The sequence below is a fragment of the Mobula hypostoma genome, chromosome 4 (genome assembly GCF_963921235.1).
Source record: "Mobula hypostoma chromosome 4, sMobHyp1.1, whole genome shotgun sequence".
NCBI lineage: Eukaryota > Metazoa > Chordata > Chondrichthyes > Myliobatiformes > Myliobatidae > Mobula > Mobula hypostoma.
This window is the reverse complement of record NC_086100.1, coordinates 144,452,535-144,596,713: the sequence shown is the minus strand read 5'-3', so window position 1 is coordinate 144,596,713 and position 144,179 is coordinate 144,452,535. Positions and strand designations below refer to the sequence as shown.

General features: G+C 40.7%; 1 long non-coding RNA gene across 1 annotated transcript; it reads left to right on the top strand.

The window, feature by feature from the left end:
• Positions 1-49,627: 49,627 nt before the first annotated feature.
• Positions 49,628-135,372, top strand: LOC134344943 (uncharacterized). The gene is made up of 4 exons (XR_010017570.1): positions 49,628-49,767; positions 89,251-89,335; positions 89,609-89,718; positions 134,649-135,372. It is a non-coding gene; the product is annotated as an uncharacterized LOC134344943 (long non-coding RNA).
• The last annotated feature ends 8,807 nt before the right edge of the window (positions 135,373-144,179 follow it).

Genomic DNA, 144,179 nt, shown 5'->3' with positions numbered 1-144,179 from the left:
TGCTTGCATTTGTTTCCTTGTGCACTACTTCAGATGGCTTCTCCCCTGGGTGGCTGTAGCAGGTGACAACATGGAGCTCAATAAGCCCATGCTGCAGAACTCAGCTACTGTTCAACAAGTTGTGAGAGAGTTAGACTTGTAGTAGTTGGTATTTTTAATATCCAGCAGTGTCTTATGATCTTAAGAAAGATGTAAAGAATGAACAATTACATCATTAGTTGAAGCTGAATGGCAGCTGCAACTGGAGGTGCCTCCATCTCTATGTAGTGAAAAGCTGCAAAAGCTTCAATTTGCATGATCAGCTGAGGCTGCAAACTAATAACATGCTGGGGGTATATACCAACAGCATGAGCCAACATTACAGAAGAGGGGTAAAAATTTAACCATAGGGCCTTTGTGTTCCTGCCTGCCACTCTTCAGTACATCATCCTAAAATCACATTCATGGGATTCCAATAGCAGGTTGCCCCAAAGTTTAGCTTACAGTTTAAGCAGATGATAAGGAAGGCAAATGAAATGTTAGCATTAATTTTGAGAGGGTTATAATATAAAAACAAGGATATAATTCTGAGGCTTTATAAGATGTTAATCAGACCATATCTGGAGTATCGTGAACAGTTTTGGACCCCATATCTAAGAAAGGACGTGCTGTCATTGGAGAAAGTCCAGAGGAGGTTTACAAGAATGATCCTGGGAACAAAAGGGTTAATATATGAGGAGCATTTGATATCTTGGCCTACTCTCACTGAAATTTATGGTGGTTAAGTGCCATCCATTTTATCTGCTGAGGGAGTTTACCAGAGTCATCCTGGTAGTGGTATACATTCTACCTCAAGCCAATGCCAGGAAGGCTCTGGAGGAGCAGAGTACCGTGATCAGCAGACGTGACTCCTTCCTTATTGTTGCTGAGGATTTCAACCAGGCCAGCTTGAAGAAGTACCACCAACATATCACCTGTAGAACCAGAGGAGCCAACATACAATGACCGTTGCACCAACCATCAAGAATGCTGACTATACCATCCCACGCTGACACTTTGGAAAGTCCTGGCTGTACTTCTACTCCCAATCTACAGATAGAGACTGAAGACTGCAGCACTACTGGCGAGGACAAAGAAGGTTTGGTCAACGGAGATGGAGGAGGACTTAGAGGACTGCTTTGAGTTGGTGAACTGTTTAATCCTCAAGTCTGAATGAATACACCACAGTTATCGCTGACTTCATTGAAATCAGTGTGGATGAGTGTGTGTCTTTATAAACATACCAGACATATGCAAGCCAAAAGCCATGGATGAACCAGGAGATTTATAGTTTGCTGAGAGCTAGATCTGTGACATTCAAGACAGGGATCCAGAACTATTGTACACAAAGAGTCCAAGTACGAGCTACAGAAGGTTTTTAAGAGTGAAATAACAATACTGATTAAAGTTAGAGATGGAATTGGATGCACATCAGCTCTGAAAGGGTTTTCAAGCCATTACTTCCTACAAGGCAAAATCTAACCTGATGAATGCTGTGATGCTTCACTCCCAGATGAGCTCAACATCTTTTATGCATGCTTTGAAGCTACACCTGTGCAGATCTCTGCAGCATCCGGTAACCCTGTGAGTTCTCTCTCGGAGGCCAATGTCAGAACATCTTTCAAGAGGGTGGGCCCTCGCAAGGCAGCTCTAATGGTTTACCTGGTGAGGCATTGCGCCAATATGCTTGCGGGAGTGTTCAAGGCCATCTTGTATAAGTATGTACAATTTATACATACTTTGATAATAAATGTTCTTTAAACTTCCTCGAAAAACTCTATAAGATTGGTTACCGTGCACAAAGCCATGTTGACTATCCCTAACCAGTCCCTGTCTGCCCAAATACTCATATGTATTTATTCCATTAGAATACCTTCCAATAACTATCCCACCATTGATGTCAGGCTCACTGGCCTATAATTTCCTGGTATATTTTTAGAGCTTTCTTAACATTAACTATCCTCCAATCCTCACCTGCCACTAAGGATGATTTAAATATCTCTGCTAGAGTCCTGCAATTTCTGCACTTGCCTCCCACAGGGTTCAAGTAAATACCATGCTTTTCAGGCCCTGGGGATTAATCCACCCTAATTTGACTGAGAATGGCAATCGCTTCCTCCTCAGTAATCTGTACAGAGTCCATGACCTCACTGCACTTTGCCTCACTTCTATAGACTCTGTGTCCATCTCTCAAGTAAGCAGACATGCAAAAAATCCATTTAAGATCTTCCCCCATCTCTTATGGCTTCATGCATAGATTACCAGTCTCACCTTTTAGAGGACCAATTTTGTCCCTTGCAATCTTTTTGCTCTTAACATATCTGTAGAATCACTTAGGATTCTCCTTCATCTTCTCTGCTAGGGCAACCCCGTGCCTTCTCTTAGCCCTCCTAATTTCTTGAATGTTCTTTTGCATTTCTTATGCTCCATCTCGGATCTGAGCCGTACCCTCCAAATATCCAGACCTGCCTCTCGGTTTTTTTGCACTACCTTACTTTCCCTTTTCTATTTTCTATTTATGATTTATAATTTAAATTTTTAATATTTACTATTGATTTGTACTCCAGGGGGAAAGAAACGCAGAATCCAATATTGCTGTGATGATTGTACGCTCTAGTATCAATTGTTTGGCGACAATAAAGTATAAAGTATTAGTACTCATTTGTTCCTACCTGCTTATAGCTGCTGTGCCCCTCCTTCTTTTTCTTAACCTGAATCTCAATATCTCTTGAAGACCAGTACTCCCTAAACCTTTTATCTTCACCTTTTGCTCTGACAGACATATACAAGCTTTGTGCTCTCAAAATTTCGCTTTTGAAAGCCTCCTGTTTACCAGCCATATCTTTGCCAAAAAACAGCCTGTTCCAATCCACTCTTGCCAGATCCTTTCTCATGCCTTCAAAATTGGCCTTTCTTCAATTTAGAATCAATATTATGTATTGCAATGCACTGCTGTCACAAAATAACAGATTTTATGATGTATGCCTGTGATATTAAATCTGATTCCGAAGGCAGGACGATGGGGTTAAGACGAATAATAAATAAGCCATGGTGGAATTTCAGACCAACTCGATGGGCTGAATGGCTCTTAAGTCTTATGATCTTATGGTTGATTACACTCTCTCACAACTTTCTTTGTTGCAATAACCCAATTTCTACATCTGTTCACATAACTGAAGTTCCCCATCTCTGTCTTTCCAATAACCTCGCAGAAGCTGCTTTATCTACCCTGCACCCCACAAATCGATATCACATTCTAGGTAGGATGAACCAGTGTCTTATACTGAGTTGGCATAACTTCCTCATTCTTATATTAATAAAATGATTCCTAAAATTGTGTTCCTCATCTGAGCAGTGTAAACAAAATGGTGTCTGATCAATATTTTGGAGAGAAGTAGTATATAATTAATTTTTAAAACTTATATTGTTTCTTTCTACTCATTCAGATTCATTATACAGTATGCCCCCAACAACATTAAATGTAAAAATATACACTGTAATTTACTATGAATTTCACATTATTCATTTTAAATTTATAATCTTATGAGTTTCAATGTTCAATGTTTAGCATATTAAACGTGAAACATTTAATGTATAAGTACTTCTTTATTTTCCTGATGGAAGTAGACTTGTACCGAGGTTTTCTATTAAGATGGAAAGTCAATTTAACTCTAACTAACAGTGCATACATTATTCTTGTCACATTCATCTGATATCCATGAGCACTGGCTATTATTTCAAAAGTATAAAGTAGAAAACTTTGCACTGCCAGCAGAAAGTGAGGTTTAAAACTTGAAATTCAGATGCCTGAATTTGTGCTTATAGGAAGTATGTTAACATTCCAATAAAGACTTATTTAATTTACTGTTTCCTAATTACTGTAATAATAGTTTACTACATCTTGGCTCTGTTGTGGACATTGAATTCTCTGACAACTGAATCAAATAACATGTTCAGTCTTTTTCACAAACATATATATGCATATTTATGTATGCACAGTATTAATTTTAGTTTGCACAGTTTGTCTTCTTCTGCACACCGCTTGTTCGTTGGTCCTTCTTTATGTATAGATTTTTTGTAAATTCTATTGTATTTCTTTATTTTTCTTGTAAATGCCTGCAAGAAAATGAACCTCAAAGTAGTATAAGGCAACATATACATACTTTGACAATAAATTGACTTTGAACTTTGAATGTTATATGCACCTTAAAATCTGACACAATTTACACACATTAAAACAAGGTAAAATAATCCAGTCCCTTGCTTGTACTTACCTTTTTCCATTTGATCAGCAAGCCTGTTCAAAAGACTGAGATCATGGCTCTTATGCCAAATCAAATCAAGTTTAATTATCATTCAGACCATACATGTATACAGTCAAACAAGACAGCTTTCCTCTGAGGCCCAGGTGCATAACATACATTCAAAATAGTGAGAGAAAGAAAAAGAAAAACTACACACACATATCACTATGCAAGAAAATCACATGTATAGTTCAAGTCCCTGAGCGACATACAAATTGATGGTACCTCTCCTAGCAGTCTAGCCTGTACTTCTGCCGGTCAAACCTTGGATGGCAGCACCGGTGGGAGAAGGCAGCTCCCAACTGAGAACAGGCTCCATGCTAAACTGCCTTCAGCATCATCTCACCTAGATTGCAGCAGGAGGCAAGCCCAGTTGAGGCCTTATACTCGCCACAGGTGAGGCCACGATGCTGCCTCGTTGCCTGTCACTCTGTCAAACAAAGTAAACAGGCCTGTGGCATCTCACATTATCAATGCTCAACAGGACCTTGCGAACCAAGACACTCACTCACTGTTATACTGCTCACTGCTTTCATGCATCAACTCTGATGTTTTTCGAGCAGCAGACAGCAGCACAGTCTGCACCCAGGTCAGCTCCTCCAAATCTTCTTCCAGCTGACTGACGGCTCCTCCAAATCTTCTCCCAGCTGACTGACAGCTCCTCTAAATCTTCTCCCAGCTGATTGCTGGCTTCTCCTTCACCTGGCCGAGTGCCACCTCCTCCTTCTTCTCCAAACCATCTGCCGGCTCCTTCGACAGCCCCAGCCGGCTGCTCCGAACAGATCGCCGATGTGGTAGACCTGCTGTGCCCGTTGTTCTTGGAGTACTGTATAGTCTTATGATCATTAAAAAAAACACATTTTAAAAAGAAAATTGGACCTCCCGAGAGGCCACTGCCTCCGAATGCACCACCAACCAGCCCTCTCAGGTGTAAAGCTGGAGGGCAGGTCCTCCTTCACTGTGTCAGTGTTTTGCTGCTGAACTCAATGGCAAGTTCAGCAGAGGAAAACAAGATCAGTTGCATTGATATCTGACCTCCAACTTACTGGTACTTAAGTGTTTCCCTAAGCATGCATGGAAATCTGAAACAAATGACTGACGGCTTGTGGCTCCCCATGGAAAGTCAGCTGGACTTGGGCCAATCTCAACAGTAACAGTCACACTGCTGTTAAGGCTCCTGATAAAAAAGTTTGTGTTTGTGCAAGGGTGAAATGAAGGAGGTACAGTGTTTGGAAAAATCACTATATAATAACATCATCAAAGCCTTAGTGCAACATGGATTTCACCCATGGGAGACGTATTGTTCAGTGGCACTGACCTCAACAATAATGAAGAGCTTTGAGCAGCTGGTTATGGATTGCACTAACTCCCATATTCCAGCTATATTCTCTTATCACTCAAACTAGTCCACTGATGATACAATAGACACTTCAGTCTGTCCTGTCACACCTAGAAAATGATGACTTATATGCCTAGAAAATGTTTAACGACTTCAGCTAAGCATTTAATATGATCATCCATCAGAAGCTGGTGAGTAAACTGTCCTTGCTGGGTCTCAGCTCTTCTCTCTGTAGCTGGATCTTGGGGTTCTTGACAGAAAGATCACAGTCAGTCTGTGTTGGCAGAAGGATCTCTAACTGCAAAACCCTGAGCACCAGCACTCCCCGGGGCTGCATGCTCAGCCCCCTGCTGTTCATGTTGCTGACACGTAAGTGCACTGCTAGATCCATTTCAAACTGATTCATCAAGTTCACTAATGACACAGCAGTGGAGTGGCTGGCCTCATCAACAATAATGACAAGATGGCATACAGAGGGGAGGTAAAGCAGCTGGTAGAATGGTGGGAGCACAAAAACGAGTCTCAATGTAAACAAGACCAAAGAGATGATTGTGGACTTTATGAAGGTGCAGGCTAACCATTCCTCACTGCACATACACGGTTCATCTGTGAAGAGAGTTAGGAACACCATGTTTCTAGGAGCGTGTATAATAGCTGATCTAACCTGGTCCCTCAACACCACATATCTGGTCGAGAAAATGCAGCAACATCTCCACTTCCTGAAGGGATTGAGATGAGTGAGGCTCTGAAACCTCCGCCCCCCCACCCACTGCCCTTAATTTTAACCAACTTTTACAGGACAGTGTCCTGACCAGCTGCACCATTGTCTGGTGCAGGAATTGCAAGGCTTCTGACTACAAATCCTGACAAAGGATTGCAAACACTGCTGAGAGGGCCACTGGGGTCTTTCTTCCATCTATCTGAGATATTTATCAGGAGTGTTGCATATGTAGGACCCTAGCATTCTCAGTAATCGCTCTCTCATCATACAGAGAGGAGGTGCAGTGGCTAACAGACTGGTGCAGAGTCAACGACCTGTCTCTGAATGTGAACAAAACAAAAGAGGTGGTTGTTGACTTCAGGAGAGCACGGAGCGACCACTCTCCCTTGAACATTGACTGCTCCTCCGTTGAGATAATTAAGGGCACCAAATTTCTTGGTGTTCACCTGGCGGAGAATCTCACCTGGTGTCTTAACACCAGCTCCATAGCAAAGAAAGCCCAGCAGCCTCTCTACTTTCTGCAAAGGCTGAGAAAAATCCAGCTCCCACCCCCCATCCTCACCACATTCTACAGAGGTTGTACTGAGAGCATCCTGAGCAGCTGCATCACTGCCTGGTTCGGGAATTGCACCATCTCGGATCGCAAGACCCTGCAGTGGATAGTGAGGTCAGCTGAGAAGATCGTCGGGGTCTCTCTTCCCTCTGTTACAGACATTTACACCACACGCTGCACCCGCAAAGCTAACAGTATTGTCAAGGATCTCACTTACCCCTGACACAAACTCTTCTCCCTCTTGCCATCTGGCAAAAGGTACCGAAGTATTCGGGCTCTCACGAACAGACGGTGCAACAGTTTCTTCCCCCAAGCCATCAGACTCCTCAATACTCAGAGTCTAGACTGACATCTATATCACTTATTATCATATTGTAATTTGTCCTCTACTGTGCCTATTGTCTTGTTTATTAATTATTGTACTGCCCTGCACTGTTTTCTGCACTTTATGTAGTCCTGTGCAGGTCTGTGGTCTAGTGCAGTTTTTATGTTGCTTTACATAGTCTAGTGTAGCCCTGTGCTGTCTCACATAGTCTAGCGTAGTTTTGTGTTGTTTCATGTAGCATCAGGGTCCTGGAGGAACATAGTTTCATTTTTACTGTGTACTGTACCAGCAGATTATGGTCGAAATGACAATTAACTTGACTTGACTTGACTTGATATGATCCTGCCCAGTTGGAATTAAATGTTTGTTCAGATTTTTTTTTTGATAGCCATCTCTTTTCTGAAAATGTGTTTTTTTTAAATCAAGTAATGCTGCATATAGTGAAAGCCCAGAGGGTACCTGTGTATTTCTAATGTTGCACAAAAATAAATTGATATACAAAGTAACTATCATGGAGTTAAATTTCCAACTACCCTACAGACCTCAAGTTAATCTACATTTTTATTCTTGCTGAGCACTAACTTGCATACATAGCAACATGTTTTCAAGTACAACAAGCAAGTAACTCCATTTACAAGGTGTCTTCAATAACTCAGTCTCCAACACAATATTCATTGTCCTCTCACCAAACAAAGCCAAGTAGGACAAATTGGATTGGTAATCATCTTGATAATTTGGTTTTGTGAGTGTAATGTTATGTATCAGACTGGCTTACTAAACGGTTCAATCAAGGAATCTACATAAGGCAAAAGATTGCTTTATTATACAAATAGCTGACTACCAGTTATGGTTATTCAGTTGAAATGAAGGCTGGAGAGGTGATATGATGAGGATTGGAGAGCTTTTGCCCATTATATATGTTCAGACATTTTGTGTGATTATGCACAGAGTAATATACTACACCATGATTATCAAGTTAAACAATAATTTCTTGTAAATGAATATTTTAATATAAGTTTTTGGCCGATATTCTGACAAAATTATCTCAAATGTGATTCTTAAACCAGATTTTGTACATAAGCAAACATATTCCTCCATTCCAAATATACCGCCAGTAAAATGGGGAATAAAAATGTTATTTCCCATGGCTGATCTAAATTTTCGTGATTTCTCTCAGGAATTTATTTACCTGTGGGAAGACAGAGCTCAGATTTTTCCATGTTCAAGATTATGCAGAAATCAGACTTAATAATGATGATAAAAATATATAAATTATACTTGTCTGCATTGCTTCTGGGAAGCTATATTTGTTAAATTTAAATATGGGGTGATGTAAAAGCCACCAGCATAAAACACAAGTTTCACCTCAGTGTAAAAAAAACACCAACAGCTAATATCTACTTAAAAAGAGCAAGCTCCATATTAAACAAAATTACTTGAAATGTTGACAGACACCTAGGCCTGGAAATTTTCAAGTATATTCATTTGATCTGAACATGAGTGATCTGAGTTTAAAGAATCCCAGAAAAGAGCTGCGCAGGTCTTATTCTTATAGTTTTGGTACTGTGGGATATTGTCGGTTCTAGTGAATAATAGGTCAAACGTTTGGATATTATCAAAGTCACAGTGAATCAATGTGATGATTTGGGTTGATGGGAGTGAATAGCAAGTGTTGGGAAGAGGATTCTGGACATGGAGGGACTGAGTATGGGGAGTAATTATCATCGAGCACCAACCATCAGGATTGGAGGCACAGAGGGCAATTTGTGAAATCTAGTCTTTGGAAGAAGGGGTGGAATGCCATGAGGTCTTACAATTATAATCCATTGTGGAAGAGAAAAGCAAGAACTTTGCATCAGTGATAATGGTACGTAATTTAGTTTGGGATCAAGAAGATTTCCATGTTTGTTATTCAACTATTACCATAATGTTCTTGGCAGACATTCATTAAGCTGGGATTCACTTAGTGAAGCCAGTATTTCAAGGCAAACTAATCTTGAAAGGGGGCATCAAGGATTAAGCCTCTTACTTCATACACAAGAACAAAAGAAATATGTGCAACTGCTCATGCTTGTCCTGCTAGTCAGTAAAATCATGGTTCATCTGATCTTGGTCTCAGCTCCACTTTATTGACTGATCTCCATAAAACTCAGTTCCCTTACATAACAAGTTGTCTATTGACCTTGGACTTGATAACACTTAATGAATTAGCATCTGAGAAGTCCAAAGAATCATAACCTTCTTTACAGTAGATGTTCTTTCTCATCTTCAAATTAAGGGAGACTGTCTTTCAGTCTGTAACTACTCCATTTAAAGTCATAGAGAAGTACAGCACTTGGCTCTATATTCCTCCACAAAGGCAAACATTCTTGCACAACCTATATCATTCAATGACATTACCCTTCTTTCTAAACTCCAATGAGCCAAGACTTAACATGTTTAGTCATTTCTAGTAAGACAGTCTATCAATGTCCTATGGATCACCACTTATGAGAAACTCATCTGGATACTGTGACTGCAAAACTAAATGGCTGGGTATTCTGCATAAGGCGAGTCATCTCCCGAGACTCTAAGGCCTTTCTGCCAATTATTAGGTCATGGAACGCTCTCCTTTTGCCCGGATAACTGCAGCAGCAACAATTTTCAAGTCATTTCACATGATCCATGTCAAGGCAGCCTGCTTGATTGAAGCCTCATCAACCCCATTAAACCACCATTAAACTTCCACCAGCAGTGAACAGTGGCTGCAATGTGTATCATCTACAGAACAGACTGCAGTTATTTCAGTGGTTCAAAGGTTCATTTATTATCAAAGCAATTATCCATATACAACTCTGAAATTTGTATTGTATTTATAGCTTCATTTACTGAGGTTACTCCAGCAGCACCTTCCAAATCCATGACCTCCAACCAGCCAAATGTTTGATTTCTCCAGGATTCTCTCCAAGTCATGTACTGAATTCTCCTTGTCTTGTCGTGTTTCTTCATCACTGGGTTCAAACCTCAGAAACTGATACCCAAGATTGTGGTATAGACTTCTTCAGTAGGACCACAGCAGTTCAAGAAGGGAGCTCACCATCAAATTCCAAAGGGCAATTAAGGGGTGGGTAATAAATTCTGGTCTTTGCAGCAAGCAAACAGATCCCAGAAGTTAAAAGAAAATTTTCCTTTCAGTGTCAACCAACTAAAGTCTCTATGAATTGTTTTTAGCAATTAAAACCAAACTATATATATATATATGCAGAGAGAGAGAGAGAGAGAAAGAGAAAGAGAGAGAGAGAGAGAGAGAATATATTAAGTTTACTTAAGGACATTGTTACAAGAAAATACATTCAAAATAAATCAAACCACCTATCAGTACCTTCTTCTTGTATCCATGTGGCCAGCAAATAAGCCTTGACAAAAAGTGATGGGACAAGAAGCCAACTATAATATATTCTATATGAGTCTGTTGGAGGAAGGGAAGTAAAAAATGGGCATTTGATTCAGCTGATGATAGGTGATAAGGGTTATCTAAGCTTTTGCAGTTACAAGTCTGTGAAGCTGAGTACTGAATAGAGAGCAATGGTGTCCTGATAGTATAACCCTTCATTTGATGATATTAGAATCAGGAGGGTCCTGGAAAGGGCACCCAGCCATAAGAGCAATAATTTAAGACTGGCCAACAGAGAAGGGGATCCTGAAATTGAGCTCAGAGAAGTCCAGTAGCCTTCAGATTGAACCAGGCAGTCTAATTACTCTCACTTGTAAATAATCTGTTCTGAACCCATAAGATAGTTGCTAAATTTTGATGAAGTTGTGGAAATGTTTAAGCTAAGCAGCTATGAGTAACAAAGAGCATTAAAAAATAAGTGAGTTGAGTGGCTCTATGTCTGAATAATTAGTTGACTGGAGGGGCAATATTTTGATCAGAATCAGAATTAGAATCAGAATCAGGTTTAATATCACTGGCATATGTTGTGAAATTTGTTAACTTTGTGGCAGCAATACATAACAATAGAGGAAAAAAACTGTGAATTATGTTTATATATAGTGCCTATAAAACATATTCATCTCCCTTGGAAGTTTTCATGTTTTATTGTTTTACAACATCGAATCACAGTGGATTTAATTTGGCTTTTTTGACTCTGATCAACAGAAAAAGGCTCTTTTGTGTCAAAGTCAAGAAGATTGTTACAAAGTGATATAAATTAATTACAAATATAAAACACAAAATAATTGATTGCGTAAGTGTTCACCCCCTTCAAGTCAGTATTTAGTAGATGCACCTTTGGCAGTAATTACATCATTGAGTATGTGTGGATAGGCCTCTTTCAGCTTTGTACATCTAAACACTGCAACTCTCCCCCATTCTTCTTTACAGAACTGCTCAAGCTCTGTCAGGTTACATGGAAATTGTAAGGGAACTTCCGCAAATTCTCAATTGGATTGAGGTCTGGACTCTGACTTGGCCATTCCAGGACATTAACTTTTCTGTTTTTAAGTCATTCCTGTGTAGCTTTGGCTTTATGTTTGGGGGTCATTGTTTTGCTAGAAAACAGATCTTCTCTAATGTTGCAGTTCTCTTGCAGGTTTTCTTCCAAGATTTCCCTGTATTTTCCTGCATTCATTTTACCTTCTACCTTCATAAGCCTTCCAGGGCCTGCTGCAGTGAAGCATCCCTACAGCATGATGTGGCCACCACCATGTTTCACAGTAGGGATGGTGTGTTTTTGATGATGAGCAGTGTCTGGCTTACACCACACATAGCGTTTAGTCTGATGACCAAAAGGCTCAATTTTGGTTCTATCAGACTACAGGAATTTCTTCCATCTGGCTTCAAATTCTCCTACATGCCTTCTAGCAAACTCAACAGTGGTTTCTCTTTGTCACTCTCCCATAAAGCTACGACTGGTGAAGCATCTGGGCAGCAGTTGTTGTAAGTACTATCCTTCCCTCCTGAGCCACTGAAGCTTGTAACTCCTCCAGAGTTGTCATAGGTCTCTTGTTGGCCTCCCTCACTAGTCCCCTTCTTGCACGGTCAATCAGTTTTTGAGTACAAACTGCTCTAGGCAGATTTACAGTTGTGCTATATTCTTTCTTGATGACTGACTTAACTGTACTCCAAGGAATATTCAGTGACTTGGAAATTTTCTTGTCTCCATCCCCTGACGTGCTTTTCAATAACCTTTTTCATGGAGTTGCTTGGAGTGTTCTTTTGTCTTCATACTGTAGTTTTTCCAGGATCCTGACTCAATAGTAATTGAACCTTCCAAATACAGGTCTACTTTTACTATAATCAATAGAAACACCTTCGCCACACACAGGTCTCCAAAAACAGATTTCCATCTAACCCTTACATACTGTTCGGGTTAAATTTGACCTGTTTTGTCATTTGACAGCAGTTAAAACACCCTATATGCCATTTTAAAGCCAAAGTTTGATGACTTTTCCTAAAGTGACCCAAAATGCACAAAAATGAAAATATTTAAAAATGTTATACTTTTGTACAGGTCCTTCAAATTTCTGTACATTGAGGCTGTTTCGGGTCAAATTTGACCCGTACCTATTGAAATGGATGTTAGATCTCTGAAACATTAATTAAGGATTAATCACCCATTTACTAATGCCAGATAGGCTATCTGTACATTCTAAATAGATCTGTGGTTCAAAATTTGGTATAGACACTTGCTATGAGAGGATTCTTGGGCTGGGTCAAAATTGACCCAGACCGTACTGTGAAGGTATAGAATATGAACAGGTTGTCTGGGTTAATTTATTATGTGACTTTGAAAACCAATTGGCTGACTTGCAAAGGATGAATACTTATGCAATCAATTATTTTGTATCTTATATTTGTAATTAATTTAGATCACTTGTAGAGATCTGTTCTCACTTTGACAGAGAAGAGTCATTTTCTGTTGGTCAGTGTCCCAAAAAGCCAAATTAAATCCATCATGTTTCAATGTTGTATAATAGTTAAATTAAATAAGCAGTGCAAAGAAGACTTCATTCAATTAAATTTAGAGCATTTAGGTATATTGGTTAGGCTAAGTCAACATACTTGATATAAAGTTAAGAAGCTTGGTGTAATGTTAATTATACTGTCCCCTTCCCAACTCTAGTTCAGGACATTGTATTCTACCTCTACCTCTGAACTCAGAACACTGATACCTGACCTTCAGCTCACCTTTGGCTTCCAAGCTACAATGTGCAGTTGCAGATGTCAGAAGCAGGCTGAACTGTGAAGAGAATTTCATAGGTGAGTCCTCCATTAAAAACAAAAATAAAGTACATTTTGAGACAGTGATAACAACTATAAAATGCATGGTGAGATAATTCATAACATCTTGTGAGTGCCGCTGTCGATGTTATTGTTACTTTGAGTAGGAGCTAGCCCTTTCTCTTCAAATAGGATGCATAAAACATTTGAAAAGAAATCTTAAGATTAAGAATATCATGAACTGACAGCAATCACAGAACATAATTGTTGACAGACATGGAATCAGGAATCTAGAATGAGCTCACTACATTGCTCAAGAAATATCTGCTTGACAAGTTAATTGGCACAGAATTTGAATACGTAACGTCTTTTGATTCATACAATGTGCCTAATGGAGCACAAAATAGTACTCATGTTGAATAATTTCTGTTGCTGGTATGGAAGGCATTAGCATCAGCACAGATAACACATTAATTTGGAATTCCACACATTAATCCATCACTTAATATAAATGACATCACATCACATAGTCAAAAATCTTAAATAAATCTTTGTTGAGTACTCCCTCACTGCAGGTCTATGCTTTTGTTTCTGTGGTCCTGTTTTTTGCATTATTCTTACAGTCTGGCTGATGGAAGGCTTGCAAAGGTAGAGAGCTGCAGATACCTTTGAAACAGCTCTGATTTTGGAAAGTGAAATATACGAGTTTAGCTATACATCCTGATTGATATACATAGTTTGTTGGGGGTGATTAGTGAATTGAAGACTGTTTGGGGATTACATTGCAGACAGTATTTATGATATTTAAAGGAATACTGATTTGGCTGGTCCTATGCGTGTGTCGTTGAACATCTTTAAACTCCGTATAGAAATCCTGGGTCAGGAAACCCACACGTAAGAACTCCACTCATATGTTTTCGTAGATTCTTCCTGTCGCTACAAATTTACAACATGTCTCTACATTACTAGTTTCTCCACTACAACCCTAAGGAAGTATCAATATCAAAAAGCCATAAATGTGTTTCTAACTGCTAATTGATCATTTTTCAATATTTCCCAGTTCCAGATCTATTTCAATCCCTATACTCAAAATTGCACCAGAGCATTGCAGTTTGGGATTCCCCGATGAACAAGCAGGTAAGGTTAGCAATGTGAAAAGAAACATACCAAATTCAGGCAACCCAAAGATAATATATTCCCGGCATTTAAATAAAAAGGCAACATTAATCATGTGTCATCATTGGGTGTTAGGGGCAATCAAATTCACACCATAATGCTTTTAGATACACTTGATTAATCCCTTCAATGATTTCAGAATGATTACAGCCTTCATTGTTTTAGCAGGTGGGATAGTGAAAATCCCCTATCATGTGGTTTATAATTTGTGAAATGCCTTTTTTTTGGCTTTGTTGGGATTAAATGTGAGCAGGACTTCTTTTGTACTGTTTTGTTAGTGATCAAAGCTGCAAAACTTATTGCTAGTCATTGCTTATTACTCTGCACTGATGCAACAATTATTAATCCTACATTCTAGTTCTTGTAGCTAATGCACCCACTTCCACATAATTACATTTATAAAAGCGTTGAATATAATAAAAATGGATGCTAATAAAAATATGCAATTTATAGACCCATAAATCTTCTGTGACTGGAACCTCTGTGTGTTATTTACTGCCATTTCAGCATAAATTACATTGGGTTTATTATTTCTGGATGCAGAGTACATCTCCTCAGTTTTGCGAGGGGTTGTTTAATACTTGATCTAAATTGATCCAACCACCTTTCATCTCAGATTGATTCTTATTTCTGTCGACTGCAGTTGCCATTTTATGCTAAATCCAAATCCTCATGGGGTGTGGAGTTTTAGGGAAAGAAAAGGTGAATTGCCTCAAGTTTCAACAGTGAATATTACATAATATTGTATTATACAATATGTAAACAAGCCCTTCTGCACAACTCATCCATGCTGACCAAGTTACCAGTTAAGCTTCAATGTGTATTGAACATATCCCACCACACTCTACCCATCCACATAACAATCCAAATGCCTTTTAAATGTTGTAGTTCTGCCTGCCTCTCCCACTTCCTCTGGCATTTCCACCACCCTCTGTGTAAAAATGTTACCCCTCAGGTCCCCTCTAAATCTTTCACCTCTTACTTTAAGTTAATGCCCTCTAGTTTTAGACTTCTGTAGCTGCAGTAGGGTCAGCCAGCAGTGTAGTGGCATCAGCACTGACTTTGAGGAGGATGGTCCAGAGTTCGAATCTGGCGAGGTTGCAACTTGGGCAGCAGCACCTATCTGCGTGGAAGAAAGGCCTGGTAATCTTCTTATGTATCTTGCCACGGAAAACCCTATGGACACCTATACTATCCATAAGGGCACTACGAGTTGACTACAATCAACAACTCAACAAAAAGGCTGATCTTTCACTCTTCTATGTCCCACTGTACGTACATCTTTTGCTCTTCTTCAAAATCAAGTCACGGGCATCTTTCATCCCTCTGAGACAGAGCCCCAGTTTGACGTCTCCTCTGCAAGAGCACAGCTCCACATCACTGCTAAAGGTTAGAGTGGGACCCGAATCCTGAGTCTTTTATCTCAAGTGAAGAAGCACTGTCTTTGAACCACATTTACATACTCTTAACTTGCAACTAGGATCATGAAAAAGATTAAAGAGAATTTCAGTTTTAGCTCTGCCATTTTATACTTGAGTAGAATAATAAATCATGGCATTGTAAAAGAAAAAAATTCAAATCTTCAGTAAATTTATGGGAAAAAGTCATTTAATACCATGACACCTTCTAATTAAACTACAAAGAAGAGGAATGTCATCAAAAAGATTACCTTATATGTATTTAACAAATAGCTTGAATTCTCAAATAATGATCTAATGATTAGGTTTTACTGACTTGTGATCAGCTTTGTACTTGTGGGACCAACAAGAATTGCATAGAGTAATAAAGTTAGTTGTGTTTCTAATTTGGTTATAATTTGATAGAATTCATGTCATCACGTAATATCTATGGGGTAGAGATTGAACAGGAAAAATTTTGGTTCAAATGCACAAGTTTTTTTATAAAATCCGAGTCAAGAAATTGTTAAATTTATGAAGAATATGATTGTTTTCATAGACTTATAGAGAATGTGGTATGTAGAACAGTAAATCAAACTTGTCACATCCGAGTGAGGGTACACAAAAGTTTGTGCTTTTGATTTTGAATCTTCCCCGATTTTCTCATTATTAAAATGCCAGCTACACCATTCTGCCTGCTAATTCAGAGGATTGGAAAGCTGACAAGTGGGTCTCTGATGAGTCATACAGGATGTTTCTGCAATGCCACCCTCACCTCAGGCTGCCAATGCTTAATGATAAAAGATGACGTTTGGAAATATGGTCTCAATGACAAATACCGTAAGTTCCAGAGACTCAGGAGGCTGCCGATGCAAGCAACTGGAGCAAAAAGGAACTTCCGGAGGAACGCCACGAGTTGCGCAACTTTTCAGGTGGATCAGTACCAGGATCAGACTTATTATCAACGACATATGTGGCATGAAATTTGTTGTTTTGCAGCCACAGTCTAATGCAAAGTCATAAAATTGCTATGCATTATGAAAAAAATAAATAATGCAAAAAAGAGGATAATGAGATAGTGTTCATGGGTTCATAGACTGCTTAGAAACCTGAAAATGAAGGGACAAAGTTGTTCCTAATTTGTTGTAACTATGTCCTCCTGGCTCCTGAACCTCCTCTCTGATGGTAGTAACAAGAAGGAGGCATGTTTCAGATAGTGAGGGTTCTTAATTATGGATGTTTCTTTCTTGAGGGACAACCATTTGAGATATCCTTGATGCTGAGGAGAGTTATGCCTGTGATGGAGTTGGCCAAGTCTACAAACCTCTGAATTAACACCTGTGACCCAACTGAGCTATATCTATCAGGTACACCTCCTCGTCACCATCTGAGACTCTGCCAACAACGGTGAAAGCATCGGTGATTTTTTTAGATGGCGTTGGAGTTGTGCCTACCCACACAGTCATGAATGTAGAGGAAGTAGAGCAATGGGTGAAGCACACATTCGTCAGATGTGTCTATGTTGACTGTCAGTAAGGAAGAGCTGTCATCACTGATCTGTACTGATCATGGTCTCCTGATGAGAAGTCAAGAAATGAGTTGTGGAAGGAGGTACACAAGACCCTGATTTATAATCTTGGTGATCAATGTTGAGGGATGATGGTACTGAATGTTGAGCTATAATTGCGGTCTGATGTGGGTTTTGCTGTCGTCTAGGTGCTCCAAAGCAGAACGGAGAGCCAGTGAGACTGTCTACTGTAGACCTGTTATGCTGGTAGTTAAATTGCAGAGGGCCCAGGTCCTTGTTCAGGCCTATAATCTAGCCATAATTCTAGCCATAACCATGGAAAATCAAGACTCTGCATCAGGAGTGGCATAATTCCAGTTGGATGTGTTAGGTGGATGGCATTTTTTACAGCAGCCCCATCAGAAATCACATTAAGACATTATAAAGATAATTAAAATGTACATTTTCTGAAATGATTTAATGTCATTGATCTTTTGCATTTATGTACAAATAGAAATAGGATACCTGCTTCAATTGTGGTTTACTAATGCAAATTCATATATACAGCAAGGATGTTACAAATAAACTATCAATAGAGATTAAAAACTCCTGTTATAACTGAAGAGATTTACGATGGCTTAGCTAGTTATTTGAAAGCTGCACTGTGCTTTGTAACAATCATATTTCATTTTACTTTTTATTCCATGTGCTATTGATGGTTCTTTCATGCCCCATCGAATAGACCATATAACCTGTCAGTGGAATGTAAATGCAGACAAATTCAGACCTTTACATGTAGATTCAAAGTGTTGAACTCACATCCTCCACCTGGAAGCTTAAATTACTTGAAATGACAATTCTGTCAGTAACTTTTTATGATAAGGACACAAAGCCAAATGGTAATTATGATAAACATTGATTTTATAATTACTTGATATGAGCACCAATAAACAGGAGAAGATTCAAAAGTTAAACCATTGTAAATATGCCACTTATTTGTTTCCCTAAACTTTTACCAAAAGGTCTCTATCATCACTAATGTTTGGATTTTAGAGCCAATCTTTAAGACATTGTCATGTATGACAAGACTTCAGTTTGACATCCCATCCAGAGTATACTTGCTTGACACATCCAATTTTCAAATCTCTCTTACAGTCAATCTATAGTTTAGATTGCATGAACATGTGAGAGTTGACAGAACTGTATCTGTATGAAAAGAAAACAACAGGAAATCTGCAGATGCTGGAAATTCAAGCAACACACATCAAAGTTGCTGGTGAACGCAGAAGGCCAAGCAGCATCTGTAGGAAGAGGTGCAGTCGATGTTTCAGGCCGAGACCCTTCGTCAGGACTAACTGAAGGAAGAGTGAGTAAGGGATTTGAAAGTTGGAGGGGGAGGGGGAGAACCAAAATGATAGGAGAAGACAGGAGGGGGAGGGATAGAGCCAAGAGCTGGACAGGTGATAGGCAAAAGGGGATACGAGAGGGTCATGGGACAGGAGGTCCGGGAAGAAAGACAAGTGGGGGGGGGAACCCAGAGGATGGGCAAGAGGTATATTCAGAGGGACAGAGGGAGAAAAAGGAGAGTGAGAGAAAGAATGTGTGTATAAAAATAAGTAACAGATGGGGTACGAGGGGGAGGTGGGGCCTAGCGGAAGTTAGAGAAGTCGATGTTCATGCCATCAGGTTGGAGGCTACCCAGACGGAATATAAGGTGTTGTTCCTCCAACCTGAGTGTGGCTTCATCTTTACAGTAGGGGAGGCCGTGGATAGACATGTCAGAATGGGAATGGGATGTGGAATTAAAATGTGTGGCCACTGGGAGATCCTGCTTTCTCTGGCGGACAGAGCGTAGATGTTCAGCAAAGCGGTCTCCCAGTCTGCGTCGGGTCTCGCCAATATATAAAAGGCCACATCGGGAGCACCGGACGCAGAATATCACCCCGGTCGATTCACAGGTGAAGTGTTGCCTCACCTGGAAGGACTGTTTGGGGCCCTGAATGGTGGTAAGGGAGGAAGTGTAAGGAATTGTGTAGCACTTGTTCCACTTACACGAATAAGTGCCAGGAGGGAGATCAGTGGGGAGGGATGGGGGGGACGAATGGACAAGGGAGTTGTGCAGGGAGCGATCCCTGCGGAATGCAGGGGGGGGGAGGGAAAGATGTGCTTAGTGGTGGGATCCCGTTGGAGGTGGCGGAAGTTACGGAGAATAATATGTTGGACCCGGAGGCTGGTGGGGTGGTAGGTGAGGACCAGGGGACCCTATTCCTAGTGGGGTGGCGGGAGGATGGAGTGAGAGCAGATGTACGTGAAATGGGGGAGATGCGTTTAAGAGCAGAGTTGATAGTGGAGGAAGCGAAGCCCCTTTCTTTAAAAAAGGAAGACATCTCCCTCGTCCTAGAATGAAAAGCCTCATCCTGAGAGCAGATGCGACGGAGACGGAGGAATTGCGAGAAGGGGCTGGCGTTTTTGCAAGAGACAGGGTGAGAAGAGGAATAGTCCAGATAGCTGTGAGAGTCAGTAGACTTATAGTAGACATCAGTGGATAAGCTGTCTCCAGAGACAGAGACAGAAAGATCTAGAAAGGGGAGGGAGATGTTGGAAATGGACCAGGTAAACTTGAGGGCAGTGTGAAAGTTGGAGGCAAAGTTAATAAAGTCAACGAGTTCTGCATGCGTGCAGGAAGCAGCGCCAATGCAGTCGTCGATGTAGCGAAGGAAAAGTGGGGGACAGATACCAGAATAGGCACGGAACATAGATTGTTCCACAAAGCCAACAAAAAGGCAGGCATAGCTAGGACCCATATGGGTGCCCATAGCTACACCTTTAGTTTGGAGGAAGTGGGAGGAGCCAAAGGAGAAATTATTAAGAGTAAGGACTAATTCCACTAGACGGAGCAGAGTGGTGGTAGAGGGGACACATCTTTCTCTCACTCTCCTTTTTCTCCCTCTGTCCCTCTGAATATACCTCTTGCCCATCCTCTGGGTTCCCCCCCCCCCACTTGTCTTTCTTCCCGGACCTCCTGTCCCATGACCCTCTCGTATCCCTTTTGCCTATCACCTGTCCAGCTCTTGGCTCTATCCCTCCCCCTCCTGTCTTCTCCTATCATTTTGGTTCTCCCCCTCACCCTCCAACTTTCAAATCCCTTACTCACTCTTCCTTCAGTTAGTCCTGACGAAGGGTCTCGGCCTGAAATGTCGACTGCACCTCTTCCTACAGATGCTGCTTGGCCTGCTGCGTTCATCAGCAACTCTGTATGAAAAGAGCTGATTACTAATTAGTTAATAGGAAAGTGAAAGTTATGCCATGTAATACAGAAATTACTGAAATGTTAAATATTGAATCACATCTCAGTTTTCTAATCTTGTGCTACTTCTTGGTTTAGTTTTTGACTCATAGAAACAGATTTGGAAATGGTTACTTATACATCTAAATGCTTGCTTGATTTAAATGTATAAAAACGTATTTATTGACAGTGATTGTTATTTCATTGTGAATTCTATATACTGGCTTATATCAGTTGTCAAAATTTCTTTATTGGCTACTTGATGAAATTTATTATAAAATGTACTTATCCATTCAAGAGAAAGCCAAGAAATGTATTTTAATAATTTCTGCAGTCAGCTAGATATTATATTCTAGTGAAAAATTTTTGTTTCAGAAGCTCAGTTTTAAATGTTCAATGTTAAACTAACATTCATTTGATTTATTAGATTGATCATAATGTTTAAAATTCTGCTCTCCCTCTCTGGAAAAATGAGACAGCAGAGACTACAAATCTTTTATCAATGCAAAAATGTTTTTTTAAAAGTTAGAATCCTTTCTGATGGAAGGTTGGAGTCTTTAGAGATTAATATTAAAATGAAGATTCTTCTACATTCCATTGATTTTATAAATCTACAATAACATTTTCAATCACCTCATCTCTGGAGAAATACTAATGCTAGACCAGTGCCTATTCCTATATTTAATGCAATTTGATAACTTTGAGTTAATTTTCAAAAAGCTAAAGCTGTTCTGTGCTTTTTGCCTGCTATGACATTATGTACCAATTCACATACTTCTAAGGACCATAAGAACATAAGACATAGGAACAGAATTAGGCCATTTGACCCATCAAGCCTGCCTTGTTTTTCATTCTTGGCTGATTTATTATCCTTCTTACTTTCATCCTCCTGCCTTCTACCCTTACTAATCAAGAAACTATCAATCTCTGTTTTAAATATACACTATGACGGCCTCCAGAGCCGCTTGTGGTAATGAATTCCACAGGTTCACCACCCTCTGCCTAAAGAAATTCCTTCTCACCTCTTCCCTGTATTCTGAGACTGTGCTCTCTGGTCCCATATTTCCCCACAATAGGAAACATCCTCTCCCTGTCCATTCTATCTAGGCTTTTTAATATTCCGTAGGTTTTAATGAGACTCTCCCATCCCCATTCTACTGGACTTCAGCAAGAACAGATTCAGCGCCGTCAAACACTCCTCATAATTCCCATAATCATTCTTATGAACCTCCACTGGACCCTCTTCAATGCCAGCACAATCTTTCTTAGTTAAGGAGCCCAAAACTGTTCACAATCCTTCAACTGTAGTTTGAACAAACCTTATAAAGCCACAGCATTACATCTTTCTTTTAATCTTCTAGTCCTCTTGAAAAGGATGCTAACATTGCATTTACCTTCCTTGTCCATGAGGTAAATATCAAATAGACAATAATGCTTGCCACCAGGGTCAAGCACTGAATAACTTGCTGTGGTATTAAATGCATTATCTTGATCTCCCCATTAACTTGTCACCCTGTGGATCACTACTTTCCAGCCCTCGTGATGTATTAACCATGCAAATATGTGCACTCACACAGCTGACACTGTAGAATGCCTTATATTTTATTGATTAGCTTTCTGACACAATGTTTATTAAATGTAGAAAAAATGAAGCAAGTGTCAAGAGGTGGTCAATAGATTTGTAAATCACAGGGCTGCCATTGACTCAGAAAATGGGGAGGTCAAATAATAAGAATTTGCAGTAAATGCATGAAAAGTGGAAATGAAACAGCTTGGGTCAGAAGTCATGGGTCACGAAAATGATGTCAATTGGGAACAGTATGCCAGGTACAAGAGGATTCTGGCCTGACGTGACAGCAATACAAAGTCTTGAAAGACAAAATAATGAAGTTGTTTATGGTATAAACTTCAGACCATCTTTATGAATATATGTACTTTAAGCTCATCACCCAGTCAGCTAAATGCTTGGTTTCCACAAGAGTAAAGCTTGATTTCTGCATGGGTCATGAGGGAAGTTCATGAATTGAGAAAAACTAACAGAAGTCTAATTTTGATGAATGCTTTTCATATCTTCATGTGATTGGTCACCTTTAATGGACTAAGTTATAGCATATCCTGCACTACATAAAAATAATTTCCTTGTCACCAATTTGGTAACAGTATAATGGATATTTTCTATCCACTTTTGAAATGCAAAATATGAATTTAATGTTCCAGACTTGACATTATGTTTTTCAAATCGAATTAAATGGGAACTTTTGTTCAATCCCTTCAAAAATATTGAGGATTTTATAGTTAGTTATGAAAAGTATGTTTTTTTTCAAGTAAATATATTTGAAATGTCAGTTCCTCAGTCTGCTAATGGATGGTGTTCAATGCATAATCTGAGAGTTCTACTATGAATTGTGATATATTCTGCCTTATTTATTTAACATTACAGATATACAACACATTGAAAACCTTTGGACAAACCTCTTAACTAGGTAGCTGTAATACGTGGTATTGTTGCATGTCAAACCTGTGGCTCTGCATTATTAACAACTTATTACCCCAATTTTTGAGGAAGAAGTGCCAGCAGTACTGAACAACTGCTAGCATTTTCACTTTGGTGAGGGAATAGATAAGTGGCAGATTTTAAAATTACTTTTTAATGATTGCTTGAGGTTTCTTAATACATTAAATACTTTTAATAGATTTATTTTTAATTTTTTTAAATTGTTCGACTGATTTTGAATTTGATTGTTCATACTTGTCAGAAACACACTTGTAACAATCATTCAGACTCGGGAGTATAGCTTGGCCAGCTGCCAAAGATTATGTACAGCCCTTGTAGCTTTTTCTGCATACCACCATATTCCAATCCCATAAATCCCCACCCAACCTCTATTTTCTTCAAAGTTACAGGATGACAAGAATGAAAATCTCTGCTGAAGCACAAGACCTCAGCAGACTCATTAGCAAATTTCTGGCAGGGTGACTGCACACAAGTGGGAAATACATTCACAAGCCAGCTGCAAGTGCGAATTGCTCTCTGCTGATATTAACATTGGACTATTTTGTTAAATTTATTTTTTCCTCTTTCTATTTATTTTAATGAAAAGAAGATACTTAAGTAATCTTTTGGACAAAAGACCAAGGAAAATCATTCAGATTATGTCAGGTATCAAAAACATGTGGGGTTTTCTTTGACATTTTGTGTACCCACTGATCTCAGCCTGAAACACTGACTGGGCATTTCCCTCCACAGACACTGCCTGACCTGCAGACTTCTTTCAGCATCTTCTGTGTTTGTTCTTCTGGAGTTCAGCATCTGTAGTCTCTTGTGTCTCTTCATCATCCTACTGACTACAACATAACTTATTTTATCCAAGAAAGAACATTTGGATAACTGTGCGAACGTGTATACGCTTCAATATGTTTTAAAATCATATGCAAAATCCTAATATGAGGCCATTTAGCAGTATCTTTCATCAGTCAGGTCATTGAATATAGGAGTGTACAATTTTGGTCACCCTGTTACAAAGATAATTGGTTAAACTGGGACAAGGACAGACAATATTTACAAAGTTGTTGCCAGAATTAAAGAGCTTGAGTTACAGTGAGAGGTCAGCTAGGCTAGGTTTCTTGAAACATTGGAGAATGAGAGATTATCTTTGAAATTTTAAAATTATGAAATGCATAAATATAAGATTCAAAGTGCATTTATTATCAGAGAATGTATAATTACACAACCTTGACATTTGCTTGCTTAACAGGCAGTTGCAAAGCAAGGAACCCAAAAGAACCCAATTAAAAAAAATTAAGACCAACCCCCAATATCTACAGACAATAAATAAAAAAATCATGTGAACAATAGAAGCGAGCACCAACAATAGCATTCCAAACCAAAATGAGTCCTTAGATCCTAATTCCTGGAGCAGCTCGGGGTAGGCCCAAAGCCTAGTGGATCGTAACAGTTTTTCCCAGGGTAGGGGAGTCCAAAATAAGGGATATAGGTTTAGGATGAAAGGGAAAAAAAACTAAAAGGGACATGACGGGCATTACTTTCATGCAAAGGGTGGTGAGAACATAGAATAACTTGCCAGAGGAAGTGGTTGGGTCAGGTACAATAGTATCATTATAGAAGCACTTGGATAGGGATATGAGATAACTAGCTTATAGTGGTATGTGCCTAACACAGGAAATTGGGACTAGCTTGGTAGGCACAGTGGTCAGCATGGGCAGGTTGATAAAGCGACTGTATCCATGCTTTGTGATTCTATGACTCTAACTAGCGTTGAGAAAATTGGTAGGAAATTCTGCACACCAAATAAGCTAAAATGGTTGCGCTCTCTAGGATTCCCGTTTCCCTTTTTACTAATGAAGCCAGGTCTGTGGAACCCCATAAATGACAGAAAATTTCAACATATCAGCAATAATATTCACCAGATAAAGTGACTTTAAATTCTACCTTCAATGGGTTTATGATGAGATAATCTGATTGACCGTCAATGTGAAATTAATGCCACATTGCTGCAAATCCCTTTCAGCCCAGCACAGCTGTTTTCAGTTTAGAAAGGCCACCTTTTGTTGCTTCATCATTATTAGGTAGGTGTATCAAACAGTAATAGTGTGCTATTTGTTATGCTGTTGCCATTTAAAGATTAGGGTCACTTCTCAGTTCTAAGACAGAAACTACAACAGCCAGGCTTGTATCAACAAATACCCACTTACCAATTGTTGATGCATTCAAACCACTTGCTAGGTAAGCCTGAAATAGTTAGTTTTAGCTGGATAAATGACATCTCTTAACATAAAACAGGAGGTTCAACACATTATATATTGGATAAAATAGAAAATCATGTATAAATTATTTCCCTACCACCATTATGAACAGAACAATCACAGAGCTCTGGGATTTAGTTATGCATTTAACCATCCATTCATTTTCAGCAGTTCATTCATCAATGATTGCCATATAACTTTTTGAAATTATGTCAATGTTGCATTAATATCCTTGAATTCCTTACAACATGCACTGTGACTGGGCCACCACCACAGAGAACAAATCATTGCTTAATTAGTAATAATTGAATTTCTAGGGTTTGAACTTACACCAACAATCCTGTTGGCTGGAGATAAAAGTTCTGGCTCTTAGGGTTGAAATCCAGTTTCTGTCAGTGAATTCAGTCCCTTGCCCAAAGTTTTCTGGAGCCCATCAATTCCTCCTACAGCATAGGACTAATCTCATCAATCAGTGTTGAAGCCAACATGAAAATACTTCCGGTTTCACATTATCTTGCAAGGTAAGAAGAGTGTGATGATATGAATACAGTGGCAGAACTGCATAGACTTTAAGCACACCCAACATTGCATCTTAAGACAACACGAGCTATGGTCTTACTAGTTTCATCCATTTTCTGAAGAAATTTTTAAAAAATGATTGGATGTCACTGTTTTAAGTAAGCAAAAAATGTTCTAGATTTTTAAACATTATTAATGTTCCAGTTTTTTTTTAAATGTGCATCTTTAGTTTTGATTTGCTGTTCAATATACAATATTGCTAGCACATCTAATATGACTGTGTGCTATTGTCAGACATGCTAATTAGCTGCTCGACTGAAATTACAGTAATGTAAAATTAAGTATTGGCAAGTATGTGTACACATGCAATGAATATGAATGAGGCATCAGTGTAATGCAAACCTGGAAAATTAAACAAAAATATACAAAAATATTGACTGCTTTATGTGCTTTATTGGTTTGGTGCATATTAAAGTGCTTAAGTGTGTTACAATACATAAACACAAAAGGTTAAATGGATTGTTTTACACACTGGATGTTTTCTGTAACCTAGGAAACAATGGATTGGATATAGCTCTAAAACTGCAGTCAATATGCATTGTGTTATTGCTATTCCACTAATTTATTTAAAATGGATCCATCAACCAAATTCACAGCACTTTATCAAGCCACGTGTTATATTATCTTCTCCTCTTTGAAAGGATTGTCTTTACTGACAGCTTGACAGCTAAAGACATTGGGATTGCTTCAGTACAGTTGCATGTAAGTTACCTCAATTTTATTGCAAAATTCCAGTTATATTTACAAGTGTGAAATGTGCTTGTTCCTCTATACGTGTATTATTAAAACTGTTCTTGGAGTGACCCAGGAATAAATGCAAGAAAAGAGAAACTCCAAAATAGCCCAATTTTGAATAATATTAATTGAACTATACACATTCAGTTTTTGTTTTGCTTATTTTGAAATTTTGTGAAAGATAATTAAGTTGAAATTAATTATGCTTTGCCATGTCTGGCTCAGCTTGGCTAATAGAAAATTTAAGCATGCTCGTAAGTAAAGCAAGACACATTGCATTTAATTGGGGAAAATTGCAGGATGAAAAATGTAATTTACTATTAGATATGCAGCATTAATGCATTTTACTATATTTATTATCAGTTACTTAGTGCCACACATTAAATAAAAGTCCATTTGTTACCCTTTTCACAGTTACATGATTCTTAGCATTGACTTCCTGAGAAGCACATATTTTTATGCATGGACTACAACTGTGATGCTCATTCAAAAACAAAGCAGACATAAACAAACATTAAAAGAATGGTAAGAATTTATACAAACAAAATTTCAAATAACATCATGAATATACTAAAATAGTTTGAATGTAGGTTTTTCTACCTGATGCATTAATTTGGTTTTCTTTTCACAGATGCTGTCTGATTTCAGACTTCCAAGATCTGTATTGTTTTGTTTGTCTTTTAACCTACATTGTTTCAAATAACTTACTTCACAATTTATGCTTTGACTTAGTTTGACTTTTTAATAACATAAAAATAAATTTATTTAGGTTTGTTTTTAAAAAATTTTCTAGCCATTAGCCCACCTCTTACATTTATGGAAGGTACACACAAAAGACAGTGTAGCTTTGTTTTTTTCACTTAGAGTACCTGACACTTTGTCTTACTATTTGCACTCAATCTTTTTTCAGGTCATTCCTTTATCATATTCATTCTCTGATCTACTGTATATTTTCCCATATCTTTTCTCACATTTCTTTGCAAACTAGGAGGTCCTTCATCTAATGGAGTACTTGACAGAGAAATCCCACCAATTCCATTTCCTCATTTATTTCTCTGAAACCTATTTTCTCCAGTATCAACCTTCCCCTGATTCTTCGACCATCCACTGACAACAAGGGCAATTTACTGCAGCCAATTATCCAATCCAACATATCACTTGGATGTTGGAAGCATCTGGAGTTCCTGGGGTAAACCCATCTGTTACAGTGCGAATATGGATACCTCACACAGACAGCATCTGAGATCTGTTTTGAACCCAGACCACTGGAGAAATGAAGAAGCAGTACTACAATCTGCACTACTGTGCTCATCACTGCACTGTGCAACCCATAACTCCACAACTGAGCAATGGACCCAGTTGTCTGTGATAAATATAAATGATAGGAGGAATGATTTATACATTTGCAGATGACATAAACATTGGTAGAGCTTTGGATATTGTGAAAGGTTATCAATGGATAAGCAGGATATAGGATGGTTGGAAAACTTTGGTGGTGAAACAGCAGATGGATGTTCATCCACATAAGTGAGAAGTGTTGCACTTTGAGAGATCAAATGCAAGAAGAAAGTGGACAATTAATGACAAGATCCTGGAGAACACTGATGGATAGACGGATATTGCGGTGCAAATCCATGACTTCCCAAAAGTGGATATTATGATAAATAAGTCAGGGCATTGAGTATAACAGTTGAGAAGTCATATTGCTGCGAAATAAAATTTCATAGAGATCACCTTTTGGATTATTGTGTGCAGTTCTGGTTACAATATTACAGGACAGATGTGGCTTTTGGAAAGGGTATTTTTCACGAGGAAGGTGCTTGGATTAGAGAGTATCAGCTATATTAGAAGTTAGACAAATTTGGATTGTTTTCTCCGGAGAGTCTGAAGAGAGTTCTGATAGAGCACATAAAATTATGAGAGACATAAATAAGGTAGATAGTCAGAACCTTTTTTTCTGGGCGAAAATGTCAAATACAACAGGGCTATATTTAAGCTGAGAGCAGGAAAACTGAAAAAAAAGTTATGTCAAGCAAGTTTTTTTTTATGGAAAGGGTGCAGGTGCTTGGAACACATTGCCAGAGGAGGTGGTAGAAATAGCCATGAAAGCAATGTTTAAGAGATATTTAAATAGACACATAAACAAGCAGCGAATAATGGAACACAGATCATATGCAGGCAGTTGGGATTAGTTACATATGCATTATGATCACTTCAGACATGTTAACCTGGAGGGGGTTTTCCTGTGCTGTACTTTTTTATGCTTTATGTAATATGTTATTTTTACCAGTGAGTGAAGTGCCCATAAGTATCATTTGGTATGCAGAGATTGTAAAAACAATAAAAATGAGACTGACTGTTTCTCCATTTAAGGCAAACTTCTGTGCGGGAGACCCATGCATTCAGCCTGGAGGTACCCATAAGTTTTGCATATGTGATATTAAAAGTTGTGATGTATGGCATTTGATTTTTCTGCATGTGCCTGGTAGTCTCAGAACATATGGACAATAAATACACAGAGGACTCAGAACAAATTGCAGAACTGTACAGTCTGTGTATAAAAACCCCTATAACATTTAACAATTGCACTTTACATTAAATTACCTGTGTGTGGCCTTCAAGGAGATATTATCACACAAATGTCTAATCCACTTCACTAGCTCACCTTGAATACAGTCATTCAGCATTCATATGAGGTAATAAATTGGGATTTGACATTGGCTTTGTGGGAGAAGCCAGAGAGTGGTAGTAAATGACAAACAAGAGAAAATCTGCAGATGCTGGAAATTGAGCAGCATCTAAGAAAAGAGTACAGTTGAAGTTTTCGGCAAAAACGTCAACTGTACTCTTTTTTTTAGATGCCGACCGGCCTGCTGAGTTCTTCCAGCATTTTGAGTGGTAGTAAATAGATGTCTCTCTGACTGGAAGCCTGTTACTAGTGGAGTGCCACAGGGATAGGGGCTGGGTCCATTGCTGTTTGTTATCGATATCAATGACCTGGATGATAATGTGGTGAACAGCATGTGATGTAAAATTTGCAGATGACACCAAGATTGAGGGTGTAGTGGACAGTGAGGAAGGCTATCACAGCTTGCATTGGGATCTGGACCAGCTGTAAAAATGGGCTGCAAAATGTCAGATAGAATTTAATGAAGATAAATGTGAGGTGTTGCACTTTGGTGCACCAACTATAATCGGTCTTACACAGTGAATGGAAGGGCACTGAGCAATGTGGTTGAACAAAGGGACCCGGAACTGCAGGTCCATAATTCGTTGAAAGTGCTGTCACAGGTAAATAGGGTCGTAAAGAAAGTTTTTGGCAAATTGGCCTTCATAAATCAAAGCATTGAGTACAGGAGTTGGGATATTACACTGAAGTTGTGAAAGATATTAGAGAGGCCTAATTTGGAGTATTATGTGCAGCTTTAGTCACCTTCCTACAAGAAGATGTAAATAATGTTGAAAGAGTACAAACAAAATTTACAAGGATCTTGCTGGGTCTGGAAGACTCGAGTTATAAGGAAAGATTGAAATAGGTTAGGACTTTATTACTTGGATTATAGAAAATTCATAGATTTGACAGAGATATACAAAATTATGTGGAGTAAATGCAAGCAGGCTTCATGGAGGCTTGGCGGGACTAAAACCAGAGGTCATGGGTTAAGGGTGAAAAGTTTAAGTGGAACACGAGGGGAAATTTCTTCATTCTGAGGGTCATGAGAGTGTGGAATGAGCGGCCAGCACATGTGGTATACGCAAGCTCGATTTCAACATTTAAGCATAGTTTGTACAGGTACGTTGAAGGTAAGGGTATGGAGAGTGATGCTCCCTGTGCAGATCGATCGGAAAAGGCAATTTAGATGCTTTGGCATGGACTAGATGGGCTAAAGAACCTGTTTCTGTGCTGCAGTTTTCTATGACTCTGTGGCTGTAAATAATTTCAGGCCTAATTGAATTTTTGGAGGATCTATGATTTGATCCGATTTCTATCTACATTCGTAACGTTGACTTTTCTTATTTTCCAATATATAATTACAAGTATTTTAAAACACAATATGTGGTAAAGTTTGCCCCCAGAAGAAAAGTGGCAGTTTTTACAAGGTAAGCTGAGAAATGTGAATGCATCCTTTAACTCTATACTCTCTTTTCTGTACTCCCTCTGCTCAATAAAACAACATAGACAAATTTTTTCTCTTATTATGATAGCTTGTCAGCAAATACATAAAGCGCATCAAGGTCAGGTTCAAGTTCATTGTCATTCAACCAGGCCAATGTATGCAGCTAAACAAAACAATATTCCTCAGGGATCAAGGTGCAAAACACAGTTCATATATTTCATATGAAACATAAAATAAAATTAACACAATGATATTAACAGATAAAAATATATTCTGTAGATGTACAAGTTGACATAAAGTGCTTATATGACACATTGTATAGCTAAGCGTACAACAGTATGTTTAATTTCCAATTATTCTGCATCCGAGTTACCAAGATTACTAAAAAGCATCAGCACATAATTGCCATTAAATTATCGATGAAATTAACTTGTCACTAGAACCCAAGAATTAGATGTCCCAATTGGAACTATAGGGAATATAGCCATTAGAGATAAAAATATTGCTGTTAAAACATTTAAGCTGGACAGTATATTTAAATTACGTTATACATTGACTATCTGGTATTATCATACTTTTATATTTTAATATGAAGGCACATTCAAATGGGTAGTTTTGTAACATTCAAACAACAGCAATGTGGTTCTTTCAGTTGCTGAATATTTGTTCTACTTACATAGCAACAGTTGATATTGATCCTTGCAGAACCGAATCTGTTAGCAACTGGTCTGCTTGAGTGGGAGCCCTGTCACATTGCCATTAATATGATGTCTTGCAGAAGGCACTTGCATTTTCAGAGCCACCATGTGAGTAATTAACCAGTGATACTGAAGAATACAACTATCCAGCATTGTACTTATGGGCAGAAGAGAGAAAAAGCATCCAATATAAAGAGATAACTATTTGATCGGAATGTACCATGTATAGAATTGCCTGTAGTCAGTTGCATTAAGTGTATTAAATAGCAATGAGAGTGTACTCTTTGCACTTTTTAAACTTACATCCTGAATGGAACCAAATTTCTCTTATGAATGTGACATGCTCCTATTAATGTACAGGACAGATAATGCTACTGACTAGAAATTACTTTCTACAACTTTAGAATAAAAGAAATTCCTTTCATACAGCTCCTTCCATAACCTCAAAATGTCCTATAACACTTCACAACCAATGAAATGCCTGTGATATTTCTTCTCCATCCTAATATAGGGAAAAAGTAATTGAGTGAAAGTGTATTGGTGAATCTTAGAAAGAGGGTCAACTAGAAAATAACATTCATTCCGACAGTGCTTTTCCAACTTTTTCTCATCATTGCAATGCTCCTCCAAGAGAAATGGGTCAGAGTTGTTCTTCTCAAAGTTAATACATCCTTGACAAAGCTCAGTTTGAGATATAGGGCATATTTGATAGCATTGATTTATGAAGTTGGATCCAACCTGAAATTTTGTTTTTGTCCCCATCTGTCAGGAATTTAAGAAAATAGTGAACAAGCAATATGTAAACTATAAATGTCAATAGCATATGCTGCTAAAACTGCAAATAAATTTGAATGGGTTAAAGTGCCTTACTATTCTTTTCTTCTTTTTTATCTTGGACTCATTTGATTAAAAGTTGTGAAAAGTTAAAGGAAATCTGTGACAGTTATTTATGAAACTATATGGGCAAATGCATTCATTAAGTATTCTTGGATGATGTTAATTCAAATATTTTTATGATCATCCTGTATTCTGATGCACATTGCACACTTTCCTCTTTCCAAATGAATTGAAAGAAAGTTTTATAACTTGATTGTCAGTGAATACAATGAACACATTATATTGTTATTGAGAGTTGGCTGCCCCAGTTTTAGTAATTTGAAATTACTGTACATAAATTTGTTAAAAACTTTCACCTTAAAATTATGTGTAAAATGGGTGTAGTACAGGATGTTCCAAACCATTTTTTTATGTTGTCCCTAGCAACAATATTCGAGAACACATGAGGATGAAAGCATCGTATGTGATAAAAAAAAAGTCTTGCAAGTGAAAATGTATGCAACAGCTTACTTACGGAATTACTGAAGGAACAAAGATTCTTTCTTAACATTTTAAGCAATTTAAATTAGCAATCATTAAAACAATCACAGAAAGAGTTGAGGTTATTTTTAAACAAGTAAACTAAAGTACACCTCTATTGACACGGCCAGCTTGTTCAGTCCATCAGAAGAGGGCAGCGTTGGAATGCCACCATGTCACCGTGTTAACCCAATAGTCACTGCAACCTGCAATTTTACCACACGTGCTTGTTTTAGTGGCATTGCTTGATTAGTTCTCCTTTGAGTCTTGCTGCATACATTGGCTCATGAGCTAAAAGAGTCTGCAACTGGCAACGCAACCTCACATTGTGGATCTGAAGCCTGACTTTTGATAGTTTACAGTTGTCAAGCATGAAGTTATTTTCAAATGCCATTTACATGATGAGAGATCATATAAAAATTAAAATGTAAACCAATTTTAAAAATCACATTTTAAAATAAATTTAAAAATTGCTTTGAACATTTTCAAATGCTAGTAATGAACTAAAATGCCCCAGTTAAATGTATTAAAGCAACACAGTACACATCTTCACAGCAGCTGTCATCTAAGTGGATATAGTCAGAGCAATGATCGAAAGGCTTTTACTTTGACTTTTCTTCTTTGAGGCTTCACTTAGGGAAAGACATGTTCAAGTTTTTTTCCTTCTCTTCTTTATCTGCTCATCTCGCTGGAGATGACATGCCGGATAGTGCAATGCTCCTCTTGCAGGATTTTAGAAGGCAGGGAGACCTCCAGTATCCCTGACTACTAAAACTGTGAGAATTGCATCCAGCTACAGCTTCTATGAAAACAATTTAAGGAGTTGGAGCTGGGGCTGGATAAACTCCGGATCATTTGGGAGGCTGAAGGGGTGAGATATAGGACATATAGAGAGGTAGTTACACCCAAGATATAGGACACAGGAAACTGGGTGAGAGTCAGGAAGGGGAAAGGAGTTAAGGAGCCAGTGCAGAGTACCCCTGTGGCCATTCCCCTAAACACCAGGTATATCACTTTGGATACTGTCAGGGGGTGGGAGGGAAGAATGACCTAACAGAGGAAAGTCACTGTGGTCAGGTCTCGGGAACTGAGTTCTACTCTGTGACTCAGACAGGAAGGGGCAAGAAGAGGTGACGGGGGATACGTTAGTTAGTGGAAGGGTCAGGAGGTTCCATGGGTGAGAACAAGTTGCCTCCCAGATGCTAGGGTCTGAGATATCTTGGACTGAGTCCTCAGCATTCTGAAGTGGGAGGGTGAACAGCCAGAAGTCATGGTCCATGTAAGTTTCAATGACATAGGTAGGACAAGTGAGAGGGTTCTGCATAGCCAGTTCAGGAAGCTAGGTGCTAAGTTAAAGGGCCAGACTTTCAGGGTTGTGATCTCAGGATTGCTACCCAAGCCACGTGCTAGTGAGGCTAGAAGTAGGAAGATTATACAGTTTAATACATGGATAAGGAGTTGGTGTAGGAGGGAGAGCGTAAGATTTTTGGATCATTGGTCTGTCTTCCAGGGAAGGTGGGACCTGTATAGAAGGAACGGTTTGCACCTGAACTGGAAGGGTACTAGCATCCGAGCAGGAAGACTTGTTTATATTGCACGTGGGGTTTCAACTAGAGTTGCAGGGGGATGGGAACCAGAGTGTCACAACAGCTCATGGAAAAGTTGTGAAAGCAGATGTTGGTAAGACCTCAGACAAAGTTAGAAATCAAAAGGATGAGTATGGGGCAACAAAATCAGAAAGGGTAAATACAGGACTGAAGGCATTGTATCTGAATGTATGCAGTATACAGAATAAGGTAGATGAACTTGCAGCACAGTTGCAGATTGGCAGGTATGATGTTGTAGACATTACAGAATCATGGCTGAAAGATTATACCTAGGAGCTTAATGCCCAAGGATACACATTGTATCGAAAGGATCGACAGGAAGGCAGAAGGGCTGGTGTTGCTCTGTTGGTAAAAAACGAAATCAAATAATTAGAAAGAGGTGATATAGGATCATAAGGTGCTGAATCATTGCAGATAGAGCTAAGGAACTCCTGAAGGGAGTTGTATACAGACCCCAAAACAGTAGTAAGGATGTAGTCTACAAATTACAATGGGAGATAGAAAATCCATGCCAAAAGGGTAATGTTACAATAGTCATATCTTCAGTATACAGATAGATTGGGAAAATCAGGTTGGAGCTGGATTATTGGAGGGGGGATTTCTAGAGTGCCCAGAAGATGGAGCAGCTCCTGCTTGAGCTCACTAGAGCAGTGGTCCCCAACCACTGGGCTGCAAAGCATGTTCTACCGGGCCACAGGAAACGATATGATTTGGCAATATGAAATAATATGAGTCAGCTGCACCTTTCCTCATTCCCTGTCACGCCCACTGTTGAACTTGAACGCACACAAGGTCATCAATCGGTCATAATCCTACAACTACTTGATGAGTAAAAAACAAACGTCGCTTGAGAGTTTTTTTGGAAGAGATGGTAGGGGACATAAAAGGCCAAATGATGATGATAACGCAGAGACAGCTGAAGACGAGACTGCAAAAAAAAAGAAAGCTTCCTTCAACAGAAAATACGACGAATCGTACATAAAATATGGCTTTATTGCAACCAGTGAATTGCACGCTCCAAGCCCCCTGTGTGTGATATGTGGAGACAAGCTGTCTAATGAGGCAATAAAGCCCTCAAAACTGCTTCGGCACCTTGAGTCCAAGCACCCTGCTCTTAAGGACAAACCCGTTGAGTTTTTTGAGCGGAAAACACGTGAGCAAGCGGGACAGAAGCAAGTGCTGAGAGCCACCAGCTCCACAAATGCTGCTGCTCTGAGAGTGTCGTACTTAGTGGCTAGCCATATTGCTAAAGCTAAGAAGCCTTTCACTGTTGGTGAAGAATTGATTCTGCCTACTGCCAAGGACATCTGCTGTGAACTGTTGGGAGAAGCTGCAGCTAACAAGATGGCACAGGTTTCTCTTTCAGCTACTACAGTTTCAAAGAGAGTCGTTGACATAGCGGAGGACATCGAAGCACAGCTGTTGGAACGGCTTAACGAGTCACCGTGATATGCTATCCAGGTCGATGAGTCTACCGATGTTGACAACAAGGCAATACTGCTGGTTTATGTGCGATATATATTTCAAGATGATGTGCACGAGGATATGTTGTATGCACTGCCGCTGCCAACTAACATAACTGATACAGAACTATTCAAGACTTTGAATGACTACATGTCAGGCAAACTGGACTGGTCATTCTGTGTTGGAATATGCACAGACAGGGCTGCAGCTATGACTGGACGTCTGACTGGTTTCACTACCCGAGTCAAAGAGGATGCTCCTGAATGCCAGTCCGTACACTGCGTCATACACAGGGAAATGCTGGCTAGCCGAAAAATGTCACCTGATCTTAACAGCGTATTGAGTCACATTATTGAAGCTTTCAATCACATCAAAGCAAAAGCCCTTAACTCACGTCTGTTTGAGCAGCTTTGCAAGGAAATGGATGCAGAGCACAAGCTCCATCTCTTACACACTGAAGTCGGGTGGCTATCAAGAGCGAGAGTCCTGGCCAGGTTTTTTGAGTTAAGATAGCAGCTACAGAGATTTCTTTCAGGAAAAGTCACCACTTATGTGACGAGGAGTGGATAGCAAAACTCACTATCTGTGTGACATCTTCAACCTGCTCAATTAACTCAATTTGTCACTTCAGGGGAGAATGACAACTGTCTTCAAGTTGGCAGATAAAGTGACTGCTTTCAAAGCCAAACTGGAACTGTGGGAACGGCGAGTGGACAGGGGCATATTTGACATGTTCCCAACATTAGCTGGGATTTTGGGAGAGACTGAGGCTGCACTGTCTTCACTTTCGACAGAGGCTGCACCGTCTTCACTTTCGACAGAATTCGAACGTTACTTCCCAACCGCAAATGACCCAAGATATGCAAAGGAATGGGTCCATGACCCATTTGTGAATGTCCCCGGTGAATCATCCATGTCTGTGTGGGAAGAAGATCAACTCCTCAAGCTTGCAAATGATGGTGGGCTGAAAAGTATGTTTGACATAACATCTCTGCTGGCATTCTGGAGCAAAGTCAAGGCTGAATATCCTGAGAAAGCTACGAAAGCACTGAAAACATTGCTTCCATTTCCACCATCATATCTCTGTGAAGCTGGGTTTTCTGCAATGAATGCAATGAAAACTAAATTGCTAAATAGACTGGACATAAGGAACCACCTTTGAGTATCGCTGTCTCCCATCACCCCTCGATGGGACCGTCTTGTTGCAGGAAAACAAGCCAAGGGCTCCCACTGGTTCAGCGATATTGGTGTGTTGCAATCATTTTATATGTTCTTATGAGGAAAATATGCGCTGTGTGTTTAATATTAAATTAGTTAGATAAACCCTTTTAGAAACAAAATTGACTGTATTACCCACTTATAAATACTTATAGTTGACATCACCTATATTCCAATCATAATTAACACTCCACCCCCACCCCCACCCCATCGGTCCCAAGAATATTGTCAATATTAAACCTGTCCGTGGCGCAAAAAAAGGTTGGGGACCCCTGCACTAGAGGATCAGATATTCTGGATTGGATATTGGGCAATGACTCTGAATTGATTGGAGAGCTTAAGGTAAAAGAACCCTTCAGGGTAAGTGATTATGATATCATTGATTTCACTCTGAAATTTGAGAAGGAGAAGCTAAAGTCAGATGTATCAGTATTACAGTTGAGTAAAGGGAATTACAGAGCCATGATAGAGGAGTTGGTCAGAATTGTTTGGAAAAGAACACTGGCAGGGATGATGGCAGAGCAACAATGGCTGGAACTTCTGGAAGAAATTTAGAAGGCACAAGATATGTACATCTCAATGAAGAAGGAATATTCTAAAGGAAAGATTGCTTAGCCATGGCTAACAAGAGAAGTCAAAGCTAACATAAAAGCCAAAGAGAGGGCACATAATAGAACAAAGATTAATGGGAAATTAGAGGATTGGTAAGCTTTTAAAAACCAACAGAATGCCACTTGAAAAGACATTAAGAAGGTAAGGATGGAATACGAAATTAAGCCGCTAATAATATTATAGAGGATACCAAAAGTTTCTTCAGATCCATAAAATGTAAAAAAGAAGTATGAGTGGATATTGGACTGCTGGAAAATGATGCTGGAGAGGTGGTAATGGGGGACAGTGAAATATTGAATGAGCTGAATAAGTATTTTGCATCAGTCTTTGCTGTGGAGGATACTAGCAGTATTGTGGAAGTGTGTGAAGTTAGCATAACTAGAGAGAAGGTTCTTGGGAAATTTAAAGGCCTGAAGATAGTTAAGTCACCTGGACCAGATCATGTACACCCCAGAGTTCGGAAAGTTGTGACTGAACAGATTGTGGAGGCATTAGTAATGATTTATCAAGAATCACTAGATTCTGGAATGGTTCCGGAAGACTGAAAAATTGTAAATGTTATGCAACTCTTCAAGAAGGAAAAGAAGCAGAAGAAAAGAAACTATAGGACAGTTAGTCTGAACTCAGTGGTTGCAAAGCTGTTGGAGTTGATTATTAAGGATGAGGTCTCAGGGTACTTGGAGGCACTTGATAAAATAGTCAGCATGGTTTTCTTAAGGACGCATCTTGCCTGACAAGTCTGTTGGAATTCTTTGAAGAAGTGAAAAGATTACTTATTTACTAAATGGAGACAAAACACAAAAACTGAGATGCAAAAGGACTTGAAAGTCTTTGTGCAGGATACCCTAAAGATTAAAATGCAGATTGAGTCAGTGTTGAGGAAGGCAAATGCAATGTTAACATTCATTTCAAGATGACTAGAATATAAACATAAGGAAGTAATGTTGAAACTTTATAAAAACACTAGTAAGGCCTCATTTGGAGGATTGTGAGCAGGTTTGGGCCCCTTATCTTAGAAAGGATGTGCTGAAACTAGAAAGGATTCAAAGGAGGCTCACAAAAATTATTCCAGGATTGAATGACCTGTTATATAAGAGCGACTGATGGTTCTGGGCATGTATTCACTAGAATTCAGAAGACCAAAGTGTGACCTTATTAAAACCTATCAAATGGTGAAAGGCCTTGAAAGAGTGGGCGTGGAGAATCTACGACCGGAGGATGCAGCCTCAGAATAGAGGGGCATCTCTTTAGAACGGAGATGAGGAGCAATTGCTTTAGCTGGAGTGTGGTGTATCTGTAGAATACTTTGCCATAGGCAGCAGTGGAGTCCATGATTTATATATATTTAAGGCAGAGATTGATAGATTTGCGATTGGTTGGGGCATGAAGGGAAACGGCATGAGATTGGGGCTGAGAGGAAAATTGGGTTAGACATGATGAAATGGCAGAGCAGACTTGATGGGCCAAATGGCCTAATTCTGCTCTTATATCTTATCGTCTTCCCTTATCTGCACTTACCCCTTAAACAGAAGTCAGTGATGCTATTCAAATAAACAACACCAGTGCTTGAGCCCAATGATAGAGTGATCAGATACACTGGTAACTCAATGCCTGCTCATATGCTGATATCATTACAATTCATAGGTACAAGTCGGTAGTGAACTGACCTGCAACTACAGTTATCTGGTCATTTTCCTTAGAACTGCTGGAAATTTTCAGTTTGTTTCAGCCCATGGTCACTGTCAATTGCAGTGACTGTCACATGAAATCTAATTTAAAGTGGCTGTACGTCAAATTCTGTGTGATAATGCCTTGGGGAAATGTCTTGTGGCATCTTAATTTGTAAAAAGTGTAAAGAAATGCAAGTTACTATTTTTGATCATATTCTGTTATTGTTCAATTGAAGAACAATGCATTCAAAAAAACATAACCTGTATTGCCAAGTATTATATGTAATATGCCAATGACTCAAGTCTGATTAATATTGAGCCATTCATTTATTCATTTGATTGTAAGTCCTTTATTTTCCATATGTATTTAACTGGAACAATTAGTGTTAAGTTTGTATGATAAACATCTGGAAAGAGAATTCAGTTCACAAGCTGAATAGAATTCCCACTGTCTCACTATGGCAAGCTTTCTGCACATGGAGTGCAGGTGTACATTTGCTGAAAGCTGTGATATGCTGCCTAAGAAATTTAATTTATCTAATCCTTCATGGTGGAAATAAAGCAGGTGGTTTCATTGGCTGGAATGTGGTGCCTACTTAATTACTCATGCAGACTCTAAAATTACAATAAAAACAGTGCGACAATCAATTCATATTTTGCAAGGTTAAATAAGAAAACGCACAATGATTAAATATTTATCCCAACCAAACATGAGCTTTGCATTTATCTAAGAACTCGACACTTAAATTTGTGTTGTGAAAATTGAAAATAAACAAGGGGCAAATTTGAAGCCATATGATAGACTTAAATCTGTTTTCTGAAGCCTGTGGACTATTTAGTTTAGCATTTAATCAAAAAGCTAAAACTCTCAGACACATATGAAAGGAAAATAGTGGAGACCAATTCAAATGTAAAAGAATAGCTAAGAGAATAAAATGTAGTAATTACTCTTCAAATAAATATTATCCATCACCTTCTAGGTTTAGACAATGAAACATATTTTATCTCTCACTATATCATCAGTATCTCACCATCTCCACAAGCACTATTGTATTTACCAATAAAATGTTGAAAATATGACATTTTTTACATCATATCAATGCACAGTTAAACATAAAAGCCTATATATTACCCCTTCCCTCTAGTGCAAGCAACACCAATAAATTTAGCTTTGAAATAACTGCAAAGGCATAATGTACGTGCTCATTACTTTTATACTTAAGTTGTCTCAGGTTTGATCTGGAGTAAGAGAGAACCTAAAGGGGTGATGTGATAAGCCCTGCTGAAAAACCTATCAGGACCAGAAAAAACCCACGATATTAATCTGTTACGTTTTATCCTCGCAGTCCTAAGTGAAAGGTTCATACAGAAAGGCAAGAATATTTTAAAGGGAATTTTTTCAGTTCTTTGCTTTTTTCCCTAATATCATCCATATTTTCTGGATCTTAATGGTGCATCTTGTACACCTCAAATCAGATTTAATTTTCTTGGTTCCCAGATTGGATTCTCTGAGAGTATTCAATAGTTAGATAGGCTAAAGTGCCTCAGTTTTATTTCACCTGCTTGTACATATCTCCTATAAGGGATCGTCTCCTTTTATGCTTTGACTATTTATGCTTCTGTATAAATGCCTCCTAAAATTGGTAAATGTATTTGATTCTACCAATTCCTCTGATAGTTTATTCCAGATATTTATGTAAAAGGTTTACCCCTTAGATTCTGATCTCTTATCTTTAAACTAAACTCTCTTGTTTTTGACACTTCTACCACATGAAGAAAGATGATCATCTTCTCTCTCTAGACTTCTCATAATTGTACACGTGTTTATCAGATCACCTTTCAAGAGAAGCAAGTTCAGGCTTTCCAGTCTCTCTCCTGTACTAATGTCCTCCTAGCCAATCAAAATGCTGGCGAATCTCCTCTGCATATCTCCATTGCAATAAGATCCTCCCTTCGAAATATAATCTCATTTTGGCTCGGATATTACCTGATGTTATCGTACATGTAACTGACAATAACTTAAACTATGGCTACTGCCCAGAAATGAGACTTAGTCTGGAAAATGGACTAACTTCCAAGCTTTCATAGTGCTGGTGATTGGAGTGTGGTGGTGAGTTTGTGATTGACCCTTTTCATATCACTAAAACCAGCTTCCTTTGCATAACTCTACCTGTACTTGTTGCTGTCTCAGTAAAGCAGCAAGCATAATTGGAGGCCCCACACACCCTGAAACTTTTCTTTTTTCTCCTCTCCCATCAGACAGAAGATACAGAAGCCTAAAATCATGTACCTCCAAGCTCAAGGACAGCTTGCATCCTGCTGTTAAAATACTCTTCAATGGTTCCCTAGTACAATAAGATGAACTCTTGATCACAAGCTCTACCTCATTATGATTTTTCACCTTATTGTCTAGCTGCACTACACATTCTCTGCTGTTGTTTCACTTTATTCTGCATCTGTTATTGTTTTACCTTGTATTACCTCAATGCATTGTGATCTGTAGGTGCAGTATTCAAGACAAATTTTTCACTGTACCTCGGTACATGAGACAATAATAAACAATTTCCAAGTCCAATTCCAAACACAATGAATGACCAATTGAACAAAGCACAGATGTTTTGGTGATGGTTATGGAGCCATACCTCAGCAGGAATGAATGAGCAATTTCAGCAGAAAAGGATAGAAAACCAAAGAGACAGAGAGAGAACAAGAAAGGGCCTCACTGTATAATGCTGCTAAAGGTTAATGAGTATGCTGTCAGTTAAACTGTTACCATTATGGAATGCAGAAACAATACTCAGCCATGTGAAAATGTGTAAAAAAAAAAAAAAAATTCCTATTAAATAACACTTCATGTTTGGCAGGGGCATGTGATGTTCCAGAGTTAAATTAAAGACATTATCAAAGTTGGACTGGTAGCTAAAACATGTTCAAGGTCCAAGCCAAAGAATAAGTAGAATTTTTATTCAATACTTGCACATTCCTGCTGTTCTTTCAATTATACAAAAGCTTCTACCGTTCACCTGCAGCTGCAGTGCTCCGAGGTCAAAAGTTTCTCACAACTGAGATAACATACAACTGCTTGAGATGTTTAACCTGTTCTGTACACTTAACCCTCAGAGTATTGAATGTTTATTTACTCTTTTAAAGCATATCTTATTTTGGCAAATGGGGTTCCACAAGTAAGTGCAAAGCAAGTGGGATTATCAAAGTCCCAGTTCTGCAGAACACTATATGTTTTGTGTTTTTTTTCAGATCTGTCTCAAACTACTAAATTACTTTGGTGGAAGTGTATGTCAGAAAGCATACAGAGAAGATTATTTATTTATATACACACATTCTTTCTCTCTGTCTCTCTCCTTTTTCTCCCTCTGTCCCTCTGTCTATACCCCTTGCCCATCCTCTGGGTTTTTTCTCCCCTCCCCCTTTTCCTTCTCCCTGGGCCTCCTGTCCCATGATCCTCTCATATCCCTTTTGCCAATCAACTGTCCAGCTCTTGGCTCCATCCCTCCCCCTCCTGTCTTCTCCTATCATTTGGATCTCCCCCTCCCCCTCCCACTTCCAAATCTCTTACTAGCTCTTCCTTCAGTTAGTCCTGACAAAGGGTCTCAGCCTGAAACGTCAACTGTACCTCTTCTTAGAGATGTTGCCTGGCCTGCTGTGTTCACCGGCAACCTTGATGTGTGTTGTTAAGAGAAGATTCATTCTGGTTCAATTTCAAGTTCAACTCCATTGCTGTTATAGGAATACATACACGAGGTATAACTGCCATGAAAATCAGCTTTTTGCAGCATCAGCACAGTACATTACAAATATGACAAATGTAAGTTAACATCAACTTAACATAAATTTTTACACTTGCGCAGAAATAAACAACAGAATAAACATAATGACACTAGTACAAGATGCTGCAGTGAAGAACGGGTGAACCCAAACGCAGGACACTGACACAGAGGCAGTGTAATCTAATATGTCTTTATCAATGGTCGCAGGGAAGGCCGGGGAGCGAGGATTAGGCAGACGAAAGCCCAGGAGTGAGCAAGGCTTCACCAGGTATCGAAACCGGGTTACTACAGTGAGAATGTGGCATTTAACCACTGAGCCAGCGGAGAGTGTAGATGGACTGCGGGACGAGGCAGAGCAGAGATGCGGACAAGTGGATGAGTCTGGCTGGGGGAGAATGGCGGGCGGCATGCCATGCTCCTGTTAGCACGGAGAGACAGAGTTAATACTGGGAAACTACAGCGCGGAAACAGAACTTAGAATACACAATTCTAAGTGGCCGAGAGACAGTTAACACAGGCAAACAGCGTGGAAACAGAACTTAGAATACACTGTTCTAAGCGGTTGAGAGAGATAACACAGGCATCCAGCGCAGAATCAGAACTTAGAATACACAATTCTCAGCAGCTGAGAGACAGGGTTAACACAGGCAAACAGCGCAGAAACAGAACTTAGAATACACAGTTCTAAGCGCTCGAGAGACAGACAGGACAACAGCGCGGATGAACGGAAGAGCAGGAGGCAGGCAAAACATTTCTTTACACAGGGCGTTGCTGCAGCTGAACGGTAAACAGGAGACAGGCGGCAGGCTAAACTTATCTTGACACGGAGCGATAACTGGAAAGGCAAATGGCAGACAATACTTTTCTTGACACAGGGCATTGCTGAAGCTGTACGGCATACAGGGGAGCAGGCAGTAGGCAACACTTATCCTGACACTGAGTGTTAAATGGAAGAGCAAATGGCAAGCTATCCTTACCTTGACACGGAGTGGTTAATGGAAAGGCAAATGGCAGGTAATACTTACCTTGACACAGAGGGACAGAGTTACACAGGTGAACCTCAGTACTGAAATAAAACGTAGAATACACCATTCTAAGAGGCCAGGAACGTGAATTACCACACTGCTGAAGCAACCGTCTGGCAACGAGTGGATGTAAAGCTGGGGTTTTTATGCTGCAGGTTTAGATGAGAATCAGGTACCGCAATCAAGGAGCCCGGGGAACACGGGGAAAAGGGAATTAGGAGAATAAGAGGAATTAACGGTCAGGACCATGACACAAGATTGAGAGAATGAAAAAGATTTATCATCCATTGTAGTGGTAAGAATTCTCAGGTCAGTTCAAGAACCTGACAACAGTTAGGAAGAAGATATTGTTGACTTTTGAGGTGTGGGTCTTCAGTCTCCTGTACTTTCTGCCTAATGGCAGCATTGAGAATGGAACGTAACTCAGAAGGTGGGGTCCATGATGATGGATGTTGGCTTCCTGAGGCATTGTTTCTTGTAGATGTCTTCTGTGGAGGGGAGAGCTGTACCCATGATGGAACTGACTGGATTCACGACTCTCTGTTGCCTCTTGCAAGCCTGTGCATTGGAGCTTCCATGCTAGGTTATGCTGCAACCTGTCAGAATGTTTTCCACTGTTTATCTGAAGAGGTTTGTCAGAGTCTTCCATGGTATGCCAAATCTCTACAAGGATGCTGTATATTTAAATGTCCATAGTGTGATTATTTTTTGATTAATTTATTCTTGGGCAGGAAGAAATGCTCAGTCATTGTGGGATAGTTTTGTACCTTAGCATTGACATTAATCATTGTGTCACAGTTTTACTGTACCATCATTGGAAACAGTGCTTGGGACCATTTTAATAATTTAATGGGCCTGCACAGTTTCTTGTGCCAGGACAGTTTGTGTGACCTTGCTTCAAGAGTGCAGTCACTGTAGGTTTCAATGGTTACCAATAACATCTGAATATTATCTCTACTCCTGAAGTTTGTTAGGCATGAGGGGTGATATTGTGACAAGAAAAATAAAGAATGTTTTTGAGGTAATGTTGCAACCTTGTCTGAAACTGAACCACTTCCCCTCATTTACTGTTCACTGAAGGCTAGGACTGTCTGTAGGTCTGATATAGAGTCATAGTGATTACAGCCTGGAAACTTGCCCTTTGGTCCAACTCAACCATGCTGAACTCCTTCATGCAGCGGTCAGACCTGCTGTAAAACTGAAAGTTCAGAAGCAAAGTGCATCCAGCTCCTCTAATCAGCACGACGTTGATCTGCCATCAAGCTCACTATACATCAAGAAGGAGATTAAGTGTAACTGGGGTCTCCCCTCCAGGTTGCTTACTTTACTTTACTTTACTTTTTGTCGCCATACAATTGATACTAGAGTGTATAATCATCACAGCGATATTTGATTCTGTGCTTCGCGCTCCCTGGAGTGAAAATCAAGAGTAAATATTAAAAATTTAAATTAAATCATAAATAGAAAATAGAAAAGGGAAAGTAAGGTAGTGCAAAAAAATCAAGAGCCAGGGCCGGATATTTGGAGGGTACGGCCCAGATCCGGGTCAGGATCCGTTCAGCAGTCATATCACAGTTGGAAAGAAGCTGTTCCCAAATCTAGCCGTATGAGTCTTCAAGCTCCTGAGCCTTCTCCCGGAAGGAAGAGGGACAAAAAGTGTGTTGGCTGGGTGGGTTGTGTCCTTGATTATCCTGGCAGCACTGCTCCGACAGCGTGCGGTGTAAAGTGAGTCCAAGGACTGAAGATTGGTTTGTGTGATGTGCTGCGCCGTGTTCACGATCTTCTGCAGCTTCTTCCGGTCTTGAACAGGACAACTTCAACACCAGGTTGTGATGCACCCTAGAAGAATGCTTTCTACGGTGCATCTATAAAAATTAGTGAGGATTTTAGGGAACAGGCCAAATTTACTTAGCTTTCTCAGGAACTAAAGACGCTGGTGGGCTTTCTTAGCAGTGAACTCTGCTTGGTTGGACCAAGTCAGGTCATTTGTGATATTGACCCCGAGGAACTTAAAACTTTTGACCTGTTCCACTTGCGCACCATTGATGTAAATGGGGTTCTGCGGTCCGCTACTCCTTCTGAAGTCAACAACCAATTCCTTTGTCTTGCTGACGTTGAGGGATAGGTTATTGTCTTCGCACCATGCCAACGGGTTCTTAATTTCCTCTCTGTACTCAAACTCATCATTACCCGACATACGGCCTACAATTGTTGTGTCATCAGCAAACTTATATATTGAGTTTGATGGAAACTTGGCTGCACAATCATGGGTGTACAGTGAGTACAGCAGGGGGCTGAGTACACAGCCTTGTGGGGCACCGGTGCTCAGAGTGATTGTAGAGGAGAGCTTGTCCCCTATTTTTACTGCCTGGGTCCTGTCTGTGAGGAAATTGAAGATCCAGCTGCAGATCTGAGTGCTAAGGCCCAGGTTCCAGAGCTTAGGAATCAGTTTATTTGGAATGATGGTATTAAAGGCAGAGCTGTAGTCAATGAAAAGGAGCTTTATGTATGTGCCTTTATTCTCCAGGTGTTCTAAGGAGGAATGTAGGGCCAGAGAGATGGCTTCTGCCATTGACCTGTTGCTCCGGTAGGCGAAATGCAATGCATTGAGGTTGACTGGTAGGCTGTTGTTGATGTGTGCCATAACCAATCTCTCGAAGCACTTCATAGCAATTGATGTCAGAAGCCACAGGTCGATAGTCATTCAGGCATGCTACCTTGCTCTTCTTCAGCACTGGGATTATCGTTGCCTTCTTAAAACACGAGAGGATCTTAGACTGAAGCAAGGAGCAGTTGGAGATGTCAGCAAACACTCCAGCTAGCTCGCTTGCACAGGCCTGGAGAACCCACCCCGGGTCTGGGCCCATCGCCTTCCATAGATTTATCTTCAGGAAGGCCCTTCTAACGTCCCCCTCGGTGACGATGAATCTCGATGCCACCAGTTCCGGTTCATCTGGAGGGAGCGGAACTCCCCTCTTCTGTTCGAATCTAGCGTAGAATACGTTAAGTTCGTCTGGAAGAGAAGTGCCACAGTTACTGATATTCCCAGCCTTTTCTTTGCTCCCAGTGATCTCATTTAGACCCTGCGATAGTCTACCGGCATCCTTTTGGTTAGCCTGGGCTTCTAACTTGGCTCGATATTGCCTCTTGGCGCCCTTAATGGCTTTCCAGAGTTCACGCCTGGACTCCGTGTAGTGACTGGTATCCTCAGACCTAAAAGCTGCAGCTCTAGCCTTCAAAACAGACCTGACCTCATAATTCATCCAAGGTTTCCGGTTAGGGAATACCCGAATCGACCAATTACTTTAGCTGGACACGTGTGGAGTTGCATGACAATTTCAGCTGTGATTGGCCGAAAGTGGGCAGCTTCCTATGGAACCAATCGTTGTCAGTTTGCATTGGCTCATAGTTTTTATTGGATAGTTTCTTTTTGGATGTTCAGTAAAACCCCACGCAAGGAAGTGGAATGCTATCTATTAGAATAATTAATCATTGATTGTAAGTCTCAGAATCCGATTGAAAGCGTACCGACTGAAGTGTCTGATGGGAGAAAAGATAGGGTTTGGAGGGTTAAAGGGACTGGGAATTTTCCATCTAAATATACCTCAGATACTTTAATGGAAACCTGATCTGCAGCTATATCTACATTCTTTCTTGTGATATACTTTCTTATTTAAATTTCACGTCTGGTTGCTCTAAGCTTTTCTTTTAACAGGGTTGCAAATTGAAATAGCAGTTTACTTTATGCTAAATTAAAAATGCTGCCTTAAAGTGTTTCAATCACAAACAAGAGAAAATCTGCAGGTGCCAGAAATCCAAGCAACGCATACAAAATGCTGGAGGAACTCAACGAGTCAGGCAGCATCTATAGAGAAGAGTAAACAGTCGATATTTATTCTTTCCATAGTTGCTACCTGGCCTGCTGGGTTCCTCCAGCATTTTGTGTGTGTTACCTTAAAGTGTTTTACGTCCATAAAGTGCCTCAATGATATGATATTTTCAGTGATTGTGAATATATAATAAAGTTCTGCAAATGGATGGTGTTTGGCAAAACACATCAAAGTTGCTGGTGAACGCAGCAGGCCAGGCAGCATCTATAGGAAGAGGTACAGTCGATGTTTTGGGCCGAGACCCTTCGTCGGGACTAACTGAAGGAAGAGCTAGTAAGAGATTTGAAAGTGGGAGGGGGAGAGGAGATCCAAAATGATAGGAGAAGACAGGAGGGGGAGGGATGGAGCCACGAGCTGGACAGTTGATTGGCAAAAGGGACATGAGAGGATCATGGGACAGGAGGCCCAGGGAGAAGGAAAAGGGGGAGAGTGGGGAAAAACCCAGAGGATGGGCAAAGGGTATGGTCAGAGGGACCGAGGGAGAAAAAAGAGAGAGAGAGAAAGAATGTGTGTATATAAATAAATAACGGATGGGTATGAGGGGGAGGTGGGGCATTAGCAGAAGTTTGAGAAGTCAATGTTCAAGCCATCAGGTGGCCTGCTGCGTTCACCAGCAACTTTGATGTGTGTTGCTTGAATTTCCAGCAACTGCGGAATTCCTCGTGTTTGCGTTTGGCAAAAGATTGTCCATGGCAGAATGCTTCCCCATAAAAGCAATGTTTTGCCTTTTTCAGTCTCATTTTAATCGGGCAGCACATCCTCCCAATGGCCAGCCTCCTGGATTAATTCAATATTTTAACGTGAAGCATATATAGCTAAAATGACACTTAACTGCTCCTTAAATTTAGCTACTGGTTCACAGGAGAGAGCAGAATTCTGTCAGGTTTCCTTTGGTTATCTTTCAAACCAAGCTTTCATCCCCTTGAGACAAAAATAGTATTTGTGGGTTGAAATCTAAAGTAATTATGCTTTTACAGTTTAGGGATCCAAGATTTTGGCGGTAACTCTCAGCCTTGTCAGTAGTAGATAAAACAAAGGTCAAGTGAACAAGTGAAGAGCTGTAGACTTCATTGATGAGTGTCACAGTTTGCATAGAGCTAAAACCCGCTAACAGTATGCACATAGTGACGCTAAGCAATATAAAATGGACAGTTGATGTTGTTGGTAACATATTAGATCTTCATGGTTCAATTGAAACACTCTATTAACTTTGCATGCTGAGCACAGATCCAGCAGTAGGAGGGAACTCCACATCATTGCTTTCTAAAGGTTGCAGTACTCACATTCCAGTTAATTGCTGATTGAAGCAACATACATCAAAGTTGCTGGTGAACGCAGCAGGCCAAGCAGCATCTATAGGAAGAGGCGCAGTCGACGTTTCAGGCCGAGACCCTTCGTCAGGACTAACTGAAGGAAGAGTGAGTAAGGGATTTGAAAGCTGGAGGGGGAGGGGGAGATGCAAAATGATAGGAGAAGACAGGAGGGGGAGGGATAGAGCCGAGAGCTGGACAGGTGATAGGCAAAAGGGGATACGAGAGGATCATGGGACAGGAGGTCCGGGAAGAAAGACGGGGGTGGGGGTGACCCAGAGGATGGGCAAGAGGTATATTCAGAGGGACAGAGGGAGAAAAAGGAGAGTGAGAGAAAGAATGTGTCCCCTCTACCACCACTCTGCTCCGTCTAGCGGAATTAGTCCTTACTCTTAATAATTTCTCCTTTGGCTCCTCCCACTTCCTCCAAACTAAAGGTGTAGCTATGGGCACCCGTATGGGTCCTAGCTATGCCTGCCTTTTTGTTGGGTTTGTGGAACAATCTATGTTCCGTGCCTATTCTGGTATCTGTCCCCCACTTTTTCTTCGCTACATCGACGACTGCATTGGCGCTGCTTCCTGCACGCATGCAGAACTCGTTGACTTTATTAACTTTGCCTCCAACTTTCACTCTGCCCTCAAGTTTACCTGGTCCATTTCCGACATCTCCCTCCCCTTTCTAGATCTTTCTGTCTCTGTCTCTGGAGACAGCTTATCCACTGATGTCTACTATAAGCCTACTGACTCTCACAGCTATCTGGACTATTCCTCTTCTCACCCTGTCTCTTGCAAAAACGCCATCCCCTTCTCGCAATTCCTCCGTCTCCGTCGCATCTGCTCTCAGGATGAGGCTTTTCATTCTAGGACAAGGGAGATGTCTTCCTTTTTTAAAGAAAGGGGCTTCGCTTCCTCCACTATCAACTCTGCTCTTAAACGCACCTCCCCCATTTCACGTACATCTGCTCTCACTCCATCCTCCCGCCACCCCACTAGGAATAGGGTTCCCCTGGTCCTCACCTACCACCCCACCAGCCTTCGGGTCCAACATATTATTCTCCGTAACTTCCGCCACCTCCAACGGGATCCCACCACTAAGCACATCTTTCCCTCTCCCCCCCCTGCATTCCGCAGGGATCGCTCCCTACACAACTCCCTTGTCCATTCGTCCCCCCCATTCCTCCCCACTGATCTCCCTCCTGGCACTTATCCGTGTAAGCGGAACAAGTGCTACACATGCCCTTACACTTCCTCCCTTACCACCATTCAGGGCCCCAAACAGTCCTTCCAGGTGAGGCAACACTTCACCTGTGAATCGACTGGGGTGATATTCTGCTCCGGTGCTCCCGATGTGGCCTTTTAGATATTGGCGAGACCCAATGCAGACTGGGAGACCGCTTTGCTGAACATCTACGCTCTGTCCGCCAGAGAAAGCAGGATCTCCCAGTGGCCACACATTTTAATTCCACATCCCATTCCCATTCTGACATGTCTATCCACGGCCTCCCCTACCGTAAAGATGAAGCCACACTCAGGTTGGAGGAACAACACCTCATATTCCGTCTGGGTAGCCTCCAACCTGATGGCATGAACATCGACTTCTCTAACTTCCGCTAGGCCCCACCTTCCCCTCGTACCCCATCTGTTATTTATTTTTATGCACACATTCTTTCTCTCACTCTCCTTTTTCTCCCTCTGTCCCTCTGAATATACCTCTTGCCCATCCGCTGGGTCCCCCCCACTCCTTGTCTTTCATCCCAGACCTCCTGTCCCATGATCCTCTCGTATCCCCTTTTGCCTATCACCTGTCCAGCTCTTGGCTCTATCCCTCCCCCTCCTGTCTTCTCCTATCATTTTGGTTCTCCCCCTCCCCCTCCAACTTTCAAATCCCTTACTCACTCTTCCTTCAGTTAGTCCTGACGAAGGGTCTCGGCCTGAAACGTCGACTGCGCCTCTTCCTATAGATGCTGCTTGGCCTGCTGCGTTCACCAGCAACTTTGATGTATGTTGCTTGAATTTCCAGCATCTGCAGAATTCCTGTTAATTGCTGATTGAGTTCTACTCAATGTTGCTATGATTCTGAAAGTATTTGGCTCTCTTTGGAGAAGCTAAACTCATACATGGGGTTGGTGGCTCTGAAAAATCATTTACAATGAATTATTGAGCATTATATCATCTACTTGCCCTTGATGTCAAAATAAAATCTAAGCTGAACATTCCAGATTAAATTTTTAAGTGAAGACATACCATCTTTCATATACAGCAAAACTTTTCCCTTCTGCATGCTTAAGCCTGTTTTTCCAATGATATATACCAAGGCTTTTGTATGTCTCTATAGGATTTCCCCATGTTCTCCTATGCTCCCAGGAATAAGGTCCTAACCTACTCAACCTTCGTCCATAACTTGGGTCCTCTCGTTTTGGTAACATCCTTGTAAATTTTCTGTGCACTCTTTCAAGCTTATTGATATTTTTCCTCTATGTATATGACCAGAACTGCATACAATATTCCAAATTCTGCCTCACCAATGTCTTATACAGAGTAATTAGTCTGAGAGACATGGTAAGCACCTCAATACCAAGGCAGTTAGGGTTGATCAGTAATTGTGGGCCTATATAGTGATGTCCACATTGAATAAGTGTGAGGTATGTTGTTCCAAAGTTTTGCGTCATCAGGTCCACAGGACTCAATTTCTGATGTTCAAATCATTGCCTGGGGAAATTTTAGTTTCTCATGGATGTATCACATCCTCCCTCTCTAAGGCCTGCAGCGCTATGTATGTAATGCCTTGGTTCATTTTTTTACTGCTATGCTGTATGTATTTTGGTTAGCAATTCTGTAAGAGCAGTCGGTTTGGGTTATTGCTGAAGGTAAGGAATGTGTGCCATCCAATTAGGATGGTGGAATTAGAGGGAGGTTTCATTGGTGAGGGACACTAAGGCTGGTCTTAGGGTTTTTTTTTTCGTTCCGTGGGAGATGAAGAGAGATGATGCTAGGGAGAACCAGTCGCAGGATACAACTCGGTGGGAGATAGATGCGAGCAACATTCTGAAGACAGTGTGTGCTTTCACAGTGACCGAGTGCCCAGTGCATGAGTGACAGAAAAGTTCAAGATGAGCTCCAAATTCTGCACATTGGACTGTTTAATTAAATTAGCCCTTTTCTTGTTGTTTTTCTTTACTAACCCTTTAGTTAATTTAAGATTCATAAATATAATTCCTTTAATCATGTGCAGTGTACTGTCTGTCAATTCGTGGCACTAATTTGTAACAGGGTAGCAAATTACACAGCATCTACACAAACCGGTGTTTGGGATAGAAGAGCTGTCTCAATCTCGTGGGTTTGGTAGCACCGGAGAGTGTTTTCCATCGACTTACACAGCCAAGGAAACCGGGGGTTTCATGTATATCTAGACCTCCATATTCCTGACTTCAGAACAACTTGTACCAAAACCTTTCAGCACCTGATAAAACAGCAACACCTTTACACTTTTAGAGGGGCAGACTCACCTTAAGCTATGCAACTTGACTTGTTGCTGCCGCTCAATGTAGACTGAAATTTGCAATGTTCAGCAATGCTGTGACTGAAAAGATTAGCTTTATTTGTCACCTGCTGTATACATGGAAACAGAGAGTGAAATGTGCTGCTTGTGCCAAATCAAATCAGCAACAATTGTTCTGGGCAGCCCTTAAGTATCGGCGTACTTCCAATGCCAACATAGCATGCCCACCATATATTAACTCTAGCCATAGTTCCTTGGAATGTGAGAGGATGCTGAAGCCCCTGGACAAAAGATATGTTGTCACAAGTAGATCCTTACAGGCAGCAGCAGGATCTGAACCCTGATCACTGAAAGCTGGCGCTGTAACCCAATGCACTAACTACTATGCTACCGAGCCACCCCCGCTATGAATGGAGCATTAGTGGGAGTCCCCAGGAAACAAATCACAACTATCACACCGTCTTTTGTAGGGTGGTTGTATATGGTTTGCTGCACATCTTGTAGGCCATGCATCTACATACTGTGATGCATGTAGGAATTACACCACTCAGATGAGGCATAGCGAAATTCAGCCTGTTACAGCTGACAAACAAGATTCCAGTGTTAGGGGCTGTCAAATGGTTAGCAGCTCTTTCTTCAAAGTGCAGTCCTTATGAATACAAAGGGGCAGAGAATCAGATAATCAAGGCATTTATTTTGCTTCTATGATTGCAATCATTAAGTTGGATTTGGAGAGATGAAAGATCCATTAATTTTGATCGCCGCATTCCAGAATTCCTTTGGCCGAACAATTATACTTTATACTTTATTGTCGCCAAACAATTGATACTAGAACGTAAATCATCACAGCGATATTTGATTCTGCACTTTGCGCTCCCTGGAGTACAAATCGATAGTCAATATTAAAAAAATTAAATTATAAATCATAAATAGAAAATAGAAAAGGGAAAGTAAGGTAGTGCAAAAAAACCGAGAGGCGGGTCCGGATATTTGGGGGTACGGCCCAGATCCAGGTCAGGATCCGTTCAGCAGTCTTATCACAGTTGGAAAGAAGTTATTCCCAAATCCAGCTGTACAAGTCTTCAAGCTCCTGACCCTTCTTCAGGAGGGAAGAGGGACGAAAAGTGTGTTGGCTGGGTGTGTCGTGTCCTTGATTATCCTGGCAGCACTGTTCCGACAGCTGCGGTGTAAAGTGAGTCCAAGGACGGAAGATTGGTTTGTATGAATTGCTAGGCTGTGTTCACGATCTTCTGCAGCTTCTTCCGGTCTTGGACAGGACAACTTCCATACCAGGTTGTGATGCACCCTAGAAGAATGCTTTCTACGGTGCACCTATAAAAAAATTAGTGAGGGTTTTTCGGGGACAGGCCAAATTTATTTAGCTTTCTCAGGAAGTAAAGGCAGCGGTGGGCCTTCTTGGCAGTGGACTCTGCTTGGTTGGACCAAGTCAGGTCACTTGTGATATTGACCCCGAGGAACTTAAAGCTTTCGACCTGTTCCACTTGTGCACCACCGATGTAAATGGGGTTGTGCGGTCCGTCTCTCCTTCTGAAGTCAACAACCAATTTTCTTCGTCTTGCTGACATTGGGGGATAGGTTATTATCTTCGCACCATGCCACCAGGTTCTTAATTTCCTCTCTGTACTCAAACTCATCATTATCCAAGATACGGCCTACTCTTGTAGTGTCATCAGCAAACTTATATATTAAGTTCGATGGAAACTTGGCTACGCAATCATGTGTGTACAGTGAGTACAGCAAGGGGCTGAGTACACAGCCTTGTGGGGTACCGGTGCTCAGAGTGATTATAGAGGAGAGTCTGTCCCCTATTTTTACAGCCTGTATCCTGTCTGTGAGGAAGTTGAAGATCCAGCTGCAGATCTGAGTGCTAAGGTCCAGGTTCCGGAGCTTAGGAATCAGTTTATTTGGAATGATGGTATTAAAGGCAGAGCTGTAGTCAATGAAAAGGAGCCTTACATATGCGTCTTTATTCTCCAGGTGTTCTAAGGAGGAATGTAGGGCCAGAGAGATGGCATCTGCCATTGACCTGTTGTTCCGGTAGGCGAATTGCAAAGCGTCAAGGTTGACCGGTAGGCTGTGGTTGATGTGTGCCATAACCAATCGCTCGAAGCACTTCATAGCAATTGATGTCAGAAGCCACAGGTCGATAGTCATTCAGGCATGCCACCTTGCTCTTCTTCAGCACTGGGATTATCGTTGCCTTCTTAAAACACGAGGGGATCTTAGACTGAAGCAAGGAGCAGTTGAAGATGTCAGCAAACACTCCAGCTAGCTCGCTTGCACAGACCCAGAGAACTCAACCCGGGACGCCATCTGGGCCCGTCGCCTTGTTGGATTTATCTTCAGGAAGGCCCTTCTAACGTCCTCCACGGTGACGATGAATCTTGATGCCACCAGGTCAGGTTCATCCGGAGGGAGCGGAACTCCCCTCTTCTGTTCGAATCTTGCGTAGAATACGTTAAGTTCATCAGGAAGAGAAGCGCCACAGTTATTGATATTCCCAGCCTTTTTTTTGCACTCAGTGATCTCATTTAGACTCTGCCATAGCCTACCGGCATCCCTCTGGTTAGCCTGGGCTTCCAACTCGGCTCGATATTGCCTCTTGGTGCCCTTAATCGCTTTCTGGAGTTCACACCTGGATTCCGTGTAGTGACTGGTATCTCCAGACCTAAAAGCCACAGCTCTAGCCTTCAAAAGGGACTTGACTTCGTAATTCATCCAAGGTTTCCGATTAGAGATTACAGGTTTCCCCGCCATCCAAAGGTAGAGCATTCCTATGAAACGGTTCGTAAGCTGAAATGTCGTAAAGCAAAGAAGCAATTAACACTTATTTATATGGGAAAATTTTGTGAGCGTTTGCAGACCCAAAAATAACCTACCAAATCATGCCAAATAACACACAAAATCTAAAATAACAGTAACATATAGTAAAAGCAGGAATGATATGATAAATACAGAGCCTATATAAAGTAGAAATACTTTTCCACAATCATTACTGAACTGTTCTCTGTAGCGAAAATCTCACGCCAGCGCTGTTAGGTAAAATCACGGCGCAAGCGCTCTCCGGTAACCTTTAAGCTATGAAGCTGCCAAATCATACTAAATAACACATAAAAATACACAGCCAATATGAAGTAGACATAATGTATGTACAGTGTAGTATCACTTACTGGAATCGAGAAGACAGCGCAGAGCACACTGATGATGGTGTGTTAGAGTGAGTCATCGCAGGTTGGGTGGTGCAGTGGCCCCACCCTCTGGGCCACCAACCGATACATTGCCGCGAAGCATGCAGGGGTACAGCGGTAGCCCGGATGCATCCAGCACATATTTAAGAAAAAAGCTGAAATAAACATGCTAATTAATTAGGTGCTGCCTGACACTAATTGTCGGCCCAGATCAGTGCCGATTGCCGATTGCATTGCCTCTGATCTGGGCCAACAATTACGTGTCGGGCAGCACCTAATTAATTAGCATGTTTATTTCGGCTTTTTTCTGAAAGATGTGCTGTGTGCCTCCCGGCTATCGTTGCATTCTCCGCGAATTGGTATCTGTCCATGGCCTGGGGGTTGGGGTGGTAGGACACTGGGGTGTCATCTCGTTGTCTGTTTCCATCAGAGCAGGCGGCTCATCTTCTCCTACGACTGCCCACCTCAATGTCGAAGGTCAGGGTTTGTTGTCTGCTGTGGCTGATGTGGAAGGCTTGCTTGACTGCTGAGCCCCGCGCATTTTTCTATCGCACTGTTCTTTGTAAGGACTCAAACCATCCTGCAAATATCCCCTAAACCGACGTACCCTTTCAAAATTAAAGTCATACTTTATCATTACTTATTCGGTTTCAATTGTTATCCTTTTTTTCTTCCAATTGCGTCAGTTCTTCATCTGTCTGTTCTTGGTCATGGGATGCCAAAACCTCTTCAACATCATGTTTGCCAACTTCCACAAGCCAAACTCACGTTGTCCTTACTTCGTTCACCACGATCAAAATGCTTGATTAAGTCTAGTTTTCCACTAAGTGTAACACCCTTGCGAGCTCTTTTAGGCTTTTCCGATACCATAGAACTCATCTTGAAAACGGCTGCTCACAGTCACGTGTTAAAGCAATGCTGTTCCGAATCCAGGGAGAGCAGCTGCTCGGGGTGCGCGCTGCCTTCTATCGCGCACTGACTTTTTTGTGCGCTGATTTTTTATCACGCGCTGCTTTTTTTTCGTAACAGTGAAAACACCTTCTGAAAGCGAAAACAGGATATTCATGTAGGTCTTTCGTAAGAGTGAGGTTTCGTAAAGCGAACGTTCGAAAAGCGGGGGGCACCTGTACCCGGATCATCTTGTGAGACACACACTCCTCTATGCATTTCCAGATAATGTCCAATATCATAGATATTGAGAGAAGTCACATAATCTTCAGATAAAGACATTTTTCAAACAAAACATCACCCATTGAATACTCAGTTGGCCATTTGTTAATGACTTCTCCCCAAAACACTACCACAATGCATTCCGTCCCCCCTGCTTTCTTTCCCACTGCTAGAAGTCAGAACATATTCAATGCACATGGGCAGGTTTACTGCAGATTAGTCCCAGCAGTAGTCTTTGAGGTTGTAATGCTTGGCGTGTAGCATAGGTTCCTCCATGCAACTGAAATATTAATACACAATATCGTGTTGAGGTTTATGATAGCAGCAGAGTGGCTGCCCTGTGGTTTTCTTATTAGAGCACTTCCAGAGATTCCGAGAAGTCAGTGGCACCAGAATGGGACCTGGCCTAATAAGGTTGAGAAAACTGATACTCTTATCTTGAAGTCACAAAAAGCTTCAGATATCAATGACCCTGGTGGATAACTATTTTCATCCTTTCCCTGGTACTTTATATTCAAGCACAATCTGACATTGTAAAGGCAGTAAAAAATAAATAAATATGCAGCAATGCCCATAAATGTTCTTTTTATTATTGTTTATAGAGTTGGTTCTGATTTGACAGGGAGTTCTGTGGCTGAAATCTGTCAATCTGCTAGGTTAAGATTGTTCATTGTAATTCATTAATTTCAGCTTTACTTATAGATTGTGCAAGTAAAACAAAGCAGAAAATTAATACCTTTTACAAAAACCATTAAAACCACCTGAATAAGGAAATCTTTATAAGAAGGTTGTCTATTAATCCTATTGAATTTTCTTTTGTGCTATTTGATCTCCTATTGCTGAAAGACAGATTGTAGCTTAAAGTTGGGTTGAGACTCAGAGTTACTTGTAACAGTGGTATTCCTGGATGCCTGCAAGTTTTTTTTCAGGAAGTCCAGTAGAATTTAACTGTTGAGTTCCTTTAAATGGTGTTTTTACTCTCAAGCAGTCTGCTTGACAGTTTGAGTCTTCTCAGGTGGGGCAGTGCTTCAGAAATCTAAAGCTTGTGTAAGCATATGTGTTGGGAATTTTATCCAAATAATTTGAAGGATTCAAGGGTGCCACAAAATAGTTGGGAGTGTGTAGGAGCTGAATCCTGACTACTAGTAACAGTACATGGATGAACTCTGAGGAGAATCCCAATTATAGTTGTTGGCATCAAAATATTGTATGAAACTATAGCCTAGCAATTAAGTTAGGAGACATATGCAGAAGCCTGGACTATTGATCCAGAGATCATATCCCACCAGAAGGAAATTAAATTCTATTAATTAAATGAGTGACAATGAAAAATATAGCATTTTTAAAAGCAAATTTGGTTCACTAATGTCCAAGGCTAACAGTCTTTTTTTTGTCCTTGGCTATTTATGTCCTGGCATCCACAGCAAAGTGATTGAGTCTGAAATGTGTGCTGAAGGACTGACAATAAAGTCTTGCAATGAATGAATTAAATAAGCTGGCAAGAGGTAAAGGTGTTTCTACAAAGCAAGTTACCTCATGGATCTGCCCATTATGGATACAGCTTTCCTATCTTCATCCTTTTAAAGCCCGACCTTCAACTGTTGGATATTCCTGACATCCAGAAAGCCTTAGAAAATGACGGTCGTTGACTGAAGAAAAGGTGGAAATGAATCTGCAAAAAGGAGGGAGGTTGAAAATCTGACTAAGTGGTGCCATAACAACATCCTCTTACTCAATGTGAGCAAGACCAAGGAGCTGATTATTAACTTCAGGAGGAGGAAACCAGAGGTCCATGAGACTGTCCAAATTGGGAATTAGAGATGAAGAGGGTCAGCAACTTTAAATTCCTTGATGCAATTATGAAGAAGAAATGGCAACACCTCTACTTCCTTAGGTGTTTGTGTAGTTTCAACATGACATCTAAAACTTTGACACAATTTTATAGAAGTGTGGTGGAGAGTAAATTGACTGGTTGCGTACTCAAAATGCTGGTGGAATGCAGCAGGCCAGGCAGCATCTTGCATTATGGCCTGGTATGGAAACACCAATGACCTTGAAAGGAAAATCCCACAAAAAGTAGTGGATATGGCCCAGTTCATCATGAGTAAAGCCCTCCCCACCATTGAGCATATCTAATGGAGCAGAATTAGGCCATTCAGCCCATCAAGTCTGATCTGCCATTCCACCATGGCCGTTCCGAATCCTACTCATCCTATGGACTAATCACCAGACATTAGAACTGTTCTGAAATTTTGGTCTCCAGTAATTAACCTAACTCCACAGTCAACTGAAGAAGATACAATGAATAATATAACAGATACAGATCCCAGTTACTGACTGCAGACCTAGAGGGCAGTGTCAGCTGTCAGAACAATTTAAGGACGATATAAAGTCAACTAAAATGCAGAAAGCACTCTGTAAGCCAGTCAGTCAGCAGTTGAGAGAGAGAGACAGAGTTAACATTTCCGGTTGATGACCTTTCTTTAGAACCTGAAGGGCAATGTATGCTTTTATTAGGGCCTTTGTCATCGCGCATTTGTTTCAAGTAAGCAGTAAAATATTTGAAGAAATGGAAGATGTAAAATGGTGCAAGGGTCAACTTAAGTAAATGCTATTGTGTTAAAGAGTTCTCGTGTGTCTATGTGAAAGCAATTAAATCAAAGTAAGTGTATAAAGATATAGCTTCCAGAGTTTAATGTAAAATAAAATTAGTTTTTCCCATTTGTAACAATCTGAACAATGCTAATCATTACAGGAGGATCAATACAAACAATGTTTGCCCTTAACAAGTGCTAAGTATCTTCCTCATGCAGATCTCTCCTACATCCCTTTTAAGACTCTAGGTAAACAATACAGAACCAGTGCCGTTGTTTGCAATATTTTTTTCCTGAATCATGAGTACATTAACAAGTAAACACGAGGAAATCTGCAGATGCTGGAATTTCAAGCAACACACACAAAAGTTGCTGGTGAATGCAGCAGGCCAGGCAGCATCTTTAGGAAGAGGTACAGTCGAATGCTAATGCTGAGTTTGTCAATAGACATGTAGAATGGTGAAACACAGCAACATAAGGCACATCTGTGCAAGGTAATAGAAAGTTGACATTTGTAGAGCAGATAAAGTCGAATTGTCAACTGTTCATTTTCATCCCCAGGTTCCTCCAGCAGCTTGTTTTTTTGATGCAGCTTCCAGATTCTGCAGCCTCTTTGGTCTCCATATAGAATGCTGTGCTTTAATTAGCCAAGATTGGAATATAAAATATCCATACTTCACTAGTTACACACAGTATTTCTTGTCACCACCCGAGGAAAGATCTGATTGCACTGGAAAAGGTGCAGGAATTAATTACAACAATGTTTCTCTGAGCAGAAAACTTTAGCTCTGAGGTAAACAATCACTATAGCTGTTTTTTTTTGGAATGAAAAAGGCATAACAGAGAATTAACTGAGGCACATAAAAATATCAAAGTTCAAAAGTTCGGAGTAAATTTTTTATTAGAGCTCATACATGGCACTATATACAACGCTGAGATTCTTTTTTCTTGCAGGCAAATATATTAAATGCAAGAAGCACAATAGAATCAATGAAAGACCACACTCAATAGGATGGATAAACAGCCAATGCGCAAGTGACAACAAACTGTAATTACCAAAGAAATAAAATAATAATAATAATAAAGAATTAAACAATAAACATTGAGAGGATGAGATGAAGTATCCTTGAAAGTGTGTCCTTAGGTTGTGGGAACAGTTCAGTGATGGAGCAGGTGAAATTATCTCCTTTGATTCAAGAGCCTGATGGTCGAGGGATAATAACTGTTCCTGAATCTAGTTGTGTGAGTCTTGAGGCTTCTGCACCTTCTTCCCAATGGCAGCAGTGAGAGGACAGCATGGTCTGCGTGGTAGGGGTCTTTGATGATGGATGTTGCTTTTCTGCAATGGCGCGCCATGTTGATGAGCTCAATGTCAAAATTTTAAGTGTCATACCAAATCTTTGCAAACTTCTAAGGAAGTAGAGGCAGTGCTATGCTGTGTTTATAATTGCACTTATGTGCTGGGCCTAGGACAAATCCTCCGAACTGATTACACAAAGGAATTTAAAGTTGCTGACATTCTCCATCTCTGATTCCCCTGATGATAACTGGCTCATGGATCTCTGGTTTCCTCCTGCTGAAGTCAACAATCAGCCTCTTGGTCTTCCTCGCATTGAGTGAAATGTCATTTGCTGTGCAAGGGTTCCCTTTATCGACTACAGCTTGGCATTCAATGCCAGTATCCCCTCGAAACTAATCAATTCACTTCAAGATCTTGGCCTCAAAATCTCCTTGTGCAATTGGATTCTCAAATTTCTCACCCAGTCATTTCAGGTTAGCAACAACATCTCCTCCACAGTCTCCATCAGCACATATGCAACACAAGGCTGTGTGCTTGGACCCCTGCTCTACTCACTTTGTAGTGGAGACTTTATTGACCTGTGAGATCTATTTCCACCCAAAATATAGTGAAGGTGTGGTAAAGATTGACAGAGGCTGGAACCCTTACCACATTTAAATCAAAATATGTCAATGTGCATTTAAAGAGCCATAACTTGCAGAACTATACAATTAAGAGAGGAATGTCGGGTTAATTTGGATAACATTTTATCAAAAGGCATCGACACAAGGAGTTCAATGTTCAACATTTATCTCCTAAATTTACTCTAATTCACTGGTTAATTCAATGCCTCTATATCTCTCTATAATACAATTCTAAACAAATGGGACAAATTACATTATTTTGTCATGCTTTAGTGTGATGTTAAATGAATTGTTCTTCAATACTTCAAGGGTTTGACACAAAAGGTCAACAATCCTTTTCCCTCACATTTGCTGCTTGACCCACTCAGTCCCCCAAGCAGATTGTTTGTTGCTCAGACTCCAGCATGAGAATTTCCTTGTGTCTCCACTGTTCCACTCACTTGATGCCATGTTTTCTAATGAGCCACTCTTCTATTTTTTAATCTTCTGTAACTTGCCATTCATTCCAATAACACAACCTGCTTCCTGCACTGAACTAAAAAAAACCTTGTGAGTTTGATATATTTGTACTGATTACTTAAGTATCTATTGCCAGGAAAAATTATACTTTTTGAAACCCCTTATGCCCATCTGAAACAATCATTGACATAGGCAGCTGCATTCAAATGTTTAACATTTTATTGGTTTAACATGACACATGTTTTAAAATCAAACTGGAGAAAGCTTTATTTGCTGCATTACTCAACATCCTGTGTTTCAACTGTGGCAAGTATTTTGATGGACAGCTATTTTATTTCTTATTACTGGCTTGTTCATGAGAGTGGAGTTTACCACAGCCTGTCAGTTAATTTTTACAACGTCTGAATTAATAGTAGTATTGGTCACTTTGTTTCCAGTTGTTCTTTTACAGCAATCTAATTAATTGGTTTCAACAGCCACAGATTTTCTGTTCTATCATCGCAATCTCCCCTTTCCACCATTCACCCCTCATGGACTCTAATGTTCATCAATACTTCATGAAACTTATTATAGACTGCCATCAGTGGTTCTTTACATCTTGCCCTATGTTACTCTCAGCAGACCAATGTCATGCCAGATACAATCTCATTAAGTTAATCATCAGTCTACTTCGTAATTCTGAATATTAAATTTTATAATCTGAATTATTTCATCATTGGAAATACAGACTGGGGACTATATTCCTAAACTTCTTCATCGGCAATTCTAAGAATCAGGCAGCCACAGAAAATGTTGTCTGCTGTATACTCAGCAAGTCTATGGGACCAAGGGGCTCTCTATCAAACCACACTCCACCCTGTCTTGGAAAATATATTACTGTTGCTTCATTTTACCTGAACTTAACAGTTTAACTTTCTACCCAATAAAAGAGTAGGGACACCTTTATCAAAAGACTTCATAGTAAATAGAGAACTACAATAAATGGTGGCCATGGCAGGCCACACATAATCCAACAAACAGTTTAAATAAAAGTTACATAGCATTTGAGAGAATAGCAAAGTTAGAATTTCAAATTGGTAATATTTTATTCGAAATGTAACAGTCAATGAGATATGTAGGGAAAGTAAGGAGTGATGGAAAGAACTAGAGGAGGGTCTACGTGACAGTCTGCAGAAGGGAGAAAAGATAAAATAACAATATAAATGATCTAGGGTAAAAGGTAATGGGAAAACATTTAAAATTGTGTTTAGCAGAGGTGAAAAAGGAAATAGCAAAATCATACTTGCGTGAGAAAATGTGAATGGTGACTAGAATCTAAAATCGCTCAATTCAGTGCAGAGTCAGAAAGCTGTAAAATGCATTATTGAAAGATGACATTCAACCAGCCCAGGGACAGTGATGTCAGAGTAGGTAGGCACACCTTTAAGTCTAAAACACTACACTTCCAACATTCCTGCAGTTCTAATAAAAAGTCAGGAATCTGAATATATTCTTTAGATATAGGTTTTTAGATTAAGGTTCCTGTAATATCAGAGAATATATACAGTATACAGCCTGAAGTTTGTACTCTTCACAGACATCCATGAAACAAAAGACCATTCACCCCCCACCCTTCATAGAAGCAGCATCAACTCCACTCCCTCTCCACTTGCACCAGCAAAAGCACCAACAACCCCAACATCCCCACCGTGCAAGCAACAGCAAAAAGCCCCAAAGAGACCTTGATCCAGAGTCTATCGAAAGAACGGTCCATAACCCAGTGTCTCAGTATTTCAGACAGGCTCTCTCTCTCCAGCATCAACAAAAGCGGAGACCAGCAGCTCATATTCCGATGTTAAAATCTTCCGCATTGCTTCTCCAAACCGCCCATCTCAAGGACTAACAGGCTCTCAATTTCCATCAAAGGGTAAAGAGAGAGAGGGATCGCTCAAGTACAGGGACCTTCTTCCGACAGCAGCCAACGATGAGCAAATACATCGCCTGCTACCTTGATGTTTCAGTTTCCCATGACCCTTCAGTCGGTGAGGAATCAGGTCAACTATGGAGCCACTCTCCAGGGGCACCTGTCTTCCGGACCGTTTCTGGAGACAGCAAAGTGATAGGCCACATAGCCGGTCCAGAACCCACCACTTGCTAAAGACTGTAGTTTGAACTGTAGATTACAGACCCTTCCAGAACCCCAACCATCTAAAAAGGAAGGGAAAGACATAAGAAGAATAGCTGTTTCATGGATGAAATGGGTCTGCAAAAACTGCTGCTGCCATCTTTCCACTCTGTATACATGTTATGTCCTATTGTGTAATTCTGACATACTCTGTTTTTATCCAGTATCTGTAGCATTTTACTTGTGTATGCAGAACAGGTGATTGACTTCTGGGAGAAAGGTTCTGCATTATTAGCTTGACGGGGAGAACAAAGAGCAAAGAACAACAATAAATTGAGAGAATTGATCCAAGAAATTAACAAGATTGATAGGGCAAGATAGCTACTGTATATTCTGATAAGTCTAAGAGTCATTATAAATACCATGTGCTTCAGTAATGAGTTATTCAATCTTCTGTTTGTTTCCTTCATACTAATGATCGATGTAAACATCAGGCTAATACATGTGACAATATCCTTACTGCACACTCTCAAAATAAAGTATTTTCTAAATTTTCAAACATGTTTAGAAAGCAACCTGTAGGAAATGAAACTATGAGAACAATACCATTAATAGTAAATAATAATAATACTAAATACAAACCAGAAACTCAGTTAGCAAGATGTGTGTGACTTAAGAACATAAGAAATAATCCAGGAGTAGCTGATTAAAAAAGTGAGCAAGGCCTTTTGGGTCTTTCTGCAGAGTCTGAGATCTCAGGAACAGTTAGTTGTGGGGAGTATTGTAAGATTTAAAAAGCAAATAGGGTCTGTTGGGATTTTCTGCAGGACTGGAAATCATTTGAGTTATTAGGCAATTGGGAAGCACCAATAAAAGGAAGTCAGGTTTAAAGGGAATGGCCATTGAGGGAGGAGAGTTAGAGTGTGGAACTGAGGCTTTAGCTTGAAAGACTTTGATGAGGAGAGGCAGAGACTAGGCTGATGTTTCTGTCAAGTTTCTCTTTCTTTCTTTATTAGTGCTAAGCTAGAGTAGTGAGAATAGATCCCTGGTCAGTGCTGTGTTCCTCTATGTGCTCCATGATGCAGGAGATCCTAGAGGTCCCCAGTCTCCACAATTGCTACATCTGCAAGAAGTGTCTCTGGATGCAGCTCTTAATGGACTACGTTAGGGAAATGGAGGAGGAGCTGGATGACCTACAGGTCATTTGGAAGGAGGAAGTGATAGACAGGAGTTACAGAGTGGTAGTCACACCTAAGTTGCAGGAAGCAGGTAGCTGGGTGACTGTCAGGAAACAGAAAGGGCCAGTGCAGAGTACTCTTGTGACTATTCTCCTCAATAACAAATATACAGTTTTGGATACTCTTAAGACGGAGGAGGTGATAGGTGATTTTGTGAACCTGAAAGAGATTCTCAGATGATATTTCACCTTCCAGGTACTAGGGTCAGGAATGTCTCAGATCAGGTTCACAATGTTCATAAGAGGGAGTGCGAGGAAACAGAAGTATTGGTAAATATTGGTTCCAACAGCACACTTAGGAAAAAGGATGAGGTCCTGAGGGAGCTACGTAGAAAGCTGTAAAGCAAGAACTTAAGGGTAGTGATATCCGGAATGCTGCCTGAGCTGCATTCCAACGAGAGTAAGAATAGAATAGCTTGGCAGATGAATGTGTGGCTGAATAATTAGTGTAGGCAGCAGGCTTACAGATTTGTGAATCATTGAGGTCTCTCTGGGGAAGGTATGTCCTGTGCAAAAGGGATGGGTTACACCTTAAAATTGAGAGGGAGCAATGTCCTTGTTTGGGCTTGTTTGCTAGTGATGATGGGAACAGTTTAAACTAGGTTGTCAGGGGATGAAAACCAGAGTGATAGTTCAGAGTATGGAGCAATTGGTGTAAGAGTAGATGTAGCATCTAAAGAGACCGTGAGGAAGGGAGAGGCATTGGATAGGGCATAATTGCAGTCAATGGATGGGTTGACTTGTGCCTATTTTAATGCAAGATATCTCAGGAACAGATTGGTGACAGATTTTGGAAAAGTACAAAAATAAAAAGGTTGTTGTCATGGGTGACTTCACATTCTCTTATATTGTATGGCACATCCTTAGTGTAAAAAGTTTAGACGGGATCTAATGTGTTCAGGAAGGATACGCAACACAATATGTAGACAGGCCATTTAGAGCAGGACCATCCTTGATCTGGCATGAGGCAATGAAGCAAGTCAGGTGACAGATCTCTCGGAGGATGAGCATTTCAGAGAAAAGTAAACTCTTCTCGGGCTTCCAGCCAGGTACAGGTATCAATTATAACCAACATTTCGATGACAAACTCTGTCATCTTCATCATGAACACGGCAGAGTCTGTCATTGAAATGTCAGTCATAATCGATACTTGTACCCAGCTGAAAGCCCGAGAAGAGCTTATTCATTATATACACTAGGAACTCACCAAAGTCCTATTTCAGGGACAGTAGCTACAAGTATCTGACCTTTACCAAAGCCATGGACAGGTAAAGGAACAAACGGTGTAGGAATGTATTTAATCGGGGTATCATGAATTATGTTATTAGGCAGAAATTTGTGAAGAGATGTATGCGGGAAAATGCATAACAAAAATATAAGCAATATTTGTCAATGTTCTGAAGGAAAGTGTAGGGGGAATGTCAGATTTAAGTTTATAGCTCAGAGATTGGTGGGTGCCTGGAGCTCGCTGTCGGGGTTGTTGGTAGAGGCAGATGCATAAGGGCTACCTAAGACACTCTTTGAAAAGCACATGGATGAAAGAAAATGGAGAGCCATGTGGGAGGGAAGGCTTAGATTGATCTTAGAGTGGGTTAAAAATTTGGCTCAACATCGTGGGCCGAAGAGCCTGTATGGTGATATATTGTTCTATGTCGACGTTCAAACAAGTTCTTCAGCCCTTTTAGTATTTTAAAGCTTTTCCTTCTCCTCATTTACTCATTGCTAAATTAAGGAAAATTTGTCGAAGGTTGTCTTCCAATGACTAGCTGCCATACTCCTTGTAGGTAGCACAATACCTGTGTTTGAGAAATATTATCAGAAAAACTTTGAATATTGACTTCCGTGCATTTTGCTGATGGTTTCCATTACTGGCACAGTATGTTGTTAGTAGAGGTAGTGAATGATTAGAGAATTGAGGTGGACTGCTTCGTCTTGAATAATGTCAAAGCCCTTGAGTGTTGTTTCCGAAGCACTCATTCAGGCCATCATCCTGTTGTCTTGTCCTTGGTGGAGAGCCTTTGGAGAAACAAAACTGCCCATCCCAGCCTATTTCAGCAAATATTACAAGAACAGAATAGAAGAGGCCAGAGAAAATGGCAGAAGCAGAATCAGGTTTAATATCATCAGCATAAATTGTGAAATTTGTTGCTATGGGGTTGCAGTACATTGCAATACATAATATAAAAATCTGTAAATCACAGTAGTTACATATAAATTTAAACATTAAATTGAATAAATAGTGAAAAAGAGAAAAAAGTAATGAGGTAGCGTTCACAGGTTCAATGCCCATTCAGAAATCTGATGGAAAAGGGGAAGAAGCTACTCCTGAATGATTGAGTGACTTGTATAAACATTGCTCTTCACGTCTATGATCAATTTAACGTTGAGCATGCCAGAAAAAAAAAACAAATCTTTCCACTCTTTATTGGCTATTATGGATCAAAGAAAACAATGAGAGAAAGTGAATTACCTTTAACATTTCCCAGGATGGTGAGAGTCCGAATATGTGTTAGAAGAGGCAAGGAATAGAAAGTAGGTTGTAAGTAACAAACTAAAAGCTTTGATTTTGTTATATATTAAGTTGAGAAGTTATGTGCACCCTTTGCCAATGAGGCCTTTGGTTAATTCCAAAGACAATTTCTGAAAACTAAGTGAACATTAGATACAATGAAAAATGTGTTTAAAAAAAAACATGTTTACCAGTAGAACACCTACAATGAAATATTAGAAAAGTCTTGAAAAGCAATGAGAGGGTAAAGAGAATCTTCTGGTTAATATATTTTAAAAACTCAACTTATGAGGTATATCAGGGTAAATCAATCTTTTATCACATTTTATTCTGATGCTCAAAAACAGAATGATTTACAAAATGAAAAATTACATCCAAACTAACTAATTATTAATTGTAGGGAAATGCTTCAGCGCCTCATAGAAGATGCTATTGATACCTACCCGAAGAAATGAGAAGCTATGAAGAATAGCCAGCACAGATCAAAAACAAGTCATGCTTCAGGAGCCTATTTGAATTAATTTCTGGAGCCCCTGAATTAACTACAAGAGCTATTAAGTTGCAATAATTAATGAGTTTTTCAAAAAATATTTGAAAAGCTACTTCATGAATTGTATTTAGAAATAATTAAGAGGCATGGTGTTAATGATAAACCACAATAAATCTTGAAAAGTAACTCATCAACAGGAAAAGGAAGGGAACATAACTGGAAATGGGGTTTTCAGTAGAGGATGTTCGTGAATAGCCATTGCCATGATCATGTTTACATTGCTTTTCAGAGTTACTAATAGTACAGTAAATTAATTCCTTGATGGATAGAATATAAATGGACAATGAACCAAAGGATTCAAGTTTCAGACATTGTCTAGGCCACATAAGGTGCAAAATGGATTACTATCTCTAGTTTAAGGAGAAGAAATTGTTTGGTGTTTCCATTCTTGGTCCCTTAGAACTTCTCATGTGGTGTCTGAGTAATAGCCTTTAGTTTTCTCTTTCTCATATAATGCACAGTAAGTTATTCTGCTATCGAAAACCGACACTGCAACCCTCAAACCTTTAACAGAAACTGCAACTGGAAAATAGAATTGGACAATAATAAGTACTGTGAAGTGCAAAGAATTGTCAGTGTCTAAGGATAGAAATATTGAGAGACATTTGAAAAGAAAGAGAAGAAAGGATACTGAGCGGCAAAAGAAGAGATCAACAATGGATTCAAATGATCAAACACAGGAAATGCAAGGCGTTGGATTTAACGGAACTGAGCTGAACTGAATAGTCCTGGACTGTTTCGGTAACTTGTAGTTTGATATTTTGTAGTCTGTGTTTTTCACTCTTTTTTTTGTTGCATTTGCACTATTTGTTCTTTCTGCTTTGGGATGTGGTGGTTTTCTTTGAAAGGGTTCGTGGTTTTCTTTGTCTCGTGGCTGTCTGTGAGAAGATGAATCTCAGGGTTCTATAGCACATACAAACTTGGATAATAAATGTACTTTGAATCTTTGAAACAGGATAAGAGAGAGTTAAGTAAGAGAGCTAGAAAGCAGGAGGTGAGGTGATGTAGTTAACTAGAGCTGCTTTGGCCAAGTGCAAAATACACAACTCCATAAATGATTTTAGCATCCAGTCAAACCTAATCTACTCCAGCTATCCTTGGAGCTCAATGTAGGGAGTGGCCACTACAGTTTTGCAAACATGAAAGAGAAAATCTGATGCCTCAAGTTCAAGTTTAATTATCATTCAACCATGCATGAATATAGCCAAACAAAATAGCATTCCTCTATTGCGCAAACATTTTACTAATAGCACACAGCACACTGTGCATATCACATAACATAAATAACACAAATAAATATGATTTAAGAAAAATATAAAATACAGTGTAAAGAAGATAAATAAATATAGGCCAAGCCTCTGAGTGCCCGGACTACAGATTATCCTGGTCTAGCTTGTTCTTCCATAGAGCAAACATTGGAGGGCAACACTGAGCAAACACTGGATGGTAGCTCCAAGCAGACCCTGATGAGCAGCACTGAACGAACACTGGAGAGCAGCACGGACAGGAGAGGCCATGGATTCCAGCATGCCCAGCAGAGGCCCCTGCTCTCTCCGCTGGGTGACTGCAAATGAATTGAATTGAATTGAATTGACTTTATTACTTGCATCCTTCATATACTGTACTTGAGGAGTAAAAATCTTTATGATACGTCTCTATTCAAATGTGCAATGTACAATTATAGTAATTTATAATAAATATTATGTACAATAGGATAGTCAATATAATGTAGAAATATAGTTGTGTCAGCATGAAATAAGCAGTTTGATGGTATGGTGGAAGAAGCTGTCCCGGAGTCTGTTGGTCCTGGCTTTTATGTTGCTGTACCGTTTCCCCGATGGTAACAGCTGGAACAGTTTGTGGTTCTGGTGACTCAAGGCTCCAATGATCCTTTGGGCCCATTTTACACACCAGTCTTTAAAAATATCCTGAATAGTGGGAAGATCACATCTACAGATGAGCTGGGGTGTCTGCACCACGCTCTGCAAAGTCCTGTGATTGAGGGAAGTACAGTTCCCATACGAGGCAGTGATGCAGCCAATCAGGATGCTCTCAATCATGCCCTTATAGAAAGCCCTTCAGATTTGGCGGCCATACCAAACTTCTTCAACTATCTGAGTTGAAAGAGGTGCTTTTGTTCCTTTTTCACCACACAGCCGGTATGTACAGACCAAGTGAGATCCTCAGTGATGTGCAGCCGAGGAACTTAAAGCTTTTCACCCTCTCAACCCTAGATCCATTGATTTCAACAGGGGTGAGCCTGTCTCCATTCCTCCTGTAGTCCACAACCAGCTCCTTTGTGTTTGCAACATTGAGGGTGAGGTTGTTTTCTTAACACCACTGTGTCAAGGTGATGACTTGTTCTCTTTAGGCTGCCTCATTATTATTTGAGATTAGGCCAATCAGTGTAGTGTCATCAGCAAATTTAATTAGCGGATTAGAGTTGTGGGTGGCAACACAGTCGTGGGTATACAGAGTGTAAAAAAGGGGCTTAGTACACACCCCAAAAGGCTGATTTATACTTGTGCATCAACTCGACGCCGTAACCTACGCAAGTGGCCTACGGGCGTTGTGAGAATTTATACTTGTGCGTTGGTGTTTCTGCGTCACTCTGCATTTCGCGCACATAGCACATGCGCACACACCTGCCCGCACAAGGCTTCATGGTCATGGTAGTCTTTCTCAGGGTAAACAAGTTTAAAGCAAGCATCTTTTTTCGTAAAAGCAAAATGTGTCCTCCATAATTTCGGAGGTCTGTAAAGCTTTATGGAAAGCACTGCAGCCAGAGTTCCTTCCCTGCCCTTTGGTCGCCCAATGGGAAGCTATTGCAGCGTAGGAGGAAATGCGATGCTACCGGGTGGACCATTCACAGTTGTTGTAGTCTGCATTGCTGCGATGTGTAGTTACATTTTGGGAGAGGTGCGCATCAGGCTATGGCGTAGGGATCCGCTTAGGCTCTGCGTAGGGTGCATGGTGATGCCATATCTACGGCATCAAGTTGACGCACAAGTATAAATCAGCCTTTTGGGTTGCCTGTGTTGAGTGTAAAAGGGACAGAGGTAAAGGAGCTTACTCTTACCACTTGCCAGTGATCTGACAGGAAGTCCAGGATCCAGCTACACAAGGCAGGGTAAAGGCCAAGGTCTCTGAGCTTCTTGTCGAGCCTGGAGGGAATTATTGCGTTGAATGCTGAACTGTAGTCCAAGAACAGCATTCTCACATAAGCATCACTCTTCTCCAGATGTGTACGGATGGCGTGTAGAGCTGTGGCTATTCTGTCAACTGTCGGTCGATTGTGACGGTAGGTGAATTGTAGGGGGGTCCAGTGTGTGTGGCAGTATGCTGCAGATGTCGTCCTTGACCAGCCTCTTTTGCTTATTATTGAGGTGTGTGCGACAGGATTCCAATCTTTCAAGCTTGTTACCTTGGTCTTTTTAGGTACAGGAACAATGGTGGATGTTTTTAAACAGAGTGGCCTAACCAGAGTTTTATAGAGCTGCAACATTATGCTCCGGCTCTTTAACTTAATGTCCTGACTCATGAAGGCCAACACACTATATACCTTCTTAACGGCCTTATCAATTGTGCAGCAATTTTGAGGAATCTATGGGCGTGGATCCCAGTGCGTCCTCCACATTGCTAAGAATCCTTCAATTAACCCTGTAACCTGCATTCGTGTATCTTTCCAAAGTGTATCAATTCATACTTGTTGGGATTGAAATCCATCTGCCACTTCTCAGCCCAGCTCTGCATCCTTTCAATATCTCAATGTAAACTATGACAACCTGCTATACTACCACAACTCCACCAACCTTCATGTCATCTGCAAACTTACTAATCCACCCTTCCACTTCCTTATATACAGTAAGTCTTTTACAAAAATCACAAAAAGCAGGATTCCCAGAGCAGATCCCTGTGGAACACCACTGACCACAAACCTCCATTTATTACTACCCTCTGCTTTCTGTGGACAAGCCATTTCTGAATCCATGTGGGCAAATTTCCTAAATCCTGCCTCTAAAAGTGCTCACAATAGCTTGTCCACTGCTGATCTAAAACTCACTGGTCTATAGTACCAGGATATCCCTATTGCTTTTCTTGAACAAAGGAATAACATTTGCCACCCTCCAATCTTCTGGATTGACTTCTGTGTCCAGTGCAGACACAAAGATCATTGCCAAATGTGCAGCAATCTCTTCTTTTGCTTCCTTTAGTAATTTGGGGAATATCTCATCAGGCTCCAGGGACTTATATATCCTAATGAATGTCATTGCACTAAGGAGGTGCTAGTCAGTATTAGATAATTTGAAGTCACTCATGACAACAACCCTATTATTTTTACACTTTTCCAAAGGTGCCTCTTGTTTTCTTTTCCTCAGTGTTTCTGCTTCTACTGAGAGTTCTGTAGAATACTCCCAGTAGAATGATTGTTCCCTTCCTGTTTCTGATGTCCACCCACTCTGACTTGGTAGACGATGCCCCCATGTCTTCCCTTTCTGCAGCTGTTATACTGTCCCTGATTAGCAATACTACCCAACAACTTTTTTATATCCTTCTCTTTCCCTTTTGAAACATCCAGACCATGGAAATTCTAGCAGCTGTTCCTGCTCATGAAGCAGTCTCTTTAATGGCCACACCATCACAGTTCCATGGACATCACACTTGACACCTATTGCATTGAAACAGGCACTTTTCAACCCAACCAACTGACTTCACTTAGGCGCTAACCATTTCTTACACTTCCCCACAATCTGTCTGCACATTATATCTAATTTTACACTGAATGCTCTAACCTCTGACCTGTCACTCTGGTTCTAATCCTACTGCCAAAATAGATCAAACCCTCCTCAACAGGTTCCAGCAAACCTGCCCACAAAGACATTGGTTCCTCTCGAGTTAAGATGTAAACTGTTCCTTTTGTACAATCATACCTTCATCAGAAGAGATTCCAGTAGTCCACAAATCTGATTCACTGTTTCTGCTGCACCAGATTTTCAGCCACATATTCTTGCCCTCAGTGGTCTGTTAGTGATTGCTTTGTTTGAGGTTCTACGGATCTCACTATATTCAGAATCTCATTCCTCTTCCCACTTATGTTATTGGTAGCAATATGAATTCTAGCTGTTCACCCTCTCCTTAAGAATGCTATGGATCTGGCCTGAGATGTCCCCAACACCCGGAGGCAATATACCAACCAGGAGCCTCTTTCATGCCCACAAATTCTCCTGTCTGTTCCCCAAACTATCCAATCCCTGATCACCACTGTTTTCCTCTTCTCCCCTCTTCTCTATTATGCCACAGAACTAGGGTTAGTGCTGGAGATTGAGTTCCCTAATGGCAGAAGGAAAAATCCTATCATTACACAGTGTTTGAACACCAGTATGTTTGATTCTCAAGCTTGTAGACAAAATGGATAGTTTGTTCAGGAGCAGTTCAAGATTGACATTGACTCCAATAAAATCAAAATTTTTAAGTGAATTTCAACAATTATATTTAGTGAGGTTAATTTATCTACTGTCTGGTGTTTAAGCTTTAAGAACATAAACAATTTTCAGATTGTTTGATTTATATATTGACGTGCTTTGTTTATGCGTCTCATGAACCAGCATATTAACTTGTTGCATAGTTTCACAATTAAAATTAATATTTAGTATGTATAAATAGTCATTCAATTAAACACATACATTCAATAGCCACATTTTTAAGAAGCTAAAATGACCATTATATATATGCCTGTGGTCTTCTGCTGGTGAGGCCCATCGTCTTCAAGGTTTGATGTGTTGTGCATTCAGAGATGCTCTTCTGCACACCACTGTTGTAATGTATGATTATTTCAGTTACTATCAACATCTTGTCAGCTTGAACTAGTTTAGACATTCTGCTTTGACCTTCTCATTAACATGACCTTTTTTGCTCTTAGAACTGTCGCTCACTGGATTTTTTTTTTGTGTTTCACACCATTCTCTGTAAACTGTAGAGATGGTTGTACATGAAAATCCCAGGAGATCAGCAGTTTGAGCTACTCTCACCATCCTGTGCAGCAACAACAATCATTCCCCAGTCAAAGTCACTTAGATCACATTTCTTCTGCACTTTGATGTTTGGTCTGGACAACAACTGAACCTCTTGACCATGTCTGCAAGCTTTTATGCATTGAGTTGCTGCCACATGAATGGCAGATTAGATATTTGCATTAATGAGCAGGTGTTCAGGAGTACCTAATAAAATAATAAAGTACAAATGTGATGTGATTGAGTTTTTTGACAAGATGGTGAGGGTAATTATTGAAGGTAGAGCTATGGTTGCTGTCTACATGGATTTTAGTAAGATGTTTGACAGGGTCCCTCATAGAAGGCTCATTCAGCAGACTGAGATACATGGGTTCAATGGTGCATTTTTTTGTGTTTCACACCATTCTCTATTTGGATTCAAAACTGGCTTGCTCATGGATGACAGAGGGTAGTGGTCAAAGGGACCTGTTCTAGCTTGAGGTTTGTGATTAGAGGTGTTCTGCAGGGATTTGTGCTGGGACCTCTGCTGTCTGTGATGTACATAAATGACTTGGATGAAAATGTAAATGGATGTCTTAGTAAGGTTATAGATGATATGAAGATTGGTGGTGTTGTGGATAGCATAGATAACTGACAAATGACCCCATTGAAAATAGATCAGTTGCAGATATGGGCGGAGAAATGGCAGTCAAGTGTGAAGTGTTGCATTTTGGTAGGTCAAATGTAAAGAGATTTGTAAAGTGTTTTGTCTTACATAGTTGAGTGTAGTTTTTGTATTGTTTCATGTAACACCATGGTCCTGGAAAATGTTGTCTCATTTTTATTATGTTCTGTACCAGCAGTTATGGTTGAAATGACAATAAAAAGGTGAATTGATTTGACTTGAATTGACTTGACTAGTACACGGTTAAGGGTGAGATAATCAGAAGGATCTTCTGATCCAAGTTCATAGCTCCCTGAAAGTGGCTATGAACATGATAGGATGGTTAAGAAAGCATATAGAATACCTGCCTTTGTTAGTCACGACATTGATTTCAAAAGTCAGGAAGTTATGTTGAAGGTTTATAAGACTCTAGTTAGACTACATCTGGAGTATTGCATGCATTTCTGGTCAAATCATTATTGGAAGGGTGTTGAGGGTTTGGAGAGGATACAGTAAATGTTTACTAGGATGCTGCCTGGATCAGAGGTGGGACAAATTTGGTTTCTTTTCTCTGCAGTGGTGAAGGCTGAGGTGAGATCTGATAGATGTTTATAAATTTATGAGAGGCATAGTTGTAATAGAAAAAGAGTATCTTTTTTCCAGGTCAGAAATGTCTAATACTAAAAAGCATGCATTTAAAGTAGAGAGGGAAGTTTTTTTTTACACAGAGAGTTGTGGGTGCCTGGAATGCACAGCCTGGGATAGCCGGTATAGTGGTAGATGCAGATACATTAGCGTCGTTCAATAGGTGGTTTTAATAGGTGTATGAATAAGAGACAATGGAGAGAGATGGACATTGTGTAGGCATAAGGTATTAATATGGTTGGTTATTTGATTACTAACTTATTTGGTTCAGTACAACATTGTGGGTCGAAGAACCTGTTCTTGTTCTATACTTTCCTATGTTCTAAAGTGGGCACTGAGTGCATAAAATGGTATGCTTCTTCTTTACATATTTCTCAGAACTAAATGTCCATTGGGTAAGCTTTGCTAATATAAGAGATTATTAATCAAGAGGCAAGAATGACTTTTCTCTAGTTTAAGAGGGTGAGACAAAACAGACATAATGAAAACCAAGATAAATCTAGGATGATGGCACTGCTTTTGAGAGAACATATAGCTGGGATAATGAGCAAAAACATATATGACAAGACATATATGAGAATGCGATATTATAAAACATATGCAGTTGACAGTAAAGACCTATAAGGGAGTTTCACAACAGATACTTTATTCATTTTTCCAATGATTTTCGAATAAATGGTTTGCAATACATTTTGTCATAAATTTTGAGCACTGCTTTGCTGTAAGGGTACTAATATATGGATCTGAACTAAATTCATAATAACACAGTTTAAAATGCTTCTGAACATGAATCTAAGGACGGCTTTAAGCAGGAAAGATCCTGGATAATTTATTAATAAACCTTTGGTTATATCTAGCTATTATCAAGTTCATTTTGGTAACTTGAAGGGACTTAATTGGACTAAATGAGCACTTCTCTGTAAAGGGGATTAAAGATGCAATTGTAGTGTTTTGGGGGGCAAATCACCAACATACTGTGGTTTAATGCTGTTCTTGTTCTTGCAACTACATCTGTTAAAATGGGCCCAAAAGTTAAAATAAAATAAATCAAATGCCATCATTCTTCACAGAACTCAAGCCATTGAAATAGAATGGAATGGAATTTTCTCTACTGATGCTAATATCACCAAGGAACTGCCACATTACAGCCTGTTATGAAGATTGTTCAAGTATTAAGTCCCATTCAATTTGTAGTTGAGATGGGAAAAGAATTCCAACATGGCAATTGCATTAATTATTTATCTACAAAGGGGCACACTGTACAGCTATACAGTTCTCCTTCATTTTCTTTCATGCCCTCTATTTTTATATCTAAATTGTTACATGGTGAAGACGATAGGAAACATTTAAGTGTTCATAGTTGCATGAATGCAGGCTGCTAGAAATGAGGTTGGGTACCCAATAAGAAGGAAAGGCTCTTAGGTATTTGTTAGAAGATAAGGTGGTAATAATATGCTGGAAAAAGATAACACTGTCAATGGGCTTGATCTTGTTAATACATTCAGGCAGCTCAGTATAGATCCACCAGCATTTACCTGCTTAAAATGGAAGCAAAGCTTGAACTAAAGCAAATATACACGCCGTCAATTCACTTTGCTGCTGCTCTCCATGTGAAGTCCAGATAAATATTTTTTATGTCCAATTATCTTTCCATACTGCCATGTCACTTTCTACAACATTAACATGTATCTTTTCAAATATCTTAGATATGACACCTTATCATATATGTCCAGGAATATAGGTATGAAACATCCAATATTTCTCCTTTACGCACATCTCATGTCAAAAAACTCCAGTAAAATACACAAGCATGATTTCTCTCTCACAAACCCATGTTGACTTTGACTAATTAGCTTGATAAATGACCTGTTATGACATTGTTAAGAATAATTCAAACATTTTTCTCATAAACGATGTTAAGCTAACTGCTCTATTAGTACTGTCTTCCATCTCCACTTTGGATAAGTGGTTGCATTTGTATCTGCAACCACTTGACATAGTTAGAATGAAATACGCACAATGTGCTGTCTACATTGAAACGCAAGCAATTAATTTTTCAAAATCATTTTGTTACTTGCCCCATCATAAGTTGAAATATAAAATACATGCTCTGAAATTTTAATTCTAGCTTCTGCAGCACATAGTAGAAGTTGTGAATTCTAAGCACTATTAAATTGTGTTTCTGGTCTGCAATATGTTTATGGTAAATGTAAGACAATGAAATCCTTCCAGTTCTGCCTCGATACCCAGCATCATAATAAGTATTAAAAACAAGCTAATCAACATCCTTGGCATTGGAGCAGAATTAATGTAAAAGTTTAATTTCCACATTATAACATTATATCATTGTCAAACATTGTAAGCAAAATTGGAGTTATATTTTTGTATTATATAATTCTGTACATTTTGTCTTTTTAAAAAAATAATTACATACTGTTTCCATTGATTCAGTTGTCTTTCAGTAACTGTAACTTCATATATTCCAAATTCCTTCTCATCCCAGCACTGTTAATTTGCTCTTCAATCTGATTAACTAATTTGAAAAAAAATTTTAAATCTTGTTGACTCAGATCTCAGACCCCAAGTTTTGTTCACAGCAACGTCAATGGCCCACAACTTCAACAACTTAATGGGTAAATACCTTAAAACAAAACTTAAATGTATAGCAGATGTGATAAGATGTCCTGCTGCAACAAAATCTGGTCTATTAAATCTTCCATACATGACCGGTCTCAATTCCTTCTGAAATAAAAGAAATCATATTGCACAGTTTTAATGAATAATTGTTTGGAAGCAAAGGACATATAGCCAATAATTATTCAGGCCTTTTCAATACTAAAGAGGAATGATTTTCAAGTTAAATAGAAACTAGTGACTTATTAGCCACAGCTATTAGGCACAGACTTCAAACATTCTATAAAAAGGTCATTTCACAATCACTTTCAATCAATTAACATTGGGCATGAAACAAACTTGAAAGTAATATAAAATACATGTCTATTTTAATGGGTTGGTCTAGGACTAAAATATAAATGATGAATTTCAGAATACTTTTAATATATAAATCATGTCACATAACTAGTCACCAGGTCTCATCTTTCTAAGCTTTATGAATAATTGACAATTATGAACGGACATCTTAATCAAAAGGACTGTTGATTATTTCCATGGTGTTTAATTTTTTTGATTGATAATTTTATCATTGTGGCAGATATTTTAATTCCAGTGACTGTTAGACATGTTACATTAGAAATAGGAATACAAATTAAATTTTCTTGTTGAGCTTAGATTTCTGAAGGATTGATAACTTAGATTTAGTTGAAGCTAAAACAGAAAATGTGGAAATACATGACAGGTCAAGCAGCACCTGTGGAAGAAGAAATAGAATTAATGTTTCAGGTCAATGACTCTTCATTAGGACTCTGTTTCTCAACAGATACTGCCTCTCTTCTTGAGTATTTCCTGTATTTTCTATTTTGCTTTCAGATTTAGAGTGCATGGTTTATTAAAGTCACCCCTGATTGTAGGTGTTTCAAAAACCAGCAAACGAACATACATTTAGTTTCTTAGTGTCAGAGGAGGCCATAGCATGGCCATCAAACGTAATACACTAAACTGGAAGAAGTACAAGTGAACCCTGCCTTCACCTTTTGGAAGATAAGACAGTCTTTGAAATTCCATATGAAATTAAATAACGTTTTTTTTTCTATTTGCATTGGAATTGATTTTTAACAGTGTGATCTGGAGATCAGGAAGCAAGGAAAAGAGTGTTTTGACTGTATTGCAGCACTAGCCAGCCCTGAGATTAAGTTGGAAAAAATTAGCAGTTCATAATAATGACTAGGTAAGGACTTAGTTACGAATACAGATGGATCCATAGCCACAGTGAATGCAGAATCAGGTGACCATGGTAACAGCAAGAGCATGGAAAGCTGATTCCGATGTACCAGCTGGAAATATAACAGCCAAAGCTTCTCTAGAAACTGGTAACTGTTGTTGCAGCGATGGAACAGGACAATGCAGTTGTGAACACATGACATTCTGAGTACGTGGATCAAAAGTATAATTGAATATTGAAAGGCTCAGCAAAGTAGAAAAGCACAAGGTCAGATCACCTTGAGCAGTTTGGGCATTGTGAACACATATCCTGTACATCAGTCAAATGATCAAGGACAATTTTTTAAGTATTTCTCCATATTTTTGTGAATTACTCAAATAGCAGAATGTTATTGCAATAAGTTGTATCTTCAGCATTTCTACAAGTTCATGAAACATGAAGGAGTTAAATTGAAATCAGAAAAGAAAAATGAGCCATTCACTTCGGTTTACCATAGTAGGTGAATTTCTGATTGGCAGCTTTGAAAAAAAACTAAATAATTCATTGGAGAATTTTTTTGTGTTAACAGCTGAGAGTTTCAGCTTTTTCCAGCCATCTATTCACTTGTGCTTGAGTTATATTTATACATTTGAAAACATAAGTGTGAGTAACAAAGCCTTGATCAATCCAGTTAGAAGTGTATTAGACAACATACGCCTATGATATGCAACTATTTGCTTTGATAGATCCTACAAATATGTTGGATGTTTACAATCCTGGTACAAGTAATTATGAATAGAAAATAAATGAGCATTTGGGGACAAGGCAGGTACCCTATGATGTTTCCAGTATGTAAAGCTCTGTACTGTGCTTATTAAAATGAAAATGCCCTCAATATTTCAGGAATAACTGATGTGTTGTAAAAAAAAGCCATTTACAAAAATGCTTTTCTTTCTGATCCAGCTTAAAAATAAATATGCAGCACTTACTTACCTTCAACAGATGGATGGGAAGATAGTCAGCATATGATAAATTTACTTCCTTTTGCAAAATTAAGTAACGAAACACGACCCCAAAAGGATGCTTTCAGTGTTTTCATCAATAATGAGAAGAGTTCCATATTTAGGTGTCACCCAGCAAAAATGTTGGGTAATTATTCTCAAAGTTGTTAAGAATCACAGCAGAGAATCAGCCCCTTCGGTCCACTGAATCCATGCTGAATATTAGTCAAACATTCTTTTTGACATTACCAATACCCTCACCTGTTTTATTTCCTACATTCCCATCTCCCCCAAATTTTACTACTTTTGATACATGAGGGAAAACGTATTTTGAAGTGGCCAGGTAATCCACTAACCTGCCCTTTTTTTGTGTGTGGGAAGAAACCAGAGCATCCAGAAGAATCCCACAAAATCAAAGTGAGAATGTGACAGCACCAGATGTCAGGATTGAACCCATGTACTTGGAGCTATGAGACAACAGCATTACCAGCTGTATTCTGTTCCAATCATTATCTGGTAACATAGTAATTTATATTGAATTCCCTCCTACTGGATTGATCAGTGTTGAGTTTACAAAATGGATGATCAGAGTAATGTTAATTAATCTCAGTCTGTTTGGTCATTTTCCGTAATAGTCCTCGTAGTGCTGAAACTTGGCCATAGCAAGGGATAGGTTCCAAATCTCTACCTCAATAATGAAAGGTCTCAAAATAATTTCAAAAGCACCAGTAGTAACTTGTAACTTAATATTAGCTAACCTACTCAACTATAATTACTGACTTAATGCATCACAGCCTGGTATAGGAGCACCTGTACCTTGAACAGAAATGCTGACAGGAATAGGTTGATACAGCCCAGTGAATCACAGATAAAACCCTTCCCACACGTCTTCATAGAAAAGCAGCATCCATCATCAAGCTCTCTTTTCACTGCTGTCATCAGAAAAAGGTACAGGAGCCTCAGGTTCCACACCATCAGGTTCAGGAAGAGTAATTACTGCTCATCACCAGCTCCTTAAACCAAAGGGGATAACTTCACTCATCCCAACACTGAACTGATCCCACAGCATATGGATTCACATTTAAGGAATCTATAACTCATGTTCCTAATATTTATTGATAGTTTATTGATTATTATTATTGTGTTTTCTTTTGTATTTGCCCAGTTCATTGTCCTTTGTATTTGCCCAGTTGTTTGCCCATCTTCATTGTGTGGGTTTTTTCATCGACTCTTTTGTGCTTACTGTGAATGCCCACAAGAAAATAATTTCCAGGGTAGTATATAATGACATGTACAGTAGCTAATGTTGTTCATTTATTCAAGAAGGGATCGAGGGATAATCCTAGAAACTATAGACTGGTGAATATCACGTGAGTGTTAGAGAAGGTACTGGAGAGAATTGTTAAGGTTAGGATTTATGAGTATTTTGGAAAACCATGGCCTAATTAGGGAAAGCTAGCATGACTTTGTGCAGGACATGTCATGCCTTGTTAACTTGAATGAGTTTTTTGACAAGTTGACAAGGGTGGTTGACGAAGGTAGGGCTGTCAATGTTGTATATGATGAACTTTAGTAAGGCGTTTGACAAGGTCCCTCATGGGAGGCTCATCGAAAAGATTAAGATACATGGTGAATCAAAACTAGCTTGCCCATAGAAGATGGAGGGTAGTGATCGAAGAGACTCATTCCAGGTGAAAGTCTGTGATTAGTAGTATTCCACATGGCTCTGCATTGGGACATCCAGTATTTGTGATGAATATAAATGGCCTGGATGAATGTGTAGATGGGTGGCTTAGTAAGCTTGCCAATAATATGAAGATCGGTGATGTTGTGGATAGTGCAGATGGCCAGCACAGTATGGAATAGGTTATAGATCAGCTACAGATATGGGTGAGGAAATAGCACATGGAGTTTAATCTGGCCAACTCTGAAGTGCTGCTTTTGGTAGGTCAAATGTAAGGAGACAGTACACTGCTAAGGACAAGATCCTTAACAGTGTTGATGAGGAGAGGAATCTTGGCTACACAAGTTGATAAGGTGGTTAAGAAGGCAGATGCCATGTTAGCTTTTATTAGCCAAGACATTGACATCAAAAGTCAGGGAGTTATGCTTCAACTTTATAAGTTTCTAGTTAGGTTTCATATGGAATATTGCATACAGTTCTGGTCTCCCCATTATAGGAAGGATGGTAAGGCTTTAGAGAGGATGCAAAAGAGGTTTATGAGGCTGTTGCCTGGATTAGAGGGCATGATATTGGACAAACTTGGGATGTTTTCTCTGGAGCAGCAGAGACTGAGGGAAGGTCTGATAGAGGTTTATAAGATTTTGAGAGCCATAGAGTAGGCAGACAATATCTGTTTCCAAGGTTTGAAACGTCTAATACTCGAGAGCATTGATTTAACATGAGAGGGGATAATTACAAAGGAGATATGAGCCGCACGTTTTTTTTACAGAGCTCGGTGGATGCCTGGAATATGCAGCCTCACGTAGTCGTAGAGGATGTTAAGGGCTTTTAAGACACATAAATGTAAGGAAAATGGACGTAGTGTAGCCTGAAGAGATTAGATTAGTTTGCCGTTTGATTACTAATTTAACTAGTATGGCACAACATTGTGGGTTGAAAGGCTTTTGTTCCTGTGCTGTATTGTTCTATGTTCTATATGTATTTTGATAATAAATTTACTTTGAATTTTGAAATGTTAAAGAAATTCAGAAGATCGGGCAACATCGATGGAGGAGTTAATAACAGTCAATGTTTTGGGCTGAGACTTCCTCCCTGATAAAGGATCTCAGCCAGAAATATTGATTATTTATTCCCCTCCACAGATGCTGCCTGACCTGCTGGATTCCTCTAGCATTTTGTATCTGCAGAATCTCTTGTGTTTGTTATAACCCATACTATTTGTTGTTGAAATGCTTTTCAAATGCCAATGCATAAGCCCACATTTCCACAATGGCTATTGAGTATGGTAGGAAAAGGTAAAAACCATCCATTAAAATTTGTCTTTGGTAAAAAAAAACATTCTTGTAATTTGAGTAGCCACTCCTGAAAAGTAAAATTGTAATTCATTACATTAGGATTTACCTCTGTGCACTAGATAAATACTGTTGGATTAACATGAATAAGGCTATGCAAATGAATGTCACATTATCAGAATCAGAATCGGAATCAGAATCAGGTTTATTATCACTGGCATGTGATGTGAAATTTGTTAATTTAGCAGCTGCAGTTCAATGCAATACATAATCTAGAAGAGAAAAAAAACTAAAATAAAAATAATAATAATAAATAAACAAGTAAATCAATTACATATATTGAAGAGATATAAAATTGTGCAAAAACAAAAATACTGCATATTAAAAAAAAGTGAGGTCGTGTCCAAAGATTCAATATCCATTTAGGAATTGGATGGCAGAGGGGAAGAAGCTGTTCCTGAATCGCTGAGTGTGTGCCTTCAGGCTTCTGTACCTCCTACCTGATGGTAACAATGAGAAAAGGGCATGCCCTGGGTGCTGAGGAATAGAAACGATTTTCTGAATTTCACATCTCGGAATTAGTTAATGAATTTAATAATGGGATATCCCTGATGCAGAGGGATTTAAGGAGGAATTTAGGTGTGAACAAGATTTTTTTCCCAAAAATAATTGCTGGGAAAATTAAAATGTTTTGTAGTGGTAAATTCTGAACATTTTCTTTCATAATATTGGACTTAGAATGCAAATCTAGTTATGAGATAGTTACATATTATTGTACTACTGTCTTTGCCCATTGTTCAATCAAATCAGGAATCAAAAGTGTTCTTCCTTATCATGAAATAAGCAGTGAACCACAACGAACAAGCAGCTTACGTTCATGTGGAGAGAGTGACTAAGCTCTGAAACCTCTGCAATAAAACGTGTCACCACATTCTAGCACAAGTGTGATGTCAGCTAGTTTGAACTATTCTGTATTGGAGCCAATAGGTATTGCAGTCAGACTGCCAAGTACTTTTGCATAAAACATCTGATGCCTTGTCTGCCAAAGTAAAGGAAGAGATCAGATACCCATTTGCATTCAGACAGAAACAGCATGTATCCTAAGATCCTAACAATGTGAAGGGGAAGGGGAGATTTCCAAAAACTCAGGGCATAATATACTTTATCAACATAGAACCAGAATCAGGATTTTATCACTTACATATGTTGTGATATTTGTTGTTTTTCAGTAGCAGTACAGTGCAAAACACTAAAAATACTGTAAGTTACAAAACAAGCAAATAGTGCAAAAGAGAAATAATGAGGTCGCATTTATGGATTCATGGACCATTCAGAAATCTGACAGCAAAGAGAAAAAAGCTGTTATTAAGATGCTGAGTGTAGATTTTCAAACTCCTGTATCTCCTCTTCAAAGGTAGTAATGCAAAGATGGTGAAGTCTTTAATGATGTATTTCATCTTTGAGAGGCATGGTCTCTTAATCAAGGGGAGATGGCGGGAAGGGTTGCGCCTGTGATGAAAGTGGCTGAATTTACTACCCTCTGCAGCCACTTGCAATGTTGTGCATTGGAGACTCCATACCAGGCTGTGATGAAACCAGTCAGAATGTTTTTGTTTGAAATTCGCAGAAGTCTTTAGCGACATATCAAATCTTGTTAAACTCCAAGTGAAGTTCATCATTCCATGTCTAACAAAAGAACCCTTTACATCAACTGTTGAATATTACAGGATACATAATTGACTATAAGTGCCTACACCAAATTAAATTCCAATACTTCTGAAAGTAATCACTATTCCTGATAAAAATCAAGTTCACTAGAGACTGTCATAAATTCTGTTCATTTTCACAGTGAAATCAGAACTGCTACATTCAGCATCAGCGAATCCTGCAAATGTTCTTTGGAAAATATTATTAGGCTCCTCCAAATGTTTGTGTTAAATTATCCAAATACTGTACCTTACTCATTTGCGATATTACTTCATCGCTGTTGTTTTTCAGAAGTGCTGTATTAATTTTCTGTGACCCACTTTTATCCCAAATTTGAAAATCAAACATTTCTATTCTCTACTTCCATCAAATTATTTGCATATAAATGAGAGATTATGAAATATGGGAAGCATGATGAGCAGTTGCTTTGCACCAAATAGTATTATCCTGGTGCTGAGTTTTAATTCATGTGAAGGGCAAAATGAAGAATCATCTAGCCTTATTCACATTTTAAACAGTAATGTATCCATGTCCACTGAGACAGGTCCAAAAACACATTAATTTAATATTTCCATATCTGAAATTTGTTAAGCCCTGTGCATGACTCTCATCATTACTTACGCAATAACCCATGCCAAAAATAGAGGGGTAGAGTAGTTCCGTAAAAGGCTCATTCCTACCTACACATCTGTAATTGGTATGTTTGTATAGGAAGCTGCGTAATTGTAGAATCCTTTTTTTGGTTATTTTGCTTCCAGCTACATGGGGTTAATTTTTGGGGAACAATTATACATGGGTGCATCATGTCACTTGTTTTCTTCAGCATCTGTTTTATTGTGATTGTGAATAGTCTGGTAGGTTTCCCAAGGGCCCAGTAAATCAAACAAGTGAGGAGCTTTGGGATGAGGGAAGTTATCTGTATTTAATTGCTCCATAATTAGTGGCTCTGTAAGGTCATCTAAAACTACTCCCAGAAACCTTCTCCTCTGTTTCTTTAAAATCTCCTGGTTTCATGAACGATTTTAACAGCTCATAGAGGGATTCACTGTAAACTTCATTTGAAATTACTCCTCTGAAGTCTGTGTGACTATACTTGCTATGCTCAATGTGATATATGAATGGAGGTTGTTGAGAGTTGCTGTGGGAAAGCATAACACAGTTTCACGGAGGAGCTATGTGAAGTGCTTCACCCAAGAATCTCACAAGCCTTATAATCTATTATAGCCCGAGTTTCTCTGTTAACATTTAAGCAGTGACAGAGATGAACAGACATTAAGCAATGTGGTAACATAGGCAACAAACACATCTCAGTATAAAATGTCAATTTCATTTGGCCTTATACTTGCTTTACTGGACGAATCAAAATGTTTAAATTATAATGCTTGTTGTACTGTTTCACTAATGATTTTGTATATGAAGCTTAAAGTCTAATTACTAAAATTAATTGTTAAAACAGCACCAGTATTTTAAAATTAGATAGCATAATCTTATTTATTAATATTTTGATGTTGTGCCCTGCCAACTCTCAGCCCAGGGAATGAATCTTGTAAAAGCTGGAGGAATGAAAGCTTCTTTAGTTATTTGGTTATCCTTGTCAAAGACAAAGTTGAGTCTATTGTCATATGCACAGTTACATACAGTATATGCACAGGTGCAATGGAAAACTTAGTTGCAGCAATGTGTCAGGAAATGTAGAGGAGGCTTGACCCAAAAGCAGAACAGCAGAGATGATTTTATTAGTAGTAAACAATACTTTACTAATAAACTGCAAAATAACAATCCGTGATTGGGCCACAAACAACAGAGAACAGATACTTGACACAACAAGGTAACCAAAGGTTAGGAGCAACTATATGCAGGTGGCTGGTTTAATGGGTGAATAAAGGATTGTGACTGAGATCTGGCTTTAAATAGGCAGCAGGTGATGAGTTGTAAACAAGTGGCAGCTGACTCCAGTTAGCTGGGTAGAGACTGGGAGGTATCAGACTCTGCAGGTCTGACAGGACCCCGCTCCTATGGATAGCAGCCAATGGCCCAAGACAATCTGGATGAGTCCAGTAGAACTCCTTAATGAGCAATGGATCCAACATGAAACTAGACAGCACTCAAGACCTCTCCTCCTGGTACACTTCCGGGTCGACCAAGTACTACATATCCCAGCCATGACGTAAATCCATCAACCAGCAAACTGTGTACACTGGGCCATCTTCCACCATTCTAGGTTCCAGAAGTTCACACTTGTTTGGGTTGAGTGATCCATGGTCTACAGGTGTGAGGCAAGACAAACAGAAGATAGGTGTGAAAGGATGGTGGCAGCTGGAGATGGTGTGTGACTCGGAAGGTTTGATAAATAATCTTAAAAAGGCCAGTGAACCGATGTGAAAGCTTGCAGGAGTTGGTGCACAAGGGTAGATCTTGGACAGAGGTTGAGAAACAGTTCCCAGGATGGAGAAGTGGGGCTGGGCACTGATGATGGTTAGCCTGGTAGCAGTAGTCATGATTGACAGCTAGGATGGCCCTCTGTGTCCTCGTCCAAGAATTCTGGCATTGGCGAACCATGGCCGTGGTGGATGGGACCTCCGCTGTTGGCTCTTCTGTGGAGCACGAGGGTGGAGGATGGTGGTAGGTGGTAACCAAGAAGCACTTCATAGGTCGAAATACCTGTAGCAGAAGAAGATGTGTAAATTGTCCCAGTTTGGCCCAGAGTAGATACCTCTTCCAAGTAGAAGGTCTAGAAGCAGGGAAGCATCACAGAAACTTCTCATTTGCTGATTATGCTCTTTTGACTGACCATTGGTCTGTGGATGATAGCCAGAGAACAAACACAGTGAGGTATGGAGGAAGGAGCAGAAAGTTTGCCAGATCCCACTCACCAGACAAATTCCAGGCCCCAGACTGACATAATGTCCAGAGGGAATCTGTGGAAAAAACTTTGTTGGAGAATCAGGTCCACCGTCTCAGCAACTGATGGAAGATTGCAAAGGGTAATGAAGTGCGCCGCCTTGGAGAGCCAGTCCAGTGCTCTCATAATCACTGTGGCCCATCGGATGGTGCAAACATGTGACCAAATCCATGGTAACACACATCAAAGTTGCTAGTGAACACAGCAAGCCAGGCAGCATCTCTAGGAGGAGGTACAGTCGATGTTTCGGGCCGAGACCCTTCGTCAGGATGAATTCCTCGTGTTTGCATCAAATCCATGGTGATGTGCGACCATGTGCATTAGGTAACCAGTAGGAGCACGGGAGCCCAGTGAGCCACTGGTTGAAGGAAATGGACTGGGCACATCCATGAGGTAGATAATTTGGTGAGGGAGATGAGAGGAGTGGTGATTTGGCCAAAGGTCTTGCTGAAATGATGTTAGAAGTTAGAGAAGCTCAAGAAGCATGGTAGCTGTTTACGAGAGTGCATTTGGGGCCTTTAAATGGTGGCTAACACTTTCCCTGGGTCCATGGCTTTGCCCTCAAGAGAAATGATGTAACTCAGGAAGGAAATGACTGGGGTGTAAAACTGGCATTTTTCTAACTTGCATTACAGCTAGTTTTCAAGGAGATGCTGAAGGACTGAACAAACATGACAGGCATGACCTTGGGGGCCCTTGGAGAAGATGAGGATGTTAGAGGTAAATAAACATATACTGGCATAACATGTCTCACAGGATCTCATTGACGAAGGCTTGGGAAATGCCTGGACAATTGTAAAGCCTGAAAGGCATCATCAAGTAATCATAGTGGCCAATGGGTGTTATGAATGCCATCTTCCTCTGATCTCCCTGGCAGAGGCAGATCAAGTTGCACACACTCTGTAGATCTAGTTTTGTGAAGATACCTCAATACCAAACTCTTTTTTTCTCTCAGCAGAATTTCATGCCAAAATTGTGTTCTCCTTTTAACAGCAGGACTTACATTAATGGAGAAAATCCTGTCGCTTGCCTCCAAGGCTTCTATTGAAACATGCTGTGCAATTTTGGAGCCCAGCTGGTGGTTTGTTCCCTCTCATGAGCTGGTGTGTGGCAAATTTACTTTGATCTTTTAAAACAATGAATGGTCTTTCACTGGGCGATTACTTCACTAATGTACTGCAGACAAAATGTTAACTCCAATGTTTTTCTTCACCAACTGAAAAGCTTATGAACTCTGACCTCTGATGGGACAGTGTATTTGCCTTTATTAAAAATTCCAAATAATTATCAGTAGCTTGTTGTTGTTGGCTATACTGTGAAAATATAGAGCAGATTTAGGTCAAAGCTCAGTAAAGATCAACATCAATGTATTGAGACATGCAATCACTTTTGTCAGTTTCATATGAAGAAACATAGCTGAAAGAGATGACTCCCTTGTCCATTCGTCCTTCCCCACTGATCTCCCTCTTTGCACTTTTCCTTGCGAGCAGAACAAGTGCTACACCTGCCTCTACACCTACTCCCTCACCACCATTCAGGGCCCAAACAGTCCTTCCAGGTGAGGCGACACTTCACCTGTGAGTCCATTGGGGTCATCTACTGTATCCAGTGCTCCGGGTGTGATCTCCCGTACATCGGTGAGACCCAATGTAGATTAGGAGACTGATTGTCTGAGCACCTATGCTCCATCCATCAGAAAAAGTGGGATCTCCCAGTGGCCACTCATTTTAATTCCATTTAACATTCCTATCCCAACATGTCAGTCCATGGCCTCCTCTGCTGTCACAGTGAGGTCACACTTAGGTTGGAGGAGCAACACCTTATATTCCATCTGGCTGGCCACCAACCTAATGGCATGAACATCAATTTCTCCAACTTCTGGTAATGACCTCCCTCTTCTCCATTCCCCATTCTCTTTTTGCTCTGGCACCTATTTCCTTACCTCCCTCTTGTGTCCCTCCTTCTTTTCTTCCTTCTATGGTCTTCTGTCCTCTCTTATCAGATTCCCCCTTCTCCACCCCTGCATCTCATGCACCAATCAACTTCCCAGCTCTTTGCTTCACCCCTCCCCAATTTCCGGTTTCACCTATCATCTTGTGTACTTCCTTCCCACCCGCCACCTTCGAATCCTGACTCTTCACCTTTTATTCTCCAGTCCTGATGAAGGGTCTTGGCCCGAAATGTCGACAGTACTCTTTTCCATAGATGCTGCCTGGCCTGCTGAGTTCCTCCAGCATTTTTTGTATGTTGCTGAGAGAGCACATTTGTAACACAGTGTAACATCTCAGTGATCACTATTTTCAAGTTACTATTTGCTTTTACTTGCTTTCTGCAAGAAATTGGATCAATTAGTTTTAGTTTCTTGTATGTAAATCACGCGTGAAATTTTTTCAACTTGCATTAAATTATGTTAAAGAATATTACCAAATGAAATTGTACCTATCAGAAAGCTGACCCAAGTACTTCTGTGTATAATTTATCTTAAAACACCTTACATTTTTCCCAGTTTTGATCATTCAATTTATGGTATCACTGGTAGTGCAACACATTTCCTCCTTTTCTGAGGAGAAGTGGAATTTTTGCAACTTATCATGCTTGTTGAATAGTCTAACGCATGAAATATGTTTTTGTTGCATATCTCTAATTGAAGGGAAATCTGCTGACATTGAGCTGACTGAAAGCTATTCAAGCAACTACCATAGTCCACAGAGTATGCTGCAGCTAACAAGCAGTATTTTCTTAATAGTGACACTGCAGCAGTAATCCAGTACTGGAGGTGTCAGAATGGCAATGCTTGACCACACAGGGTGGACAGGAGGGGAGGCAAAGACACTCTCATATGAGCAGAGCTTATTCCAACATGGTCTTCAAGGACCACACATATATTACCTGCAATTTTCTGATGGCGAATGTGTTCAAAGCCTTAGATTTTCCAAGGCTGTTATCGCTGAAATATGTGGTGCCTGGCATTCATGATTTACTGCTTGGTCCACTCTTTTCACTGAGTTAAGGTTCCCTTGAGTGTCAACTTCCTGACTGCAGAATCTTTCAAACTGTTGGAAGCAGATCTCAGTAGTACTCCACGATTTTCCACTCAACAAAAAATTGGACAGATAACCCGGTCACTGTATTTGCAGGGAGATGATTTCATCTACTTTGATCTCAATGAATAGCAAGAACTGAAGGGGAGCTATTGACTATGTCCAAATGGACCCAAACCCTTTACTTATGATAATCAAGGTTTCCACTCCCTTAATTTTCACAAGCTTGTTTATTATCTGAGGGATATGTTTCTGGGAAGTTTGCATGAGATCTTTATCCTCAAGGACTGACCTACCAATCCATTTCTCCTCAGCTGCCACTTTGTAAGTGTTTCTATCTCAATTTCTCAGGCTCCTGATACCAATTTGCAATCATTCTTCATCTACTGGGTAGCAAAACCTAAATAAGTTTAAGAGGAACATGAGAGGAACATTCTTCACTCAGAGGGTCACGAGAGTGTGAAATGAGCTGCTAGCACAAGTGGTGCATGCAAGAACGATTTCAACGTTTAGGAGCAGTTTGTATAGGTACATGAATAGCAGGGATATGGAGGGCTGTGGTCCCATTGCAGGTCAATGGGAGTAGACAGTTTAAATAGTTTTGGCATGGAATAGATGCACTGAAGGGCCTGTTTCTGTGCTGTAATTCTCTATGACTCTATGACTCAACTGTATCTAAAGCGTGGTAAACAGATTATAATCATCAGTTATGTGGCCCCACCAAATCCCAGGAACAGCTTTCAGATATCACTGTGTATACTTCAGTTGTTCCATGCATTACTACCTCAGGGAAAAAAATTACTAACTTTATAATGTTGCAATTAGCCACTGTTTCTCTTTCATGTTTTATATTTCATTGGCAACGAACAGTGGAAAGCACAAAAAAAAACAGCGCTATCTAATCCTACAAGAGATTTTGCTTCATTCTAGAGCAAGAATGCTGAATTATCCCAAAGAGTCAGATGGCTTTGGAATACAGTTGTACCATTAGCTGTAATAACAGATCTACTATAAACAGCATGACACTGATTGACAACAGCAGATAGTGTAAAAGCATTTCATATAACCAGTCATAGGCAAAATGCTGGAATGTATTATTAGGGAAGAGGTTGCAAGGCATTTCAAAAATAATAATTGGATTGGACAGAGTTAAGAAAGAACATGGAGTTAAGAAAGGGAAATCATTTATGACAAACCTGTTCTACTGTAGGTTTTTGCAAATAAAATGGTGGAGGTGTTTTATGTTTTAGAAAGGCTGGGAGCAACTCATTGATGGAACACTAAAAAACTGAACACAATGTGCACTAAAAACCCTTTACGTAATTACGTATCATGTCAGACAGACCAGCTTCTTAAAATGAAATCTCAACTCTATCTCAGCGGCTTGGCAGTATATACATTTCTTCCAATTACATTACCTTACACAGGCCCCCGCCCCCATCCCCACCCCCACCCCCAACAGTTCATAAAACCAGCATTGTGAGCCTGTTCGGAGCTCAGACACAGGTCCTGTGTTCCAACGGTAGTGAAACAGCAGAGCTCTCTGGCTCATTCAGAGGTCTGTTAACACACTCTTGGTCATGAGGTGATGGCAGGAGCATGGTAGTGGAATCCTTCAAGTCTTGGTGGGCCGGTTTAAGAATATCTATTGAAATATCTTCACGTTCACCCCTCTTATCTAATATAAAAGTCTTATAATGCAGAGTCCATCAGCCATTGGAAAGTCTGTGGTGCATTTTTCTGCCCTAACGGCATGTGCAGAAGCTCAAAGAGGCCAAATCAGATTATTATAGCTGTTTTGGGGATATCTCCAAGCACACAGATACCTGATGGTAGCCCCTAACGAAATCAACTTTGGAAAAAATTGGCTTTCCAGTTAAATGTGCTGAGAAGTCTAAGATGTGTGGGACCGGGTAATGATCAGAGCTGATAGCCTCATTAAGGCATCAGTAATCACCACATGGGTGGCAAAACTCAGGGACTATTCGACCGGCGTACAGTGCCAAGTCTTTCCATGTTGGAAAACTCAGCCTTTGCAGTTGCCAGCTTTTCTCGGTCCAGTCTATGTGCATAAACGTGGATTGGCAGGCCAGTTGCGGAAATGTGGTGCTCACGCCCATGTTTTGTTACTTTCATAGAGAATATGGGCTTGGTGAGGTTAGGATTTTGCCCAGCAGTGAAGTAAACTCATATGCATATGCGATGCTGAATGTGCTTGACAGAGTCATGGGGAACTTACTGGGAAACAGGGTAATGACTCAAAGTATTTAACATCCACAAGCTGACAGTTCATAAGAACAACCAACAGTCCTTAGGCACACAGGAAGTCTACACCGAGCAGAGGTCTTGCTCCCTAGGCCAGGACAAAGTCCCATTGGTAACATTGCCCATTGAAGCAGTGTCATCATTGGGTCCTGCAAGTCTAAATCTTGCTGCTGTTGGCAGCCTCCTGTGCGGCTGCATCACATTTTGCCTTCTGATCAATAGGTGATACTAGCAGCACAACACCACTCTCACAGCTGTGGAGTTGCTGAGCGAAGTTATCAGACAGAAATATTTGGTGTTGTCGGCAAAGATTTCTCAAAGCGTGAATTAAGCCTCAGCTTTATGAACCAAGCAATGGCATTTAGCTCCCAAAACACCAGCAATTTCAAAGTAAGTGCATTGGCTGACATGTTCAATAATTCTGGAATCGTCCTAGAGCATTGTGGTCACCAATGTAGGTTTTCACAAATAAATCGACTGAGGCATTTTATGTTACAGAAAAGCTGTAGCAACTCATTTATTGAATACCCAAAAACTGAATACCCAGTGCATTAAAAAGCCTTTACATAATTACGTCATCACATCAGTTCAACTTAATGTCAGTGGTTGTGAATTATATACATTCCCACCAATTACATTACCCTACAATCTCTTCTTCAGTTTGTAATTAGTAAAATTGATAGGAACAAACCAGATGATATGGTATATTTAGACTTTCAGAAAGTCTTCAATAACAGGTGAAAAATAATAAACTATTAAAACAGAATCATGCGTAATATCACTGGAAAATGTTACAAAATTTGTTGTTTTTATTTGCTAGTACATTGCAATTCATAAACTAAATTATACTAGTAAATATATACTGTATATATAATTCAAATACATAAGTAGGGCAAAAAGTGAGCATAAAAGAAAAAAATTGAGGTAATGTACATGGGTTCATTACCCATTCAGAAAGCTAATTGCAGAGGGGAGGAAGCTGTTCCTAATATGTTGAGTGTGTATCTTAAGACTCCCCTTCCTCCTCCTTGATGGTTGCAATGAGAAGAGGGCATTTCCTGGTTGATGGGGGTCCTTAATGATGGATGCTGTCTTTTTGAGACATCACTTTTGGAGGAGTCCTTGTTGGTGTGGAGGCTAGTGTCTATGTTGGAGCTGGCTGAGCTAGTTTACAACTTTCTGCATCTTTTTCCGATCCTGTGCAGTGGCCCTTCCATACTGGATGGTGATGCAACTTGTTAGAATGCTCTTCATGGTACATTTTTAAAATTTATGAGTTTTTGTTGACAGGCCAAGTCTCCTCAAAGTACTAATGAAATGTTGCCTTCTTTGCAATTGCATCAATATTATTGGGCCCAGGAAAGATAGTCAGAGATGTTGACTCTCAGGATCTTGAAATGGCTCGCTCTTTCCATTGCTGATCCCTCCATAACAACTGGTATGTGTGCAACAATTTAGAGGCTAAGGTACTCAAGTTAAAATATTGGCATTGGCTGAGGACTGGTAAGCTGACAAAAAATATTAGGAATAAGTAGTTCATTTTCAAATTTTGAGCTTGTGATCAGAGTTTTGCCTCAGGGATCACTGTTGGAGTCCCATCCATTCAATATTTCTGTCAACACCCTACAACCATCAGACTACTGAACCAGCATGGATAACTTCACTCATTTGAATGCTGAACTGACTTCACAACCTACAGGCTTATCTTCAGGGTCTCTGCAACTCATTTTTTTAGTATTATTTATTCACTTTTTTAATTATTATTTGCACAGTTTGTTTTATTTTGCTTGTTGGTTGTTTGTCAGTCTGTTATTTACAGTTATACATAAAATCTATTGCATGCCTTCATTTTCCTGTAAATGCCTGCAAGGAAATGAATCCCAAGGTTGTATATGATGACATATGTGTACTTTGATAATAAATTTATTTTAAACTTTGAACAATATTTTGAAATTTGTGTATTGCATTTAAATTTGCTGATAATACACAGCTGGACAGTGGATTACAAGAAAAATGCAGAGAGACTGTAGCAGATATAAGTAGATTAAGTGGGTGAGAAAGAATATAGTACATGAAACATAAAGTGAAATAATGTGCGATTTCACTTTAATGGAATAACTGATATTAAATAGAGTTTGAAAGGCGCTGGTGTTCAGAACAGTTAGGGAGGCAAACAGTATGAGGACATTTATTGCAGGAGAATTTGAGTACAAAAGCAGAAATTTCTTCTTCCAATTATATCACACCCTGCTGTGATCATGTCTGGAATATTGTATTCAGATCTTTTCTTCTACCCTTAGGAAGGATGCATTTGTGATAGAAGGAATGCAGGGAAGGGAAGGTTCAGCAGATTGATTCCTGACCAGCCAGGTTTATTACGAGGAAAGATTAAACTGACGGTGCTCAACAGTTTAGGAGAGTGAGAGCTGAGCTTATTGAAACATACAAAATTCTTATAGGGTTTCACAGGGCAGATGAAAGGTTGATGCTTCCCTGGTTCCAGTAATTAGATTCAGGATCAGCCATTCCGGAGAGAAGAAAATTCCTTTCCAACGAGTTGTGAATTAACCACATAAGAAAGCCACTGAAGCTCAGTTGCCGAATACATACAAGGCATCGATAGATAGATTGTTTTGTTATTATGCAAGTCAGGGAATATGCATTGAGGTAAAACATATCAGTTTAAATCTTATGAAGAAAATGGAGCATAACTTGCCTGAAGATCAGGGACCAGTGGTGCTTCTCAGAGATCTGTTCTGGGACCCTTGTTCTTTGTGCTGTTTAGAAATAACTTGGATAAGGAAGTGGAAGAGTGGGCTAGTAAGTTTGTAGAAGACACGGAGATTGGTGGAGTTATGAATAGTGTGTAGGGTTGTTGTAGGTTTCAGCAGGACATTAACAGGATGCGGTGCTAGGTCGAGAATTGGCAGATGGAGTTCAAATGGAAAAGTGTGAAGTGATTCTTTTTGAACGTCAACTTTGAAGGCAGAATACAGGATTAATGACAAGATTCTTAGCAGTGTGGAGAAACAGAGGGAACTTGGAGCCTACTTCTATACATCCCTCAAAGTTGCCATACAGGTTTATAGAGTTCTTAGAAAGGTGTTTGGTGTGTTAGCCTTCATTAGTCAGGGATTGATTTCAAAAGTTGTGAGGTAATGGTGCCACTCTATAAAACACTGGTTAGTCCACATTTGGAACATCGTATTTATTTCTGATCACCTCATTATGAGTAGGATGTGAAAGCTTTAAAGAGGGTGCAGAGGAGATTTACTAGGATACTGCCAGGATTAGAGGACATGTCGTATGAAGATAAATTGAGTGAACAAGGGCTTTTCTCTTTGGAATAAAGAGAGATAAGATTAGACTTGATAGAGGCATAGATAGAGAGGATAACCAGAGACATTTTTCCAGGGCAGAAATGGCTAATTTTAAGGTGATTGCAGAAACATACCTAGGGAGTGTCAGTGGTAAGTTCTTTAGAGAGTGGTGCGTGTATGGAAGGAAGTATATACATTAAGGGCATAGTTGTTAAAAGAACTGGAGTGCTATGTAGGAGGAAGAAGTTAGATTAAAAGTTTAGCACAACATTGTGGAGAAACGAGCCTGTACTATGCTGTAATGTTCTATGTTCTATATGAAAAGCTAAGCAGGCAAAAAGGGCTGGATTGCTTGCTCCTCTTTCTTTTCCTTCTGTTCTTAAAAGCAACATGACACATTGAACTCAGTTGTCCCATTACCCACGCTTGCTTTCTGCACTAACATTATATTAGTACTAAAAGTGTCAATGAATGGAACTGCTCTAACTATGTCAGTCATGATGGGCATAAGCTCGGCTTTATGTTATTTCATACTGTTGTTAACAGTGAGTAAAAGAGTACAGTAAGATATCAAAGGATCCATAATCTGATCTTCAGTGTATTCCCGATTTTCATACTGCAGCACTATCAGCTAGACACCAGCGTTATCTGGACCATGATTAGGTAAATGTAACACATAAGACGGGAGGAGAAGATGGCATTGTAATGCAGCAGGCGCAGCTCTCTGGTGAAATGATATTGTATTTGTTAAATAGGGTACGGTGCACAATTCTGATTTGATGCAGACAGCCATGAGAAGCATGGAGGAACATCAGGAGAATCTTCTGAAATGCCTGCTTCGCTGTCGCTGCTACTGTGCGATTGAGAATCTCTGGAGGGAGGGCCCCAAAATCCTCTGCTTTGCCTGCTGCTGACGACCGGGGATGGGGTTGAAGCGCTCGGCAGAGGTGGTGCTCGGTGCTTGGTGCTCAGTGTCTGGTGCTCGGTGTCGGAGGGCTGGTCGGAGGCTTGAAGTTTTCGGAGGACTCAGAGTCGGACTGTGGTCGAGCATGGCAAGGAAAGTTTTCTTCCTTCTCGTATCTGCGTGAGATGTGGGACTTTCGAGAGACTTTGAACATTTTTTTTACCATGCCCATGGCCTGTTCTTCATCAAGTTATGGTATTGCTTGCACTGTTGTAACTATAGGATATAATTATGTGGTTTTAGTCAGTTTTTCAGTCCTGTGTTTCTGTGAGTATTGTATCATTTCTTAATGCATGCATTACTAAATGACAATAAAAGAGGACTGCGTGTCCTCATAATCTAATCTAATCTAACATACCCAAAGGTGCTGACATTAAAAAGACTTGGTCAAAATGGAAGGTGGAAGGTGTAAGGAAGAGTATTAAAAGAGAAACCTGAGATGGAGGCTAAGAATGTCAAAAGTGGGGAGCAAAAAAGGAGAGAATTTGCTTCATGGAACTGTGACAAGTATTCCTCCATCTGCCTCTTGGTTAAATCAGGTGGCAATTGTTCCTTAGACTACATCTGCAATTGAAAAAGGCAAATATCTGCTTCTTTTAGGGGAGTTCATTTTCCTTGAAGGATCCTAAATCTACCAGTTGCTCCTATTAAGATTCTCATGGGATTATTATATATCAAAGATGTCCTCTTGATGCAAGAAAATGGATCAAGCTGAGCAGGGGAGTCATGATGGACGTTATGGAAAATACTTGGGCCTTAATCAACATCAATACAGACTATCTGGTCAGTACCACATTGCTATTGGTTGTATATAGCTAAGAGGACCATGAGAATGTCTGGAAACTTTGTTTTACACAGAATGTACTGATAATTTGGATATCACTGTTTTTGAGAGTGATGGAAACAAAGTCAAATTGTCACAGAGGGTGCTGGGAATGGACCCAATTGCGAGACACAGACACTGAAGTACAAGGAACAGGACTTGACTGGAGTAGGGACATGACAGGATTCAGACCAGGAGCAGGGACAAGAACGCAGAGTTGGGCTAGGGAAAGCAGGACCAGGACTAGAAACCATGGACCAGGAGGCAAGGATTCGACCCCAAGTCCGAGACTGCACAAGGACCCAGAACCTGGGTCTTGCCTCAGGCTCAGACCTCAGAACCAGGCAAGGACATGTCATGGCTTCAGGCTGGGGTCTTGGGTCTTGAGCTTGGCTGCGGGATCCTCAAGGCTAGGGTTCTTGGAGCTTGGCTGCGGGATCCTCGAGGCTAGGGTTCTTGGAGCTTGGCTGCGGGATCCTCGAGGCTAGGGTTCTTGGAGCTTGGCTGTGGGATCTTCGTCTTGAAATATGGAGGCTGATAATTCGGAGGCTGGAGCTGAGAGACAGACTGGGAACTGAACATTAACATAGAGCTGGGACTTGTCCTTCGAAAAGTCAGGACTCATCATTAACACAACACCAACATGAGACAGGATAGTAGATAGACATAGAGCCGGGACTTATACTTAGACAAGTCGGGACTCAACCTCTCCACACTAAGGTGTGACAGGTCCACCTTTTAGGTAATGGCAGAACAGCCTGACTTACCCAACAGAGGCGAGGACAAGACAAGACAGATCCCCCCGCAGGGCAACGGCAAAACAGCCTGACTTACCCCACAGAGGCGAGGACAAGACAAGACAGATCCCCCCGCAGGGCAACGGCAAGACAGCTTGACTTACCCCATGGAGGAAAGGACAAGAAGAGACAAACACCAAAGAACAACAGACAGTTCCATCTCTGCTTTGGGGTAGCTCCAAGTCTCAGTTTGACCAGCAACCTCAGCTGGCCACAGAAACAGCTGGATCCCTACCTAGCTCAGAGAGGCTGGCAGCCACTCAGCTGGCCCAGGAAACAGCCAAATCCATACCACAAAGACAGCTCTGACTACTGACAGCAAGGCTCCATGAAGGGATGATTCCCCAACGCAGCCTAAAGATGGCAAGTGGCCGCTCTAGCCTTCCACCAGCAGGTTGCTCCCAGGGGATCTTGACAAAACAAACCAGCAGCTCACACTCAACCCCAAGTCTACTTATATTCCAAGCCCCAAGATGGGAATCAGGTGCCTATGATTAACTCAATCAAGGGACAGCTGGAAGACCCAGAGTCCTGACTCCACAGACCAGATTGTGAACTGGAATACAGACGTCATGGCGTGGACCATGACACAAACAGAGTTTTCTGAATGGAATTGGATAGACATTTTCAGGAAAATAACACAGCTATAGGAAAAATGCAGGAGAGGGGCCTTCGGAGTTGTATAGATTACTCCACAGGGCAACAGTATGAACTCATTTGGAGAATAATCTCCTGTTTTGGAACAGTTATGATTCTACAATTTTCTGCATTGTAACTATTATTAATGTTTCATTGTCTGAAAAACACTTTGAGATGGTCTGAAAGTGACATGAAAGAATCAATAGAAATGAAAGAGTTTCAGTCTTTCTTGATCTTCTCAGTGTGAGCAGAAGCTTATAAAACAAAGATCTTATACACATATCTTAGCAGCCAAGTGAATAACATGACATAAACTGATGTCTAGCCTAACAATATGCCAACATTAGTGAAAAGTTTACAGTATAATCTGGTTTCATATAAGATCAGGGTGCTGGGGTTGACCCCTTTAGGGAGTAAAAGGATATAAAACCATTGCTACTCATTATTATAAGTAGTGTTTCCCTGCATAAAGTATAAAGACATGGACTGTGAGTCAAGACAGCAGCCATATTGGTGATGATGCTTTCTACAGGGAATAACTTATTGACTGCAAAGTAAATTAATAAAGAATAGCTATTTATGTGGCAATTGAGAGAATTCACATATCCACATCTGTTGTTACAGTCTGAGAAGAAACAGTAATTGAAATTTATCATCATCATTATGTGCTGTGACAAAGACAATCATGGTGACCACGATTGTTCTTGGCAAATTATCCTACAGAAATGGTTTGCCATTGCTTTCTTCTGTGCAGTGCCTTTACAAGACAGACGACCCCGGCTATAATCAATACTCCTCAGAGATTGTAGTCTGCGTTAGTGGTCACATAACCAGGTCTTGTAACATGCACCAGCTACTCCTGTTCCTGTCTCATGTGGCCCTTGAAGGGGATGCTAAACAGGTGCTACATCTTGCCCAATGGTGACTTACAGACTAGTGAAGTGAACTCCTTACAGTTCTTTTGGGAGTGATCTATCTCCACCTAATCACCCATAAATTAAATTAAAGATCTTAAAAATCAAACATCTTGCTTTTTGTGTATAATGATTTTTCCATTGTAAGTTTGAGAACCTGAAAATACAGTGAGGTCTGTAGATTGGAAAACAGTACAATAAAAATAATGAGCAACTAATAGTTTATTGACCTTAATGCAGTTATATTTTTCCATATTTATCTGCAAGATTAAAGGTCTCAGAAGAACTAATTGTGCATTAAAAGCAAGGTTGAAAATGAACTCCCAAAGAAACACTTTCAAAGATTGACTAGTCTTCTAAAGATCTTGCTGAACTTTGAGCAAGCATCAGTGTTCTAAGTGACATTTCTAATTACTGTGCTTAATTTTTAATTTGTAATTAAAATATATCAAAATTTACAGAATACAGGTGTTGCAGAATAAAGACCTTGGAGCTGCGAAAAGGTTGTACGTAAAGTATTAAATACTTTTTAACAGCTTAATTCAGTTCTGACGAAGTTTAATCTAAAATATATAGATTTGGTATTCTGTTGTGTTGTGTAATTTTAAAGTAGCAGCAGTCCTTTATTTTTCATTAGTCAAGGTTGTATTTATTCATTTCCACTCAGATATGGGACGGCTTTAAAGTACTGATGCAAAAATGCTTTATGCTGTTTTCCTTGATTTGCTGCACTGAACAGATTGTCTTTTCTCCTTTGTAAGCTTTAGGAGGTCCTTACCTCACTACATTTGACTTACATTAAAGGGAACTTTCCAAATGCCAGATAGAATTATAGCAGCACCTGAAGTTGGAATCGTAACTAACAATTAGACATTATAAGCAGTTTTGATAGTATATTCTCTGTAATGATCAAGAACAGTTTAAAAAATATATATTTTTCAGGATTTTGCCCTGAAAGAGTGGCAGTGACCTACCTTATTGAATTCCTACCGTCCCTATTGTACTTTGAAAAAGGAGCTGTAGGATTTGACCCACCAATGATGAAGGGTCGATGACATATTTCCAAGTCAGGATGATGTGTGACTTCAAGGGGAATCTGTAGAGAGTGGTGTTCTCATACACCTTCTGTTCCTTTAGTTGAACGGTTCAGGAAATTTAGAAAATATATTGGAGCAAACAGGTCATGTATTTAATAAATTAAACATACTACAGCCAGTGTGCTGATGGTAGAGAAAGTGAATTTTTATGGTGCTTGACATGGGACCATTCAAATAAGTCCCTTGCCCTGGGTGGTATCAAGCTTCTTGGAACCTGTTGGACCTGCATTCATCCAGGTGAGCAAAGAGTTTTCCATCACCTCCAGAGTTGTGCCTTAGAGATGATAGAAAGACCCAAGTGCAGCAGAAGGAGAGACATTCCATGTAGCTTACCTCACTCTGACCTGCTCCTGTAGCCATAGCATTTATTGAGCTTCTGATCAATATTAATCCTCAGGATGTTAATATTAGGGGGCCTTGGCAATGCTGATATAATTGAATATCAAGTGTAACTGTTGTTTGCAGATGGTCATTGTTTAGCACTTCTCTGGCATGTATGTTCCTCACCATTTATCAGCTCATGCTTGAGGGCTGTCCATATCTTGAAAAACATGCAGTTATCTGTCAATATTCTTGCACTTAAAATTATGATGGAAGGAACGTCATTGATGCAAATGGTTGTAGATGGTACTCCTGCAGTGGTGATAAACATAAGAGATTCTGCAGATGCTGGAAATTCAGAAAACCACACAAAATTCTAGAGGAACTCCGCAGGCCAGGCAACATCTATGGAAAGGAATAACCAGTTGATGTATTGGGCAGAAGCCCTTTATCAGGACTGGAAAAGAAGTGGAACAAGCCAACATAAGAAGGTGACAGAAGGAAGGAGTACAAACTGGCAGGTGATAGGTGAAGTAAAGTGAGTGGGAAATTTTCTGAGTGCCTGGAAGAGGTGGTTTAAGTGAAAAGATGGGAGGTGAAAGATGAAAAAGATAAAGGCCTGAAGAAGAAGGAAACTGATAGAAGAGGAGAGTCGAGTCAAGTCAAGTGAAGTCGCTTTTTATTGTCATTTCAAGCATAACTGTTGGTACAGTACACAGTAAAAACAAAACAACATTCCTCCAGGACCGTGGTGTTACATGAAACAACACAAAACTACGTTAGACTTCAGACCTACACAGGACTACATAAAGCGCTCAAAACAGTGCAAGACAGGACAATAATTAATAAACAAGACAATAGGCACAGTAAAGGACAAATTACAATATAATAATAAATGATGTAAATGTAAATGTGTAAACAATGTTTTAGCAGGAATTGAGAAAGAAATGAGCAAAAATTGTGAAGGGAGTGGAGTGGAGTTCAGTTGAGTGTGTGTGCGTGAGTGTGTGTGTGTGTGTGTGTGTGTGTGTGTGTGTGTGTAGGTTGGTGTCAGACTAGACTCTGGGAATTGAGGCTTTGGGGAAGAAACCGTTACACAGTCTGGTCATGAGAGCCCGAGTGCTTCGGTACCTTTTGCCAGATGGCAGGAGGGAAAAGAGTTTGTATGAGGGGTGAGTGGGGTCCTTCAAAATGCTGTTTGCTTTACGGATGCAGCGTGTGGTGTAAGTGTCTGTAATGGTGGGAAGTGAGACCCTGATGATCCCTTCAGCTGACCTCACTATCCGCTGCAGGGTCTTGCGATCTGAGACGGTGCAATTTCCAAACGAGGCAGTGATGCAGCTGCTCAGGATACTCTCCATACATCCTCTGTGGAATATGGTGAGGATGGAGGGTGGAAGATGGACTTTTCTCAGCCTTTGTAGAAAGTAGAGATGCTGCTGGGCTTTCTTGGCTATGGAGCTGGTGTTGAGGGACCAGGTGGGATTTTCCACCAGGTGAACACCAAGAAATTTGATGCTGTTAATGATCTCTACAGAAGAGCCATCGATGTTCAGCGGAGAGTGATTGCTCCGTGCTTTCCTGAAGTCAACAACCATCTCTTTTGTTTTGTTCACATTCAGATACAGGTTGTTGGCTCTGCGCCAGTCCGTTAGCCGCTGCGCCTCCTCTCTGTATGCTGACTTGTCATTCTCGCAGATGAGACCCACCACGGTCGTGTCATCGGTGAACTTGATGATGTGGTTTGAGCTGTGTATTGCAGCACAATCATGGGTCAGCAGAGTGAACAGCAGTGGATGGAGCACACAGCCCTGGGGGGCCCCTGTGCTCAGTGTGATGGTGTTGGAGATGCTGCTTCCAATCCAGACTGACTGAGGTCTCCCAGTCAGGAAGTCTAGAATCCAGTTGCAGAGGGAGGTGTTCAGGCCCAGCAGGCTCAGCTTTCCAGCCAGGTGCTGAGGAATGATAGTGTTGAATGCTGATCTGAAATCTATGAACAGCATTCGAACGTACGTGTCTTTTTTGTCCAGGTGGGTTAGGACCAGGTGGAGCGTGGTGGTGATGGTGTCGCCTGTTGAGCGGTTGGGATGATACGTGAACTGCAGGGGGGCCAGTGAGGGGGGCAGCAGGGTCTTGATGTGCCTCATGACAAGCCTGTCGAAACACTTCATGATGATGGATGTGAGTGCAACAGGATGGTAGTTGTTGAGGCAGGACACTGAAGACTTCTTCGGCACGGGGATGATGGTGGTGGCCTTGAAGCACGTTGGAACGATGGTGCTGCTCAGGAAGATGTTGACGATGTCAGTTAGAACATCTGCCAGCTGGTCTGCACATCCTGTGAGCACTCTGCCAGGAATATTGTCTGGTCCAGCAGCCTTTCGTGGGTTGACCCTGAATAGGATTTTCCTCACATTGGCCACGGTAAGACACAATACCTGGTCACTGGAAGGAGGAATCATCTTCCTCGCCACCACGTCATTTTCCGCCTTAAATGAGTGTAGAAGTTGTTCAGCGCATCTGGGAGGGAGGCATCACCAGCACAGGCAGGTAATGTTGTCCTGTAGTTGTTGATGTCCTGAATGCCCTTCCACACGCACCACGTGTCGCCACTGTCCTGGAAATGGCTGTGGATTCGCTGGGCGTGTGCACGCTTTCCCTCTCTGATGGCCTGGGACAGTTTGGTCTTCACTGCTGTTAGGGCTGCGTTGTCACCTGCTCCAACGGCGGAGTCTCGGGTCATCAGCAGCACACGCACCTCCGCGGTCATCCATGGCTTCTGGTTAGAGTGTATAGTGATGGTCTTGGACACAGTGACGTTATCAATGTACTTGCTGATGTAGCTAGTCACTGATGCTGTGTACTCCTCTAAGTTGGTGGAGTCGCCATCGGTTGCAGCCTCCCTGAGCATGTGCCAGTCAGTGTGCTCAAAGCAGTCTTGAAGAGCAGAGATGGCTCCTGCTGGCCAGGTTTTCACCTGCTTCAGAACTGGTCCGGAGCGTCTGATAAGCGGTCTGTATGCTGGGATTACCATAATAGAGATGTGATCTGAGTATCCGAGGTGGGGGTGGGGTTCTGCCTGGTATGGGGTGGGGCTCTGCCTGTTATGTGTCGGGAATGTTTGTATAAACAAGATCCAAGGCGTTTGCCTCTCTCTTTGCAAAGACCACATGCTGATGGAATTTGGGGAGCACTGACTTGAGATTCACATGGTTGAAATCTCCGGCGACAATAAACAGTCCATCAGGGTGTGCATTCTGCAGTTCGCTAATAGCCCTATACAGTTCACAGAGCGCCTCCTTAGCATTAGCGCTGGGGGGAATGTACAGACCGACTATAAGGACAGTGGTGAATTCCCGTGGTAAATACAATGGTCTGCATCTAACAGTCACAAACTCCACTAGTGATGAGCAGTAACTAGAGACTAGCACAGAGTTCTTACACCATTTTGTGTTGATGTACACACACAAGCTACCCCCACGAGCCATACCACACAGAGCTGAATCTCTGTTGGCCCAAAACAAAGTGAGCCAGTCTAGCTGAATGGCAGCGTCCAGAACTCTGTCGCTGAGCCACGTTTCCGTAAAAACAAAAACGCAGCAGACTCTAAACTCACGCCGGGTAGTCCGCTGGAGTCAGATGTAGTCCAATTTATTGTCCAAGGAGCGGACATTGTAGTGCAGAATGAACGGGAGTGCCAGCCGGCTAGGGTTTGTTTTCAGCCTAGCACAACACCCCACCTGCTTCCTCGCACACAGCTTACGACGTCCCCACCCCTGGCCACCGGCATCAGGTGACGCAGAGGACCGAGGGCCTGGTCCCCACAGCAAGCTGAGATCACGTAGCTTCTCCTGCAGATCCTCAGGAAGGTTTGTTGTTGAGCGATTTCTGTACTGTAGCAGTGTCTGGCGATGGTAGATACGAACACTGGTTGCTCTGTTGTCCATGTGCCCTACTTATATAAAAAAAATTGTACACTAGTGCCCCAGTTAAAAAAAAAGTTAAAAATTTAATTGAAGTAACACTGGGTCCGGAGAGGTCGCTGCATGTTGTTACCACGCTGCCTAATAGAATGGGAGTGGGAGAAAGGGAAGATGGAGGGACACCAGAGGGAGGTGAGGAGAATAGAAGGGGTAATGGGGATCCAGAAAGGTGAATGGAAAAGTGAGACAGGGGAGTAATTACCAGGAGGTGGAGAAATTGATGTTCTTGCCAACAGGTTGGAGACTTCCCAGGCGGGATGTAAGGTTTTGCTCCTTTAATCAATCCTGCAGAGGGTTTAAAATGATTGACTTCCAACAACAACAATCATTTTCCTCTAGGAAGAGTATATCTCCAATCATCAGAGTGTTTTCTTTATGTGTTGTTATCATTTTATCTAGAGTATATTTGCCGACAGCATTGCATTCAGGCATTCTAGGAGCCACACTCACATCCCCACCTACAGCAATAGAGCTGTAGTGGAGCGTGTATCAAACTTCAAATTCCTTGGTGTTCACATTTCCGAGGATCTCACCAGGTCCCTAAACTCCTCATCCTGATCAAAAAGACGCAACAGCGCCTTTATTTCCTGCAGAGCATCAAGAAAGCTCACCTCTGTCCCAGGATATTGACGGGCTTTTACTGCTGTACCATACTCATGAACTGCATCTCAGTGTGGTATGGCAATTGTCCAGTATCGGACCGCAAAGCACTCCAGCGTGTGGTGAAAACTGCTCAGCAGATTATCGGCACCCAATTGCCCACCATTGAAAACATCTACCATAAACGCTGCCTGGACAGGGTGAAAAGAATTATCAAGGATGCATCTCACCCTAACCATGGAATTTTTACTCTCCTCCTATCCGGTAGGCACTACAGGAGCCTCCACTCCCACACCAGCAGGCACAGGAAGAGCTTCTTCCCTGAGGCTGTGACCCTGCTGAACCTCACATCACAGCGCTAAGCAGTATTGCACTCATATTGTACTGTCTCAGTACTTTTATATTTATAACACTATTCGTTGCATTTCTGGTCAGACGCTAACTGCGTTTCATTGGTTTTGTATCTGTACTCGGCACAATGACAATAAAGTTGAATCTAATTAAGTAAATATGCTTTGTTTTGGCAAATGGAGATAGAATATGTATAAACACTAGAGCAAACAAAGACCTAACACAAAGGGCAGAGCAAATTACACATCAATGTTCTCATCATACTGTTCACAAAGTTAATCAGATGGTTTGATGCCTTATCTGATGCTGAAAATATTTCCTTGTGCATACAGCTTAATTTCAAGGTAATTTTGAAAAAGCAAAGTGAGCCTATCTTCAGAGGGAAGAAGATATTGACACTAAACAGGTTCAATTACAATATGAAATGGAGCAAATTATCTAGAAATGTGTGTGAAGTGTCTTAGTATTTCAAATCCTATGACAATTGGATATAAAGCAATGCAAGGCAAAAATGGATTTGACTACAAGGCACAGTTTTCTGCTACATGATGTGCAAAAGCGTTTTATATAAATGTTTAATTCCGATTCCCAACTTGAATTAAAACAATCCCAAAGAACCTTCTCAGTTCATAGAATTTTTTGAATATGGAGTTAACTGCTGAAAGATCCTCTCCCTGAGGCAGAAAATTTGAAAATTTGAAATGTTAGTAAGGAAGAAATTCAGAGAATATTTACAAGGATTTGCCAGCAGGCTATTTCCACGGAGGTTGGGTGGAACTACAACCAGAGGTCATAGGTTAAGGGTGAAAGGTGAAAAGTTTAAGGGAAACATGAGGGTGAAACTTCTTCACCTAGTGAGTCGTGTGAGTGTGGAACGAGCTACCATCAAGAGTGGTGCACACAAGCTCGATTTCAATATCTAGAAGTTTGGATAAGTACATGGATGGTAGAGGTATGGAGTGCTATAGTCTCAGTGCAGGTTGATGGCAGTAGACAGTTTAAATGGTTCAGCATGGACTAGGTGAGCCAAAGGGTCTGTTTCTGTGCTGTACTTTTCTATGACTCTATGATTCTAAACTGGCCCTTAATGACATCAACAGTAAGGCTGCTGATCGTAACATAAAATTTTGTCTATCTACAAAAAATATCAGCTTTTGATGGACCAATTTTCCCTAAAGATGAGCTATTAGGAGAGCCAATAATCAATATTCATTGTCACTAATATTTGCTATTATCCTGTTATCTCAACATAACCAGCCAAGTGTCCTTGTCACTCTGACCTACCTAGCAATAAGGTCCATACTGATTTCTGTCAATTTCTGATTTTTGCAGCTTCTTGTTGCATGAGGGTCACCAACACCGGACCCCGACTCAACAACTCCATGTTCAAGTAGAGATTACTTAATTTATTTCTTCCTTAACACACAGGAAGAGACAGTGCAGGCATGGGCATTTATCTCTAATGGTGACTTTCCCAAATTCCTAAATAGTCTGCCCCTTTGCTTACAAATACACACAAACCATCTCCTTCTAGAAGCACCAGGCCTAAGTTCTAAAGTGTCCCAATGATGTCTTGTCACAAAGGCCATGTTTCCCGCAGACATCTGTCTAGCTGCCTTTGGCTCCTGGGAGAACTCCCCTGCACTTTTTCATTATCACTCACCATGACTGGAAATCTGCTGCTTGTATTATGATATGCTTCTTTAGCAGCAGTTTCTGAGCTGCTGTTTTTCAAATCAGTGAAGTTGAAAATTTCACTGCAAATTAATTTTGCCTGCTGAATCATTGTGATATCTGAAATAATAACAGAATATTAGAAACATTCTGCAGATCAGTGACCATCTGTGGAAAGAATAAAAGATTTAAGATAATGCCTTCAACCCAACATGCTAACTTGATTTCTCTTTCAAAGACACTGCCTAACTTGGTGAGTGTTTCCAACATTTCCTGGTTTTATTTCAAATTTACAGCACCTGATCTATTTTTCTTTATTTGTTTCTTGCAAGATCATTTGGGAGAATTGTACATTGTGAGGTTTTAAGGCATCAGTAACCACCTTTGCCCCTTCTCCTTGCAGTAGAAATGGTATCGCTGGGCTTAGTAGCTAAGGCACATGTGAAGGCCAGAAGCTGGACTTGATTGTCAGAGGCAATTTGAGGCACACACCATTTAGAGCATTTAATAGGGAGTGGGAACTTGTCCCCATTACCACTTCCAACTATAACAACTTTAAGGAATGTTCATTAGAAAAACTGTAAAGAGGAGAATGAAAATCACACAGAAAATTGTACCAACGCATTCTAAGGTACCCAGAAATATCTACAAAACTAATTGATCCAATTATATTTGTATAGTTTCATTTTTTTTGCTGAGCTGTTTAAATTAATCTAAGGCCTTGTCTGTACTGAATATGATGTATACGTTTTTGCTTCTTTCAAATCAGTGTTCACTAAGTGTAAAAATCCTAGAAAGCAAGAGAAGCACAGACACAGATTCTGATCTTCATGTGACGAGTCCACCTCTGTGTATGTTCCATTGAGAAGCAAAGTGAGAAACCAGCATAATCAAATATAAAGTAATAGCAAGCTTTTCTTGTAGTGAGATTTCAGCCTCACTGGTCTATGAAAATATAATCCCAAAATTGCACTTAAGGAGACACAGTGGCTCTATTATGGCTCTATCATTTTGACACCCACTATGTAAATATTAGTCTTTCCTTTACAAATATTACAAAAATGTCTTAAAAGTTTATGATCCTGTCGGGATTGTTAAAATAATTGATTCCATGAATTCGAAAAGTTTGAATGTTTCTGAAAAAATGTTCAAATGTTCAAATGATGACTACCCTAAAGGTGCGCAATGTGTACTGAAAGTGACTGTTGAGAGCAGATAATAAAAGGGTAAGTTTTGAAAGAAATATTCACTGAATGCAATGCCAGAGGGAACAGAAGAATAGGACAGTTGCTGGATTTTGTCAGAGCCAGGAATACCTAGCAAAATATCTGCTGAGATTCAATTGGCAGGACTCCTGTCTCTGAGTCAGATGCTTATTGGATCAAGTTAAGCTCCTTACATTGAGCACAAAGGAAAGAATGGAACTCTACTAGCAAATTTAGGGACTGCTGCACAGTTGAAAGGTTATTTTAGACAAAATATTATACTAACTCAGTTTATCATTGAGAAATTTAGAAGGAAAAGTGATTCACAGAGTTGGGCAAATATTACAGCACAGGAGAAGGCTGTTTGACTCATCAACTATGAATTGGTTCTACCCAAGAACAATCCAACTAATCACACTCCTCTACATTTTATATATTTATCGAGTTCAATTTTGAAAACTGTGCTTGAACTTAGCTCCACTAATTGCAAATGAATAATTTGATTCCAAATTCTAAACTAATCAAGGCTCTAAGAATAAACAACAAAATTATAGTTCAGTGAACCTGACCTCAGTAAGGAACATATTTTTGGAAATGTATTATGAAGGACAAGATATATAAGTATTTGGATAGACAGAATCTTATTAGGGATAGGCAACATTTCTTTGTGTGTGCCCAGCCTTTCCCAATCTCTAACAGAGACTTTTGTGTAAATTATCAGGAAAGATGATGTAGGAAAGGCGGTGGATGTTGTCTACATTGACTTCAGGAAGGCCTTTGACAAATTCATGCATAGGAGGCTGGTAAAGAAGGGTCAGTCGCATTTGCTTCACTGGAGAAGCCAGAGAGTGGTAGTAGAGAGGTGGTGATTGGAGGCCTCTGACTAGTGATGTGCCACAGAGATCGGTAATAGATCCATTGTTGATTGTCATCTAAGTCAACAATTAAGATGATAATGTGGTAAACTGGATCAACAATTTTGCTAATGACACAAAGATTTGGGGTGTAGTAATCGGCAAGGAAAGCTATCAAAGCTTGCAGTGGGGTCTGGACTAGCTGGAAAAACTTGGCTACAGAATGACAATGAAATTTAATGCAGACAAGTGAGAAGAGTTGCACTTTGGGAGAACAAACCAAATTATGGCTTACACAGTGAACGGCAGGCACTGAGGAGTGTGGTAGAACAGAGGGATCTGGGAATTACATATCTAATATTCCTTGAAAGTTGCATCACAGACTGATACCATCACAAGGAAAACTTTTGGCACACTGGCTTTCATAAAACCATAAATTTGTACATGGCTTATCAGCAGCGTCAAGGGAGCTTTAGCAAGAGGGATTTATCACAGGGCAGTGGTGGTTATTTAAAAAGGGAGCTTCAAGAGCGTTTGTCCATTTTATGCGGTCTATCAGCAGCATCAAGAAAACCTTATCAAAAGGGATTTCTCATAGGTCAGCAGCAGTTAATTAAAAAAAGAGCTTCGAGAGCATTTGTCTGTGGCTTATCAGCGGATGTAACTGGAGCACCAATCATGAGTTAGGTAGCAGTGAAGAGTCAGGCATAAAGGGGAGGCACTGCCTAATGGAGCAGTTATCAAAGGAGTCGTGATCGACGGAGTGGTCTGAGGCAGAGTGGTAGAGCTTTGGTGATAATAGGTTGAGGCGAGTTAAGTTACCTGTGAAGAATAGAATCAGGAAGTATGTCTGTGAGGCCAGTGTTCTGCACTGGGTGGCAGATGTGGGATGTCCGGGTGATTTCCAGCTTCCCAGACGGCCACATCTGTGCCAGGTTCTTCAAGCTGCAGCTCCTTAGGGACTGCATTAAGGAACTGGAGATGCAGCTCAATGACCTTTTGCCGGTCAGGGAAAGTGAGGAGGTAATAGAGAGGAGCTATAGGCAGGTAGTCACACCAGGGCCTCGGGAAGCAGCTAAGTGGTGACAGTCAGGAGAGGGAAGGGCAAGAGTCAGATACTAGAGAGTACCCCTGTGGCTCTCCCCCTTAACAATAAGTCCTTGTGTTTGAGTACTGTTTGGGGGATGGCTACCTAGGTGAAGCAACAGTGGCCGCTTCTCTGGCACAGAGTCTGGCCCTGTGGCTCAGGAGGGTAGGGAAAGGAAGAAGACAGCAGTAATAGGGGTCTCTATAGTTAGGGGGTCAGACAGGCGATTCTGTGGATGCAGGAAAGAAACACGGATAGTAGTTTGCCTCCCAGGTGCCAGGGTCTGGGATGTTTCTGATCGCCTCCACGATATCCTGAAGTGGGAAGGTGAACAGCCAGAGATTGTGGTGCATATTAGTACCAACAACATAGGTAGGAAAAGGGAGGAGGTCCTGAAAACAGACTGCAGGGAGTTAGGAAGGAAGTTGAGAAGCAGGATCTCAAAGGTAGTAATCTTGGGATTACTTCCTGTGCCATGTGACAGTGAGTATAGGAATAGAGTGAGTGCGGCTGAGGGGTTGGAGCAGGGGGCAGGGATTCAGATTTCTGGACCATTGGGGCCTCTTTTGGGACAGGTGTGACCTGTACAAAAAGGACAGGTTGCACTTGAATCCTAGGGGGACCAACATCCTGGCAGGGAGGTTTGCTAAGGCTATTGAAGAGAGTTTAAAGTAGAATTGCTGAGGGGAGGGAACCGAACTGAAGAGACAGAGGAAGGGGCTGTTGGCTCACAAATAGAGAAAGCTGGAGATAGTGTAAGAGGGAGGATAGGCAGGTGATAGGCAAGGGATACCCTCAGACCAATGGTTTTATATGTGTCTATCTTAATGCAAGAAGCATCATGAACAAAGCAGATGAGCTTAGTGCATAGATAAGTACTTGGAGCTATGATGTTGTGGACATTACATAGACTTGGATGACTCAGGGGCAAGAACGGCTACTGAGAGTGCCAGGCTTAATGTGTTTCAGAAAGGACAGGGAAGGAGGCAAAAGAGGTGGGGCATGGCACTGCTGATCAGAGATAGTGTTAAAGCTGCAGAAAAGATGGATGTCATAGAGAGATTGTCCACTGAGTCTCTGTGGGTGGAAGTTAGAAACAGGAAAGGGTCAATAACTCTACTGGGTGTTATTTACACACCATCGAATAGTAACAGGGACATCAAAGAGCAGATAGGGAGACAGATTTCCATCCAGGGGGTCAGTGTGGACAGGGTAGAGGATTACAAATACCTGGGGATACGAATTGACAATAAACTGAACTGGTCAAAGAACATTGAGGCTGTCTACAAGAAGGGTCAGAGCCGTCTCTATTTCCTGAGGAGACTGAGGTCCTTTAACATTTGTCGGACGATACTGAGGATGTTCTACAAGTCTGTGGTGGCCAGTGTTATCATGTTTGCTGTTGTGTGCTTGGGCAGCAGGCTGAGCGTAGCAGACACCAACAGAATCAGCAAACTCATTCGTAAGGCCAGTGATGTTGTGGGGATGGAACTGGACTCTCCGACGGTGGTGTCTGAAAAGAGGATGCTGTCCAAGTTGCATGCCATCTTGGACAATGTCTCCCATCCACTACATAATGGACTGGTTGGGCACAGGAGTACATTCAGCCAGAGACTCATTCCACTGAGATGCAACACTGACACAATATGTAGATAAGCCTACAAGAGGAGAGGCTGTACTTGATCTGGTATTGGGAAATGAACCTGGTCAAGTGTCAGGTCTCTCAGTGGGAGAGCATTTTGGAGAGAGTGATCACAACTCTATCTCCTTTACCAGAGCATTGGAGAGGGATAGGAACAGACAAGTTAGGAAAGCACTTAAATGGAGTAAGGGGAAATTTGAAGCTGTCAGGCAGAAACTTGGAAGCATAAATTGGGATCAGGTATTCTCAGGGAAATGTACAGCAGAAATATGGCAGATGTTCAGAGGATAGTTGCGTGGTGTTATGCATAGGTACATTCCAATGAGACAGGGAAAGGAATGTTGGGTACAGGAACCATGGTGTACAAAGGCCGTTGTAAATCTAGTCAAGAAGAAAAGAAGAGCTTAGGAAAGGTTCAAAAAGCTAGGTAATGATAGAGAGCTAGACGATTATAAGGCTAGCAGGAAGGAGTTTAAGAATGAAATTAGGAGAGCCAGAAGGGGCCATGAGAAGGCCTTGGTGGGCAGGATTAAAGAAAACCCCAAGGCACTCTACAAGTACGTGAAGAGCAAGAGGATAAGGTGTGAGAGAATAGGACCAAACAAGTGTGACAGTAGAAAAGTGTGTATGGAACCGAAGGAGATAGCAGATGTACTTAATGAATACTTTGCTTCCTTCAGTATTCACTACGGAAGAGGATCTTGGCAATTGTAGGGATGACTTACAGTGAATTGAAAAGCTTGAGCATATAGACATTAAGAAAGATCTGCTGGAGCTTTTGGAAACCATCAAGTTGGATAAGACACTCCCACAGGCTACTGTGGGAGGCGAGGGAGGAGATTGCTGGGACTCTGGCGATGATCTTTGCATCATCAATGGGGACGGGACAGGTTCCAGAGGATTGGAGGGTTGCTGATGTTGTTCCCTTATTCAAGAAAGAGAGTAGAGATAGCTTGGGAAATTACAGACCAGCAAGTCTTTCTTCAGTAGTTGGTAAGTTGATGGAAAATATCCTGAGAGGCAGGATTTATAAACATTTGGAGAGGCATAATATGATTTGGAATAGTCGGCATGGCTTTGTCAAAGGCAGGCCATGCCTTATGAGCCTGATTGAATTTTTTGATGATGTGACTAAACACGTTGATGAAGGTAGAGCAGTAGATGTAGTGTATATGGATTTCAGCAAAGCATTTGATATGGTACCCTGCATGGAGGTCGGTGACCAGTGTTGTGTTCAGGGATTTGTTCTGGGACCCTTTCTCTTCATGATTTTTATAAATGACATGGATGAGGAAGTGAAGGGATGGGTTAGTAAATTTGCTGATGACACAAATGTTGGGAGTATTGTGTATAGTGTGGAGGACTGTCAGATATTACAGCGGGAAATCGATAGGATGCAAAACTGGGCTGAAAAGTGGCTGAAAAGTGTGAGGTGGTTCATTTTGTTAGGTCAAATATTATGGCAGAATATAATATTAATGGTAAGACTCTTGACAGTATGGAGGATCGGAGGGATCTTGGGATCCGAGTCCATAGGCCACTCAAAGCTGCTGTGTAGGTTGACTCTGTGGTTAAGAAGACATATGGTGCATTGGCCTTCATCAACCATGGGATTGAGTTTAAGAGCCGAGAGGTAATGTTACAGCTATATAAGACCCTGCTCAGACCCCACTTGGAGAACTGTGCTCAGTTCTGGTCACCTCACTACAGGAAGGATGTGGAGACTCTAGAAAGGGTGCAGAGGAGATTTACAAAGATGTTGTCTGGATTGGGGAGCACGAGAATAGGTTGGGAGAACTCAGCCTTTTCTTCTTGGAGCAATGGAGGATGAGAGGTGACCTGATAGAGATGTATAAGATGATGAGGAACATTGGTCATGTGGATAGGCAGAGGCTTTTTCCCTGGGCTGTATTGGCTCACATGAGATGGCACAGTTTTAAAGTGCTTGGAAGTAGGTACAGTGGAGATGTCAGGGCTAAGTTTTTTTACTTAGAGAGTGGTGAGTTTGTGAAATGGGCTGCCAGTAATGGTGGTGGAGGCAGATACAATAGGGTCTTTTAAGAGACGCCTGGATAGGTACATGGAGCTTAGAAAAATAGAGGGCTATGGATAACCCTAGGTAATTTCTAAATTAAGTACGTGTTCAGCACAGTATTGTGGACCGAAGGGCTTGTATTCTGCTGTCAGTTTTCTATGTTTCTATGTTTCTAAATCAAAGTATTGAGTACAGGAGATGGGATATTGTTGTATAAAATGTTGGAGAAGCCAAATTTGAAATAGAGTGTGCAGTTCTGGTCTCCTACCTACAGGAAAGATATCGAAAGATTGAAAGTGAACGGAAAAAAAAATACATGAATATTGCTGGAACATGAGGATCTGAGTTATAAGGAAAGATTGCATAGTTTATGACTTTATTTCCTGAAGTGTAGGAGAATGAGGGGAGAGTTGATAGAGGTATACAAAAAGGTATAGAGATAGGCTAAATGCAAGCAGGCATTTTCCTCTCATGTTGCTTGAAACGAGAACTAAAGATTGTAGGTTAAGGGTGAAAGGCGAAATATTTAAGAGAACCTGATGGGATCTTCTTTACTCAGAGTGTAGTGAGAATGTGGAACAAGCTGTCAGAAAATTGGTGGATGTGGATGTGATTGCAACATTTAAGAGAAAATTGAATATGTACATGGATGGGAGGGGTATGGAGGGCTATGATCCAGATGCAGCACAATGAGACTAGCAGAATAGTCGTTCAGCATGGGCTAGGTGGACTGACGGACATGTTTCTGTGCTAGGGTGCTCTATAACTCTTTGACTCAGTAGTTTTCCCTCACATCACTTTAGTTTTTTTCCCTTTCATATTATATACTACATTTGCTGGCTCTTGACTGCTGTAGGTCAAGACATATCTACACATGACAGCACAGAATAGAAGAGCTGGATGTTCTTTAATTTACATATCCTTGCCCCACAACTATGCCCCAACAGCCTACCTACATCTTTTCAGGTGGACAGGCTAGCCATGGTAAAAGGAATCTCTTTGAACATCAATCTCCTGACACCAATTATTAACGTAAAAATGCCTTATCATTTTTACTAGAGTGCTTTTACTAGATGCTGCTGAGGATACTGCACTCAGTCAATCTAATTTGGGATCATTATGCAATGAAAAATTTGATGAGAATGTATTATTTTCATGTGCCAAATGGCTTCCTCCTGTGACGTGGGTAACATGTCGAGAAGATACTATGCTATTTTTAATCCTGGTATTTGTGTATCGCTATTAACCTTACCCAAAATGAATGCATATTGTACACTTTTTGATCAATAATTGTACCAGTTGTATGTTTAGTCTTGTTATGACTCATCCAACTCTGTGCAGCTGCTACACTAAATCAATATTCAGTTGACATACTTCAATTATTTTTCTAATGTCAACAGTATTTTTTTCAGGCAATATGCACTGCAGCAACTTTGCAAGATTACACTAATCTACCAAATCTCTGACTTTGCCTACTGAGTAGGGTAAGGGCAGGAAACACCAAAAGCAAGTTCTTCTTAGAAATATGTTCTAAGAAATATATCATCATTCCTTAATCATCGCAATCTGATACCTGGAACTCCTGACCAATCCTTACTCTCAGAGTACTAACACCAGTGACACTTCTCAGCACAGTTAGCTTGGGCAATGAAGCCAGCATTGTCAATGACACACAAATGTGGTACATGAACTAAATAAAGGGATGAATATTATTTTCAAACAAAGTTGCATTTTACTTTGATTTTATAAAACAATAAATTGCTTCTAGATTCAGACTATTTATTTCAAACAATGTGATATTTCTCATAATAACATGTCTACTGTGAATTTAAAAACACAAACATGAGGAAATCTGCAGATGCTGGAGTTTCAAGCAACACACATAAAAGCTGATGGTGAACGCAGCAGGCCAGGCAGCTTCTCTAGGAAGAGGTACAGTCCACGTTTCGGGCTGAGACCCTTTGTCAGGACTAACTGAAAGAAGAGTTAGTAAGAGATTGAAAAGTGGGAGGGGGAGGGGGAGATCCAAAATGATAGGAGAAGACAGGAGGGGGAGAGATTCAGCCAAGAGCTGGACAGTTGATTGGCAAAAGGGATATGAGAGGATCATGGGACAGGAGGCCCAGGGAGAAGGAAAAGGAGGAGGGGGGGGGGAAAGCCCAGAGGATGGGCAAGGGGTATAGTGAGGAGGACAGAGGGAGAAAAAGGAGAGACAGAAAGCAAATGTGTGTATATAAATAAATAACAGAATAACAGATGGAGTACGAGGGCGAGGTGGGGTGTTAGCGGAAGTTTGAGAAGTCAATGTTCATGCCATCAGGTTGGAGGCTACCCAGACGGAATATAAGGTGTTGTTCCTCCAACCTGAGTGTGGCTTCATCTTTACAGTAGAGGAGGCCGTGGATAGACATATCAGAATGGGAATGGGATATGGAATTAAGATGCGTGGCCACCGGGAGATCCTGATTTCTCTAGCGGACAGAGTGTAGGTGTTCAGTTAAATGATCTCCCAGTCTGCGTCAGGTCTCGCCAGTATACCCCACACTATACCCCTTGCCCATCTTCTGGGCTTTCCCCCTCCTCCTTTTCTTTCTCCTTAGGCCTCCTGTCCCATGATCCTCTCATATCCCTTTTGCCAATTAACTGTCCAGCTCTTGGCTCCATCCCTCCCCATCCTGTTTTCTCCTATCATTTTGGATCTCCCCCTTCCCCTCCCACTTTCAAATCTCTTACTAGCTCTTCTTTCTGTTAGTCCTGACGAAGGGTCTCAGCCCGAAACATCAACTGTACCTCTTCCTAGAGATGCTGCCTGGCCTGCTGCATTCACCAGCAACTTTTATGTGATTTGCTTGTCTACTGTAAATATCTTTTCTTATTATGAAAGAAAACCAATCTCTTCCAAAGTACAAAACTAATTATAGAGTGGAACTAATCTCAGCCGGTAGATTAATAAAGTTTCAGAGGAGTATTCTCTACATTCCCTCCTTTTTCTTTTGCAGAAAAAAAGACTTTTGGTATTGCTGTAGGCAACTAATGTTAAAAATCTCTTTAATGGTGCTTGAATAAGAAAATACTTTGGTTACATGGACCACTAACATTGAGATCTCCCTCATGCTTATCCCATCAATGGAGCCTGGAATTGTTGCGCAGACTTCTTGGGGAGATATTAATGTTTATCAGTGTGACAACAGGCTATCAACTTGCTTCCACATAATATGGCTTCTTTCATGATTGTAGAATTTCAAAACTTCTGATATTCTGGGTGGAATTTGTCCAATATATAGGAAAGGCATATGTTAGTTCAGTGATTGAGGAGTGTGGGATAGCATAGGATCAGGGATCTGGATGGAATATGATTTTAATTTTCTGAAGATGTGCAACATGTAAAAATGCATCAACTATTAATTAAACAGTACTTTTCATTTTTTAATATCCCTTCTTGTTTCATGCTTCTCCGGGCTCTTAGAAACAAAGTTAAACTATCAACAACATAATTTCTTACTGCCTCCAAAAATCAGGCAGCAAAACTTCTTCTAAAGAGATTGATGTTTATCTAATATGGTGGTGACCCAGAGTCTAGTTTTGGTTTCCCAATTCTTGGTCCCCAACCCACCATACTAATACTGTTACTAGGTTCTCGAAATGAATGGAGCCACTTACTTAAGGAACCTCTCGGTATAGAGGATAACTTGCTTCCACATTGTTTGGTGACTTCCGTGCTCACTGGTGTGTCTATTGTAGGAAACACAGAGACATTTCTATCAATGGAATAGGAGGTGGTTTATGGGGTGAGTGGAGTGCTTTGAATTTTGTGAGCTCATTTGTTTCATCTACCATTTACATTGGGTTTTTGTGTTGCCCAAAATGGCTTATAGCTTTTAATACCATCCCAGACATTGTTTCTTTGGTTTAGGCAGTCGTGTGTTAGAGATTTTGAAATGTCAGTCGGGTGTTGCATTTTTGCAAGGAAGTGCTGAGCACATCGTTGAATATTTTTTTCTGTTGGCCTGGCGGTCACCTTCCTTTGTCAGCGTTTAAAAGGCAGCTTAGAAATCAGTGTAGAAGATCTGAACAATATAGTCAATCCAACACAATTTAGACTTTTTTTTTAGATTATGAGAACACGCAGACCTCTTTTATTGTCATTTAGAAATGCATACATGCATTAGGAAATGATACAATGTTCCTCCAGAGTGACATCACAAAAAACAGGACAAACCAAAGACTAACACTGACGGAACCACATAATTATAACATAGTTGCGGCAGTGCAAAACAATACCATAATTTGATAAAGAACAGACCATGGGCACGGTAAAAAAAAGTCTCAAGTCCTGATCGACTCCCCAGTCCCCGATAGCAGGCGGCAAAGGGAGAAACTCCCTGCCATAAATCTCCAAGGCACCGACAACTGCCGATGCCTTAGAAGTAGCTGAGCACAGCCGACACCGAGTCCATCCATCCGAGATCTTCAAGCCTCCTGACCAGCTCCTCCAATGCAGCCTCCCGAGCGCCATCCACTGCTGAGCGCCTTCGACCTAGCCCCGGCTGTCAAAACAAGCAAAGCCGAGGGTTCGGGACCTTCTGCTCTGGAGATTCCAGTTACCACACAGTAGCAGTGGCAGCGAAGCGGGCATTTCAGAAGCTTCTCCAAGTGTTGCTCCATACCGTCACGTCTTTCTACATCAAATCAGGATTGCGCACGGTCCCCTACTTGACAGACAACAGATATCATTCCCCAGAGATGCCGTGTGTGCTGCGTCACGCCGCCATCTTCTCCTCCTCCTGAACTGGGACTTCATTGCTGGGCACATTGAACTGGGAAGGGATACAGAAACTATCCTTTGCAGTAACTTTGGAATGTTTTATAGAGGTAGTGCTTTAGTATCTTTCTTGAGATGTCTCCTATAGATTGATGCAGATTCAGAAGTAGACGTGTCACATAGCATATCATGAATTGGTGCTGATTTTGGAACTCAAGACAGAGAATTTGTAGAATGCCTACAAGGTGGCTTTTTAGAGCAGCTGTGGTTAAGCCCACTGGGGGATCAGCAATTCTGGATGACGTGTTGTGTAATGAACAGGATTTGATTAGCCAGCCCTTAGGAGGTAGTGATCATAATATGATAGAATTCACCCTGCAATTTGAGACAGAGAAGCTGAAGTCAGATGCATCAGTATTACAGTGGAGTGAAGTGAATTACAGGGGAATGGCCAAAGTTCATTGGAAAGGGTCATTAGCAGGGATGGTGGCAGCGCAGCAATAGCTGGAGCTTCAGGGAGCAATTCAGAAGGTGCAGGACAAATATATTCCGAGGAAGAAGAAGTATTAATGATAAGACTCTTGGCAGGGCGGAGGATCAGAGGCATCTTGGGGTCCGAGTCCATAGGACGCTCAAAGCAGCTGTGCAGGTTGACTCTGTGGTTAAGAAGGCGTACGGTGTATTGGCCTTCATCAATCGTGGAATTGAATTTAGGAGCCGAGAGGTAATGTTGCAGCTATATAGGACCCTGGTTAGACACCACTTCGAGTATTGTGCTCAGTTCTGGTCGACTCACTACAGGAAGGATGTGGAATCCATAGAAAGGGTGCAGAGGAGATTTACAAGGATGTTGCCTGAATTGGGGAGCATGCCTTATGAGAATAGGTTGAGTGAACTCGGCCTTTTCTCCTTGGAGTGACAGAGAATGAGAGGTGACGTGATAGGTATGTATAAGATGGTGAGAGGCATTGATCGTGTGGATGGTTAGAAGCTTTTTTCCCAGGGCTGAAATGGCTGCCACAAGAGGACACAGGTTCAAGATGCTGGGGAGTAGGTACAGAGGAGATGTCAGGGGTAAGTTTTTTACTCAGAGAGTGCTGAGTGCGTGGAATGGGCTGCCGACAACTGTGGTGGAGGCAGATATGATAGGGTCTCTTAAGAGTCTTTCGTTTAGGAACATAGAGCTTAGAAAAATAGAGGGCTACAGGTAAGCCTAGTAATTTCTAAGGTAGGGTCACGTTTGGCACAACTTTGTGGGCCGAAGGGCCTGTATTGTGCTGTAGGTTTTCTATGTTTCCATGTTTCTATATTCTAAAGGCAGGATGACACATCCATGGCTAACAAGGGAAGTCAAAGCCAGCATCAAAGCAAAGAAGAGGGCATAAAATAAAGCAAAAAATAGCTGGGTTAGAGGATTGAGAAGCTTTTAGAAACCAACAGAAGGCAACTAAATAGCCATAAGGAGTGACAAGATGAAATACAAAGGTAAGTTAGCCAATAATATCAAAGAAGATACCAATTTTTTTTCAGATATATATATATAGGGTAAACAAAAGAGTAGATATCAGACGATTGGAAAATGATGCTGGAGAGGAAGTACTGGAGGACAAGGAAATGGTGGATGAACTGAATAAATATTTTGCATCGTTCTTCACTATGGCAGACACAAGCAGTATGCCGGATGTTGGAGAATGTCAGGGGGCAGAAGTGAGTACAGTTGCTATTACTCGGGAGAAGATGCTTGAAAGCTGAAAGGTCTGAAGATAATAAGTCACCTGGACCAGATGGACTACACCCGAGTTTTCTGAAAGACGTAGCTGAAGAGATTGTGGAGGCATTAGTAATGATCTTTCAAGAATCACTAGATTCTGTCATGATACCAGAGGACTGAAAAATTGCAAATGTCACTCCATTCTTCATGAAGGGAGGGAAGCAGAAAAAGGAGATTATAGGCCAGTTAGACTGACCTCAGTGGTTGGGAAAATGTTGGGGTTGATTGATAAAGATGAGGTTTTCCTAAAGGGAAAATCTTGCCTGACAAATCTGTTGGAATTCTTTGAGGAAATAACAAGTAGGATAGACAAAGGAGAATCGGTGGATGTTGTGTACTTGGATTTTCAAAAGGACGTTTGCAAGGTACACAGATGAGTCTGCTTAGTAAAATAAGAGCCCATGGTATTACAGGAACGATACTAGCATTGATGGAACATTGGCTGATTGGCAAGATACAAAGAGGGGGAATGCTTATCATATGAGGAGTATTTGATACATCTGGGCCTGTACTGAATTGAATTGAATTGGCTTTATTACTTATATCACTCATATACATGAGTAAAAATCTTTATGTTACATCTCTGTCTAAAGATGCAATGTGGAATTTATAGTACTTTGTCCTGTTGTACATACTATTTTATTATAGTGATCATAGTATCGAAATACAATTGTATCAGCGTGAATTAATCAGTCTAATGGCCTGGTAAAAGAAGCTGTCCTGGAGCCTGTTGGTCCTGGTTTTTATGCTACAGTATCATTTATCAGATGGTAGCAGCTGGAACAGTTTGTGGTTGGGGCGACTCGGGTCCCCAAGGATCCTTCGGGCCCTTTTTACAAACCTGTCTTTGTAAATGTCTTGAATAGTGGGAAGTTCACATCTACAGATGCGCTGGGCTGTCCGCACCACTCTCTTCAGAGTCCTGTGATTGAGGTACAGCTCCCATACCAGGCAGTGATGCTCTCAATTGTGCCCCTATAGAAAGTCCTTAGGATTTGGGGACTCATGCCAAACTTCTTCAACTGTCTGAAGTAAAAGAGGCACTGTTGTGCTTTTTTCACCACACAACCAGTATGTACAGACCACGTGAGATCCTTAGTTATGTGTATGCCAAGGAACTTAAAGCTATTCACCCTCTTAACCCTAGATCCATTGATGTTAATAGGGCTAGCCTATCTCCATACCTCCTGTAGTCCACAACCAGCTCCTTTGTTTTTGCAACATTGAGGGAGAGGTTCTTTTCTTGACACCACCGCGTCATGGTGATGACTTCCTCTCTGTTGACTGCCTTCTTGTTATTTGAGATTAGGCCAATCAATGTAATATTGTCAGCAAATTTAATTAGTAAATTAGAGCTATGGGTAGCGACACAGTCATTGGTATACAGAGAGTGAAGGAGGGGGCACCTGTATTGAGGATCAGAGGGGCAGAGGTGAGGGAGCCCACACTTACCACTTGACGATGATCTGACAGGAAGTGCTGAATCCAGCTACACAAGGCAGGGTGAAGGCCAAGGTCTCTGAGCTTCTTGTCGAGCCTGGAGGGAATTATGTTGTTGAATGCTGAACTGTAGTCCAAGAACAGCATTCTCACATAAGCATCCTTCTTCTCCAGATGTGTAAGGACAGTGTGTATAGATTGGGCTATTGCATCATCTGTCGATGGGCTGTGTCAGTAGGCGAATTGTAGGGGTCCAGTGTGGGTTGCAGTGTGCTGTGGATATGGTCCTTGACCAGCTTCTCAAAGAATTTACATATTATTGAGGTGAGTGCAATAGGACGGCAGTCGTTTAGACAGAATCAGGTTTATTATCACTGGCATGTGACATGAAATTTGTTAACTTAGCAGTGACACTTCAATATAATACATAATCTAGCAGAGAGAAAAAAATAATGATAATAAATAAAATAACACACAATAATAAATTAACAAATAAATCAATGACGTATATTGAATAGATTTTTAAAAACATGCAAAAACAGAAATACTGTAAATTAAAAAAAAAGTGAGGTAATGCCCGAAGCTTCAATGTCCATTTAAGAATCGGATGGCAGAGGGGAAGAAGCTGCTCCTGAATCACTGAGTGTGTGCCTTCAGTCTTCTGTACCTCCTACCTGATGGTAACAGTGAGAAAAGGGCATGCCCTGGGTGCTGGAGGTCCTTAATAATGAATGCTGCCTTTCCGAGACACCACTCCCAAAAGACGTCTGGGTAATTTGTAAGCTAGTGCCCAAGATGGAGCTGACTAGATTTACAACCTTCTGCAGCTTCTTTCGGTCCTGTGCAGTAGCCCCTCCATACCAGACAGTGATGCGGCCTGTCAGAATGCTTTCCACAGAACAACTATAGAAGTTTTTGTTGACATTGCAAGTCTCTTCAAACTTCGAATAAAGTATAGCCACTGTCTTGCCTTCTTTATAACTACATCAATATGTTGGGACCAGGGTTAGATCCTTTGAGGTCTTGACACCCAGGAACTTGAAGCTGCTCACTCTCTCCATTTCTGATCTCTCCATGAGGATTGGTATGTGCTCTTTTGTCTTTCCCCTCCTGAAGTCCACAATCAGGTCTTTCCTCTTACTGATAGTGAGTGCCAGTTTGTTGCTGCGGCACTATTCTACTAGTTAGCATATGACACTCCTGTATGCCCTCTCGTCACCACCTGAGATTTACCAACAATGGTTGTATCCTCAGCAAATTTATAGATGGTATTTGAGCTATGTCTAGCCACATAGTCATGTGTATTTAGAGAGTAGAGCAGTGGACTAAGCACACACCCCTGAGGTGCACCAGTGTTGATGGTCAGCGAAAAGGATATGTTATCATCAATCCGCACAGACTGTGGTCTTCCTTTTCGGAAGTCAAGGATCTAATTGCAGAGGGAGGTACAGAGGCCCAGGTTTTGCAACTTCTCAATCAGGAATATGGGAATGATAGTATTAGATGCTGAGCTATAGTCCATAAACAGCATCCTACGTAGGTGTTTGTGTTGCCCAAGTGGTCTAAAGCCATGTGGAGAGCCATTGAGATTGCATCTGCTGTTGACGTATTGTGGCAATAGGCAAATTGTAATGGATCCAGGTCCTTGATGAGGAAGGAGTTCAGTCTATTCATGACCAACCTCTCAAAGCATTTCATCACTGTCGATGTGAGTGCGACTGGGTGATAGTCATTAAGGCAGCCCACATTATTCTTCTTAGGCAGTGGTATAATTGTTGCCTTTTTGAAGCAAGTGGGAACTTCTGCCCTTAGTAGTGAGAGGTTGAAAATGTCCTTGAATACTCTAGTTGGTTGGCACAGGTTTTCAGAGCCTTAGCAGGTACTCCATTGGGACCATGTTACCTTGGTCTTTTTAGGTACAGGAACATTGGTGGATGTTCTGAAGCAGGAGGGCACTCTATACTGGGAGAGGGAGAGATTAAAAATGTCTGTAAACACACCTGCCAATTGTGCCGCACACACTCTGAGTACCCACGCTGGGATGCCATCCAGTCCGACAGCCTTACGACTGCCCACTCGTTGGAAACACCTGTGTACTTCTACCTCAGGGATGACCAAGGTGCAGCTCGCTTTGACAGCTCTCCTCAGGGGCTCAGTGTTGGCAACATCAAACTGAGAGTAAAAACAGATTTAGCTCATCTGGGAGAGAGGCAATGCATTTAGCTTTGAAGTCTGCGATCATGTGCAGAACTTGCCCTAAGCTGTGTGTGTTATTGGTGGAGTGCCGTGTCTGGATCTTGTCCCTGTATTGTCGTTTTGCTGCCTTGATGATTTTGCTAAAATTTATGATAATGCTGTGAGATCTCATTGACACCTATGGAACGTTGAAATACCTAGATAGAGTGGATGCAGAGAGTGGGGGAGTATAGGGCCAGAGGGTACAACCACAGAATTTAGAATGGAGATAAAGAAGAATTTCTTTAGCCAGAGGGTAGTGTAGCTGTGGAATCTATTACCATAGGTGGCTGTTGAGCATACTTAAAGCATTGCAGGAGAATGGGGTTGAGTGGAAAATGCATCAGCCGCGATCAAAAGGCAGAGCAGACGGTAGACGGAATGGCCTAATTCTGCTCCAGTATCTTATGGTACAATAGCCTTAAGAAGTTTTATGACAAATATGAAATCTGGATCGTTGAGTCATTCAGCGCAGAAACTGGTTTAATGGCCCATTATTTCAATGGCAACCATCAAATACGTATCTATTGTTCTCTATTTATCAGCAATTGGTCCACAATCTTCTGTACCTTGCAATTTGAGTGCTTTTGATGGTTGTCATCCACCTGTCTTGAAGGACAATGGGTGATGATGATGATCATCACAAGCACAAGTGGAATGTATGGAGATCCAAAGATGCACAGTTGTCATGATCCACCTCTCGGACTCACCAGTGTAGTCCAAAGGAAAGCTTATGAAGTAATTTGTTAGCACCAGCTTGACCGCATGTTCTGTCGAAGGATGTTCAATGATGTCCAGCCAGTTAAGGGGCTCCACTCCCGATTTGCTGTCTGAGTTTGTTCCCGTAGCTTTCCTCCCTCCCGAGGCTGCCCACCAGACAGTGGAGCTATTTACCCATAGGTGGGGATCTGGTTCAAGAGCACCAGGGCGTGTCCATACACACGGTGGGCCTACGCGCTATGTGTGCAGGGGCCAGACCTCTTCCCCATCCTCTTCAGCCTGTTTCAAAAGGATTTCAGTTTCCATGTGTCACCAGTGAGGAGACACTGCATGCAGTTTGCTGTTGGAGAGGCAATGTACTGGAAGGGAGAGACTTACACATTCAGCTCTCCTGCTAGCCGGTTGTGGAAAATAAAAATGAGAGTGACAAGCACTACCTACTACATTACCACACATATAGATCCTCAAACATCTTTCTCTTCATTTTTTAAAAAGCTGTTGCACACACATTATGTGAATTTCATCTTTGATGCCTGTCTTTGTTACACTTCGAGAAATAAGAGTGGTTCACATTTTCCAGGACTTCATTATGAATTTTTATTTTTCAAAGGCATTGCGGTGCAGTTGATGTTGATTGGGAGGGACATTTGTTTGCAGATAGTATCATAGAGCTCCAGAACCTTTGGTCCAACAAGATTTAAAATGGACTGAGGGGTCTGGACTATATACATATACATTTGTCTGGTTGCATTTTTACTAATATTCTACACCTATGTGCTTGTATATATGAGGACTGGTCTACAAAGACACAGATTTGCCTAGCGATAGTCAAGGGTCAAGGGGAGGACCAGCGAAAGCCATGGTGTCACCTAGCAGGTGACTGGGGCCAGTCAACAGATGATATCGGTAGGCGGGGAGGGTCTGGACTGTATATATACATGTATATTCTGCTTCGTTGTAATTTTATTGATATTGTATATGGGCATGTTGACGTGTGAGTAACACGCCACAGCATCTCTGGCAGGGAAGGGTGATTGGTGGTGGGGAGTGGGGTGAGGTGGGCCTCCGGACTCTTATTACATGATTGTGATCTTGTGCGTGACTGTTGGTAATGTGTCTTTGCACCTTGACCCTGTAATAACACTGTCTCGTTTTGCTATATACATGAGTATTCACATATGGGTAAATGACAATTAAACTTGAATTGAATTTGCCTTTGACTACCAAAATGCCAAGTCCCATTTACCTGTGTTTGGCTCATATCCCTTAATCTTTCCAATCTCTGTATTTTTTCATGTATCTTTTAAATGTTGTAATTGTACTTATCTCTACCACTTCATTTGGCAGCTCATTCCATATATCCACCATATATCTGTGTGAAAAAGATGTCACTCAGATCCTATTTAAATCTATTCCTTCTCATTTTAAACTTATGCCCTCTGGTTTTACCTTGTGAACTGTGACTAACTGCCCTTTCTGAACCATTCATAATTTTATAAACTGCTATAGGTTGACCCTTCAGTGTCCTGTGGTCTATGGAAACAGTCCCGCCCTATCTAGTCTTTCCTTATAGTTGAAATCCTCCAGTTTTGGCAATATTAATGTTAATCTTTTCTTCACACGCTCTAGTTTAATCGTATCTTTCCTGTAGCATGGCAACGGAAGTTCTGCAAATACTCCAAATATTAGAATAAATCTCATCCTCTCATTTGCTCTTTGACTAGTGGGAACACATTGAGTAGGTTCATAATTCTGTTTATCTATGCAAGAGCAAGAAAGAATTTTACCAGCTTACATAAAGGACTAACTATGTAATGCACATTAACATTTAGGCATCCAATAGTCTTCCTATTTATTGGTAAAGTCCAAGTGATGGATTGTTAGTGACTGAGGTTAATGATGGAAGTTGTATAATCTGTTTTCTGATAAAACAACTCAGTTCTTTCCCATTGTATTTGCAATGTCACGGTCGTATTTTTGAAAGTCCAGCTAGGTAATATGCTGACACTCTGGTAGCGGTAAATGTGCAAAGTGTGATTCCTCTGAGTTTATCAATGCTTTGCTTATCCCAGTTCTGTACCACTGTGTGATGGTTAAGTGAGTGGACTTGCAGTTAAAGTTTCAAAGCATGATCTAAGGCTTGAGTTTGAATCCCTACTTTCCAGCTGGGGAATTTAAATTCAGATAGATAAAGAAAATATCTTGATCTTCACCAAAAAAAAGTCTCAATATGGTATATCTTAAAGTCAGTGGTCTTTTTGTAGAAACCCATCTGAAGAAATTCTACTAACTTTATCCAATTTGGCTTAATGGCAATTCCAAACCCATCAATGTGGTTGACTCTCAGTGTTTAACCACAATGATATTTGGTCAGAGAAGTAACCATGGAGGTGAAAGCCACCCACCAACAGATATAGTTCAACATAACATTGGGTCTGTCGTACTATTTCTTACATTAATTTAAACATATTGTGTAACTGCCAACAGCTCAAGTATCATCTGACACAACTTTTCCACTTCTCTTCTCTCCTCTCCTCTCCTCTCAGCATTCCAAAGAGATTGTTCACTCCATGATGCTCTAGTCCACTCCATTGTCTCTGTTAATACAGAGCACTCTTCTCATGGTGCCTTCCAGTGTAACAGGAGGTCTGACACTAGATATTTTACCTTCCCTGGAGGAGATCTGACACTAGGTATTTTATCTTCCCCTTTCTGTCATACATCAGTATGTACAACTTCTAGGTAAAGTAGTGACTCACTTGTATCTGTTCCAATTAAGTTCACTACATTTAGTGCTCATGTTCCGGTCTTTTCTATATTGGATAAAATGTTTTAAAGCTAACTTACGTCCAGTCTACATGAATAAACTCAAGCTTCCAGTTGCCCATTACTTTAAATCTCTACCTCTCTCGCACTGCGATTTCGTTTTCTTTGCCTGATTAGAAGGAAGGTCAACATAGCACAAGTTTGGGATTTTATTGTCTCAGGGTTCAACACTGAATTAAACAATTTGAGATAATCAGCCATTATCCCACATCCCTGTATCCCACATTTCCAGTGATCGGATTTTTTTAAATCCTGGAATCATATAATTGTACAGCAAAGAAATTGGCTCATTATGTCCATGCAACCATCATGTACTTATCTATAACAAATAATTTACTAATATTTGGCCTGTACTCTTTATATTGTGGCACATTAAGTGCATTTCTAGATTTCCCTTACATTTTTATGACACTATTTGTCTCTACCAGGATCATCACCTTTTTGCGGTGGAGAGGCTTCAGAGGTCCTGAGATCTCGAGAGTGATGCTGCCTGGAGCTAAGCTCCTGGTAGGATCACTTTTGGCGATAGGAGGTTCCAAAAAAAGAGCGATTCAAGCAAGGTCTCAGTGATGGAGCTGGCAGAAGATAATGACACATCACAGCGGAAGTGAAGGCAGAGGAAAGCTGCAGCAGTCCTCTTGCATTGCATGCCACTGAACCCTGACCCTGATCTGTCAAAGCTGGCTACACAGTAGCCATTCCACATTAAACAAAGTCATGCACAGGTATTCTCCATTAAGGGAATAACCACTTAAGAGAACACCATACTCAACTCTGGTGATCACACCACTCCACCACTCACTAGGATATGCAATCCAAATTTCAATAATCTTCTGAGTGAACAAGTTCTTCCTCGGTTAACCTCTAAACAGTCAACAGTTATATCCAAATTATTAATGTATAGAACAAATTGTACAGACACCAGTATGAATTCCCCTACACATCATCTGTTATAGCTTTAAGGTCTTGACTCATCACCAAAGCCCATTTGGATAAGCGCACCACTGTTCCTACAATCATATGGCACCTTACCTGTGGCCAGTGAAGATTTCAAAATATCTTCTTTTTGACCATTTGGTAATATCACATTTTGTTTGCCTTATTTGTTTGCACCTTTTCTAAACACAAACTCGCCATCCCCCCCATCCCCTTGTTTCTTTCCCCTCTCCCGCCTACTCCGTCTTCCCATCAATGACCCACACACTCCTCCCACTGAGTCCTCTCCCATAAAATTTCCAATCTGCCCTCCCCACATTTCTTACTTGATTCCATCCTTGACCTTCCTCTCCCACCAGATTCTATAATCTGCAGCAACACACACGAAATGCATGAGGAACACAGCAGGTCAGGTAGCATTTACAGAAGGAGATAAACAGTCACTGCTCTGAGGTCCAAAACATTAGCTTCCTTCCTGCCATAGCTGCTGCATGACCTGCCGAGTTCTGCCAGCAGTTTGTATATTCTGCTCATGATTCCAACATGTGCATTTCGCAAGATTTCCTCCATCATCTGCAGCCCTCCACCAATCAACTTCCTGGCTCTTTTGCTGTTTTCACTCTTCCTTCCTCCAACTGCCTATCACTTCATGTCACCTGGATCCATCTATCATCTGCTAACTCTTGCTCTACCCTTCCATTCACCTGTTTATACTGGCTACCTTCTCTCTATCTTTCAGTTCAGACCTACAATATTCCTTGATCTAAAATATCAACTGTCTATTTCTACCATAGTCTCTGACTAGTTGAGATCCTTCAGTGCCTTTTTTTTTGCTCCTGATTCCAGCATCTGCAATCACTTGTATCTTCATTTAGTCTCCTCCTGGTTTCCATTTAATCATATTCCTCTCAGTTTATTTTCTCTGTCTCTGTCTTTCATCCAATTTCTCTACACGTTTTGTTTTATTTCTGTAAAAGCTGTAAAAGCCTTTATAGATATGTAAAAAGGAAAAGACTGGTAAAGACAAATGTAGGTCCCCTGCAGACAGAAACAGGTGAATTGATTATGGGGAGCAAGGACATGGCAGACCAATTGAATAATTACTTTGGTTCTGTCTTCACTAAGGAGGACATAAATAATCTTGCAGAAATAGTAAGGGACAGAGGGTCCAGTGAGATGGAGGAACTGAGCGAAATACATGTTAGTAGGGAAGTGGTGTTAGGTAAATTGAAGGGATTAAAGGCAGATAAATCCCCAGGGCCAAATGGTCTGCATCCTAGAGTGCTTAAAGAAGTAGCCCAAGAAATAGTGGATGCATTAGTGATAATTTTTCAAAACTTGTTAGATTCTGGACTAGTTCCTGAGGATTGGAGGGTGGCTAATGTAACCCCACTTTTTAAAAAAGGAGGGAGAGAGAAACCGGGGAATTATAGACCGGTTAGCCTAACGTCGGTGGTGGGGAAACTGCTGGAGTCAGTTATCAAGGATGTGATAACAGCACATTTGGAAAGCAGTGAAGTGATCGGACAAAGTCAGCATGGATTTGTGAAAGGAAAATCATGTCTGACGAATCTCATAGAATTTTTTGAGGATGTAACTAGTAGAGTGGATAGGGGAGAACCAGTGGATGTGGTATATTTGGATTTTCAAAAGGCTTTTGACAAGGTCCCACACAGGAGATTAGTGTGCAAACTTAAAGCACACGGTATTGGGGGTAAGGTATTGGTGTGGGTGGAGAATTGGTTAGCAGACAGGAAGCAAAGAGTGGGAATAAACGGGACCTTTTCAGAATGGCAGGCGGTGACTAGTGGGGTACCGCAAGGCTCAGTGCTGGGACCCCAGTTGTTTACAATATATATTAATGACTTGGATGAGGGAATTAAATGCAGCATCTCCAAGTTTGCGGATGACACAAAGCTGGGTGGCAGTGTTAGCAGTGAGGAGGATGCTAAGAAGATGCAGGGTGACTTGGATAGGTTGGGTGAGTGGGCAAATTCATGGCAAATGCAATTTAATGTGGATAAATGTGAAGTTATCCACTTTGGTGGCAAAAATAGGAAAACAGATTATTATCAGAATGGTGGCCGATTAGGAAAAGGGGAGGTGCAACGAGACCTGGGTGTCATTATACACCAGTCATTGAAAGTGGGCATGCAGGTACAGCAGGCGGTGAAAAAGGCGAATGGTATGCTGGCATTTATAGAGAGAGGATTCGAGTACAGGAGCAGGGAGGTACTACTGCAGTTGTACAAGGCCTTGTTGAGACCACACCTGGAGTATTGTGTGCAGTTTTGGTCCCCTAATCTGAGGAAAGACATCTTTGCCATAGAGGGAGTACAAAGAAGGTTCACCAGATTGATTCCTGGGATGGCAGGACTTTCATATGAAGAAAGACTGGATGAATTGGGCTTGTACTCGTTGGAATTTAGAAGATTGAGGGGGGATCTGATTGAAACGTATAAGATCCTAAAGGGATTGGACAGGCTAGATGCAGGAAGATTGTTCCCGATGTTGGGGAGGTCAAGAACGAGGGGTCACAGTTTGAGGATAGAGGGGAAGCCTTTTAGGACCGAGATTAGGAAAAACTTCTTCACACAGAGAGTGGTGAATCTGTGGAATTCTCTGCCACAGGAAACTGTTGAGGCCAGTTCATTGGCTATATTTAAGAGGGAGTTAGATATGGCCCTTGTGGCTACGGGGGTCAGGGGGTATAGAGGGAAGGCTGGGGCGGGGTTCTGAGTTGGATGATCAGCCATGATCATAATAAATGGCGGTGCAGGCTCGAAGAGCCGAATGGCCTACTCCTGCACCTATTTTCTATGTTTCTATGTTTCTATTTCCTTTTTCTCATCCTCATCATTATATGCCATGTCGTATGATGTGAGTGATCATGATGACCATGACTATAATCATTCTTGACAATTTTTTCTACAGAAGGGGTTTGCCATTGCTTTCTTTGGTGCAGTGCTTCGCAATACAGATGACCCCAGCCATTATCAATACTTTTCAGAAATTGCCTGCCTGGTGTCAGTGGTTGCATAACCAGGACTTGTGATATGTTCCAACTGCTCATGACCATCCACCACCTGCTCACCTGGCTTCAAGTGACCCTGATCAGGGGTCTGAGCAGGGACTGCACTTTGCTCAAGGGTGATCTGCGGGTTAGTGGAGGGAAGGGCCTGCTTTGGTACAGGCATATCTCCACCCTGCCACTCAAGATATTTGTTCTAAGATCTGTTAAAAAATAATAGATCTGCATATCTCTGCATATATTTTTTCTGACCCGTGTGACTTGCATGATATTTTGTGCTTTATTTCAAGTTTACATTTGCATTATTTGGCTCATGAAATGGTGAGTTTGGTGAGGTTGGTGAGTTTGGTGAGGTTTGTGAGTTGCCATTCTATTTTGCAAAAGATCCGTAAACATGTTAACTTTAAAATGCCATTAAAAATCAGACTTCTCGTCCTTTTGATACCATAAGGGAGATGTTAAGAGGCAACCACACAGTCATATGTTCCCAAATTTTTCATCCCTTTTACTCAATTCATGGGAAATAAGCAGTATTTCAACGAAGATAGTAAGCAATACAGAAGACAATCATTGTTTATTTTCCCTAAGAACTTGACAATCAGACTCTGTTATCCTGAGAATAGTTGTAACCATGAAATTCTTTGATGGAACTCCTGTTTATTTTATATTGTTCACTAACAATCCTTTGTTTGCCTTTTAGAACACAGACTCTTAAACCACAAGAAAGGAATATCAGCAATAAACACTAGGTTAAAAGTGAATTGACTTTACTGAACTGGACAAAGCTCCACAGATTGACCAGGCCCGGGAATTCATTATTCAGGACTGTGTCAGGGCACAAACACCTTATTGAAATAAACATTAACTGTTCACTCTGATGTACCTTCTTAAACATTGTGTATACTCATTTTGCTGTATTTCTTTGAATTTAACCACAATAATGACTTTTTGGGCAAATTAAAATATTCTGGAATTAATTGTGAAATTGATATCTTAAAGGCTTTATTGTAATGATGTGATCAATGGCAGGATCAAGTACAGTATGTTAAATGACTTCATGCACTGCTGTATCTAGACCCAGTTCAAATATCAGTATGAAGGAAACCATCTTTCCTGATTATCATCCAAATGCTCTGCTGGCTGTTGCTTGAAGCCAGACACACCAATGAGGAAAACATTGATTTTCTAAGTATAGACTTCATTGCTGGTGATTATTTTATAACAGTTGGATCATCACTGTACAGCAACATTAGTTTCATTTACAAATGAAATTACTATTTAAGTCAGCAGTGGGAACTTATATATTGTTCTGTGTGGGTGGTGTAACACACTGTTCTTTTTGTATTGCTGTTGATCTTTTTAGTGTATGAGGAAACTATGAGCAAGATATTTTCACATACTATTGATGCATGCTAGATAATGAGATGACAAATGCAATACAATAAAGTCTTCAATAAAAAATTATGGCTGCATTAGTGTGAAATAGCTAGCAAATCTTAGATCTTGATATCTGATTAATGGGCCAGGATGTTTTGCCAGTTGAAAACAACCCAGGCTTGCTGCTGGAGTCTAAATTAAACCGGTGCAGCTCCTCAATGTCAAGTTGACGATACATTCTCGTCCGCCTTTCATGGTGATAACCTGCAGAGCTGCAGGACATTGCATGCCACAATGTTAATGTAGAAGAAGAAGGCAGAATATAAAACAGGTGAAAACAAAGACCCACAGCACCCTTCTGCACCTATTTAACATGCTGTCAAGCCTGTTGAAAGTAATGGATATTTCTGAAACTCTCTGATATCTGGAAACATTAATAATATACAAAACATAAAAAAACAATAAAATTATTACCTTAAAATGCTAACTATTTTATCAAAATAAAATCTAAAACAGTTAAAACATCTGGGAACATATTGGGAACATTAAAATTATAATGTTTTTGAAATGTTTTAAAATTTAAAGTTACAGCATAGTAATAATTCCTTCTGGTCAATGAGCCTGCGCTGCCCAATTACACCCTTGTGACCAATTAACCTACTAACCCATACATCAGTAGAATGTCGGAGGAAACTGGAGCACCCACAGAAAACCCACACCATCACGGAGAGAACATAAAAACTCCTCATTGACGGCAGTGGAAGTTGGACCCAGGTTGCTGGCACTGTAAAAGAATTACACAAATCGCTTTGCTACTGTGAATTGCAGCTAAATCTAACTAATACAGTAATTACAAATTACCTAATATTTGTACACATAGAGTTCTTCTCCTTCATCTGTATGAACAATGTCACTGATTTTGTCAGGCTGCTCCTGCTGACACCTCCCAGCCTGCATATGCAGACAATTCTCAGTCTTCACCCAGTTAATGGAATTCACCTGTTGCTCATTACAGGCGCATCACCTGCAGCCTATTTAAACCCAGTGCTCATCCACAGTCCTTGTTCACTCATTCAATATGCCAGCCTCAGTCAGTTGCTCTTAGCTTTCACTTTCCCTGCCTTAAGTGTACCTTGTTGCATGTTGTGTTTATTTTCTGTTTGTCTTGTTTTGTGGCTCCTCATGGCTTGTTATTTTGTGGTCTATTATTAACATTATCATTCACTGTTAAATTGTCTCCATTACTCTACTTTCAGGTCAAACCTTCTCAACATTTTCTGAAAGTTTTGCATTGGACCAAGGATAACATAGTATAACTGGGAAACAGTCACATTTTTTGCTCTCCTAATAGACTGCTTTATAAGTTTATCATAGCCATGAATAGCAATGAAGCTATTACCAGCCATGAATGGTCAGAAATTTTATGACATCCCCATCTGCAGTGAAATGTTGATTCTGGCGGGATAAGTTGCAGTTTCAGACAACATGCTACTTTCAACCTATGGACCGTTGTAATGCAGTAATTTGGTCATTTTCTCCAATCTAAAAAGCAGTAATGTATTCTAAAGTCTTCCTCACAAGCAAAACATTTATTGCTTCCTCAAACTAAATTTAACATCTGGAAATTTAATTCCTGTTGCCTGCTGTGCCCTTCTGTTATCTGTCAGTTTAAACAAAAGAAGGATGTGAACAAAGGGATAGAAATCCTCCCCACTGTGGTGCATTCTGTTATTCATGATGGCAAGCATAATGCTTAACTCCCCTATTGCTACATTTCAGCTAAAATTTCCCTAGAAGTCCCTTGAAGTTTCTTGCATGTTTTTAAATGATTGCTTGATGCATTATATTTGCTCCATATTTTTATTCCAAAATCCATGCCTAGCTTATCCCTTTCCATTCATGTTCAGTTACAGTATTTCCTGCGATCAAGAAACCATCTGTCTGCCTCATATTACCATACTTTTGATCTTCTTTACCTGTGAGTCCATCCTCCATGCCAGTCCAAATAGCTTGAGTAAAATTTCATTGCTGAACTGACAAACATTTAGAGGTTAGATGATTTGAAAGATGTTTACATTTTAAAATATTTAACATTCTAATATTTTTTTCAATATCTTAAACATCACACAACTTTATAATTAGACCTTACTTTGGTTACATTTAAAGCCTGAAGAGCATTAAAAGATCAATATTATATTGTGCCACAACTGGCTAGAATTCCTGTCATATGCTCTCACAGCTTTTCTAGTGTGACATTAGCATTCCTTAGTTAAAATGATACACAGCCAACACTTTCAACAATTTTGCAAGGAACCATTACAAACCTGATATGAAATAAAGAATTGATGAAAATATTCAAGATGTGATTATGCAGAATATGCAAAAAATGAACAAATTCAGTAGGAGTGGCAGTAAAGTCAAAGAACTACAAACAATATCATCAGGTTCATCAAAACTAAAGCCACAAGGTACTAAACAGCTTCTTCCCACGGGCAGTCAGACTGCTAAATAGCTGCTCTACCTGACTCTGCTTTGGACACTTTTAACTTGCACTGGACACTAACTGACATGTGGCTGTTGTGTTTTACTATTTATTGTTATGTTTATTATTTAGTGTTGCGTTTGTTATGTTATGATTGTACTGCTCCTGGGAAATGTTGTCTCAGTCTGCCCTGCAGAGCTGATGTACGGTTAAAATGACAATAAAGATTTTGCATCTTGAATCTTTGAATCAATGATGAGACAGAAAAAGCTCCTTCATTTACTGGTGGTAAACTGAAGCAAGGTCAATGTTCTCTTCCAGGTCAGTATCACTAATATTGCAGCCCTAGTTGCCCTAATCTACTTAGTCTATCAAATCCATTAATCCACTTTCTTGTGTGCTCATTCTTTCCTCATGTTTTTATTTGTTTTACGTTTTTGTTCATTTTGTCTGTAATCTTTTCCTCTTCTGATAAATGTAGTCTGCTCTGCTGGATTGGCGAAGACGTTTGTATGCCTCGCACCAGTCTCCCTAAACAGAAGCAAATTCCAAGCTCTATCACAGAAGGAGATTGCCTTCTTAAAGAAGTGTAACTTCCTCACTGATTTCTGGAAACTTCTGGTTTAAGGCCACACAAAGTACATTTGGGAAGTTGAGGAAAGTATTGAAAGTCTTATATCCATGCCTGAGGAGCACACTGAAGCCACGTATATCAAATCAAATCAAAGGTCAATCAAAAGTTCATTTATTATCAAAGTATACAACCCTGAAATTATTCTCCAGATAAACATTAAACCAAGAAATAAAAGAAAGGCAACATGATCATCAATTCCCAAATCCCTCTTCCCCACACAAAAAAGATGAACAAAAGTGGAACAGGCACATTGACCCGCAAATCCCCATCACCCACAAACAAAAAAATGAGAAAGATCGGGCAAGAAATGAATATAAATGATAAGACTGAAAAAAGTCCACAGTCCAAGTCCACATTCAATTTGCAGAAAACTGAGTAACGTTCTCCCTCTCCGTAGCAAAGCAATCTCACCAGTGATAAAAAGGCCGTCTCCCCTCTCCGTATCAGAGCCATCTCACTAACAATAAAAGGTGGTCTCCCCTCTCCATATCAGAGTATATATGATGAACGAGACACCCATCTCCTATCTCAGCTATGGAAAAATCTTTTATTGGTCTCAATAGCTCTGTTAGAATCCAATAAATCCAGAGTAGAAGCATCACATAGTTGATCTTTAGACATGCGTAAATGAAATGTTCCATTCATCAGAGGAGGAAGGATTATTGAAGAACAGAACACTAAAACTGAACAAAAGAAGCAGGATGGAAACATGAGATTGATACGCTTACGAATAAGCTGCAATGTGCAAAAAGGGCCAGCAGGAATGCTTTGGTTAAAGCCCTGAAGTTTCTCCATAGGAGAACTACAATTATGGTCAAAATAAGAAACGTGCTAAACTCCATTCAGTTCATTGAAGTTAAGCAAATTGCATACATTTCCCTGTCCTGCAAGCCAAGTTATGAACATTTCTGCAGGTTGCTGCTGCTTTTTCAGCCTTCAATTTTCTGTTCAATTAACTGTAAACCATACACAAAACCATATTGCAATGACTATCTTCTGTTCTTTAAAAGTTCTCTGCCACAATGGTATGAAGTTCAAAGTTCAAAGTAAATGTATAATCTAATGATGTATATTTCACCATATAGAATAGAATAGAATATCTTTATTGTCATTGTTGTGGAGCAATGAAACACAGGTTAGCAGCTCAACGTTTTGCAGCATGACAAAGAATATATACATAAAATAAACTCTAAAACCTCAGGAGTGCAGTCCAAAATTAATAATATATGGATGGGGGGGATAGGATTATTGCACACCTGCCATTCCTGGAAGTGTGATGCATTTAGCTGCCACCGTCTTAGGAGGGGGGCAGGAGAAGGGAAGGGGGTGTTATACATTTCACTGCTTGTAGGTAGAAGCTGTTAAGGAGTCTCTTTGTTTTCATCCTTAATGCTCTGTATCTCTTCCCAGAAGGTAGAGGGAAAAACAGGTGATGTCCAGGATGAGTAGGATCCTTTGAAATACAAGTAGCCTTCTTTTGAAGCCTGCCATTATAAATGTCTCTGATGGAGGGTAATGTTGTGCCAATAACCCGCTCTGCTACTCTCACCACCTGCTGCAAGTCCTTCCTGTTCTGTTCTGTGCAGCTGGCAAACCACACTGCACAGCAATACGTCAGGAGGCTCTCTATAGTTGTCCGATAGAAGTTGATCAGCAGATGATGAGGGAGGAGAGCGTGCTTTAGCTTCCGAAGTAGAGCCTCTGTTGGGCCTTCCCCACCCGATAAGAGATATGGGCAGTCCAGGTGAGGTCAGCCGAGATGTGGACGCCGAGGAACTTGAAACTCTCTACTCTCTCCACCTCTTTCCCGTATATGTGCAGAGCAGAGTGCTCGACACTCTTTGATTTCCTGAAGTCTACTATCAGCTCCTTGGTTTTTGTGATGTTCAAGTCCAGGTTATTATGACAACACCATTCTGTCAAATGCTGTACCTCCTCCCTATAGGCTGTCTCATCACAGTCTGATATGATACCTATTAGGGTGGTATCGTCAGCAAATTTGACAATGGTGTTGGTGGAGTGAATGGTAGAGCAGTCATGGGTGAAAAGAGAATAGAGGATGGGGCTGAGAACACACCCCTGTGGTGTACCGGTGTTCAGGATGAGAGTAGATGATGTGTGTTCTCCCATCCTGACACTTTGGGGTCTGTTACTCAGAAAATCCAGTATCCATGAGCACAATGAGCTGCCAAGGCCCAGGTTGCTCAATTTCTGCACCAGTTTGTAGGGGATGACTGTATTAAAAGCTGAGCTGTAGTCCACAAACAGCATTCTTACATAGGTGTTATCCTGATCCAGGTTTGTAAGGGCTGTGTGGAGAGCTGTGATGACTGCATCCTCTGTCGATCTGTTTGCACGATACGCAAACTGGTATTTATCAAGGTCAGCAGGTATGGCAGACTTAATATAAGACAGTATGAGTCTCTCAAAACATTTCATGATGATAGGGTTAGAGCAACTGGGCGATAGTCATTAAGGCCATATACAATATTTGAGATTTTTATCTTCCAGAAATTCATAGTAGAACTAAGGAATATAATAGAATCAATGAAAAATTATACACGAGCAAAGACTGGCAAACAACCATTGTGGAAAGGAAGACAGTCGTGTAAATATAATAATAATACTAATAATAATAATAATAATAATAATAAATAAATACATGCATACATAAATACATAAATAAATAAATATATAATACTGAGAATATGAGTTGTGGAATCCTTGAAATTGAGTCTATTGGTTGTGGGTACGGTTCGGAGTTGAGGAGAGTGAAATTATGCACACTGGCTCATGAAACTAATGATGGAGGGATAATAATTTTCCTGAGCCTGGTGGTGTGGGACCAAAGGTACCTCCTTCCCAATGACAGCAGTGAGAGGAGAATATGATCTGGCTGATGTGGACCCTTGCTGATAAATGTTCCTTTCTTGTGTCAGAACACCTTATAGATGTGTTCAACGTGGGGAAGCCTTTGCTTGTGATGCAGTGGGATATACAGTATCTACTTCTTTTTTTGTAAGGCTTTTCTGTTCAGATGATGGATGCTGCTTTCCTGTGAGAGCATTCATAGTAGATGTGCTCAATGGAGAAGAAGTCTTTACCTATTATGGATTGGGCTGTATCTATTACTTTTTACAGGACTTTTGATTCAAAGGCATTGTTGTTTCCATACTAGGCTGTGACGTAACTAGTCAATGTACTTCCCACCACTCATCCATAGGAGTTTTTCAAAGTATTAGATATCATGCCGAATCTTTTCAAAACTCTAATAAAGTAGAGGTGGTGCCTTGATTTCTTCGTAACTGCACTTACAGGACAAATCCTCTGAAATGATAAATGGGGAATTTAAAGTTGACGACTCCTTCCACCTTTGATCTCTTGATGAGGACTGGCTCATGAACCTTCAATTTTTCTCCATCTGAAGTAAGAATCAGCTCCTTGGTCTTGATAACAATGAGTAAGACCTTATTGTTATGGCACCTCTCGGCCAGATTTTCAATCTCCTTCTAATATGCTAATTCATCACCACCTTTGACTCAGCCAATGACAGTGGTACATCAGCAATCTTAAATATAGCACTCAAGCTGTGCTTATTCACACAGTCACACTGATCAGCAACACACCAGCAGCAGCAGCAGGACACAAGTGTCGAGTATGCATCTTGGGTATTTCTTATTAAGTCAATCAACTAAGTCGAGTGAAGCAGTGACCAGACACAAACCAAAGTTTGCAGAGCATCAGCACCCTTGTCACTGAGAAGGGTAGCACAGAAATCCCAGCTGAGGGACCCACCCAACCACCAACACCTCTTAAAGAGAGAAAGATCAAAAGACACAGACCACTCGTGAAGTGGCCCAAAACTGCTGATAAAGAGTGGGAAATCATTAACAACGACTTGAAGAAAAATTTGGAGCAATTAAAAGGAAGAGCAGAAAAAAAGTTGGAAGCAGTGGGAGACATCACCTACTTCTACAAGGAAAAGCGGTTCGGAGGAAAGGAAGAGTGGAAAGACATCATCACCACCAATAAAGTCCAGGAAGGAGCAACGGATTGAGTGACTGGTTCAAGAAAGGGGACAGCTGAGGAAACAATGGAAGAAAGCCCCAGACAGTGAGAGGGAAGGCCTCAGCCAACTTCAAGCAGACATCAAGAACTGACCGACAAAGTTGTGAAGAGCTGAGAATCTAAGGAAGCTGTGCAGAAAAAAAAGAACAAACAAGAACACAGTTCTACAAAGACCCTTTTAAGTTCATCAAAGGTCTCTTCACATCGGAAAAAAGTGGAACTTTGAAAACTTCAAAGTAGGAACTGGAACAGCACCTGGAAAAGATTCATGCCAACTTGAAAAAGCAGGAACATATGATCATTCCATCTGACATCCTGCCAATTCAGCCCCCCACCTACCACCTAGATTCTGACCCTCCAAAATGGAGAGAAGTGGAGAAGGCTGTCCAATAGTCAAGAGTGACATCTGCTCCCAGGGCAAAAGAGGACCATATAGGTTTTATAAGAATGCACTGCTCGTCTTGTGGTTTCTCTGGAGGCTCATGAAGGTATGTGGCAGAGTAGCCCCCAAAGTGTGGTGCAGGGCTGGTGGTGTCCTGATTCCAAAAGAAAAGGATGTAGAAAACATCAGTCAGTTTCAACTAATCTGCTGTCTGAATGCTGAGGGGAAAATCTTCTTTATTGTAATAGTACAGAGGCTGGCTGGCTACCTGGAAAGAAGCAAGTACATAGATATAACTACACAGAAAGCAGGAATTCCTGGGTTCTCCAGGTGTTTGGGACATACAAGCATGATATGGCACCAGGTCCAAGCAGCTAGGAAGGACAAAGGAATCTCTGTGTGATCTTCCTGGACTTCACCAATGCACCAATGCATTTGGCTCAATTCCCTGTGCACTCTTCTGGAAAGCATTTGACTTTTTCCAGATACCAGAGCCCATCACATTGCCGGTGGAGTTGTGCTTTCAAGGCCTACAATTGTGCTTCACAACAGCAGATTTTACCACAACATAGCAGAGACTGGAAGTAGGCATTATGGCAGATTGCACAGGGCTTCAAGATGGGTGGTAGGCAGTGAAAGAACAAGCACTGGACTTGGACTTCCCCCTATTAGGGTGTACATGGACGATATAACAACACTGAGCACGCAGCATGCATCAAGCGTCTAGGTGGAAAGCTGCAGGAAAAAATCAAGTGGGCCAGAATGAAAATCAAACCCAGCAAGTCACGAAGCACCTCCATAGTGAAGGGAAGGCTGAAAGACAAAGTTCCCTCATTGGTGAATACCCAATTCCAACAGTGTCTGAACAGCCTGTGTGGTTGGTACAACACCAGCCTTACAAACAAGGAGTAGGTACAGCGACTAAAGCATCACATCGCCAACAGCCTGGATAACATCGGCAAGACCATACTGCCTGAAAAACTGAAGCTCTGGTGCTTACAGTTTAGATTCCTACCCTGGGTGATGTGGCTACTCACTGTCTATGGGTCCCAATAACCACCGTGAAGAACTTGAGTGAACAATCATGTCGCTTGCAAAGAAGTAGCTCAATGTCTTAAGGTGATTTAGTAACGTCTGTCTCTATAGTAAAGGAATCCTTGAACTACCTTTCACTGGCCTTACAGAGGAATTCAAGCTTCTAAGGTGTGTCTACAGATGACACTTGAAGCACCTTCAATTACTCCAGACAGGTAACCGAGTTACAACATATATACATGGTTTACCACAA